At 34.2% G+C, this 144,179-nt stretch overlaps 3 protein-coding genes across 12 annotated transcripts in view; 1 reads left to right on the plus strand and 2 right to left on the minus strand.

Moving 5' to 3' along the window:
- Positions 1 to 23,744: 23,744 nt before the first annotated feature.
- Positions 23,745 to 74,071, minus strand: LOC145293908 (mitochondrial inner membrane protein OXA1L-like). The gene is made up of 9 exons (XM_080140713.1): positions 73,896 to 74,071; positions 71,733 to 71,912; positions 67,218 to 67,425; positions 55,268 to 55,411; positions 52,152 to 52,237; positions 34,046 to 34,210; positions 32,897 to 33,001; positions 31,167 to 31,329; positions 23,745 to 24,088 (listed from the first exon to the last, which is right to left on the minus strand). Exons 1-9 carry the CDS (start codon positions 73,968 to 73,970, stop codon positions 23,949 to 23,951), a joined length of 1,266 nt encoding a protein of 421 aa, XP_079996839.1. The 5' UTR covers positions 73,971 to 74,071; the 3' UTR covers positions 23,745 to 23,948.
- Positions 74,072 to 79,016: 4,945 nt separating this feature from the next.
- On the plus strand, positions 79,017 to 107,112 carry LOC145293909 (putative RNA polymerase II nuclear localization protein SLC7A6OS). The gene is made up of 5 exons (XM_080140714.1): positions 79,017 to 79,402; positions 98,332 to 98,646; positions 103,762 to 104,095; positions 104,679 to 104,744; positions 106,854 to 107,112. The coding sequence occupies exons 1-5, from the start codon at positions 79,229 to 79,231 to the stop codon at positions 107,009 to 107,011; spliced, it is 1,047 nt and encodes a 348-aa protein (XP_079996840.1). The 5' UTR covers positions 79,017 to 79,228; the 3' UTR covers positions 107,012 to 107,112.
- A 27,114-nt stretch (positions 107,113 to 134,226) lies between these two features.
- Positions 134,227 to 144,179, minus strand: part of LOC145293910 (uncharacterized) — a 192,060-nt gene continuing 182,107 nt past the window's right edge. For all 10 annotated transcript variants that reach the window (XM_080140724.1, XM_080140721.1, XM_080140720.1 and 7 more), the window contains one exon: positions 134,227 to 134,817. In XM_080140724.1, coding sequence (XP_079996850.1) covers positions 134,426 to 134,817 — 392 coding nt within the window. In that variant the 3' untranslated portion in view covers positions 134,227 to 134,425. The remainder of the gene's footprint in view (positions 134,818 to 144,179) is intronic.

Here is a 144,179-nt window from a genome sequence, read left to right on the forward strand (position 1 = left end):
TTAGATTGAAGTAAATTTAATTTTTTAATTTATTATCGGTCATTTTAATTTTTAAGTGTTTCATTGAAGTAATTTTAATTTTTCAATTTTTCATTGATGTCATTTTAATTTTTCAATTAAGTTTTCATTGAAGTCATTTTCATTTTTCATTTCTTCATTGAAATCATATTAATTTTTCAATTAATTTTTCATTGAAGTCATTTTAATTTGTCAATTTCTCATTGCAGTCATTTTAATTTTTCAATTAATTTTTCATTCAAGTCATTTTAATATTTCTATTAATATTTCATTGAAGTCCTTTTAATTTTTCAATAAATTTTAAATTGAAGTCATCTTAATTTTTCAATTTTTGATTGAAGTCATTTTAATTTTTCAATTAATTTTCATTAAAGTCATTTTAATTTTTCATTTTTTCATTGAAGTCATTTTGATTTTTCGATTAATTTTTGATTGAAATCATTGTAATTTCTCAATTAATTTCTCATTGCAGTCCTTTTAATTGTTCAATTAATTTTTCATTGAAGTCATTTTAATTTTTCAATTAATTTTTCATAGAAATCATTTTAATTTTTCAATAAATTTTTCATTGCCATACCTGAGAGCTCATTCTTCAAACTCCCCGGCTTAGCATTCACAATCAACATGAACTGGAACAAATACATTAAGGACATTGCCAAGGTTGCTACAAAGAAGGTGGGCTCCCTCTATTGAGCTAGAAAATTACTCACGCCGGAGAATATCTGTTGTGGGGACTCATCCATACACAAGATATGAATTCTCTTAATGGTATCAATATACCGAGAACCACCATTCTAGAGAGTTACTCGTAGTATGTTATATTTGCGTTAAGTACTTACACTCTTCGTTCTCTCTGAATTCTGTAGTTTTGTAAATACAAATTTTTTGTAAACTGTTACTTTCTTAATGACCTCTCTGGACCACAACAAATCTGGCGACGAAGAACTCGAATTTATAAATGAGATGCCTACATCATAACATTATCACCAACAACAAGCCCGTTTTAAACAACGAGAAAAAGGATAATCTGCACCAATATTCACTAAAAGATATACCTTATTCATTAAAACTAAAAAGATAAACATTATTCATTAAAACTAAAAATATTAACCTCATTCATTAAAACTAAAAATATAAACCTTATTCGTTAGAACTAAAAAGATAAACCTTATTCATTAAAACTATAAAGATTAACCTTATTCATAAAAACTATAAAGATGAAATTAAATTGGCTGGACTGTTTTTATCGTATCCAAGAAATATACCTCTGTCGGCTTTAATATTCAATTTACTCTTTTTCTCCATATATGCGAAGCAAGTTGAACCAAATATATGCATTCTGCTGAAATTTATTTTTTTACGACAGAAAGATTCATATGGAGTTTTAGATAGTGTTTTGTTAAAGAACCTGTTGCGTATATAGGCTGCCGCCATAAGTGCATACGTCCAGAGGTTTTTAGGGAATTTTGATTCAATGAGTAGGCATCTTGCCATTTCAAAAATTGTCCGCCACGCACGTTCAGCAGTCCCTTTTTGGTGTGGCGATCTAGGAGCTGATGTTTCATGCCTGATATTATGGTTAATTAGTAAAAGTTCAAAATCTTTATTGGTAAATTCCGTACCGCTGTCAGAGCGAATACACTTGATTTCACTGTAGAGGGCCATGTCGGCCAGATATTTCTTATTTGCTAGCAGGGTATCAGATTTGTTCTTTAAAAAGTAAACCATTATTAAACCTGAATGGTCATCTACGAAATTCAACAGATATCTATAATGTTCTCTGGCCATCGGTTCTACGGGACCGTTCAAGTCACAATGCACCATTGATAGGATTTTTTTTTTTTTGCCTTTTTGTCTGGTATCTTGTTTTTATAGTTTGTCATTTTCCCTTGCGTACAGACGTCGCAGTTGAAGGTTTTTGATGTTTGTATTCACATTCCATCAACTACAGTCGGCAACTTTTTGATATCAGGAATATTGCAGTGTCCAAGAATTTTATGTCATGTCTGTAGATCATGGCAAGCGGTTTTTGATGGGACTACGCTATTTAAATAATATAGTCTTCCATTTTCTTTAATGTCGAATACAGTTCCATTCGGGTATACCAGTTTTGATATATTGGGGCTAAAGTTTATATTTGCACCTTGTTTTGTGGCAGCTTGTACAGAAAATACATTTTGTTTAAATTTTGGGATTAGAAGAGCGCCCCGACCGGGGAATGCCGACGGGGTTACTCAGGCAATTTTTAAAATTGCAGGAGTGCCCCTCCTTTAGGGGAGCCTGTGGGGTCCCACTTTACAGGCCTTGTGCCAAATAATGCTGATGTGGGCAGCATTTAAATAAATAAATAAATACCCCATTACTCTCTTGAGATGATGGGACGTGTCTCCTAGCGGCTTCGGCTGCAGGGAGACAGGGTAGTACATGTCAAGGATTCGTCACTTGACACTCAGCCCAACAGGTGAGGGGCCGGGAACCGGCCCAGCACCTGTTGGACTGAGGTACACCGCCTGGGTAATACCTAGGAGTTACACCCTCCCAGGCCTTGCCACCGGGCTTTCCGGTGGGGCAAGTTTATTGCTTTCTGCCTGAGGCGCCCCGACCGGGGAATGCCGACGGGGTTACTCAGGCAATTTTTAAAATTGCAGGAGTGCTCCTCCTTTAGGGGAGCCTGCGGGGTCCCACTTTACAGGCCTTGTGCCAAATAATGCTGATGTGGGCAGCATTTAAATAAATACCCCATTACACCTCCATTGTGATGGGATGTGTCTCCTAGCGGCTTCTGCTGCATGGAGACAGGGTAGTACATGTCAAGGATTCGTCACTTGACACTCAGCCTAACAGGTGAGGGGCCGGGAACCGGCCCAGTACCTGTTGGACTGAGGTACACCGCCTGGGTAATACCTAGGAGGTACACCCTTCCAGGCCTTGCCACTGGCTTTCCGGTGGGGCAAGTTTATTGCTTGCTGCCTGAGGCCCCCCGACCGGGGAATGCCGACGGGGTTACTCAGGCAATTTTTAAAATTGCAGTAGTGCTCCTCTTTTAGGGGAGCCTGCGGGGTTCCCACTTTCCAGGCCTTGTGCCAAATAATGCTGATGTGGGCAGCATTTAAATAACTACCCCATTAGAAAACACAATATTGCAACATTATTCATTAAAACTAAAAAGATATACATTATTCATTAAAACTAAAAATATAAGCCTTATTCGTTAAAACTATAAAGATGAACCTTATTCATTAAAACTAAAAAGATAACCCTTGTTTATTAAAACTTAAAGGTAAACCTTATTCATTAAAACTAAAAAAGGTATACTTTATTGAATAAAACTAAAAATATAAACCTTATTCATTAAAACTATAAAGATATACGTTATTTATTAAAACTAAAAAGATAAACCTTATTTGTTAAAACTAAAAATATTAAAACTAAAAAGATAAACCTTGTTTATTAAACTTAAAACGTAAACCTTATACATTAAAACTAAAAAGACAAACCTTATTCATTAAAACTAAAAAGATAAACCTCATCCATTAAAACTAAAAAGATTAACCTTCTCCATTAAAACTAAAAATATAAACTTTATTCGTTAAAACTAAAAATATAAATATTCTTCATTAAAACTAAAAGGATAAATCTTGTTTCTTAAAACTAAAAGGTCAACCTTATTCATTAAAACTAAAAATATAAACCTTATTTAATAAAACTAAAAAGATAAACCTAGTTCATTAAAACTAAAAATATAAACCTTATTCATTAAAACTAAAATTATATATTTTATTCATTAAAACTAAGAAGCTAAATTTGTAAGATTTTCCATAATCAAATAGTAATAAATACGGAGGGTACAAATGCAAATGAATAGATAAAGTAAGTAAAGAAAATTAAAATTCCAATAATTAGACATTAGATTAGGAAAATTACAGCGAAGATCCGACGTCAAGGAAAAGTGTCGGGAAGCTCTATCGCTAATCACTTGTGGCCGTCACACTATAGAAAAAAAGGAAATTAAAACATCGGTGCCAGCGGTGAAAGGCTACAGGTTGTCCTCTCCGGAAGAAAGAGAACATTGAGGGGGAGGTAATGAGCAGTAAAAAGAAAGACTGTGAGTGACATCTAATAATTTTTTTTAATCTACAGATGGGGGATTTCAAGACTATTATCGTTCAGATAATGAAAGTCCGGATGAGCCATTAGCAGAAAACAAAAGAAAGGTTTGTTGAACAATAACAAAAAATTGAACAACGTCAACAAGTATGATACTATAAAGTGGCCCTGGGGTGGATTTGAGCAACTGAGTGCTGAGAGGGCGGGGGGAATAGACAAAGGAAGACGAAATAGCTTAGAATAAACAAAGAAATCTGAAATATCATACAATCAACAACAGATAGGAAATAGCTTAGAATAAACAAAGAAATCTTAAATATCCTACAATCAACAACAGATAGGAAATAGCTTAGAATAAACAAAGAAATCGGAAATATCCTACAATCAACAATAGATAGGAAATAGCAAACAATAACAATAGAAACCTATTGATAAAACAGGGAAGGGCAGCTTCCGGTAGCCAGGGTGGGGTGGGCGACCTGAGAGACCAAGACACAGGAGACAGTCAGTTGACATCTAGATGCGCTAGACGGTGGATGGAAGTTGGACAGAGTTGAGATGTAGATGCGCTAGACGATGGATGGGAGTTGATAACGACCAGAGTTGAACAGTTATAGAGTTGACTGTGAAATAGAGTCGTGGACAATTTTAGAGTTGACTGTGAAACAGAGATAGACGAATGTAACATCAATAGGACGGGGAGAAGACACACACACACAAGTCCAACAATCAATTTATATGTGAACATTTGCGTTTGTGTTTTTCCTTTCTTTGTTCATATTTGTACTTTTGTTAAACCACACGTGTGTCCCCACCGACAGTCGTCAGCGAGAAAATGACGATCCTGCCATGAACGAAGAATCCACGGTACACGACGTTGGGAGTTGGCGATCTGACGAGGGAACCACACGTTTGGGGTTACACAAGAACAACAACCAAAAAAATAGAAGTATGCCTACAGAAAAAAAAATACATCTCAAAAGCCTAAAAAATAAACCACTTATTGGAAGCAGCATAGCATTTTCGCAGAGCACTATATCGAACACTACGGAGACCTTGTACCCCCTCAATGCAAATACTCCCGACAAACTCAACTGCATACAGACAATTTCTGTCTGCATATTTTGGTTTGGATCCTTTCCAATCTTCTTATTCCCTCACTAGACGTCACATCCCCATTATGTTACCCAGCACCTTCTCTACTCTTCTGATGAGAAGCATTAGGCTTCGAAATACCTTGATATAAAGATTCCCTTTTATCCCCCAAATAAACGTATGTATATCCTCATTAAAAAATGACTCATTCTATACTTTCCAATATATAGTATTTGTGAATTAATTTTCCATGCTTATTTTCTCCTATATAAGCTCCATTGAAAGTTGTTGAGCTTTATATTATCCCGATAAGTCTATTCTTATAGAATTGAATTTCCTCTCTTCTTATATCTACCCTCGTTATATATATATATATATATATATATATATGTGTGTGTGTGTTGACCCGCATAATCACATTAATACCCCATATATATATATATATATATATATATATATATATATATATATATATATGGTCACGTGATTATGCGGTATATATATATATATATATATATATATACCGCATAATCACGTGACCACAGATAGGAAATAGCTTAGAATAAACAAAGAAATCTGAAATATCCTACAATCAACAACAGATAGGAAATAGCTTAGAATAAACAAAGAAATCGGAAATATCCTACAATCAACAATAGATAGGAAATAGCAAACAATAACAATAGAAACCTTATTATTATGATTATGCGGTATATATATATATATATATACCGGATAATCACGTGACCACACCGGTTCCCGTAAGATCACCAGAGTTTAAGCATTGTTGAGTCTGATCAGTACTAAAATGGGTGACCATTTTTGAATACAAGGTGATTTTTGTGATGTTTGTTTATCTAGGCATTGTTTCCAGTCTTCCTAGCATTTTCCTTACCATTGGAATCGGCCAGCTTACCAAAATCTTTAAGAAATTTGCCAAATTACAAAAAAAAATGCATTTAAAAGTAGACTATGGCCCCTACACGCACACAGAAAAAATATATATTTTAGACCATTACGCGATTTTAAAATCGGAATTGGAAATTTAGAACAGATTCTGTAATTGTATCTGAATCGGAAGAAGTATTGAAATCGACGCATCACTGATATGTATATTCTAATTCCTACAAATACTCTCTGTTTCAGATGTGGTTTTTGTTTATTTTGTTTCCAATTTTGTTGTTTTTATTGTTGTGTTCCCGTTCTTTTTCTTTCCTATTCTAAATCTGACCGTGCAGTAACTAAGCTCACCAGCTCGGCATCAGTGATTGGAATCTTGCACTATTGAGACCTTTTTGCTCTAAACACATCGTTACGTAGGGTGATTGCGTATGTCTGTACTATCAAATAAGATATCTAATCGCCGTCCCCCTCAAGGTATATACGTACGGGTAAGGTCCTTAGAAGAGATCAAATACATGACTAGGAATTCTTGTCTTCTCAAGAAATAATACCCCCTTTCCTTTTAATTTTCCTTCTCTCTTCCCCTACCCTCTCTCTCTCTCTCTCTCTCTCTCCTTCTTCTTCTTCTTCTTCTTTCTTCGTGCCAATCGCCATGACAGTTTCTTAACTGCTTGCCGATTGTCAACGGTTTTTGTCGTCGTGGTCGTTGTCGTCGTCGCGGTCGTTGTTGTCAGCCGTTACCGCATCAACCCGGCAAACCCGGCCACGTTGGGGCGGCAACAAACTGATTGAAATTCTAATAATAAAGCCTTCTACATCAATATGCAGCGGACGTGACATCGGCCAAGATAACGGCGCCATGTTGAATTGTCTTGTTGTCGGACCTCGAGGTCAACCAATCTCTGCCCGTTAATCCCTGTCGAGGCCGCTCTCTACAAAAGACGAATGCTTCATCTAGTGCTCACACACACACACACACACACGCGCGCGCACGCACACACACACACACACGCACACGCATATACACGATATATAACAGGGATAAAATAACAGAGATAGAAGTGTAGGATTAAACAAAAAGGGAGATAATTAAGTCCAAAGAAAAGAAGGGGAGATGGACAGAATGAAGGTGAGAGACGGAGACTAGGAAGAAATTGGAATTAAGCAGAACGAATGGAAAGAGATAGGAAGAGAGAGAAGAGAAAGAGAATAGAGGGAAAGAGAGAGCGACAGACATAGTGTGGAAGAAGAACTAAGTAATAGACTTGAACAAAGAAAGGGAAGGGACAGAGAATGCCTACTGAACACAGTGAGATACATCCGAAGAAAAGGGAGAGGATGCAATAGCACAGAAAGAAAGGACATTGAATAGATGGAGAGAGGGAAACAAGGGAAAGAAAGTGGAGGACATGAATAGAAAGGGGAGGGAAGCGAAATAGAGAGTTTGAAGTTGTACATAGAAAGTCGAAGACGAGGAAAAGAAAGTGGTTGAATTATACAGATTGGACGCGAAATTGCTCGAGAGAGATAGTAAGTAGGCATGAAGAGAAGGGGACATGGGGAGAAGGGGACATGAAGAGAAGGGGACACAGATATTGCAGAGGAATAAAAGGTTGAGTTTAATCCAGAGAGATAGAGAAAAAGGAAAAGAGATATATTTTCTTATTTTTAGTTTCACTTCGATTGTCATATTAGTTATTGGTTGCTTTATTGCGCTATTTTAGAATTTGTTTTCATCATGTTTAAAACTGTTCATGTGTGTGCGTGCATGTGTGTGTGTGTGTGTGTGTGTGTGTGTGTGTGTGTGTGTGTGTGTGTGTGTGTGTGTGTGTGTGTGTGTGTGAGTGTGTGTGTGACTTGTGCGCCATCAGCTAGAATCGTGACCAAAACATTTTGTACTCCAACCTTGGTCGCTACCGCTTGAGCTATCGTCAGACATATAAGAAAGGTTAAGAATTAAGCGAATTCAAGCTATGAATGTGTATTTGCGCATGTTCAGAAAGAACAGGTTTAGCCGACTTACTCCTACCAAGATTAACTGATTTTTTTTTAATTTGGACCAATTAGCAACTATTTTACCGCCTAAAAACCAAATCGAAACTGTTCGACGGTTCAAGATTTGCTATATATCAGGTTTCATATACGCGATAGATAAATATAAATACATGTGCGTATGCTAAAACCTTTTCATTCTAAAAGCTACGCAATTATGCACAACGTTGAAAATATGCATAAATAGGACTGAACATAATAGTTAAATCAAACCAATCATCCAAACTATAAAAAAATGAATAATTGATTAATAAACGTTCATTTTTCAAAAGATTATGCAAATTAGTTCACCTACATGACATATCCATAACTGAGTATATTAAGAAGTTTGTTTGAATAGTTTTTTTAAGTAGGAAAAGTAAGCTTTTAATGTTAATGTCAGTGCGACAAAAAGCTCAATTTTATAGGTATATATACATATATATGTGTGTGTGTGTGTGTGTGTGTGTGTGTGTGTGTGTGTGTGTGTGTGTGTGTGTGTGTGTGTGTGCGTGTGTGTGTTTGTGTGCATTACAAGAATAGGTTAGCAAAATAATTAATCTGCAAAAAAAAAATTCGTAATCCGGAACATTTTTGTACTTGTTTTATAAGGGAGGTGGTGTTTTTTCAACACTGTTGAGTATCATAATATAAAACACCGTCTGGGGTTTTTTTTTTTTTTACCCCGGAAGAGTTTTTTATGGTAAGCAACTATTTATCCCTAAAAATTAATTATTAATTAAAAATTAATTAATGAATTATTGAAAGCAAATTAATACAGTGATTGCAAGAGGTTTATTGACTTACAAGCAAGATAATTTTTTAATGAAGATCTTGGGATTAAAGGTGGTTTTTTTTGGGGGGGGGTTGTTTTGTTTTTTGGGTTTTTTTTGTTGTTTTTTTTTGTTTTGTTTTTGTTTTGTTTTTTGCTATAATATAGTTTTAAAGTTTAAAAAACTTCCAAGATTATATAAAGAAAGAGGGAGATATGAGGAAAAGACAAAGAGAAAGAGGGCGACTTCCACGTATGCTCTTAAAGATGTATATTGAAAATGATTGATAGTATTTGAAGCATACAAACGATGTTATTTTTTTTTTTTAGTATTTTTAAATTCAATATTTCAAACGTTTTTCATTTTTATTATGATCAACCAAAGAAAGGAGGAAAGGGAAAAGCCGGAAATGAGATCATCCCCCATGCGAGATAGAGATGTGCTTGAAATCGAAGATGAGGATAACAATCCGCAAAAAATGAATACATAAGAAACAACGCGTTATTCTGGAAAGTACCTGTAAATAAATGTCTATTGTTTCACTGAAAAAAGTGTGAGCCAATTTCTTTCTTTGTCTTTGTTTCCTTGTGTCTGTCTTAGTTGGTTGCTTGGGTGTTTGTGTGTGTTCGTGTGTGTTTTTGTGTGTGTGTGCTTTTGTTTGTGTTTGCGTGTGTTTGTGTGCTTGTGTTTGTGTATGTGTTTGTGTTTGTGTGTGTATTTTTGTGTGCTTTTGTTTGTGTTTGTGTGCGTTTGTGTTTGTGTATGTGCGTTTGTATGTATGTGTTTGTGTTTGTGTGTATTTGTGTGTGTTTGTGTGCATTTGTGTGTGTTTGCGTTTTAGTGTTTGTGTGTGCGTGTTTGTGTTTGAGTGCTTGTGTTTCTGTGTGTGTGCGTGTTGGTGTTTGTGTTTTTGCGTGTTTGTGTTTCTGTATGTTTGTATGTGTGTGTGTATGTGTGTGTGTGTGTATGTGTGTGTGTGTGTGTGTGTGTGTGTGTGTGTGTGTGTGTGTGTGTGTGTGTGTGTGTGTGTGTGTGTGTCCGTGTTTGTGTGTCCGTGTTTGTGTGTCCGTGTTTTTGTTTCTGTGTATGTGTTTACCTTGTTGTTTTTGCATTTATTTACTTCTTATTGAATTTTTTTTGCATATATTGTTTGGGTCTTTTTTAATTCTTCATCATTATTTTCGTTTATGTTGTTTCGAAGCTTAGCATTAATTTCATTTTTAAACTCGGTCTTTCCCCGAAGATGGCTAATCAACAAAGTGAATGTCGCTCATTGTTACAGACAGATGAATATAAACTTGAGCAACGTACACTTTCAAAATACTAACAATTGAGAATGTTCTCAAGGTAATGATATCTGATATTACTGACGAATTGGGCTGGCGGTGTCCTAACCGAGAAAAACGGTTGATGTTTAAAGACAGGAAATTCCAATATTTATCCCGATTCCAATATAATTACTAGGGCTATGACAAGAGAATATTCTTTTCATTATTTTGACTCTCGAGTATATATCAGTTAATATCTTATATGTTTTTAGATAAAGTGATGTGGCTCTTGATTGAGTAACTGTGTCGGATACATACTCGAGAGTCAAAACAATGATAAGAATATTCCCCCTAATAATTACTGATTCTATTAAAAATTCCCGATTCCGATCAATTACCGATTCTGATTCTTTGTAAAACTCTGAATACTTAGCTACAGAGTTGTTATTTGTTTCGGATTACTGTAAAAACATGTACGTGCGTATATTTTCTCACACTTAAGAAATACGCTTGTCTTGGCATGATCTATAAATTTTAGTTTTACTGGTAGTTTAAAATCAATAAATATTTATACAGCGATTAAAATTAAGTTTAAAAAAACAAATCAATTAAAAGAATCGTTTTTGAAGTCGTAAAATAGTTGCCAATTTTTCCGATTCCAATATCCCAAAAAGTTCCGATTTTCAGATTCCCGATGTTGATGCTGATTAATCGTCACAACACAACATAGAGGACGAACAAATGAAAGTGTTGTTCTGGGAAATTCGAATAAAGAAATTTTCCATAGCCGAACCTTAAACAATCGCGTGAAAATATTGTGAAGGATATAGAGTCAATTTAAAATCGCCTCTTAGACCTAATCGTAAAGACTTGGATCCTAAAGTAGAGGAGACTTTCTACCGAATTGGCACGGTCATGCCGTTGTTATATTGTAGCACTGCCTGGGCAACGCCAAGTGACCTAAGAAACTATTCGGCTTGCGCGATTGAGCCAACAGTATCAGCTTCTTGTAAAATCGTCAAACCTATCTTGAAAAATCTTCTTTGGCTTCCTTGGTATCTCGGGTTCCCTATACCATTCGTGCTTTTTTCTCATGCCCTTGCCGCGCGCTGCTTCCAGTTCCTTATTCTTGTGCAAGAAAAAAATTGTCAGAAGTACTTATCACTAATGCCTTAATTCGTACCAACTCCCCTTAATTTTAAATGTAATTCTTAACGTGTATGCTCTCTCTCTCTCTCTCTCTCTCTCTCTCTCTCTCTCTCTCTCAAAATCCCCATGTGTGTTTCTATTTATATCAAGGTATATGTGTGGGGGTGGTAACTCCCCCCCCCGTTAACTGGCGTGTACCTAAACGCACCGACCCACCTTCTAGCACGCAGGTGCACGCTCTGTCAATGGAAATCACAGAGTTTGATGTGTCACTGGTAACTCCTTGACCTTTCTGCACCTTCCCGACACAGGTAAGTTGGGTTCAAATCGGTACCGCGTTAACCGCGTTACTGGCATACAACAAATGATCCACCTGCGTTTCATTTTTCTTTTTTCTTCCCCGACAGGTGATAGGTCACATGACAAGGTATACAAAGGCATTACTGCTTGTGTGAGTGGTACCTTCCATTATCTGCGCCATATCGTGCTGAGAGATTCAGCTATAAAGACTGCAATAATCCAGGCAGAATTGCAATCCGGAAAGGATAGGACGCCCAATGAAGAGAAGCATGTAAGCTGAATTCGGAGCCTGCGTGATTAACTGGAAGATGAAGAGTGGGGGTGATGGCAGTATAAACAAGATAATCTCCAGAAACAGCTGCAAATGGTTATTGGAAAAATAGACATTCTTAACCACATTAAAGCTCATGGTATTTCGTATTTCAACAAAATCTGTGTTTTTTTTTTGTTTTTGTTTTTTTTTCAGAGATATCAAAGTTAGTCATAAAGATTGCAGTACCTTTCAAATATTGCACCTATTGTCCGATGTATATTTGTAACACTAATGCCTCCGTTTTCAGTATACTGTGAAAGTCTAGAATAGAAGAATACAGTTTCGTCTTTTGATCACTCAATTTTTTGTGAGTAGTTTTTATAGGCAACCCATATTTATATTATAGTACCAACCAATGTTCTAACTATTCTTTAGAGTCAAGTGAATCTTATAAAGTAATTTCAGTATCAAATAATATTATTTTTACAAAAGATTTTTGGTGATAATTTAAATAAAAATTGGGCCTTAATGGATTCCACATAATTTGTGCAATTTCTCAGGTCTCTAACGCAAAATACGAAAACTAAGAATTCTCAGTGTTTCAGATATGATGGTAAGAATTTGGTGTCCTAATAGCAGTTATCCAAGATGAAAGCAAGGTTTCTAACAGAGTGTTCCAGTTTTGCTATGTCATGAGTTATTCACTACAATAAGAAAGGCCTTTGTCGAAAAAGACACACCTGAAACGGATTTTTTTTTATCTTAGACAACCTGTTATATCTCACATGCTTAGATGAAGGGCAGTTTTTAAAAACAGTGTATGTCAGCAATGCGCTCATAGGAATCCTATTTGCCTCTACATGGACTGATCTTTTGAACATCCTAAACTAGGAAAAGAGAACTCCTCATAGGTTGTGAGTACAGAAACCAATACTCTAACACATCTCCTCCATGGTTGTGTCCATCTGGTTCTCCTCTGTTTAAAATCTCCAGAAGGAACACCTGGCATATGTCCTGTAGACACCATGTCAGATGCGGTATTTAGTTCTCTCCCACTGCAAGAACTGTGACACCAAAGCCGGAAAGAAGGATTGAGAAGTCAGTGCCCCCGAGGAGCGACACTCCGACCTGCAAAAAGTACTTGGGCAGTCCCGTTGGCATTCCCCTGTGAGGGCACCTCAGGCAATTAGCAATAAACTGACCCCTTCTCAAAGAGAGATGGCAAAGCCTTGGAAGGTGGACCTCCTAGAACTGCACAGAACTTAACACCCACTGCAAAATCAACAGGGACCAGGTCATTACAGGAATGGTCTAATCTTTGCTTTGTCAGGTGCAACCTTAGCCTGGACTAAAATCTAAATGTAAGCTAAAATCTTCAAGCCAGTAAATATTCGATTAATCACCTTGACCTCAAAAGGTGTCGAAAATTTAACATTGCTGATTTAAGGGTTATGATTCACAAGGTAAAATCTCTTTTTCAAATATCTATGGGAAAATGAAAACAAGTTTCTCCTCACTGATTTTTTCAGATTAAATGTTTCCATGATCTCAAAAAAAATTAGTTAACTGTCATAATGGCTGAGAAATGAGGAATCCATTTTATTCATTCAAAACTGTCGTCAACTCTATTTTTGCTTATTTACACTAAGTCTTCTATTATGTTCATATGTAATTGCCTAAAAAAAGTAGTATCTCATTTGATCAGCAGGTGTTAATCTACTAAGTGACTCATATTTTATTTATCTATAATAATATACATCCCCCACAGCCACTTCAAAATATTTAAAATTAATTTATTTTTTAACCAGTATTCAACTTTCTCCATAAAAATTAAAGGACTTCTTTAAAATTAATTAAATACTCTTTTTTAAAATGGTAAATAAAGGTATTAAAAGTTTGTTAAAATTACGTTTTTCAATATTCAAAGCTAAATTCCTAATCACCATTATTCCTAGCATGGAATTCTTTAAGTAAAAACATTTTGTTATACCCACAGATTAATTGCTGAGGAGAGAAGTTTTTTGCTAGTAGTTAACAAAATTAAACATTAAAAAATCTCCTTTTCAGTTGCTATAAATTCACAACTTTGACTTTTTATTGATACAAACAAATACAGATAAAAATATCACCTTAATATTAACTAGCGGGACCTGTGGAGATTCCACAGGGGCCTCATTCATATGTAATATATTGATGTTGGCATTCTGTAGATGTTCAGCATAAATGGAAACACTTTCATATTATTGTAGCTCTTTTGTTAAAACTGCAAATGTATTTATCTAAACTAGCAGGGACACACGGCGTAGCCCGGTCATAAAGTATACTTGAATATGATATTTTAATTCTTGCAGATTTCGTATATATTATTATAGAGTTAATGTTCTATCGATTTTTATATATTTTAAAGTTATGATTTCAAAAATAAAAAATATATGACTTGGGTGTATCAGCTTGAATCGAAACTGAAACGAAAACTTATGATATATATATATTTATATATATATATATATATATATATATAAGTATATATATAAAACTTTAGTTCCTTCAGCTATAATCGAAGCTGAAACAAAAACTTATGAAGAATTCTTGGTAAAATTATTTATAAAAATATAAATGACTTGAGTGCCATCAGCTATAATCGAAACCGAAACTAATAAAGAATTCTTGGTAAAATTATATATTACAAGAAATGGAAGTCCATAATAATTAAACGACAGTCACTTGGGTGCAAGCATGATACACAAAATAAATAACACACACACACTATCCTATTAATGTATAGATGGAAATCTGCCCAGACACACCATGAAGCGACTTGATGTAATGAGCAAATATATCAATTCATGATTAAACACCAATGATAAGTGTTATACAGATTCTGGCCAAAAAACCCGCATTTATTTCCCCTTTGTCAGACATATCGTTGATGAAATGTGGGAACTGAAGGACAAAACTAAGGAGAACGAGAGTTACGAGGCTGCCAAAAGTAAACCCAAATTTCAGAGATTTGGACTTGCACCTGACAAACCCTTGAAACAGCTAAGGGATGGCCCCACAACAGGAAATGTACATCGCTAGAACTGGAAAGTTGGGCTGCTAATAAGGTATGATTGTTTCCAAGCTTTCACTCCTGGAACTGGGAGGGACAACAATGCCTTCACAATGAAGACTGATTGTGGGAAGAACTGACTACAGGGAATGTAATGAAGCCGCTAGCGCTGTTAGCAGCAACAATAGTCACATGAGACACATATGCAAATAAGCATGCCAGTGCGCGATGTGACGTTACAGAGAAAAGAAAGAAAAAGAAAAAAAAATGCACCACGTGGACCAGAGAAGTAATTGCATGGTGAGGAAGATGAATGTTTGGCCCGTGGTGGTGAGAGACTTTTAGGTACGTGGCTGACGGCATTTAAAACGAGAGGCTATGCATTATTTTGGAAAAACCATGAATAAATATATTTTGTTAAAACTAGAAAAATCTGAGTATAATTTCTTTCCTTTTTGACTGTCTCAGATACAACGTGTTGGGTCCAAGTGTTAAAATGTAACAACATTGTCAGAGAAGAATAACATTACAGGAAGACTCAGATGATGCCATTGGACTTACCTGCTGATTGATGACAAGTGAAGTCCTAAAAAATATCCAACCGCTGCTAAACAAAGAAGGACCCATAAGAAAATCTCCTCCCATGTGGGTAACTTCCACATTTTGGTTGACAATCCATGGGAAACGCTTGAAGCCAGTAGATGTATCAAATCTAATGGACTCAAATCTCATTGAAGGCAGAAATAAAAAGGTGATTTCCCACAAAGACCATTGCTTCATGGAAATCATCGGAGGAAATGCACACTTATATTACGAGAGAGAGGTGATAGCGGCCAAGTGGTTAACAACACAAACTGACAATCTGGGTGTGCCAAGTTCGAATCTAGTTCATTATACTTAAACTTAGGGATGTTGGTAATCTTCACATGATCTCTCCCGTGGGTACGCAATGTCTTTCTAGAAAGAATTCTAACTAGAAATGTTATATATTAGAATATATATCAGTAATTCAAGAAAGATGTAAATAGGATTAAAAATAATATTTATCATAAGGAAAAGGCTAGAATCGAACCCAGTATTCAAAAGTTAAAAGTGAATATATAATGCAATCTCAGGAATTTAGTGAATTGACTATTGTGTTTAGAAATAACTAAATAACGATACAACTACTAGGTCAGATATCGGACAATGTAAATTAAGGAATGTCTTTGTTTTGCCAAAAACGTGTTGGCCATATGATATGTAAATCCAGGTGAGGAGAGCACACGTTTGAGCATGTTTCTGACATCACAAAGAAAGATAATTTTTTCAATATACTCAGTTAAGAAGGTTCGAATCAGATCAGAGATCAGAGAGAGCAGCAGAGACAGATCAGAGGGTCGGGTTCAGGAGTCAGTTCAGAGAGAATAGACGAATCAGCTGAAACCCTTTTGGAAGCGACTAGAAAGAGAAACAAGAAAATGTAATTCTAAAGGCAACTGAATTCCTGTCCATCATCATCACCACCTGGTATGAATAAAGATTATCATATATTTGTGTAAGTCTTTGTTTTGTCATCTTTCAACCATGAAAGGTAACGTGATTTTGACTATTATCTTTGTAAAAGAACTTTAATATGAAATACCTTCCTCAAAAGTGTAACTGAGTCCCCCGTCCTCAATAATGTTAACTGAATCCCCTCCTTCAGTAATGAATTCATATCCCGTGTTAAACGAACTGTTTACGTCTCTCTGTATATCAAGCTCCTATCATAAATATGAACTGTGTTGTAATCATTATAATTGTCTCATCATCATTCCCAATATACACACCCCACCACATGTCTTTCTAGAAAGAATTCTAACTAGAAAGATATCGAGGAAATGAATGCCAACAATAATCATCTGATTCATTCTGCCACCGCTTTATTGCCCAGCAATAAACTGTTTGCAGAGTTTTGCTTGCTACACCTGAAGCTCTTTAGGGACAAGATAAATAAATAAATATTGTCAGAACTACAGAGATTTTATGGCTGCAAAAAATAGAATAGATGAGACTGCAAAGGCGCTCAACACAAACTCTGACGGACCATCTACTGCGTTCTTTATTATGCAATGTACCACCCGAATAAGCAAGTAAAAACAATGTTTTTTGACTGTGTAATTTGTGATAGATCAGAAATCGATGTGCAAATCGAACAAGCATAATAAGCCACTCCTTTTCTTTCTTTGTTCTTTCGGCTTACTCTTTCTTTTTATTCACTTCTTTCGTCATCGGATTTTTTACATCGAGATACGATTCAGATGAATATTAAATAGATAAAGACTTTAATTGCTACCCTTTTTTGTTTCTCCACTTCATGGGGATTTGATTTCTTCTTTACTTCCAAAAAACAGGAAGTTTTTATAGAAACATAGGAACTGTAAATATTTTCCAAACAATAAAAACCGTTTCAAACTCCAAACCTAACAATCCAGTGTAAAATTAAACAAGCCCATAAATTAACGGCTTGTTGAATAGAAATTCAGAGTTCTTTCCAAGACACCTGCGATGCGACGCATCTGTTTCGACTCTCCAATGTACATCCCAGACAACTGAAATGCGCCACACTGTAATCCCTTTAAGTCTGATGATTGGTATCTAATGAACACAACACCCAGAAGGTAAACACACATACATACACATACCCACAATGGAATATTTAAACAGACTGTCTACTTTTTTTTCAAGAACTTTAAAACTTTTCAACAAACTTTGATCTTTCAAAGTATATTTTACATTTCTGTAAAATTGTTGATATAAATATATTTTGTTTATTTATGAAAGAAAAATAAAGAATAGAAAAGAATAAAATTGATTAATTTGACGATCATAGAAAAAAAATGGCAACGTAAAACGAGAAACAAAGTAATATCTCAAAAAAAAAAAGAAAGAAAAATCTTAATGAAGAAAAGAAAGTAAATCAATACAAAACCGAAAAACTAAGTAAAGAAAGAACTAAACAATAAAAAAAGAAAATAACAGAATTCAATGAATGCAAAACATAAGAAGAAATGAAGGGAAAAAAAGAAAGCAGAAGAACTTAAAAATTTCTCAACAAACTTTCATCTTTCAAAGTATATTTCTATAAAATTGTTGATGTAAAAATATATTTTGTTTGTCAATTCATGTTTTATCCGATTCACAAAATTGTTGAGTTATCATTTGTTAACTGGTAATTCATTCAGAACATTTGTGTTTTTATCCCCCTTTTTATTCGCCAATTAACATGTAACATTGTTAGCACTATTCTCAGCGACTTTTATCAAACGTTACTGTTGCCCAAAATACACTATCCGAAGCCAGGAGCAGCATTACAAACTGGTAACCTCAACATTCGATAAACATATCACAAACTAAATAATGTAGCAGTCACAACCATTAAAAGGATCATGTAGTACAGTTAAAAGCTCTGATCAGCTTAATGCGTTGATTGGAGTCTTATGTCAATTCTATTTGGAGTCGACTGCTATTGTGATATTGAATGCATGTAGCACTGTTATCCGGTCAACAAAACAACTGAAAAGCCAATGTTTGATAGATCCCAATTTAACAACGGAAGGTTTGTTGTTGAAAAAGCTTTTGATATAGAGTGCTGCGTAGAGTATGATTGGTTCCATTTAGAGGTATTGACCAACCTCTCACTGCTCAATTGGCTAGGTAAAACCTGTTTACTAAAGGGAAAAAAAAATTCTGCAAAAAGTTTTTACAGCCATGTGTGGCTGGCATGATTCCCAGAGAAGATTGTGATTCGGTGGTAAAGATGAAGGTCATCCTTCTCTCTCCCTTTCTTCTTCTCTTAGTCAATTATCCTGTTAATTTGAAAGAATTGTTTTTAAAATAAACTGATCATATGACATTGTTTATTTTGTATCTTCTGCAATATAAATCTCACCTGTCTGTTTAAATGTATGTATGTATGTATGTATGTTTGTATGTCTGCCTAAAACTTTCGACAGAGGCGACGGATTTTCAAGAGATCGGTATCATTTTGAAGCTTGGCCCTTCAGATGACAAATATCGAAAAATTGGCCAAAACATTTATTCCTTCACCCTCAACTGGGCAGTTTCCCACGGAGAGGGTCGATTTTTTCACTGACATATTTTGCAGGTCATTTAACCCTTGCGCTCACGACATTGCTTAAAAGGCATTATTTCAACCACCTGTGACGTCACAACCATAGTAGGCACATTGGTAAGACAGTTTGTTTTTTTGTTTTTTTCACTTCTTTTTCCTCTGGCACGTTATAGGTTCGAGTCTGCTTACTACTATTTTTTGTGATGGGAATTTTCCTTCTTTTTTTTTTTTTTGCTCAACCACCACCCTCCACTTTCTTTTCCACCTTCACGTCACAGGTTCTCAAACGTTGGTTTGGGTGAATATATATATATGTATGTATGTATGTATGTTTGCCAAAACCTTTTGACATACATGAAGGATCCTGACGAGACCAGTATTGTTTTGAAGCTCGCCGTTTCGAACAGAAAATATGTAAAAATTGTCCAAAAACATTAATTCCTTCACCCTCAACTGAGCAGTCTTCTACAAGGAGGGGTCGGTTTTTGCGGCAACATTTCCGCAAAGCCATTGTGTCAGTTGGATTGGCTACGCTTAATTTCAACGCTCTGGACTTCCAGGCACACGATAGACTTTTTTTTAAACCTTCTTTACCTTCTTTGTGGTACGGGTTCGAGCTTGCCTACTACCACTTTTTATTTTTTTTTAAACACCTCTCTCCACCCAAAACTGCCTACTGTTGTTTCGAATTCCCCCCCCCCCCCCGCTACTACCACTTTATTTTATTTTTTTATTTTTTTTTATTTTATACACCTCTCTCCACCCAAACTGCCTACTGTTGTTTTGATTCCCCCACCCCCCGCTACTACCACTTTATTTATTTTTTTTTTTTAAACACCTCTCTTCACCCAGATTGCCTACTCTTGTTTTGATTCCTACCATTACTACCACTTTATTTTTTTTTACCCACCCTCGGGGGTTCCTTACTACACCACCTACACACATCCGGCCAATGCCGGGCACACCTGCTATAGATATAGTTAAAAAATTCCACAATTACAGTAAGTAAAAGTGTTAGACAATTATAATTTAACATTCTTTTCTGTTCTGCAATGAACATACCTAACAATATTAGCCAATCAGAACGCATTATTATCGTAAGCAATACAAAAGTCCTAGAAGATAAATAAAGAACAAGAAAAAGCCAAATTATATGTTTTTGAGTAAATAGAATAAGTAAAAACAAACGTTCCAGAATTTTTAGATGAGGCTTGATAATTCGGAGTATTCGGACTACTGTTCTCATCTTTGATGTTATCCTCATATCGTTTCTGCCAATGAAATCTCTAGTATTCTTCCAGTATGTTTTGTCGAATTTGGGATTCTTTATGATGAACTCGGGAATCTATACAGAATTTCAAATGAAACCATTTATTTACTCCATGGAATAGCTTGTTCTCTTTCAACCTACAGAAGACTGTCTTCAAGTGATATTTTAAATTTCCTTATAACATTGTCACATACTTGCATTTGAAGACTTTAAAACCGTCCCATTAACATCCTAACAGACTACCAGCAAGAGAGATTTTACATTTCCAAGAAAAAAATGATAAACAAAAAGAAATCACTTTAAATAGGCTCATTTGGGCCGAAAGTCTGCTTAAAATCTTTAAATATCATTTTGGCTTTCTAAAAAAAAAATTGAATATTCACTTAAAGATATTTCAAAGAAGTGCCATCCTATTTCTTATATATCAATGTTTTTTTTTCAAGTTAATACAAAAAGAAAAAAATGAAGTAAACCTATGATTTACATTTAGTAGCCTTGTTTCGCAGCAAATGTTTTTAAAAGTTTAGCCAATCAGATCACATCTGATATTAGTGTATACAGAAAATATATCATATTTAGTTTTTTCCACTGTTAATGTGTACAGTGAGAGTATCTGTTTCTAAGGAAGTAAAAACTGATTACTTCCTTCAAATATGACTAAAACAATATTTTGATCAAGATTAAATATCAAAATTGATTGAAAATAAAATTGTTGCGTTTTAAGAATACGGATCAATATTGACTGTCACTCTACCAGATCATGGCTGATGGAATGGGAGAAGGCATTAAATAAAAGGCTCTGTTTAAAATACCGACTACAGAGTTCGGCCTGAAGATTTCCAAGATCGAGAAGACGCACCCGAAACGGTCAGAGATTATATCAACTGAAATGGGCAGAAGTTACAAGTATAATTCTGATGAATAGCTCACCTTTTGTTTATAACGCTATTTCGGCCAAAGAAATAGGAAAATTACTTTACTTTATTAATAATATGAGTAATAAAATGCACTTTATTTTAACATTTTACTGTACTTTCATGGTTATATCTGTTCGCCAAACATATAACATATTGTGCTTTGATATCAATAATGTATTGATATTTTTTTTAGCTTACTGTTTTTCTTTTATTATTCAATCAATCATAGAACATTTCTTTATTCATTAATTGTTGTCTTAATTGATTATTATTTGTTCACTGAAGAAAAATGATTTTGGTTTCATATCTATTAGTTAATAATTTCAGTGTTTGTTTATTATTCAACGAATTCTAAAACAAATATTTATTTATCTGTCTGCATTTTGCTATAATTCCATATTTTTTGTTTAATAAATTAATGTTTTTTAAAGTTTATGATTTGATATTTTTCCTTTAAACGTAATTTATAGTTTCTACTATTTACATTGTAGTAGGAATAAGCTCCTTCTAAGATTTCTCAGTTTATATTAGATTAAATGTTTTTATATTTCTTCAAAATGTAGTGCCGTTTCTGCATTTTTTTACTTTATATTTTCTATATTTCAGAATTAATTATGGCAGTCCTTAAAATTATAAATCTATACAACAAATGAAAAGGCACATGATTATTGTGATGATAAAGACTGAATATGGCAATAGAACCATTTTGTTGTTTACACAAAATTTGCAAATAGTTAAGTTTATTAGATGAAAACATAACCATTATGAAAGCATAACACTCTGCGTGGATGTGTGTGTGACACCATCAACTCTCTGAATGCTAACTTCCACATCTTGGCCATCTGCCGCATCTATGTTCAATGGATCAATTCATTTCCTAATCTCTATCTCTTAAATGTAAAATATAGCCACAATCTACATTGCAACTGTCCTCAATCGTCGCAAACCCAAGACTGTCCAATTATTGTTAACTGTCGTAAACCGTCACAAAGCCCATTGCCACTGCTAAAACTAACTCTAAAATATATTGATCAATCCCTTGTTCCCGTTACCACCAGACATTGATTAACAATTCTATTTTAGCTCTCTTTTGTGTTCTTTTGTGAACAACTTTCTTATACCTTTGTTCTGCTGACAAACTCATTTCTTCTTTTTTTCTTTATATTTTTTCCTCGTTTTTACTTCCTAACACTTGGAGGGGGGGGGTCATCAAACACTCACTGCCACTCCTAAAACTGGTTCTAAATGTATTGAATTCAACTGTCTGATCCTCTTGTTCCAATCACTGCCACACTTTGCTTAACAATCCTATTTTAGTTCCTTTTTTGTGCATTGGTGAACAACTTCCTGTACCTTTGTTCTGCTGATAAACTTATCCCCTCTTTATTTTTGTTATATATTTTTCCTCTTAGTTTTTTACATCCAAAAATTTGGAGAAAAGGGATAATGTCCATAGTATCAGACAGTATCCAATAAGAACAACCTGGTCCTAATATGTAGGCGATTCATGCTGAAGGAAAATTTAAATAAAATTATAAAACAATATTTGACACCTGTCCAAAACTCCCTCCTTCCCATATGAAAAAAAAATAAAGAAAAATCTGTCTGACATATGTACTGGTAACAGAAAGAACATATAAAGAACATATACTAAAACCCACAATCACAAACTGATCAAGTATTAGTTTTATTTTTTTTAAAGAAAATCATTTTTAAGCGAATTTTGAGGGGGAAGGGGGGGTCCAATGCTCTCTCTGGTTTTTTAAAATCTCAAAAGTTTGGAATTATTTGGAGTTCTCTCCCTTGTTCCTTCAGACTTCTCCAGATGGCATCAAGAGATTGTCACTCATAGTTAAATCATAAAATTTGATTTTCTTTTTTAAAAATAACATTATTTGGTCAATTTAAAAGATTTAATGTATGATATTTCCTTTCTGTCACAGATACATACATCATACAGATTTTTTCTTATTGTTTTTTCAGGGGGGAGGGGATTTTGGAGAAGAATCCAAAATTTTAATCCTTCAAAACGATTGTCAGTAAAAAAAAAAAAAAAAAAACATTGCTGTGTGGAAATAAATCTATCCTTAAATACATTCGGCATCTTGGATAACGGCCTAATCACATATGGCAGTTAAGCAACATTGAGTTTGGTCACCCATCTGGTACTGACCAATCGGGAATACCAGGTGCTGTATGTAGGAAGACGTCAACATTTCCTGCAAAAACCTACGTCATCGCCCTTGACAGGAATATACAAATGACTAGGGATTGCTTATGAATTTAGTATTCCCATAAAATTTTCTCTTTCAGTTTAACTCATCTATGGTTAATGTCGCTTTGGTATGGTATCTTAAAAACAATTTGGCTTTCAAGCATTCCATATTTTTAAGAATGATGTAAATGGGAAGGAAACAGGGTAATTCATACTTTTTTTTTTTTTTTACGTGTCTAGAGCGATGGGGGAATCCGCAGAAGAAGATGTCATAATAATAACAAGAAAACAACATCAGAAGTTTTAAGAGTTGCTATATTACAATATTTCCATCATTTGATGCCAGATCAAACCAACTGACAAACAAAACCATCCAACCTGTTTTGCACATTCATTCAGAATCTCAAAATGTCCAAGTTTGGTCATTTTTTGCACTTTTTACATTTTTCTCTTAACCTCCCTCTCTCTTTTTCGCTCGTTCATACAAAGAATTCCGTAGAATTATTTCTTTTTGGCAAGCATGGCTTTCGGGTTTGTTGCATATGTCTTTGTAATTGGGCCAAGACCAGCCTCTTTGAATTTCAGTGAATCAACTTTCTGTCTTTGTTCCATTTCAGAAGCCACTTTTGCATTGTTCCAACCTAGAATGAAAAATTGATTAAACTTTTTAAAATAAAAGGAAATGTATGTTCAAACAAAATTGCTTGCAAGAGCATTAATATAATAACAAACAAACACACTCAATAATAATAATAATAATAATAGAAGTTTGGACACATCTTCTATCCAAAATTTGTGCCAACCATGCAAACACATCAAATTCAGACTTTATAGCAATCCTCAACATCAGACATATACTTTGCTCTATTTTTTTCATCGAAGGGCATTCCCCTGACAATTGATGCCACCGAAAAGATGAAGAAAAAAAAAGTTTTTTTTGAAAACTATACCACTGAAAGTTTTTAAAAAATATAATTTAAAAATGATGTTATTCATTTAATAAAAAATCATAAAACATTATTTGATTTTCAGAAATCTTCAAATTATACGTATAAATTTTTCCATTGTCCACACAAACCGGAATCTCTACACTTGATTATTACTGTCCATTGAGCTCTTCAGTACAAAACATCCAAACTCAGGAACTGAAACTCACATAACTTCTCAAAATCAAAACGACAGAAAATCAGATTTTACAAACACAAAGGGCTCAATATTCTTTGTGATAGAGTCTTATAGCAAAAATAAATGCTAAGTCTTAAGACTTTACTGCAGATTTATTTATCATCTGCACTGATAGGGTTTTTCTTATAGATTTTGATACAAAATTTGAATTTGTATCAAAATATATTTAAGCTTAGAAAATCATAGCAAAAGTCCTTTTACAATTGTCTCAAAGCCAATTTTCTTATTTAGCCCGTTTTTTCTCACTTCATTCAAAAGTCAATAAAATAATAAATTGACATTTTCTTGTAAAAATTTTTGAAAAATATTTTCGATTGGATATGGACAAATTATTATCACATTTTAACTTTTTGTTAACGTTTTGTTTTATTTTTACCATCAAAATCTTTATGATCCATCACTATTGCAAACCTATAAATTGTATTGCTAATCCAAATATATAAAACAGTTTATTAATGCATTTCCAAGGATTGGATTAAAATGTTAAGATTAACCATATTTATTAATTATAGTGTGTGTGTGCGTGTGTATGTGTGTGTTGTTTTTTTTTTTTTTAAATATTAAAAGTGGAGAAATATTAATTGATGTCTAATACGTATAGTAAAGATTTCTCAAAACTCAGGAGCATCTGAATTTTCACAGAGAGCCTCCACCTCACTTCCTCCCTTTACTCTCTTTGCATAAAACTGATCTAATTATAGACCATATTACCTACTCTTTAATTTAGTAATTATGCTCAATTAATTAGTTTAGAAGTGAATCATATATATATATATATTCTATTGTTTATGAAGTAATCCTTCTAAGTATAGCATCCATCTTTGGTGGCTGGAGGTAGTGAATACTAACAGACGTCATCTTATCCTTTTAAGAGGAATCCTCCAAGGTATTACCTCCTCTATTCTGCATGGGTAGTATAGCATGTTCTGTTGTCATATCATTCTCCAATCATTACCTCCTCCAGTAAACAGTCGATGATACTATGTGTTCTATTATCATGATATCATCCGTATTAATTCCTCTTTTGTGGTGGACAGTAGTGTTTATTCATCATAATACAATCTTTCAGTGTAGTATACATTCGTTCATCATTTCTAGGCTTGTAAAAATATGCAACCAGATGGCGTATGTATTCGCTAAGGTATGTGTATATATAGAATTGAAAGATTTCTTTCTTCTCTCACTGTGACAGGATTTACATGAAAATATCAATATTCAGGAATTTAAAACGGCTCAACATTTCAACTTTATTTCACAAAATTATTTTTTCTAATAAGCAAGCCGAGCATGCAGGGTCCCTCTCCACAAGTGAAAAATTTACTTTCACCATGACTAATATTCGTGCAAAAAAAAAAATCGAAGACAAGGTTATTGAGAAAAGTGCAAACAGATGAACGGTTTGGGGTAATTTTACCCCTACAATGGCCTCTGCGGGGGTAACCAAAATTATTATGGAAAATCTGTTCTGGCAAAAGTTTACATTCATCATGACTACTGTTTGTGCAAAATTTCAAAAAAATCTAAAGATTGATTATTAAGAAAACTGCAAACAGACGAACGGGGGGTGAATTACTAGGTCCAATCCCTCCTTTGTGGGACCAATAAATTATACACTTTCTTGTTAACATACAATTATGGTAAGAAATACATAATACTAGATACGTGCAAAATGAATGGCTGAACCCTTTTGACCCCTTCCCTTCATTTAAAAATTCAGCAAAATTCAGGAAATCAGCCAATTTTAATGAAATTTTCAGTATTTATTAATTAACCATCACAGAACATAATGAATTCATTATCTTTTTTAAATTTTAGTCAAAATATATTATTTTTAGTAGACAAAAAACATTTTTGTAAAGTTAAAGTTTTAAGTATTAAAAAAAAGATGTGTGAACTTCTGCGCTTGCTTTTTATAAAAATAAAGCATTGTAGATGCTTTAATTTTTTTTATTATTATTATTTCAGGAAAATTACAAAATAAAAAAGAATTAAGAATTAAAAATAAATATATCAAATATAAAAATATAAAAAAGAATTAAGAATTAAAAATAAATATATCAAATATAAAAATATAAAAAAGAATTAAGAATTAAAAAAACATTTTTTTATATTTCAGGAACATTACGAAAAAAAAAACCTAAAGTCCGTGCTAATGAAACCAATATAACTTGAAAAATTAATTTCTCAAACTATCGATATTATCATTGAATTAAGCATTGTTTATTTAATATTTTCACAAAAATATAATTGAAATAAATATTTCTTGTAATTTTAATGATAACAATTTCCACAAAAATTTCAAATGTAATATTATATTTTTCTGGTAGGCATGATGGTGCAAACATAAGAAATTTTTAAGAATCCTTTAAATAAAAAAAAAAAAAACGAAAAAATTGAAATTCAAGATCACTAAGAAAAAAATAATTAAAAAGAAAAAGGTATTATTTTTAATAACGATTAATTTAGACAAATATGGATGAGCAAAACTGTAACAAAAAACAAAAAGGAAATAAACAGGATTTGCATCCTATCTCTCATATTCTTTTTAATTATTAATAAATTGTTTTTGCTTATTTTTTTTTTCAATGAATAAATTGTCAGTGTCATCAGTGATGTTAATTGACTTTTTTCATACTTAAAATGCACTTTTACTTTAATTTAAAAGGATTAATTTATCGTTACCACACATTTGAGAATAAATCGAGTCATGTAAAAAAGTAAATCAATATTCTAATTAAATAACTACTTTTTATTACAACAAATAGAACTAAATTAATGAATATTTTTTTTATAATTTTCAAAAATACAGAAATTAAGGTATAGTAATATTTCAATTCCTCTATAAATTTTAAAATATTCTGACATTTTGCACTTTGTCTATGGTTATGATACTTCTAGAAGTGTAAACTATGTTTAGTTTCATAAAAGTTTCAGATGGTTTGTTGTTTTAAACAAGTCTTGAGAGGTGACTGCTTTGCAGTAGACAGAACAGTTTCAGATGGTTCGTTGTTCTAAACAAGTTTTGAGAGGTGACTTGTTTACAGTAGACAGTTCCACAGAGCAAAATATTCTTACCTTGTCGAGACGGGGAAGAAAAAAAAAACATGTGAAATTCTTCCAGAAAAGGTTTAATATTTATGAAGCAATTCTGGTTTCTGATTGGTTGGTAGCAGAACGTGAATTAATTCGATTTGTCAGTTCCTAGCAGAATCGTTTGTAAATAGAATCGTCCGACTGTGTGAGATCATACCCCATTACAAGCCCAAAATATTGCAACAAAAAAAAAATTTTTGTGTGTGTGTTTTTTATTTAATTCAATATCTTAAGAGTTTACTTTACTAATTATCTTCGAAATAATCCGAAAAATCTAATATTTATCTTTTAAAGAATTTTTACAATGAATTTATTTCACTTCCAAATTTAGCTTAATTTTCAGCCAACACCATGAAAACATTTTTCATTTTAACTTCAGAGATTAACTTTAGGCTTTAATCTTTCAAACACAATCAAAAAGCAATCAGAAACCTATTAAAAAATTATGATAAGTCGACTTTCAAAATCATGCCCGTCATATTCGTTTTAATTATTAATAAATTGGTTTTGTTTATTTTTTTCAATTAATAAATTGCCGGTGTAATTTTATTTAACTTTTTTTTTAATACTTCAAATGCACTTTTACTTTATTTTAAAAGGATTAATTCATCGTTACATGTTTGAGAATAAATTGAGTCACCGTGTAAAAAACGTAAACAAATATTCTTCCTTTTTATTACAACAAATAAGATTACCTAAATTAATATTTTTATAATCTGTAGAAATAAAGAAATAATAGTATAATATTTTTATAAATAATAGTATAATAATGTTTCAATTTTTCTATAAATTTTGAAATAAAATTGACTTTCTGACATTTTGGACTTCTGTAGAACTTATACAGGACGCACTTTCGTTTGTTTTGATTGTGCAAAGCTTTTGCTTTTGGAGGTTCATAAAGCTATTTTTTGTACAAAAAGTTATTGTTTTTAAAATTTAATTCATTATCTTAAAACTTTACTAATTATCTTTGAAATATTCCTAAAAAAAAAAACTAGTACTTATCTTTCAAGGGATTTTTACAATGAATTTATTTAACTCCAAAATTTAGCTAAACTCGTCAGTTTGCAATATTGGCATGAAAACATTTTTCATTATAACTTTTGTAAAAAAAATTTTTTTTTTCCTTTTAGAGATTAACTTTAGGCTTTAATCTTTCAAATACAATTAAAAAGCAATCAGAAACCGAGAAAAAATATGATAAGCCGTCTTTTAAAACTATGTCCCCCCCCCTATCAGTCTCTGCCATTAAATTGCGTGTACCTACATAATACGAATTACATATTATCTTTCAAGAGGAGCAACTCATCGATGTAACTAATAAGGGCAATAACTCTGTCAATGTAAGATCCTTTAAAGAAACTGAAAATAACTGAGAATCGGATTCCTGTTAGTAAAATACGATCATCCAACCAACTTTATCAAATATTTCCAGAGTTTATTTTATTGGTACTTGTACAGTTTAATCAAGACATTAATAAATGAAAATATTAAAAAAAGGTTATATTGTACATATCCGTTTTGGACTGAAGATCTCAAAAAAAACTTTCACTTAATTTGATCAAGTAGTTTTTTTTTTTTTACAGTGGAAAAACACGTTTTTATGACCGCATGTTGAAATCTGCCATCTTTGAATTTTTTAACATGCCATGGAGAGATAACCCAATTTAAAGCGCCGACATTCCCTCCCCATCTTTAATACTAGCTTTCCTTCCTAAAAATCAAACCTTTTGCTCGGTATCATAACAAATTTTTTTTTCACCAAAAAAAAAAAAAAAAAAAAATTGAGGAAATTAAGTGAAATTTTTTTTCGGAAAAGTTCGTTCCTTAACGGATATATATATAACCTTTTTTCAATATTTTCATTTTTTAATGTCTTGATTAAACTGTACACGTACCATTTTATTTTCCATTAAAAATGATGTGAAAATTATTTAAAACAAGTTATTATAATTCTATAGTTGAATTCAAAATATTTATCAAAAATTAAAGATAAAAACCTGTTAGCTGAAAATAAAATGTGAGAGGGGAAAAAAGAAAGATTCAAAGAGTAGAAAACTTAAAGAGATGAGATGAGGCATCTATACACAAGAGAGCAAAAATAACAAAGAAACACACAGGCATTCATGCAGAAAGAATAAAGGTGATACGTAATAAGAACAAATGTAAAATAATTCTTGGTAAATAGAAATAGAAACCTTAATCCCATCGGTTTATAACTGCATCCGTTTGCTGTAAGTTAACCTTATTTAGGGATACTCTGGTTAGGAGATAAAATAAAATCGCTCAGTCTAGAAGGACCATTCAGAGAGTTTATAATTTCCGATTAGACCCCTCATTTCCTTAGCCGGCAAGATTTTAACAGGGAAAGACATTTTGCGTAATAGTATATTACGAAAATGAACCCGATTTTCAGTTATTGACATGTTTTCATTAACGGTTTATAAGGGGCGATAACTTTTGCATAAATTAATAGAATTATCGCCCTTGTTTTTATCAACTATTTTTCTTCTCTAAATATTTTTTTTTATTTGGATTGTGTATTTCTTGCCATTTTTTTTCTTTTTTTTTTTTTTTTTTCATGTTGACATTAAAGATAGAGCGTAAGTTATTTAGAAAAAAATAATTTTTTAAAATTAAGTTAAAATGTGGACAGCACGTGTCGGGTGGATGATGTCGTGAAATCCATCTATCTTATTTATCTCCCGCCCTCTCTATCTCTGACGCATGCAAAGTTTTACAACTTTGTCTTTTGAATAAACCTATTATAGACTGAACATTGATGTCCGAATAATTTTGTATCAACAGACGAAAATTAGCATGGGCTCACAATGATAATGGGGGCAGCAACTGTAATGAGAAATTCAACAGGATACAGAGACTTTTATATACACATCAGTAAAGGTATATATAACATCTATAGATTTATTAAATGGGGATGCAAAGAGATTTACAATTTAAGTTTTATTAAACATATTAAAAGCTCATGAAGTTTATGGGGAAACAAGAATTGATCCAGTCTTGTGATGCATTAATTTAAGATGCACATTTCGTGATGAAAATGGTCAACGTAAGCATGACTGATCGACGACAAAAAATATTTCGGATGTACATGTAACAAAGCCTCTAAAAATAAACATTTAACAAAAACGATATTTTTCATTTTGGCTGAGAACTGTAGTATCTGTTCTGATGTTACTTAATCTATCCTGTTCTCAGTCAGCAATGGTGAAGTCCTTCTAAACTGAGCCAATCTTTACTTTTGTTCCAATCCAGAGTATCCCTTTTGAGAGATGGATTTTCTTCATATTAATAACCGACCTTGCGTCTAACTCCACCCTCGTATATTGGCAAGCAAATAGGAACAAAAACGACAATACATTGCTAAAGATAACATTATCCAAAACTTTTTTATCTTCCACAATTTTATGTTTTACTTACTTTCTTTAAATCCTTCCACAAACCCTTTCTTTTTCGGCATCATTTTGGGATCATGTTTGATGATCTGTGGAATTTTCAGGGTGTCACGAATGATTGGAATCTTGAGAAACAAGACTTGTACTAAGGAGAAAGCGTTAGAGGTAAACCAGTAGCATAACATGGCCTGAAACAAAAAGAATCAGAAAAATATTAGAAAAAAATTTAAAGGGTTGTAAACTACAGTTTAACAGCCTTTAAATCTTAATTATCTCCCTTGATAAAACCTTAGTAAAATAGAGTGGCCTCCCTTTACCCAGAACGCTGCCTTGCAGAATCTGAATTAAACTTGTAATTTTGTTTTGATGAAAGATACCTTTCTTTTTTTCCTTTTTTTAGAAAAAGAGGTGCAATTATTATTGTTTGGTTTTGTTTTCTGAGTATAAATGAACATGTTACAGAAATTATGCAGATCTTGTTTAAACAAATTTTGTATCTCTTGCCCAACAATACTTCAAATAAGGGAGCCGTTCCAATACGCTATCACTTAATGGCGGAAAGAGCTCCTATTTACTTACCTGGCATCGGCACAGGTATTGTATTTAGTTTTGGGGCCAGGATTAGAGTGTAGTATCTTCTGATGCGTCACTTAAGTTTATTGGTCTTTGGTCAATGTAGGGGATACCCTTCATACTGAGACAATTACTATTTTTTTTTTTGGATACTGCCAGAGTGCCCCCTTTTGTGGGGGAGTTGGTTCTCCCTCACATTAAAAACGACCTTGTGTCTAACTTGCTTTCATGGGGAAGCAAATAAATACCTACTTGTATAGTTAGATACAAGGTCAGTTTTTTTTAATGTGGGGAAAATCCAGATACCATAAAAAGGGGCACTCTGGATTGGAACATAAGTAAAAATTGCCTCAGTCTAGAAGTAATTCTCCTCCACTGACTGAGGATAGAACAGAATATGTGTAGCATCAGAACAGATACTACACATTGTTTCTAGGCAAAAAAACTGAAAGAGTTGTCTGTCTCTTTCACATGTACTAAAGCAACACATTCCTCTGATGTTAACTGTTCTTTTACTTGAAAGACCACTTTAATAAAATCTAAACATTGGCGTCCGACTCATTGTATAAAAAAGACAATCATAAACCTGGGTTTATGTTTATATACATGCACCGACAAGTGAATTCTTGGCACAGAAATCTGTCTCTTGGTTGGTCAGATTTCAAGCAGGAAAGATGTGCCCAGGATGCCATCACCAATAGAGGGTGTTGTGCATGCACGGCATCACTTGGTATAGTGGGACAAGCTAGCTGTCTTTCTCTCTCTCTCACCACACATACAAAAGTCATCTGTCATTGACCACTTTTCTCTTTTTTAAATAAACCTTTATTAAAGACTAAATGCCTGTGTCTCGTCATAGTATCTACAAACAAATAAGAATCTGGATTCACAACAGTGACACCTGTGTATAATGGTTTATGCACGCATGGTGAAAATGTAATTAAAAAACTCGTTAACCTGTAGTACTTTATGAAGCTCAATTTGACAACTGCGATAACATCATTATCAGTGCTTCTCTAATTTTGGAAATTATGTCATTTGGAAAATGAGAAAGTGATCTTAAAATAAATTATTTTGAATTACGTGATTTCAAAGATAATATGCTTTTCTCATGGAAAGAAATACAAAAAAAAATCTGTTACTTTCAGCTCAAAAGAGAAAAACAAATAGGATTAGACTTACAGAAGGAAATCCAGAGATAATCGGTAACAGAATAATAGGCATCGCCCGAAACACCCATTTCATTGTGTGAGTCATTGTACCTGTCTTTACACCATCCACTCCCAACTGAAAAAGAGAGAGTTAGTATTGTTATTTACAGTTAAAGAATAATTAAAAACGTAACTTTATTATTTACAGATTTTGTTTTAAATAGATATTCACTTTTATACGACTTCAGAAATCTATTATGGACTAATATGATCAGCCATCTTCTTTACGTTTTTTAAAACATGTGGTCATGCAACAGTTTCCCCACATTTTGCGCAGTGCATTGCATTATTACTGTACTTTGCAAGAGTTTTCAAGTTGCAATAGAGTGCAAATAATGCAGTGTTGCATCACATGACACTCCTCTCCACATTTGCAAATAATCGAGTCAATAGTGTAGCCTGATCTACTCATGGCAACTTGTGACCGCCTTATTCCTGTTCTTGAGCGGTTTGAATGTTTTCCACATACGACTTCAGAAATCTATCCTATTATGTATCACTATGAATTTCCATCTTCTTTGCATGTTTTTAAAATAATGAAAAAAAAAAAAAAGAACAATTGCATCAGATGTGAATTGTTCAGTTTATGGTGGATGTGTCCCGGATTTTCTGGACTTTCTCACACCATTTTGTCTTATCGGCATCACTGATAAATCAGACACAATTACATCCTCAGATATTGTGTTTAAAGATGGCAGACTCTTAATTTAAGTCAAGAGTTATCTCCCTTGTTCGTCATACTGAATTGGTCGCACAACTCTTCCATATCAAAACATGCGCTGATTTTTATTTTTACTTGTAATTATTTTTCTATTCGATCATTTTTTGTAGTTTTTGGTATTTACACTAATTTTGCAATAACATGTAAGTACATCATAATGTTTTCACCTGAAATGTGTCGGCTTTAAAGATCACCAACGTAAACAAGCTCCTTAAATGTAACCGAAAATCGACTTTTCTTTTTTTAAATAATATTTGCAAAGAAAGAAAATGAAAAGAGAAAATGGCCCACTTGCAACAGTGACAAAAAATTAAAAACACTCCCAAGCAACACCAGATTGGTAGAGCTAGGTTAAATAATGCAGGCAAGAATTTATTGTGAAAAAAAAAGGAATCCTACCTCAATAGTGGCTAACAAAGTTGACGCCGTGAGTACAGGAAGTGCATAATATGGGTCAGGAATAGTGAGATCAGTGAACCAAAAGATGCCACCGGCGGTCATACTTTCGACGGGTAGATTAGCCATGCTTCGTAAGCCAATAAATACAGAAAGAAACACAGGCATCTGGTCAGCAAAAGAAAACGGAAATAAACGTGTGACAAGATATTAATAGGTTAACAAAGACAGAAGAAAATTCTTCAAAAAGAATACCATAAAAAAGATACTAATGAAAACATAGGCATAGACAATAAAATAGAGATTTAAATACGTAAATGTTTTAGAAAAATAAAGTGTGTGTACGAAAAAGAAGAAGTATGGAAAGAAGGTACGAAAAAGAAAAAATAATGTGAAAAGTCATGAATATAAAATATAAAGCATTTAAAGTATATATGCCATTATTACAGCTTGTTTAGGAATTAGACTGGGCTAATATTCAGGAGAGCTGGAAAAGCAAGATTATAACTTATTAAGGCCTTCTAGACCTAAAAGGATTTTATAAGTAAAACTAACTCTAAGTGTTTGTAATAAGTCACAAGGATAATTAAAGGTTGGTTTTAGAAAAACCAGGAAAATGTATTTAATTTTTACAAACACACGAAGAAAAAAAAAGATATATTAAAACTAAATTTAGATCAAATGGTTGGAGATTTTTATAGTAAAAAATCAAACATTTTGACATATCTTTGGTAATAAAATCAAATATTTCGACATATCTTTGGTAATAAAATCAAATATTTCGACATATCTTTGGTAATAAAATCAAATATTTCGACATATCTTTGGTAATAAAATCAAATATTTCGACATATCTTTGGTAATAAAATCAAATATTTCGACATATCTTTGGTAATAAAATCAAATATTTCGACATATATTAGGTAATAAAATCAAATATTTCGACATATCTTTGGTAATAAAATCAAATATTTCGACATATCTTTGGTAATAAAATCAAATATTTCGACATATCTTTGGTAATAAAATCAAATATTTCGACATATCTTTGGTAATAAAATCAAATATTTCGACATATCTTTGGTAATAAAATCAAATATTTCGACATATCTTAGGTAATAAAATCAAATATTTCGACATATCTTTGGTAATAAAATCAAACATTTCGACATATCTTTGGTAATAAAATCAAATATTTCGACATATCTTTGGTAATAAAATCAAATATTTCGACATATCTTTGGTAATAAAATCAAATATTTCGACATATCTTTGGTAATAAAATCAAATATTTCGACATATCTTTGGTAATAAAATCAAATATTTCGACATATCTTTGGTAATAAAATCAAATATTTCGACATATCTTTGGTAATAAAATCAAATATTTCGACATATCTTTGGTAATAAAATCAAATATTTCGACATATCTTTGGTAATAAAATCAAATATTTCGACATATCTTTGGTAATAAAATCAAATATTTCGACATATCTTTGGTAATAAAATCAAATATTTCGACATATCTTTGGTAATAAAATCAAATATTTCGACATATCTTTGGTAATAAAATCAAATATTTCGACATATCTTTGGTAATAAAATCAAATATTTCGACATATCTTTGGTAATAAAATCAAATATTTCGACATATCTTTGGTAATAAAATCAAATATTTCGACATATCTTAGGTAATAAAATCAAATATTTCGACATATCTTTGGTAATAAAATCAAACATTTCGACATATCTTTGGTAATAAAATCAAATATTTCGACATATCTTTGGTAATAAAATCAAATATTTCGACATATCTTTGGTAATAAAATCAAATATTTCGACATATCTTTGGTAATAAAATCAAATATTTCGACATATCTTTGGTAATAAAATCAAATATTTCGACATATCTTTGGTAATAAAATCAAATATTTCGACATATCTTTGGTAATAAAATCAAATATTTCGACATATCTTTGGTAATAAAATCAAATATTTCGACATATCTTTGGTAATAAAATCAAATATTTCGACATATCTTTGGTAATAAAATCAAATATTTCAACACATCTTTGGTAATAAAATCAAATATTTCGACATATCTTTGGTAATAAAATCAAATATTTCGACATATCTTAGGTAATAAAATCAAATATTTCGACATATCTTTGGTAATAAAATCAAATATTTCGACATATCTTTGGTAATAAAATCAAATATTTCGACATATCTTAGGTAATAAAATCAAATATTTCGACATATCTTAGGTAATAAAATCAAATATTTCGACATATCTTAGGTAATAAAATCAAATATTTCGACATATATTAGGTAATAAACTCAAACATTTCGACATATCTTTGGTAATAAAATCAAACATTTCGACATATCTTTGGTAATAAAATCAAATATTTCGACATATCTTTGGTAATAAAATCAAATATTTCGACATATCTTAGGTAATAAAATCAAATATTTCGACATATCTTTGGTAATAAAATCAAATATTTCGACATATCTTTGGTAATAAAATCAAATATTTCGACATATCATTGGTAATAAAATCAAATATTTCGACATATCTTTGGTAATAAAATCAAATATTTCGACATATCTTTGGTAATAAAATCAAATATTTCGACATATCTTTGGTAATAAAATCAAATATTTCGACATATCTTTGGTAATAAAATCAAATATTTCGACATATCTTTGGTAATAAAATCAAATATTTCGACATATCTTTGGTAATAAAATCAAATATTTCGACATATCTTTGGTAATAAAATCAAATATTTCAACACATCTTTGGTAATAAAATCAAATATTTCGACATATCTTTGGTAATAAAATCAAATATTTCGACATATCTTAGGTAATAAAATCAAATATTTCGACATATCTTTGGTAATAAAATCAAATATTTCGACATATCTTTGGTAATAAAATCAAATATTTCGACATATCTTAGGTAATAAAATCAAATATTTCGACATATCTTAGGTAATAAAATCAAATATTTCGACATATCTTAGGTAATAAAATCAAATATTTCGACATATATTAGGTAATAAACTCAAACATTTCGACATATCTTTGGTAATAAAATCAAACATTTCGACATATCTTTGGTAATAAAATCAAATATTTCGACATATCTTTGGTAATAAAATCAAATATTTCGACATATCTTAGGTAATAAAATCAAATATTTCGACATATCTTTGGTAATAAAATCAAATATTTCGACATATCTTTGGTAATAAAATCAAATATTTCGACATATCTTTGGTAATAAAATCAAATATTTCAACACATCTTTGGTAATAAAATCAAATATTTCGACATATCTTAGGTAATAAAATCAAATATTTCGACATATCTTTGGTAATAAAATCAAACATTTCGACATATCTTTGGTAATAAAATCAAATATTTCGACATATCTTTGGTAATAAAATCAAATATTTCGACATATCTTTGGTAATAAAATCAAATATTTCGACATATCTTTGGTAATAAAATCAAATATTTCAACACATCTTTGGTAATAAAATCAAATATTTTAACATATCTTTGGTAATAAAATCAAATATTTCAACACATCTTTGGTAATAAAATCAAATATTTCAACACATCTTTGGTAATAAAATCAAATATTTCAACACATCTTTGGTAATAAAATCAAATATTTCAACATATCTTTGGTAATAAAATCAAATATTTCAACATATCTTTGGTAATAAAATCAAATATTTCGACATATCTTTGGTAATAAAATCAAATATTTCAACACATCTTTGGTAATAAAATCAAATATTTCAACACATCTTTGGTAATAAAATCAAATATTTCAACACATCTTTGGTAATAAAATCAAATATTTCAACATATCTTTGGTAATAAAATCAAATATTTCTTTTCGTTTGTTTAAATACCTTTATCAAATTATGTGATACTATCTGTGCACAATATATTTTTTATTTAAATGCTTTTTTTATATTGTTTATAAGTTTGTTTATACATTGTGCTTATAAACAAAAGTTCTGTATGTATATATGACGTTTTCCTCCTTTTACAAAAGGGCGCAGAGGACAAAGGTAGGAGGAAAGCGTCATTTGCCAACGACCCCCACTTTCCAGGGAATCCCATAACCTGGGTGCTGCAGAGTGTGCACGTCGAGGATCGGTCTGCACAATCACCAGAGAGCATGCTGCCAAGAACAACCTTCCCATTGATCCTCAGAACTAGCAATCGCAAAATATGCATAAATATTATATTTTGATTCATACAGAAACTAAGACAAGTGCATGCAAGTACAGTAAAACTCCTTTAATTTGAACTTCCTCTGAAGTTGGACTTCCTCTCATTTGGACTTCTTCTAAACCTGGACTTTCTCTAAACTTGAACTGTTTCATCATTGAAATTTTATTAGCATATTTGATGCGGAGTTGCAGTAAAACTGTTTACATGGTTTAGTCAGATATTGCGCAGAAATGTTAATATTGGTACTATGTAATTAATGTAGATTAGCTATTGATAATTAATTTACACTAACTGTAATTTTTTTTTTTTTCAGTTTGCTATATTTAAAATAGTGTAATACAACCCATCACAATGGCTTGCAACTCTAAAAGAAAACAAGTGACACTGACTTTATTCGAAAAATGTCAAATTATAGAAACGCTATAGATGCTGGAGTTGAAAATAGCATTATATTGAGAGATTATAAGATTGGAAGAAGTACACTGTTTTACATCAAAAAGAAAAAGGAGGAAATATTGAAGGCTGCTCCTTTTTCTCCAAATAAAAGACATGTCAAAAGAAGGACTCTTCACAGACCAAAGCAAGTTGAATTAGATCGAATATTGCATGAGTGGTTTGTAGCAAAACGGAATGAAGGTGTAGCAATATCTGGGCCCATGTTAATTGCTAAAGCAAAATCTCTTAAGGAAGAGTTGAATATCGCAGAAGATATGAAAACCAGTGAAGGCTGGCTCAGGAGCTTTAAGAGATATATGGTATAATGGCATAAGACAATTAACAATGTCAGGCGAACAACGGTCTGCTGATACACACGCAGCATCAAATTATTGTGACAAATTCAAGACAATAATTGCCGATTATGGTTTAACACCAGAGGGTGTTTACAACGCTGATGAAAGTGGCATAAATTGGAAGTGCTTACCTACAAAAACATTAGTTGGATCCGAGAAGCAGAAAATAAAAGGATTAAAATTAAATAAAGAAAGACTATAAGTGATGGTATGCGCTAATGCTTCTGGAACTCATAAAATTAAGCTTCTTGTCATCGGCAAATCAAAGTGTCCCTGAGCATTGATAGAAGTTTCGCTTTTTTTTTTTTTTTTTTTTTTTTTACAAAGGCATCACCACATTATCAAGGCCCAGAGGCCACTCAAGGATAAGGGTTAAAGAGTGCACAGTAGAAGTTGGTCAATATAGTAATCATTAGTAATGAAAATTTGGTAAATTTAATAACTTATATGGAACGGCTCATCAAGAACTTATTTACCCTAGACCTGAACACAACCATATTGTAGTCAGCCGGAAAGCAGGAAAACGGAAGACAATTCCACAGGCGTGCAGTTCTAAGAAAGAAGCTTTGTTCATGGAATCTATGTTTAGGTTTAGGCACAGATAAAGAGTGGGGGAAATTATTGATAGTGTTTACAGCTAGACGAGTGTTTCTTGTGAAAGTTTGGCGAGGGGGGACCATAGATTGAAGCTCAGTTGAACACTTTCCATGAAAATAACGATACATCAGAGACAAACTCGCAACATCTCTTCTGTGAGATAGAGGTTGTAAGGAGGAGAAAAGGACATCTCCTATGAGGCTACGAAGTCTATTTTGAACTCTATCAAGGCAGGACAAGTCCTTTCTAGCAGCTCCTGCCCAGATGTGGCAACAGTATTCCATCCTTGGACGTACCTGGCTCTTATATAGATAGAGAATAGCATCAGCAGTGAGATATCTACTGGATCGATAGAAAGATCCCACCATTTTTCCAGCGGCCTTGGCAACAGATTTGATATACGTGTTCCATTTAAGATCAGGAGTAATGGTCAAGCCCAGAAGCTTGTCAAAACTTGAGGCCTCCTGAAGACGAGAGCCATTCATTTCAATTGATGACAAATGTGGATTAAAATGTTGATGATGTAAAGAGAGAAGCTTGGTTTTAGATGCATTAAAAGTAACCAGCCACTCCTTTCCCCATTGTACTACATGCTCAAGATCAGAGGAGAGAGAATTGGAGAGTACTTGCTCGTTTACTGTCTTAGATGTGGTACCATAAATGGTAGTGTCGTCAGCATAAATGTCTACAAATGATGTAAGGATATGATTTGGAAGATCATTAATGTAGATCAGGAAAAGAGTTGGGCCCAGGATGGATCCCTGAGGGACACCGGCATTAATACTGTGAGCTTCTGATTTTTGCCCCTCAACTACTACTCTTATGAACCTATCAGAAAGAAATGATTTAATAATTGAGAAGACTTTTCCAGCTATACCATAGCTAGCGATCTTATGAAGTAAACCTTTATGCCATACCCTATCAAAGGCTTTAGATATGTCAAGAGCAATTGCCCTAGAAAGATTGCCACCGTCGAGAGATTTGCTAATCCTATGCGATATAACTGTAAGGACATCTGCTGTAGATCTAGCAGAACGGAAACCATATTGAGTGTCACTAAGAAGGTTATTTTTGTTGAGATGTTTGATTACTTCTGTATTTAACACAGATTCTAGCAACTTACTCATGACGCACAGGAGACTTATTGGCCTGTACTGAGAGGGGGATGAGCGATCACCTGAATTCTTAAATACAGGGCATACTGATGAGATTTTCCAGGGAGATGGGAAACTATTCTCCTTAAGACAACGTTTAAACAGTTTTGTAAGTATGGGCGCTAGTTCAGGTTGAAGTTTTTTGAGTACTATAATTGGAATACCATCAGGGCCAGTTGCTTTACTGGAATCAAGGTTTTTGATTAGCTTGGCAACATCACGTACAGATATACGTATATCACATAGCGTGTTTTCTGATACAGGAGGAAATATTGGGGGTTGGCGGTCTTGGTCGCAAAGGGTAGAATTAGCTGCAAAGTTCTTGACAAAGAGTTTGGCTTTGTCTGATGCTGACGAGATTACCTCAGGTCCATTGATAATAGTTGGGATGGAGCACACGCTTCTGTTCAGGATTCTGTTTGCTATTTGCCAAAACTGGTGGGAACCAAGCCGCTGCTCAGCTACTTTGGACTTAACAGATTGAGCATACAACTCTCTTGCGTTCCTTATTACTTTCTTACAATGGTTGCTGGCAGTCCTGAAAACGGCTTTAGTTTCCATACATCTATTACGTTTGAAGCAGTGGAAAAAGTGATTTCTGTGCGCAATGGCAGCAGCACATTCTGGAGAGAACCATGGCTGGCTGTTAGGTTTTTGCTGAAACTTTTTAGAGGGTATGAAATGGTCAATACCTACAATTAACCATTCAGTTAGGTCTAATACTATAGAGGACACATCCTTTTTAAACATGGAATGCAGAGGTAGATCAGATATAAATGTACGGAAGCTATCCCAGTCAGCCTTAGTGTATCGATATACTGTACGATGAAGTGGTACGTCTGGGGACTTATTACATTTCATTTTTATCTTAATTGATACAACAGAGTGGTCGGAAGATCCAAGAGGCGACAGAACAGAAACTGAACATAGTTCAGGGCAAGTTGTGAGAAAAAGGTCTAGTAGGCTCGCATACTGGCCGTCATTATCGGGCACACGGGTAGGTTCCTGAACAATCTGAGTGAGGTCATAGGCAATGGAGAAATCATGACAGAACCTCCCCTCATCATCGGTCTTGTTTGAGTGGGTCAACCATTCGACGTTGTGAACATTGAAGTCTCCACATACGTGAATGTTAGCTGAAGGATAAGTAGAAAGGACTTGGTCAATTTTCTCAGATATGCTTTGAAAGATAGTAACTCCGCTGTTGTGGGGGCGATAGAGAGTAAATATAAATGCAGTAGTGTGAGCTAAAGCAACCCGGAAGCACATATAGGGTAATTTAGGATCTTCCCTGGAGATGTCCCTCCCACATGGAAAGCTATCTTTAATATAGGCACATATTCCATGCCCATGGCGATCTTGGGGGTCAGATTTAGAAGTTAAGTTAGAGTATCCTGTAATTGCAAACTCATCTAGGGAAATAGCCTGTCCAATGCCAGTTTCACTTAAAAATAAAAGGTCTGGTTTAGTCTCCTGTAATTGGGTTTCAACCTCTGGAAGGTTAGAACGTAGACCCCTGATGTTGGAGAAGGAGACATGGTAGTAGGGGTCTACGTTGGAAGTTGGAGAACCGGGTTTAATCGTGTATTTTTTCTTGAAACTTGTCATGATGAAATTTTGCCAGTATCCTATTATTCTTCATGAAATGGATGGATAAATCAACAGTTGTTTAAAAAATGTTTTTTGCAAGAATTTGTGCCAGTTGTCCAGAGGCGTTTTCTTGAATTAGGTAAACCTGATTCAAAGTGCTTGCTTCTGTTGGACAATTGTAGAGCACATCCTCTTGAGTCAGAACTAATGTCATCTTGCGGGAATATTTTTGTGTGCTACTTACCACCTAATGTGACTTCCCTCATCCAACCTATAGATCAAGGGATTATTTGGAACTTAAAATGTTCCTACAGAAATGATTTCATGATGAATATGATAAATAGTACCGTGAGTATAAGCGATTTTCAGCGCCATTTTGCTATCAAAGATGTCATATTTTCTCTCACAAGTTCGAGCAAGCACATTAACAAAAGCATGGGGTAAATTATGCCCAGCGCCAAAGGATTCTGAACTGAAAGAATCAGAGAATTCATTTGGTCTAGAAAAAATTCTTGAAACCAAACGGTTACCGACTAACCATGCTGTTCTTAAATCACTTAATGCAAATTATGTTGAAATGTGGGTGCAACAAGATGAAGAAACTACTGATCAATATCCTGAAGACAACTCCTATTCTCTTGACCCTAATGTAAATAACCAAGAACACTCTGATGAAGCAATATCATGGGATGATGCAGAAAAGTCTATGGAGACGATTATAAAATTTCTAGAAAAAAGTCCTTACTTTAGTGACAAACTATGTTTTGCAAGCAATGTCACTCCGAAGAGATATAATCATAAAGAAGCTACAGAACCAAGAAATTGTAGATTTTCGTGATCGCTTACGGAACACAATGGCAGTGCCAGAGAGCTCAATCGATGAAAATAGAAACTGCAATGAGACTCATTCAACGAATAACTAAAAAACCTGTATTTTACATAAATGTATGATTTCTGTAGTTGATAACTTAGGTAATAAATACCTAACAAGTAAGAGTAGATTTAATTTATTTTCAATGTGTTTGTTCCTGGTAATAACATTTAACAATTCTTACTTGCAATATATCGTAAACTCAACTTAATATATACTTGAAGTATCATATAGAAATGAATTTCATTTACTATTTCTTAATTTTTAGAAAATTAAAGTTAACTGCAGCACATTTTTTTATCACAAACTTGAACAGCATCCTCTAATTTGAATGAAGCGGATGTTCAAATTATAGGAGTTATATTGTATTATGTTTTTCCAAACAGTTCACTTCTTGTCAGTAAAGAAAAAAAATACTCGATCTGAGATTGAAATCAAACCAAAACCTAAAGACAGAGAGTCAAGTATGATAACCATTAGATGAGCTTCACACGATTTTTAAAAAGTGTTTTCAAACCTACTTATTCTTAATATAAGGAAACTGTGATGTTTCAGGATCGTGCACACGCAGTCGTGAGACTGTTGAAAAACAAATAAAAATCCGATGACCCCCCCCCCAAGTACCAATTTTTCAATTTTAACCCCTTAGCAGCTGGATGAAAACTGATTAAAAAGTTTTCCACATGTCAGAATAACCTACATTTCAAATTTCAAGTCTGTATATCAAAACATTGAGTATATAGGTTGAGAAGTGTTATCACACACATATTCTCACTTTTAATGGAAAATAAAATGGTACGTGTACAGTTTAATCAAAACATTAAAAAATGAAAATATTGAAAAAAGGTTATATATGTATCTGTTATGGAACAAACTTCTTTGAAAAAAAATTTCACTTAATTTCATCAAGTATTTTTTGTTTTTTTACGGTGAAAAAACAATTTGTTATGATACCAAGCAAAAGGTTCGATTTTTAGGAAGGTGATATAATGGACTGATCCAACACCCCTCAAATGAATGGACTGTTACGTCTATAAAAAGACAAGCAAACTCTCCTCACGTGGGAGACAGAATTTAGTACTAAGCGGTCAATGGACGCTTAGAAATGTGTGTACCTTTTTACCTAAATAAACCCTTTCTGTACAACTCCAGTAATGACTTGTTATTCATATAATCTACGATATAACAACTGGCGACGAAGAATTCGAACGAAACTCACTAAAAAACAAAGCGAAGGAATAAGTACACAAGAGGATTAACGAGCAGAAAACAAAAAACAAAAGAAATCCAAAGAAGGAAGAAGAAAAAAAAAAAGGAAAAACTTCGACAGAGCCAACATTTAAAAAGTAAGTGTTTCAGTCGGTTACAGTCCAAAAAAAAAAAAAAGAAATTGACATTTTGAAGCGAACATTTTTTTGAAAAGAAATTTAAAAAAAAAAAAAAAAAGTGTCCATTTCAAGTTTTATTCGGCTGGAAGTGTTTTTTTTTTTTTTCTCTTCGGAAGGACATTGTGCTTGTAATTCATTGAATTTATAGGACATATGAGTTAATCTTTTGTTTAATTGTGTGGTTTTGTAAAAAAAATTTTTTTTAACATGGAGCAATTAGCGGAATTCACTAGAACTATGCAATCGGCATTGTTTGCACAACAAAAACAAATGGAATTACTTCAGCAACATCAATTGAAGCAAAGCGAAATACTACAGAGTATTTTAACGCAGCAGAAAGACTGTCGTTTCATGCCTGAAGGAATAGCAAATTCTTTATCCGAATTTGTATACGAGCCGACAAATGGGTTAACTTTTCCGGCATATTTTCGGAGATACGAAAATATTTTTGCTAAGAGATGTCAGTCTTGGACATACGAAGAGAAGATTATCCTTCTTCTTCAAAAACTTGGATCTCAGGAAAATACAAAGTATACAAATTTTATCCTGCCAAAGAAACCTCAAGAGATTTCTTTTAGTGAAACAATAAAAATATTGTCAAACATTTTCAGTGAACGAGATAGTCTATTCTATACACGTTATAAATGTTTAAATATCACGAAGCAGGAGGACGAAGATTTTATTACTTATGCAGGGAAAGTGAATGCTCATTGTGAATCCTTTAAATTAAAAGACCTCAAAGAGGATATGTTTAAAAGTCTAATCTTTGTGCAAGGTTTAACAGCCTCTAAAGATAAGGATATTCGTTCAAGGATATTATCCATTATGAACCAAGACACAGAAATAACGTTACAAAAAGTTACGGAAGAGTGTCAGAAACTGCTAAATTTAAAGCAGGACAATACAAGCATCGAAGGAAAAAATTTTGAAGAAAAAAATATGGAAAAAAAAATGGAAAGGGTGATGAAATGTGCACACGAAAAATCCTGTAAGACATGTGGGGGAAAAAACCACTTCACTAAAGATTGTTACTTTAAATACAAAATATGTAACAAATGTAATAAAAAAGGCCATAAATCAACGGTATGCAGGAAAGGAAAATACCGAAAAGCAGAAATAAAGACCATTGGTTCTAAAAATTAGTCTAGGTGTGATAAAAGAAAATATATTAAAATTAAAATTAATGGCTGTAATGTGAACTGTCTTCTAGATACGGGAAGCGACATAAGTATAATTGACGAAGTAACTTGGAAGAAAATTGGGTTTCCAAAGTTACAAAATACAAAAAAAATTGCCAGAAGTGTGTCTGGAAATAAACTAAAATTTAAGGGTGAATTTTTTACCAATGTGTCTCTAAAGGAGAATGCTGTGAGAACCAAGTTATATGTCGTACCGGGGAAAAATTCTAATTTGTTCGGTATAGACTTAATGATTCTTTTTAATTTATGGGAAAAACCCATAAGCTCATTTTGCAATAAAGTAAGTCTGGCGAGTTTAGAAAAGTCTAAACTACCAGGAAAGTTTATTGACGAATTAAAAAAAGATTTTAAAGAGGTATTCTCTGAAGGTTTAGGTTGCTGCACGAAAACGGAGGTGAAATTTGAACTAAAGGACAAGGCTAAACCAGTTTTCAAACCCAAAAGAAAGGTTCCATATTCAGCATTAGAAACTATAGAGAAAGAATTAAAGAGACTTCAAAATATTGGAGTAATAGAAAAAGTGGACTACTCGGAATGGGCTTCACCCACGGTTTACGTTAAGAAGAAAAATAATAAAATCAGGGTATGCGCGGACTTTTCGACAGGTCTAAATGATTGTCTCAAGGAGCATAACTACCCGCTTCCTACCCCAGAGGAAATTTTTTCGAAGTTAAGCGGAGGAAAAATTTTTACAAAAATTGATTTGTCTGAAGCGTATTGGCAAGTAAAAGTCCAGGAAGATTGTGCTAAGTACCTGACATTAAATACCCATAAAGGACTATTTTCACTAAAACGTTTGCCTTTTGGTTTAAAAGTAGCCCCAAATTTGTTCCAACAAATTATGGATACAGTGCTAGCAGGTTTGGATTTTGCTATGGCTTATCTAGATGACATCCTTATAAGAAGTAAAAATGTGGAAGAGCATAAAATCCACATTGGCAAAGTATTCGAGAGAATATCAAACTATGGATTGAAAGTGGCTCTCGAAAAATGTAATTTTGGGATGGACAAAATTGAATATTTGGGACAAGTGATTGATCGAAATGGTAGAAAACCTAATCCTAATAGGACTGAAGCAATCAAAAACATGCCTAGACCAGAAAATATAGTGCAGCTACAGTCATTTTTGGGACTAGCAAATTATTATAATTCTTATATCCCAAATATGCATGAACTAAGAGCACCTTTAAACGAATTATTGAAAAAGAAGAAAAAATGGCTTTGGACAAAAGAATGTGATGAAGCATTCCTAAAGATTAAAAAATGTCTGTTATCGGATTTAGCACTAGCTCACTACGGTCCGAAAAAAGAATTAATTGTAGCAGCAAATGCGAGCGAATACGGTTTAGGTGCTGTGCTACTACACAGACTCAAAGATGGATCGACTAAACCAATTATTCATGCCTCAAGGGTTTTGCTACCCGCAGAAAAAAATTATAGTCAGATAGAAAAAGAAGGTCTGGCAATTGTATACGTCATGAGGAAATTTCATAGGTTCATCCATGGAAGATTTTTTATCTTGGAAACGGACCACAAACCTTTGTTATCGATTTTTGGTTCTAAAAAAGGAGTTCCTACTCATACGGCTAATAGGTTACAAAGATGGAGCATGATTCTGTTAAACTACAATTTTAAAATGAAACACCTAGCATCCAGCAAAATTGCACACGCAGATGGGTTGTCCAGCTTGATCCCAAATAAAACTGAATTACTTGAAGAAACTGTTATAGCTGCACTAAAAGAAGAAAATGAACTAACAGATATATTAATAAATACTGTTAGGGAACTTCCGGTAACACTTGAGAAAATAAAGAAAGCAGCAAGAACAGATGAATACATTAACAAGATAAAAAAAACAAGTGAGACAAAAAGAAAAGAAGAGGAAAGGATTAACCGTTTTTCCATTTTCAAAGTGTGATGAAACTCTAATGTACGCAGATAGAGTGGTAATACCTCAAGTATTACAGAAGAGAATTTTAAAAGAATTCCACATGGGACATCCTGGAATCTCCAGAATGAAAGCACTAATGAGAGCATATACGTACTGGCCTGGAATGGATCAGGACATAGAAAAAATGATAAAATTATGTAAGGGTTGCTAACTAGCAGCAAAAGCGCCGCCCATTAAGACGCAAACTTGGCCTAAAACAGATATACCATGGATGCGGATCCATATAGATTATGCAGGACCTCTAAAAGGATATTATTACCTGGTAATAGTAGATAGCATGTCGAAATGGCCAGAAATTTTTAAATTCAAACATCCTACAGCGGCAAACACAATAAAGGCGTTGGACGAGGTATTTGGGCGTTTTGGCGTACCAAAAACAATTGTTAGTGATAATGGCACCATGTTCAAAGGTCAAGAATTTAAGATCTATTGTGAGTCACTGGCCATAGAGCATGTCACAACACCAACTTATAGCCCTCGATCTAACGGACAAGCTGAAAGATTTGTCGATACGTTTAAACGAGCGTTAAAAAAGAACGATAACATCGACACGGAAGAAAAAAGTCTTCAGAAATTTTTAGCAGTGTACAGGATAACGCCTAATCCGAATACAAATGCAAATTTATCCCCAGCGGAAATAATGTTTGCCAGAAAAGTGCGCTCTGTGTTCAACCGGTTAATTCTGAGTAAAAAAGTAAAAAAAAGTGTAAAAGATAATGGACGATACAAGATATACAAGGACGGGGATAAAGTTTTTTTCAACAATTATCGGGCAGGGAAGAGTTTTTGGGAAGAAGGCGTAATCTCAAAAAGAATTGGAAGAATGGTCTACATTATAAAAGGTCAGACATTTTCCCACAAAAAACATATAAACCAACTCAGACCCCGATATATTGAAATAGTTAAAAACAATGAAGTACCGATGGAAGTACTGTATGACAGTTTTCACATAGAGCCTCCAAAAAAGGAAGCACCAGTAACTGAAAATACAAGTCACTCTCCAAAATCCAAAAATTCGCAAACGCAAATTTTAAGAAGTGAAAGAAAAAGAACTGAATTTTTTGGACAAAGTCAAAAAAGAAAAAAATGGTGAAACGAAATTCTAGGGAAGAATTTAGCTTGGGAGGAAGGTGATATAATGGACTGATCCAACACCCCTCAAATGAATGGACTGCTACGTCTATAAAAAGACAAGCAAACTCTCCTCACGTGGGAGACAGAATTTAGTACTAAGCTGTCAATGGACGCTTAGAAATGTGTGTACCTTTTTACCTAAATAAACCCTTTCTGTACAACCCCAGTAATGACTTGTTATTCATATAATCTACGATATAACAGAAGGAAAGCTAGAATTAAAGATAGGGAGGGAGTGTCGGCGCTTTAAATTGGGTTATCTCTCCATGGCATGTTAAAAAATTCAAAAGATGGCAGATTTCAACATGCTGTCATAAAAACATGTTTTTCCACTGTAAAAAAAAAACTACTTGATCAAATTGGATGTGGTTACAGTGATGATACCATCCCAAAAGGGGCATTTCAGGTGGTCACAAATAGATATATATATATATATATATATATATATATATATATATAATAATAACCGAAAAAGATTATTGTTGTTGGTTGATGATTTCGGCCCAAAAAAGAATCAACCCATCAAATTCCTGTGCATGCATCTCCCTCTTAACAACCAACTATCCATAAAGATATATTATGGTATCATTTTTGTTTGTAAACACAGCAGAAATACAAGACCTAGACCAGATTTTTATTATTTAAGTATTTTTGTTTTTTAAAATAATCAATTTTTTTGTGATTATAAAATTATTAAATTATTAAAATAATCAATTTTTTTGTGATTATAAAAGTAATTTTGAAAAGCAGACTTGTTTAATGTGGGATTGAGAGGGGAAGGTTTTGTAACATTAATTTATGTAAATAGGATATGTAAATGAGATTAGAAGGGAAGGAGTACATTTTTATCTCAATCTCTCTACAAAGATGTTTTTTTATGACACTAAATCAGGAAGCATAAATGAAACTGATCAAAAAAGAGGGGGGGGTATACTCATGACAAAGTAATGATAAATGGATGACCTCATTAAATGGCATAAATTTTGAATCAGAAAATTTGATGCTAAATCGAGTGTATGGCAAAGAAATCATCAAATCGTCACTAGTTTTCAGCATTTTTCTAAAATTCATCATAAGTCTGAGGGGGATAACTATTTTACCAAAAAATTTGTTCGTTTTTTTTTTCATATGAGAATTTAGTATGCTAAAACTAACACAAAGAAATTGAAAAAGAAAGATATCACTACCTTTTTTTTTTTGTAATGCTTTCATTGTTTTTAAGGTTAATATCTATAAAAAAAACAAATTTAAATAGTTGCATCTTTCCTATCTTACAATTCCTCAAAGTTATGTTGGTTTTAATATCTTTAATTATCGTACGAAAAAAATAGACAAATCTCTTGGTAAAATGGAGCTATCCTCATCAGAGCAATGACAAGTTCTAAAAAAGCGTCTTATTTTCATCATAAACTAAGAAGGTTGTACAGTGAATTAGCTTAAAAAGGGTAAATGTTGAAGCTTGCGGCTAGAGCTGAATTCAAGAACAAAAATGTATATGTATTAAAAATTATTTTATGTTGCTGTTGTTTTAATCCATTTAGTATTACGCATATAAACTGAAAAATAAAAAAAACATTTGCAATGTGTCAACATTACGAAAATAAGCAAAAATCAAAACAAAATAACCGAATTTGATCCAATATGAGATTCTGCTTATTCACACAATCAAGCACGTTTTTCTCGAGTTAGATTCGTAATACTAAATGGATTTTAACTCGAAACGAGTCTTCATTAATATTTACCAAAAACAACATAAAAGCATTTTTAATGGCCTACAAAGCATTTGATTTCTTGCATTATACTCTGACTTAAACAGAATGAAATGGGTAGAGAACTCCACATTTCTTGAGTACGAGTTACTTCCCTTGGTTAGCACCTCATACTGTACCATGAATTAAAATAAAAACATTAACAGCAATAATAAAAGGAAATAAATGACAAAAGAAAACGGTTTTACAACGGCGATTCAGAAACATAGGCGACCCACTACCCAGTGTCAGACGAAAACCTAACCTCGATGTGAAAATATTTTGATTGCCAAACCAGACTTCCTGTTTAAAATAAATCTGTAAAATATATAATTTTTTTTTTTTTTAAATAAAAAGGTGTTCAAAAGTTTCACGAATTTTCTTCCATGTCAATTTGCCGATTCATTTTAAACTAAAACAGGAAGTTTGGTTTCGTAATCAGAACATTTTCACGTCGAGGCTAGGTTTACACCTAACACTGGTACGGTCGCACAGAATTGCCTTTACTATTTATATACAACTAAATTAGGCATGACAAATGTACGACTGATGATGATTTGCGATTCAAGTAACTTCTGCTCGTCGTTCAAGCACAGCCTTAAGGCAATTTGGGCCACCAGGAAAAAATATTGTGAAAATTTCTGGTGGTATTATTGAAATAAAACAAATTTAGTCACAACTTTCAGGCAGGAGTTTACTTTTGGCAAATATCTTTTAGATTCATGCAGATGTGTTAAAAATTTTCAAGTTTTTAAAGGAAAGGTCAATTGTAAGATTTAGTCGAAACATTTTTTTTTTCAGCCTTAAAAATTATGTAAAAAAAAAAAAGGAAAAAAATCGAGTTTCTTTTTTTGTAAATATCTTTTTAGGTATGGACTTGAAAAGATATTTACAAAAAAATGACTCTCAGCTGAAAGTTGCGACTAAATTTGTTTTATAATATTGCAAGAAGTTTTTAAAATATTTTTTGCTGACGGCCCCAGGTTGCCTTAAGACAGTTCATTTAAATGACGAGCCAAAGTTGCTTGAATAGTGAAGCAGCAGAAATTAGTCGTACATTTGTTGTCCCTAATTTTTTTATAGGAATCACTCCAGACAAGGCATGAAGCCATTTGATGTAAGGAGCTACAAAAAAAAAATAAATAAAAAGTACTACTTCAAGATTAAAAAACGCCCAATGATAAGAGCCAGACGGATAGATTTCAACCCATAAAAAGCATTTTCACCCTTTGTCAGAAACATTGCTCATGGAATGTAAAGACTAAATGATAAAATAAAGGAAACAAGAGTTATGACAAATATAAACCGTAGGTCCATTTTCTTTAGTCATGCATAAATTGTAAAATCCAAAAAGACAAATAGTTAAATTATGATGACTTCCCCACAATATAATAAACAAAGAGTTTCATTTTTTTCTCACCTGAGCCATTGGAACTAAGAAATTTCGGAACGGTTTGATCTCATATCTTTTCATATAACTCATCAGTTCATTGCCAACCCGAGCCGCTAGACAAAAAAAATAAATAAATAAATAAATATTTACAAAAACAACAAAAATTATAAGAATTAAACTTTCAGAGATTTGTAATATTTGCAATAAAATTTATATCCCATTGGAAGTATGTTGAATGATATAAGATGTCACATCGACTTGAAAAAAAATTTTTAAAAGTGCCTACTTATACATACCTGATGTTGGCCAGGATACAATAAAGTCATTTTCTTTTCTTTTTTTTTTTTGCCTAACTAAATGATTTTTCCATAAATCATATTACCTTTTGTTGTTTATACTTAGCTCTGGTAGATTCTTTTCATCTACCATTGAGCTGACTTTATATCTCCAATATTTTGAACACTTGGTCACTATGCCTATGCTTACCCTTACAAATTAAAAGGGAGGCTGGCTATTTATCCATCAAGGTTGTTGTTCCCTGTCTATTTCCTGATCATATATATGTCGATTTTTGTTGTTATTTTCAAGTGAAAATTATACTCGGGATGAGTCAGCTCCCCCTGGCAGCTAAGAAGAGCTATACCTCTTAGAACTGAATAGTCAGCTTCACATTTAGGGACATGTACAAATATATATATATATATATATATATATAGTGTTGGGACAATTAATTGGAATCAGAAAATTTTTTGCCTATTTTCCGATGCCAAAAACGATTCTTTTGTCCTTTTTATTTGATTTTGTTTAAAACAAAATCTTCCACTATTGGTAGTAATGATAAAAAATAAATATTTATTGATTTTAAACTACCAGTAAAACTATATTTTTATGCTTAGGAAAATATCTGCACATTTAACATATGTTTTGATGGTAATTGTGAAAAAATAAGAACTCTATAGTTAAATATTTAGAGATTTATAAAGAATCGGAATCAGTAATCGTATTGGAATCGGGGAAAAATATTGGGATCATTCCACCAGTAATACATACATACATACATACATACACGCACAAGTATAAATACACATGCGTATATATATATATATATATATATATATATATATATATATACACACACACACACATATACACAATAGTATACAATATATACACACAGATATTTGTTTATTTTTTTACTAATTAATTATTGAAATAGTTATCTCCGGACATGTGTTTCACCTACCTACAGCTCAGCAATGCTTATGAGCTGTAGGTACAGCGAAACAGGTGTCCATAAATTACATAAATTATGTAAATGCAACTTTGTCTGTGTGCGCGTGTGAGTTAGTTTCTTATAGACTCCGAAACAGCTGAACAGATTTTCTTTAAAATTTACAGAACTTTAGTGTATAAGTTTAGGAGTGATCTTAGTTAAGTTTTGTTTCAGAATACTCCCGATATTTACCGATAATCGAAACTGTTATTTTAATTTATCATCGGTAAAGCCATTTTTTCCATGTCGTTGCTTAGCAACAATGATAGAACAACGGGCTGTGAAAATTCTACAGTGGGTAAGTTAAGAGCGGTTTTTTTTTTTTTGCATGATGTGGTCTGTAGGTTCAAACTCCGCACTTAAATTCCTTGAATTTTTTTTCATTAACTGCAAAGAATATTATAAGACTTGAAAATTTATGTGTTTTTTAGCAGTACAAAAGTAAAATATGTTTCTGTTTTTGAACGTCCATTGAACAAGCAACTGATCATGAAGAAATTGCAAAACAGTCTACACACATATTTAGTGAAAATGTGATTCAGAGGTTTCTTATATGTCGGTTTAACAAAACATAGGCCCCAACAATCAAGCAAAAGTAGTATGTCCGGCAACATAAGATTAGGAATTTTTCGATACAGTTGACTAATTGTAAAACTATACAGCGACAACCACATAAATTCTTAAAACAAATAGAAAGTCGATGTTGGTCCTGTGGCATCTTTCACATACGGTTCAAGAAATTATGGCCCCCAAAACCGCATCAAAGTAGTTGGTTTTGAGCTGAAAGAATAGCTGCTAAGGGGGACAAATCAGAGAAATTGGATTGTTGCTGGCACGTTGCATCCACTGTGTGGATCAGTAAGGTGTCAATATTACCAAAATTTACGAAAATAATTTTAGGATTACAAAAAAAAAGAAAATATTGGAATTAACAAAGATACAGATCAAAATAAGTATAAAAAAAAGGCATCTAAGCAAGTGTCTAATAATTATACAAATGTAACATAAATAATAAATATAATCTTTGTTCATTCTAAAAACATTCTAGTCACGAACCATTGTTTCTGTTCATTTATTGTAAATATACACACATAAGGTATATACTAAAGCTTACCAAACATTACTTTTCTGTTCATTTTCTTTTGTTACATTTAAATGTTCATAAAATGTTCATAAAAAATCTGTTTACTTTCATTATAATTTTCGGATTTGACTAACAAAAATATCACGGGCTATTATTCACACACAAGAGAATGGTTCCTAACCATTTATTGTTGGTCGATAAAATAGTTGCTAAGTTGGGAAACAATGAGAGAATATGCCATCATTTTTCATAGCTACATGAATAATACTGATGAAAAAATAAATAAAAGCGTGTGCTCGTACAGAACTCCTCCCCCCACTCCCACATGAAAAAACAAAAATAAATAAAAATTTGTGATGTAAATACCCGTGACAGAAACAAATTATCATACATGTAAATCGATGAAGCAGATTTATTTTTAAATAAGAAAATCCAATTTTATGATTAAACTACAAGTGACACTCTTGCAACGCCACCTTGAAAACACTTGGAAGAAAAAAAAGGGAGATAATTCCAAATCGAAATTTTAGAAAGTTATTCTTAACATGGAGAGAAGAGAAGCCAAATTCGCTTACAAATGGTTTTCTTTGTAAAAATAAAATTACTTGGATCAATTTACATGAGTTTTGGTGTATGATATTGTCTTCTCGTCAGGAAACATACAGATCTTTTTTTTTCAGGGGGGACAAGCACAAAAACAAAAACACTTACAGATTTGATGCTTCTAGTTGTACATTTGGCATAAAAACAAACTTATTTAAGGCACATAAAAAGAAAATAAAGTACCTTCCATAGGATTTCCACTCGTTCTGGCCTCTGAAAATTGTTGTTGTAGATTCACAATTGTTGGCATGTGGTTGCTCATATGGGCCGCATTTCTCTGGGCCAACACTACAATTGGAAACATGCACAGACGAACGATGATGGTCCCTGAAAAATAGCAGGAAAAAAAAACTGCATGAAATTCATCATTTTATACAATGTTTTATCATTCTTATATCATTTCTTTCCAGGCAACGCATGTCTTTAACACTCACTGGACATAATTCACTGCGTATAGATACCTGATAAACTCTTGCCTTGGTCGATAGTGTTAACACTCTGCTTGTCAGTAATGGCAGAAATTCCACTCTTGATTGTAAAATGAGCACATTCATCCATTCTTTCAATGTGACCAAACCAACACAGGCTCCGGTTTTATAAATATCTTCCTATACTGTCAAGATTACACAATCATCCTATCATTCTCGTACCATTTTTCTTCACACAACGCATGTCCTCAAGGTTCACTGGCCAAGTATCAGTTCCATACATCATCACACTTTGCACACATACATGATAAACTCTTCTCTTTGCAGACAATGACAGAAGTTCCTTAAACTTACTTCATTCACTCTTAACTCTTGCTATCACACTACCACTTGCTCCACCCTGTGTTCCAAAGGCATCACCAAGGTAACAAAACTTCTCGACCAATTTTATAGCTTCGCCCTCAAAATATACTTTTTCCACATTTTAGTTTTTAATGTGTCTCTATTGTGTTACATTTCTTGCACATAAATTGATTATCATCTCTCAATCTATGTGTTGCTCCACTGCACTTCTGTTGTACCCAACACTTACAAGTACCACAAAAAAAATTGGGTTGCACTCAACTCCCTTTTCACAAACCGAGCAGAGGAACTATTTCCTTTCAGTGGGACTTCCAACACTACAACCATTTGTTACAAGAAAAGGTTGTCCCCTTTTCTTGTAAATAATAAAAACATTAGATAAGTGAAAATGAGATTAGGATAAGCCGAGATTCGAACCTTGTAAGCAAGGTTCAGAGATAGATTCAGAAATTGGAATGTTAGAACTATTGTACATTTATCCTCTGTGAGTTGACTTTTTTCAGCAATGGAAGTTTCAGACATGACTGCTATGTAGCGAGCTAGCTCTCTGGGTGTTGTGGCGGATTGCCTTTCTGGTCAGCTTGCTTTTGAGTTGTCAAAAAGAGTATGTATGTATGTTCCACGTATGATGAGTGAAGTAATCATTTGTTTTGTTTTTTTTCAACCGCTGAATTTAAGTTGTGGTAGACTTGTGATAAAGCAGGCAATTTTCAGAGCACCATTTCTAGCCCCATTGCACTAATCATATATATATATATATATATATATATATATATATGATAGTAGGCCTTCCAACATCGCCTGGTCGTAAAATATGCTTAAATATTATATTTTAATTCGTGTAGATTTTGTATTTATTATTATTGAGTCAATTCTCTATAGAGTATTATATTGTACTCGATATGTATCAGTAATTTAAAAAGTAAGAAACACATGGCTTGATGCCATCAGCTAGAATCAAAACCAAAGCTCCAACTTTATTTGTTAGAATTTAACTATTGTTTTGGGAAATTGTTAGATATTGTTTGTATTGTAAAAAGAATTTAATTGTTCATTATGTTATGAAAACTGAATCAAAAAAATAGGTTAGGTTGAAAAATAGGTTAGTTCAGAATTCTTTGTTTGCAGAAATGTGTTTTGGAAACGTGAGTTGGTCACGTTTTAGACCACACATCTGACGTTATAGCAGAAAGGAAATTTCTCAATATAGGAGCTAGTTTTAGTTAAATCAAGACAGTCGGGCAGACAGCAAGAGAGTCGGGCGGTCAGAGTTGAGAGTCAAGAGTCGGCAGTCGAGCAGAGGAGGGTCCCTTTAGAAGTGAAAGGAGAACATTTAACCATGTAGAAACGTATTTGAATTCCTGACGGCAATCATCATTTCAACCGGTCAAATGAAATAATCGATTTTTGTTGTCTTCGTGTTGTCATTCAACAAATGAAGGTAATGTGTTAATCATCTTAATATGTACTTTGTATAACCCCCATCTTAAGTAATGTGTCCCCTCTCCATCATAAGTAATGATGGTCTCCCTCTGTGTTAGAGAACAGTAATTTTTTGGTTGGTTGGTTGTTTTTGTCTTACGGCATATCAACTTTTTTTAGGTTATTTAATGCCGAATCTAGTTATTTTGAGGAACGATTTTTAATGGAGTAAATTTTTTTTTTTTTAGGTCAGATTCTATTTAACCCATAGTTGGGACCCTAACAGGTACTACCACTCCGGGTCAGAGTGAACCTGGGAGCAATGCCAATTAAAGTTTATATGTTTAAGGTCATATCCAGGACCAAGAGAACAGTAATACATTCATTCAATAATGAATTCTCTTCCCCTTCAGTATAAATATCTCCCTCTCTGTCTCCCTCATCGTTACGTCTGTATTACATGTACCCAATACATGATCTCCAATATGGACCCGTGATATGCAACATCTATCGTTTTGGTGCCATGACCAATATGGTCTTGATAACGGTCACTCTCAGACCTTTAATTTCTATAGCATTCCTTCATGTCTTTCATTTAATAAGTTTTCGATTGTTTCACAGGGAAGTACTAAATCATCAGCACATACATCTACTCTAAACAACTTGTATGGAACTCTCTGGACAATGTTTCTAAGACACAAATTATTAAAAACAACAAATTTACTACAAAACTTTGACGTATTCCTACATTAAAGCTGTCAGTGAATGTGCTGTTGATTCGGACTTTGAGTATTTCTATTCATTGCTTTAACAACCTTTACCAACTACTTATTTGCCCCATTCCAATCAAGTAGTCCAACCAACAGTCTTTTTGTTTTTCCGACTTCTTGAATCTTGTTGTCCTTGGCTGTTTCCAATCTTCGTGCTAAAAAATTTTAACACAACTGAAAACCCTTTTAAATTTTTTCACATTACATTGCTATGGGTACAAAGTGCTAAGATTTAATGAAGTAATCTCTACTTTTTTTGTCGAGTATGGGATGGTTTCGAAGTAACAGTCATATAGAATGTATCCTCAAACAAAATTATATCTTTATTACAAAATCGTTTAATGAGAGCACCTAGAACTTTATAAAACACCAACAATAATACCAAACTGTGACCATTCATGGTTTGTTGAAAATAAACCTCCATGTTGTGCGCTATTGGTATAGAAGTTATATTTCACAGTGTATAACTAAAACTGCAGACCTGGAGCAAATGAAAAATTTCTTACAAATGTATGTTGTCATCTTGTGGTAAAAAAAATTAATCCTTATGGAAGTAATAGTTATGAGATCAAGCCAACCAAAACATTTAGCAAAATCCTTTTACCTTTTGAAAAAAAAAATTACAAAAATAACACGGAAATGTTAACTTTGACTGTTCATATAAGATTCACTTCAACAGCTAACACATTGAATATGCTCTTCTAATTATGATTCATAACCCAGTAGAGATCAAAACAGATTTTTCTTTGAATAATAAATCAGTCAAAAAGGAAAAAAACGGATCTTGCACCAAGTAAAACAGATGGTAACACAATTTTATAATAAAATTAAGTTTTCAATTTTTTGTGGAACAGCTTAAAACCTTTTATCGATTCCATCATATTGACAAGTGTCTCTTTTTCTTTTAATAATTAAATTTGTTCAAACAAATGATGAAAATTAACAAAATGAAACATTTTGTTAATTTTTATCATTTGTTTTTTTAGCACTTCTTGTTCAAATCGTATTCTTCAAGATGGGAGAAGTCAGTGGAAGATTAAAAAAAAAATAATAGCAAATTCCATTTTTTAGATTTGTTAAAAATATTTCTTTAATGAATAGTTAGTTTATGCTCACTTATTCAGCAGTGTGTTGGTATAACATATGTCAAGTACCATCTTCACCTTGCTTCTACCTCTTCTATATAAATAAAACAGTAGATGTATGTGTGAGTGTATGTGTAAATATTTAACCAATAAACTCTTAAACCACTGGTCATATAACACTGAAATTAACAGGAAATAGTAATCATACATCAAGGATGGTTTGTAACGAGTAAAATCTTTGTTTGGATGGGTGAATAACATGTACAGAAATGTTGGCAAGTTGAAATGCAAAATGTTCATTTCAACTTGCCAAAATATTTCTATTAAAATGAAATATGATATTAGCAATACACATGAAAAAATTGAAATAGCTTGAAATATTTCAATATTGGTATGCATAGAAAGAGCTTGATGAGCTAAGAAAGAATCTTTTTAAATTTTTAAAATCTGATTAAAATTAAGGAAGTTATGGCTATTTTTTGTGCCTCACACGTTTGGATATTTTTCCCTCTTTAAGACCATATGCGTTTCGTCACATTTTTTACACTACTTTTTCAGTAAAAATGTCATATCTTTGTTAAAACACAAGACTAAGAAATGAAATTTACCATATAAGTGCATTTTTGTACAAGGAATCAGAATATGCAACTGAAAATCTCCCAAAGTTTATGGTTTCCAAATAATCTGCAGTAAATGTGCATAAATATGCAGCAATTCCTTAAAAATGCCATGTATCCATAAACAGAAAAGAAGTTGGAGAACTCAAAGTTGAATTGTAATGTGCTTTATGTACAAAAAACTTAAATCTAAACATAAGACCATTTAAAAATGAATATATTGCAATATTTCTTTGGTATTATTGTAGATTAACACCTTCTGTTTAACCCCACTCAACTCCTTCTGACCACCCCTCCAAAATGTGATCCTACCTTTTTAGGAAATTATGTATAAAATGCCATGAAAAACTTTAATGAAAGATAAACAAATTATTTTAGAATTGAATGTAAAATAATTTCCTAATATAGGTCATTCTAGCATTTTAGGGCAGTTAACTGTTTTTTTTTTTTTTTTTTTTTTTTAAAGATGATTATGTGTAGTTTTAAGAGGGTTTCTATGCAATGAGAATATGGGGAGGGTTGCCATTCGGATTTTGAATTAATTGTAGGGGCTAAGGAAAATTATGTGTGAACATACTGAAAACTTGACAGAGACAAAGCTAACAAAAACAATATTAGAGGGGGGAGCGGTTAATTTCACAAAAATTTAATGTAAAATAATTCACCATTTCCTGGCCATTCTAGCATTTTAGGACAGTTAACCAATTTATTTTCATGTGTATTTTTCTTTAAGGAAGGATCTATTTTTTGTTTGTTTGTTTTAGATGCTTGTATGTGGCTTATAAAGGTATTTTATTTGGGGGGGGGGCTTGCCACTCGAACTTAGTGTTATTGTTAGGGTTAAAGAGTGTTTTAGGAATACGAACCGTTACTTCATTTTTGTTTTGTTGTCCTAACTGCAAAATGCTGTTTCCATTTCAAATAAATATTTTACAGAAAGATATATATATATATATATATATATATATATATATATATACATACATACATATATATGTGTGTGTGTATTCGACAGGTAAATAAGTCAGCAAATGTTATATTTAGTTTTAATTTAATAAGAAACTGCGTTGCGAAATTTCAAAGAAAATTTCATAAATTTGTTGATTTCTATTTTCGAGGTTGAAGGTGTTAATTCCATAGGCCGTACTACGCTGGAGCAGGTTGTAAAAATATCTTTCGCTTAATAAGTAGAAAAAAAAAATAACGAAATAAAAAGTTTCCTAATTGTAGTTTGATGTGTTTTCTTTTAAAATTTCAAGAATATTGATATAGATTTTGAGGGTTTGTATTACTATACACATAGATTCGAAAAAGTTGTCAAAAAACAAATATATAACAAATAAATGTTATCAAAAGCAAGTTACTTTTCTACATAACTGGATAATTTTTTAGTGTTTTTATTTAATGTAACATGTTTATTCAGCTTGAAAACAGTGTTTACCGATGTTTTGGAAAATTTAAAATGGCGCCCGACTCTTGAAACGGTAAGTTTGTGGAAAAGAGTTAAAAATAAAAAAGTAGACAAAATACTGCTAGAAACTCGCTCAATATATGTTACCGTGACATGTGACATAGGCTGACATATATTCGGTGAGTTTTTAACAGTATTTTGTATAGTTTTTTTTTATTTTTAACTCCTTTTCTCAAACTTACCGTGTCAAAGAGAGTCGGGCCGGGCGCCATTTTTAATTTTCCAATACATCGGTAAACACTGTACATTTTTCGAGCTGAATAAACATGTTACATTAAATAAAAACACTAGAAAATTATCCAGTTAGGTAGAAAAGTAACTTATCTTGCCTTTGATAACATTTATTTGTTATATATTTGTTTTTTGACAACTTTTTCGAATCTATGTATAAACGAGATTTTGATACTTATTTTGATTTTGAAAAAAAACATTTGTGGCTGTTCGCAGTAAAACATTGTTTTAATTCGCTGTTCAAAACTAATTTAAAGAATAAAAGTGCATGCAATCTACAAAAGTTTATTTTGTTTTTTTAACCATGTTTTTAAATTTGACGAGAAATGTGAGAAATTGCAACAGATTCAATGAATGTCCGCGTATTCAATCACCGCGAGCGGATATTTTGTCAACACGGTTTTTTAACGAATAAGAAATAATATTTTTATTATGTTTGAAACAAACTTTAATAGTTTATTTTGGAAGTATATTCCATAAATAAAATAAAAAACCCACTTTAAAAACAGAAATTACGATTTTGTTATATTTTATTTGCAGTTTTGTCTTAGGGGTGTCAAATTTGCAATGGCGATTTTCCCAAAGATTCTGACACTGCTACAGATTCATAATGCCGAATTGGTTGGGATTGTTGTTATTATACATTCTGAAAACCCAATAGTTCTAAACTAATGTTATTCTGATAACAAAATAGCTCTAATTAAACATAAGAACATTTATATTCATATTTTCATGTTTTTCTTAATTCGTTCTTGAATAAAAATTAAAGAACGCGTGTTGTTTATACACTGTGCTGTGCTATGGCTGATTCTACAGGCTGGAGCTGCTGCTGCTGCTAGTAATACTAACTTCATTTGACCAAATTCGAGAAATAGAAACAATTTTTTTTTCGGGTAGGTCCTTTTAAATTATCAATTACCGCGGTCCTACTCAACATAAAATAATACTTTTAATTGATAAAGATAGTAAAAAGATTGATTTACTTACTACTGGGTGTCCGAAGAATTTTTTTTTTCAAAATGTTCGATACTAGTCATATTAAAGTCTTATTTTTAACACAACAAAAAAAGAAATGGTCAAAAATATTTCGGACACTTGACAGTATTAAGATTAACACCTCTACTGATTGGTTCCCAAATTTCATGACGAAATTCTTCATACAATCACGGTACGGACCTTTAGAAAACAGGGGGGGTCATTACAAAACCTTACCGAAAACGCCATTTTATGACGTTCACATTTTTATCACTTTATTTGCTTAAAACTCTTAAAATATATAATGTACATTCATATATATTAATTCATTTGAAAGTATATTCATTTCCGAACAAAACAGTAGTAATTTGAAGACTTGAAGTGCTTTGGTTTCAAAAATATGGCTATTTTAGTAGAACTACCTTGAAATCTGTGATTATCCAAAGCGTTTTTTCGTCCGTGTGTATTACTAATGATATACACCAAGGGTGTGAGTTCCATATAGAAACGTTGATTTAATTTGAATAAGATAAAGTATGCATCTAGTGTGCTTGAAAGCCAAATCACAATGTAATATTAGGAAAATAAACAAATATTTTACTTGTTTGAAATTATAAAATAAATATATTTCAGAGCTAAACTCCATCCTCAGTATGTTGTTTTCTTTCTATATATTTTTTTTATTTTCCTAATATTACATTGTGATTTGGCTTTCAAGCGCACTTGATTCATATTTTATTTTATTACATATAATATACGTTGAAAGCCAAATTACAACACAATATTTTGTAAAAGAATACACCATCATCTGACGTATTTCTATTAGTTTTACACATGAGCAAATTCAATCATATCTAGAAATGGTTTAATTTTAAATCTTTTTTTTCCATCAGTCAGGTTAGCTCAAACAGTACAAAATGTGGCTGGAGCCCTAAATGTTTTGGTTTCGATTCTAGCTGATGGCACGCAACTTCATGTCCCAACTTCTTTATTAACCCAGTGTTTGAATGGTAAAAGAAGAAATTTAATGGAATATTCAAATAACAATATATCTCATATAGAGATCAAGTGTTAGCTCAGGGCTCTACATTGCAAGTAAAACAGTTGCATTTGCCAGTATTTTTTCAAAGTGGCGACTAGAAATAATGAAACGCTTATCTTTTGGCGATTGTATTTCTTTCACTGACAATCTTCCGAAGCTCACTACTGAGTGAAAAATATCTTTTCAACTTGTTTTTTTTTTATAAAACGAACAAAGTTAAATTATTTAAGCCATAAAGTTTAATAGAACAATATACTCTTTTTTTTTTTTAATGAAGGCTGTTTAAAAAAATATCTGAAGAAATTAGGATGTTTATACCTTCAAGTATCAACATAAAATTTGTTGTATATTTAGAATTACACTTATTAAAAAAAAATAAGAATACAGAAAAATCTTTATGGTGTATCTTTATGATGTACATACTTGTCACAGAACTAAGATGTCATATTCTAAAAATCATGTGGGTTTGGCTAGTAACTTTTCTATTTGGTTTATACATTTAACGATATTGTTAATCTTTAGATTAAACAATGTTACAGACAAAATACTTCCCTGTGGTACTCCCGTTTCCTGTTCCTTAATATCAGAGAGGCATGTTCCTACACAGACATTAAATAATCTATTGTTGATAAAGTTGATGAAGATGGATAGTTAGCTATATTTGGATTATTTGTTGTGTGGTTATAATCAGTGAAGTTACGGAAATTAATAGTTTCAGATGGTTTTAAAAAGTCTCTTGTAGGCACATTATAGTAGGGCAGAGATTGGATATTAGTAGAAGTAATTCATTCTTGTTTGCTTTTATACCTCTGTAATTCCATTGGATTATTTTGTTAGCCATAGTTTAGTTTTATCTTTTTGATTTCCTTTTATTTTATTAAGAATAACAGTGGTTGTTTTCTACTAATTGATTATGGGGGTTCGGAGGCTCTGTCATCTGTTTCCATTATTTCCAAGGATTTAAATTTATTCTGATCTGTAGTTTTGGTTTTTGACGTGGAGCGAGATCTGTCTTTTTAGGGTTTTTCATTTATTTTCTGTTTGGTTGGTGTGAGATTTGATTTTTTTTTTCTTTGCGGAGGGTACTATGCGATTGTCCTTTTGGTTTTGGGATGTTTTCAGTTTGTGTGAGTTTTTTGTTAGAGGATTGTGTTTGATTTGGGGGATCTGGTGGGATTTTACTTTCAACTGCTTGGTAGTTATTTTCAAGTACAGCTTGAGTTGATGGCAGTTGCTGTAAGGTGGCCCTCAATGCCTCAACTAGTTCTTGAAGTGATTTTATGAGGGTAGAGATTTCCTTTAGTTCAATGTTTTCTATTGTTTTTAATTGATTTTTGGTTGCACCTGCATCTGATCTAGTTGGTTCTGTTGTGGTGGCTGTTTCAATAATTTTTCTAGCTTCGGTAAAACTTATGTTTTTGGTATATTTTAGTTCGTTTATTTTTTTTCTTTGATCCAGTTTTGGCAGAGCGATGAGTATTCTGGATGTTTATCACCACAGTTTGGGCATTTCATTTTATATTTCCTTGGCATTCTGTTTCTTGGTGTTTATTACTGCTACATTTTGGGCATACTGTTTTCCAGGTGCAGTATTTTTTGAAGTGGCCAAATTTTTGGCAGTTTAGGCAGCGAAGTGATCTGGGGATATATGTTTCTACTTTAATGTTAATATATCCAATCTTGAGTTCAGTTGATGGGGTGGGAGTACTGAAAGTGAATATGTATGTGTTGGTGTTTATTGTTTGTTCGTTTCTTTTTATTGCAATTCTTTTAGTATCTATAACTTTTTGTTTTTTTAGGTTTGTTTTTATTTCTTCTAGAGAGCAGGTGTTTAATTCTGGACATCTGATGACTCCCTTTGAGGTGTTGAGGGTTTTGTGAAGGTAGGCTTTGATGTTTATATCATGGAACTTTGTCCATGTTAAAATTTCTTCAGCACTACTTTTAGTAGATACTTGTATGAGTAAAGTTTAATTTTTTTAATTGTTTTATGTTCAGATTTTTGTTGATAATTTTTTCGATTATGAATGGGGACATTTTAGTTATTTGTGTGTTATCTTGTGATTCCAAGATTATATACTCCGGAAAGTTTGTGTTTTCATCTTCATCACTTTCTGGATGGGGTCTTTTAATTTTTTGGGAAGCCATATTTTTTGTTTTTTTTCATCATCCTTGCTCCTCACCCTCTTCGGAGCCCTAAATTGGGAGATGGTTGGGGGGGGGAAACCCATTCGCCCAAGCATCTCAGGGATACAATGATGATATACTCAAACAGTGAGTAGCTGCTTATGACAATTTTTTTCATTTCCTCGGACCCAGCAAGGTATAGAAAGGGTTAGCTGTAAATAGCATCAGTTTTCACCATCTGATTGGCCCTTGCCATTGCCTTCTAATGATAGTATGTGTGTGTTTTTTTGTTTTTTTTTATAAGGTAATGTGTTTGTATTTCTCTTTTGGGGGCTCACTATTATTAGGGACTGTCATGACTAGCCAGTTGATCGGGTCGAGCCTGCCCAACCGCCCGTCTAGCCGAAGTAAAGGCCAAAGTGGAGTGTTGCTAACTCACAGCCACTTGGTTCCGAGGTCATGAGGTGCTCCGCCACCAGGATCCCGTTCTAAGGCATTACGGGTCGCCACCTACAGCCAACAGTGGCCCCATTGAGGAACTTTTACTCTCTACAGGGGGAGAGTCGGTGTATTCTGATACTCCATCGACAGGGTCTGGGAGTGGGGGGGGGGATAAAATAAAAAGGGGAGGGAGAGGGGCTGTTGTTTTTGTTTTTGGTTTTGCAGAACAAAATTAAGTTTTACAAAAAAGATCAGAAAACAAAAAACGTCAATGTAGGTGCATTTCGTCTCAGGAAGTCAAAGGACAGCCTGATTTGGTAGCACCAGGACAAATAAGGGAGATAACCCTTGGACTTAATGGACTTAAATTAAGGGCCTGCAATTTTTAAACAAACCCATTTTAGAACATAAATGGTGTTGACTTCTTGTTAAAAATATATCTAGCACATCTTCTACTGGTCCATTTTTTTGTACTTTTTGAAATCTATACTAATTTTGTAATGACATGCAAGTAAATAATAATGGTTTCACCTGAAATGTGTTGGTTTAAAAAATCACCGATGTAAACAAGCACCATACACCAAACTTTTTTGTTTAAACAATGGGTTTAAAATAAACAATTGAAAGACATTCTCAAATTATTCAATGTTGGATCCAAGTTGGTACATTGTACAATAGTGGATACATTTAGTGCCCTTAACACTTTGTAAAGGTAAAATTAGCAACCTAATTAAAAATAAAAAATACAGAAAAATTTTTGAGGTACGTACTCATTAGGGAACAAAAATGTCATATTTGGAAAATCACATAAATTAATCAAGTATTTCTTTTAAACTAAGTAAATCAAATTTTATTATTTTTAGCAATTAATATCATTTTTAGTCGAGTTGTCTCCCTTGATTCTAAAACATGGTGGATCAGCCTCGTTTCCTCATAAAATTTAATTTTCTGAGTTGAAGAAAAAAGAAAAATACTCGATCATCAGGATTTTTGGAATATGACATTTTAGTCCCGTGTATATATATATCATAAAGATTTTTTTTATATTTTTGTTTTTTTAATTAGGTTGAATTCTGGATAAGCACTGATAAATTAGATATTTTGAAAGTACACCGAGGAAAAGAGAAATAAAGAAAAGCAGACAAAGGAAAATGTACATACCAGCAACGATGGCTCCCCACCAGGGTAAGTCAACTCCAACATGGAGGCTTTCCAGTGCAGATTGCACCCAACCACTGGGAGCATAACCACCAAGACCAAGACTAGAAAATGTTGGCTCCCCTAAAGAGTTTAAAACCTCTGCTGCTGGTGTCGGCAGTGATGGTGGCTCTGGTATATAACCAGGAGGTAGGCTACTTGATAGCGTGTCCTGAAAGTCATAACAAATTCAAATTAATGACAAAACGTAAGATAACTAGCTCCCATACTTACAAAGCTGTTTAAAGATTGCCTTAAAGAGAAATGCTTCCCAACATCCCGGAAAATTTCATCAATCTGCCCTATACTTAAAAATTTTGGAGATCAGTCATCTGCCTCTCAGTATAGACTAAACAGTCTCCTGTGTGTCATGATTAAGTTGCTGGAATCTGTGTTAAATAGAGAAGTGGTCAACCATCTCAGCAGAAATAACCTTCTTAGTGACATGCAATATGGTTTCATTCTGCTAGATCTACAGCTGAAGCGCTAACTGTAATATCACACAGGATTAATAAATCTCTCAACAAGGACTTCGTTTCTAGAGCAATAGCTCTTGACATATCCATGGCTTTTGATAGGGTATGGCATAAAGGGTTACTCCAAAAGATTTCCAGCTACGGAACAACTGGAAATGTCCTCTCAATTATTAAATCCTTTCTCATTGATAGGCTTATAATAGTTGCCAATGGACAGAAATCAGCTCATAATATCAATGCTTGTGTCTCTCAGGGTTCGATCCTGGGTCCAACTCTATTCTTGATCTTCATCAATGATCTCCCAAATCACATCCTGAGATCATTTGTAGACATTTATGCAGATGACGTCACAATCTATGGCAACACTTCAAAGGTCGGCAATGATCTTTTCTGATTCTCTCTTTCAATGGGGAAAAAGGTGGTTGGTTAATTTTAATGCATCTATAATCAAGCTTCTCTTTTATCATAATCTCTCTGATCCCCATCTGGCCCGAATTGAAATAAATGGCTCTCATCTTGGGGAAGCACCACATCTTGACAAGCTTCTGAGACTGACCTTCACTCTTGATCTGAAATGAAATGAAATGGAACACGTACATCAAATCTGTTGCCAAGATCACTGGAAAAATGGTTGGATCATTCTATCGCTCTAGTAGATATCTCACTGCCGACACAATCCTCTATGGGTATAAGAGCCAAGTACGTCCTAAAATGGAATACTGTTGACACATTTGAGCGGAAGCTGTTCGACGTACCCTATCTTGCCTTGATAAGAGTTCAAAACTAGCCTTGAAACCTAGTAGGTGATGCCCTTTTCTATTCCCTGCAACCTCTTTCCCACAGAAGAGACATTGCAAACCTGTCTCTGCTCTATCGTTATTTTCATGGCAAGTTGCATGAACAAAGTTTCTTTCCTAGAACTGCCCACCTGTGGAACACTGTTCCACGGGCCTGCTTCCCGGCCAATTACAATATGGTAGTCTTCAAGTACAATGTAAACAAGTTCTTGTTGAGTTGTCCCATTAAATGATCCAAATTCTATTCAATCTACACCATACTATACTACCGCTTTGCATTCATTAGTTGGTGATGTCAAGCGAGCAGGGTAGCACATGGGTCTCACACATTTATAGTTGAATCAATTAATTTTTGGCATTTTACTCAACAACTGCATTCAGTTTCAACTAAAAAAGTAAAAATTAGGAGAAAGACCTCAAGTGAGCATGTGGAGGTAAGGAGACAGGAAGTTATTTTTTTATTAAATAAGTCTCTTACTTGCTGCATGAATCATTCGCAGTACAGAAAATTTAACATTTTCATTTTTCAGCAAGAACTGTCCTATGAGGGGACAGAGAGGCAAGACATGAAACTAATGCAAAGAATATTCTATTTCTCATAAAACATATGTCTCCCTCATCATAAGTTGGATCGATAGAAAGCATGAGTTTTACAGTGGTGCATTTCAGATCTTGCTCGTTGGACATTGTGTCACTTTCAGACATGACAGAAGACTTCTATCGCTCTTGAGATTTGTACAAAACTGGCCAACTAGTAGATGGTCTGCAACAAAAAGAGAAAATCGGTTTTCATCCAACGGAAATGGAATCATGTCGTCTTTTCTAGGGCGATAATTTTATTGTTCCACCCTGTACTTTGGTTAATATCGTTTCAAATGAAATGACTATGAAGTTTATCTGAAAAATTCTAGGAATGAGTTTCCTAAGATGTGATACTATTGGCGTTCCCCTCCAAATGTTGGGAAGTGGCTGAGAAAGAGAAAAAGAAGTATAACAAAAGACAAGGAAATAAGTTTAGCGGAAAACTTCCAAGTAGAGTTTGTAGTTTGTAAAGAAACAGGAACTACAGCTTTAGGTACTTATGCACTAATGTTACCGTGATGAAATAATATTATTTAGAAAGAAATTCTTAACATAGGGAGGGGAGGAAATTGTGTTACTATTCTGGACTTCCATCTAACAATTTAATGAAAAAATGATATTGTGAAACTTAAATTTAACTTGAAAGTACTATTAAGAAAATAGCATGGTAACAAAAGTGCATAAGCAGCCAACTTTATTATATAGAAAATATCTCCATCGACATTACGTTTCTGAAGTTTTGAGATGAGGATTGATAAATTTGATTATTCAAACTACTGTTCATATCTCAAATGTTATTCGCACATCATTTCAGCTCATGTAACCTCCGGCTTTCTTCAGGTATACTTTGTCGAACTCAGGAAGCTTTCTAGATAAAGTACTAGGTCAAATCCAGTTGTGACACTTTTCTGGAGGTTGAATGTTCAATCTTCAGTATAGACAATGTAGACAATACAAAGAATACAGTTGCAAATTACTTAAGACTTCTACCCAGGCATAGCTAACAAAACGGGTGCATGCTAACCCCGTGGAATAAATAAAGGGTTTCGTCTGAAATTCCGTGCAAATTCTCAGAGTTCGACAAGATACACCTGAAGAAGATCAGAGATTACATTTTTCGAAACGTTGTGTGAATAATACTCAAGATAAGAACTGTAGTCCGAAGAATCCGAAGTCTCCATCAACATCTTAATAAAAACCAGGATGCAAAAAAGAAAACTGCACAATCATATTTATAAAAAAATTAAAAATTTAAAAAAAAACATATTTCTCTTTCTACTTTTCACAAGGATAGCACTCTAATCGCTTCTTGCTAAAGCAAAGTGTGTCGCAAGAGCCAAAAAGTGGAGAAAGCTAGGCTCCCCTCCCCATGGGGAATAACCAAGAATCCCCGGGTTCTAATTATACCGTACAGCAGCTTAAGAAGTACCTTAGAAAATATGATCAGTGACACCTTATCTCATCCATAAAATCAAACTACATTTCATCTATGTTGATTCATTTGATGTTTACTAATTCTACCAACAACTTCTAGGATCAGATCCATCAATTTGAAGCCTCTTTACCTTCTTTACACTTTTTTTTGTTTTTACTGTTATTTTCACCCCAAACAAGGCACAGCGCCACTTTGACAAAAGGGGCTACTATTTCAGACAAAGTTTCCAAGGATTCTATGTCGGGAGTTGGGCAGCGAGATGTCTGTGCACATTACACTTGAACTTCTGCATGTCAGTACAAGTCAGGGAAACACGGAACCAGGAGGGAATTCCTAAGTTTAGCAATTTGAGAGAAGAAGCTATTTGAGTAGAAAGCTTTCCGGCATCTAGGGATCTCTACTGTGTAGGGATGAGATTTTGCTGCTTGTCAGGTTTGTCAGGAGTATCTACGTCGTGGGGGTACAAGAGTTTTAAGTTCATCAGAGCATATTCTATTAAAATACTGGTAGAACACACACAGAGATACCACATTTTGGCAATAGGATAAAGGTTGGAGTTTGGTTGTTATCAGATTGGTGACTCGTTTTTGAACCCTGTCTACAAGTGAGAGACTAGTGGCAGATGCACCAGCCCAGATGTGGCAACAATACTCCATACATGGGCGAATAATGGCTTTGTAGAGGTACAGGATACTCCCAGGTGTAAGTTTCACAGTAGCAGAGCACAGTAGAGAGAGCCTGCCTTCGTTGCAGCAGTCTTGGCAATTACCTCAATGTATTTGTTCCAATTCATGTTGTCTGTGAATGTTAAGCCTAGGAGTTTGAATGAAGGATATTCAGATAGTGTATCATTAGCCATAGAAATCGGTGATTAGGAAGGTTTCTTGTAGTTATTGAAAGAAGCTTAGACTTGGCAGCACTGAACGTTACCATCCATTTACGGCCCCATTCCACTACAGACTGGAGGTCTTCGTCTAAGGTTTTAGCCATTTTCTTAGATATGTTTTCATTTGTTTTCTCCTCATGTCTGTTATAGAGCATAGTGTCATCAGCAAATATATCCATCTTATCTTGTTACAATCGGATTAAGATAACAGTCTTTCAGGATGACCTCTTTTATCATCAGGTCTGCAATCCCGCAGCGTTCAACCTTTCTGCAAAAACAACAATTACAAAATATGTTACCCACCGTTGCATCTGTCGAGGCAAGATTGGAACTGGCCGCAGCTTCTGTAGAATTGTAAAGTGATGAAGAAGCGAAGATGATATGAGGTCGCTGAAGGAGTCGACTCGATGAACGACTAGCAAAAAAGTTTGTGGGGTTAATCACATGCCTTCCAGACCGAGATGTGATGGTAGACAGATTCATCTAAAAAAAACAAAGGAAATAAGATTTTGGTGTTTATTTAAAAACAGAAATACGGAAAAACTTGCTCAATATATGTTACCTTGACATGGGCTGACATGTATTTGGTGAGTTTTTAACAGTATTTTGTATATTTTATTTTTAACTCATTTTCCCAAACTTACCATGTTCAACAGAGAGTCGGGCGCCATTTTAAATTTTCTAATACATCGGTAAACACTGTATGTTTTTCGAGCTGAATAAACATGTTACATTAAATAAAAACACAAGGAATATTTTATAAACAACAGAACGAAAAGTATTTTGATACTCCTTTGGCGTTGAGTTCCATGGCGACCTGCAGAAAAAATTTAATGGGTAAATCTTTACTTTAACTACAACAGAACACTGACCAATAAAATTTGTTTTTTAAGGTTTTCGGGGTCGCTGACAACGAATCTGATATTCAAACCCGTCGCAAATGTACCGTTTGCATGATATTAACCCCTGAACCCTCGCACTATTTTGTCCCAACTTATCGCCATCGTTTATGCTATTCTTACACGTGCGTTCGCGCATGGACGCGCGTAGTAAGGTAGGGGGGACACTTTTAGATCAATTAAGTATCAAAAACTACGTAACACAGAAAAATTAATCACATTTTGTTTTTGAAAACTTTCTTGCTATTTTAAATGTCTGCTTAAAAATTCTTCCGCGATGTGACAAGTCACCTTGGCCGCATCATGTAAGAATAGCGTAAACGATGGCGGGGAGTTAGCACAAAATAAATTTGCGACAGGTTTTAATATCCGATTTGGGGTTTGTATTACTGTACATAGGTTCGAAAAAGTTGTCAAAAAAACAAATATATAACAAATAAATGTTATCAAAGGCAAGATAAGTTACTTTTCTACCAAACTGGATATATTTTTCGTGTTTTTATTCAATGTAACATGTTTATTCAGCTCGAAAAGCATACAGTGTTTACCAATGTATTGGAAAATTCAAAATGGCGCCCGATTTTCTCTTTAACACGGTAAGTTCAGGAAAAGATGTTATAAATAATAAACTAGACAAAATACTGTTAGAAATTTGCTCAATATATGTTACCGTGACGTAAGTTGACATATATTCGGTGTTTTTTTTAATAGTATTTTGTCTAGTTTATTATTTATAACACCTTTTCCCAAACTTACCATGTTAAAGAGAGTGTCGGGGCGGGCGCCATTTTAAATTTTCCAATACATCGGTAAACACTGCATGTTTTTCGAGCTGAATAAACATGTTACATTGAATAAAAACACAAAAAATGTATCCAGTTTGGTAGAAAACTTATCTTGCCTTTGATAATATTTGTTATATATTTGTTTTTTGACAACTTTTTCGAATCTATGTGTACAGTAATACAACCCCCAGATTCGTTGTCAGCAACCCCGAAAACCTAAAAAAAAAAAAAAAAAATGTTATTGGTCGGTGTTCTGTTGTAGTTAAAGTAAACATTTACTCATTGAATTTTTCTGCTGACCGCCAGGAAACTCAACGCCCAAGGAGTACCAGTATTTTTACTTTTGTTCTTGCATCTTAAATTGAAAACGAATTTTAGAACTAAAATTCGAATGCATAGAATCACGTTTTTGGTGGGGGGGGGGGGGAGGGCGTCGAAAACGTACACAAATCGAGAATCTCCTCGTTGAAGGTCATGAGGATAAAAGACAAATATTCAGATTTCACCTGCTTAATAAAGTTGCATAATTACAATGTAATCATGAATCGTACCAAAAGACAAACTCAATCGACTATTATTTATTATTCTAAACTAAATATACTTAAAATAATACAGGATCTCAAAAGAATTTAAATAATTTGAGGAAGTAACGTCAACAAGTTTTTGTTCGAAATCTTAAACATTTACTTTTCTTTTTCTTTTTAATTATTAAGTATGATGACAAATGCAATGTAAATTTAAAACAAAGCATAAAATAAATAATCCACACATTCTTTAATTACCTTTGCACTCCATGTAAGAGTGTGTGTTGGTTTTAACCTGTGCAAGAGAAGCACATGCTTGAAACAAGCAGCCATCTTGATTAACCGGGGTTGCCTACAAAAGTTGAAATTTAAAAATAGTGCCGTATTTTTACGAAACCGAAACCCGAATCTCTCTCTCTCTCTCTCTCTCTCTCTCTCTCTCTCTCTCTCTCTCTCTCTCTCTATCTATCTATCTATCTCTCTCTCTCTCTCTCTCTCTCTCTCTCTCTCTCTCGTAAACTCAGAATCGCCATCATTTATTTTAATGGGAGGAGGTATTGATAATTTGTTGTGATTTTTATCGAATCACTCCCATATCCAAATCATTATTTTTTAATCATTATTCTTTCATTTTTCTTTTCTTTTTTGTTGTTGTTTTTTTGAGGAGGGGATTTTGTGAGGGGTCTGTTGCCAACTGAACTTAGTGGTAGGTACTTTTTAAAATCACAAAAAAAAAAAAAAAGATGGAGACCTAAATATAAAATTACATAATAATAAAATTACGCATTTGTGTGTCTTGGAGAACGGAATATTTTTTCAGCAGTTAATTCCTATTTTAGTCACGTAACGTCGAAATGAAAACTCGACCGAAAGATATAGTTGCCGTCTTTATAAACAAGTCAAGAATGGTGCTATGGGCACAGAACTCAAGTTCATAATTTTCTAAAGGATAGGATATAGAAAAAACAATATTTTACCAGTTTTTGGTTAAAAGATTTTCTTCACTTTTGTATTTATCCTAAAAATGGTTATCTGTCCTAAAATTATCAAACTCAAGTTATCGTCCTTGGACTTGCTTAGAAAGATGGTGACTATGTATTTTTTTGGTCGAGTTTTATATCGTCGTTTCACGATGTAGTATTTTTAATGTTATTTATTCATTTATTTATTTATTTTACTAAACCGTGTTCGGGGAGGGGTTTGGTTTTTTTACATAGGCATCATCATTTATCAAGGCCAAGAGGCCACTCGAGGATAATGGTTAAAGAGTGTACAGTAGAAATTGGACAATATAGTAACCGTTAGTAATGGAGATTCGGTAAATTTGTTAACTTATATGGAACGGCTCATCAAAAACTTGTTTACGTGAGACTTGAAGACAACCATATTGTAGTCAGCTGGAAAGCAGAAAAACGGAAGACAATTCCATAGGCGTGCAGTTCTAAGAAAGAAGCTTTGCTTATGGAATCTACATTTAGGTTTAGGCACAGATAAAGAGTGGGGGAAATTAGTGATAGCTTTCTGCTAGACGGGTGTTTCTTATGAAAGTTTGGTGAGGGGGTGACCATAGATTGGAGCTCAGCTGAGCGCATACCATGAAAATAACGATACATCAGAGACAAACTCGCAACATCTCTTCTGTGAGAAAGAGGTTGCAGGGAAGAGAAAAGGACATCTCCCAGAAGGCTACAAAGTTTTTTTTTAACTCTATCAAAGCAGGATAAGTCCTTTCTAGCAGCTCCTGCCCAGATGTGGCAACAGTACTCCATCCTTGGACATACCTGGCTCTTATATAGATAAAGAATTGCATCAGCAGTGAGATATCTACTGGATTGATAGAAGAATCCCACCATTTTTCCAGCGGCCTTGGCAACGGATTTAATGTATGTGTTCAATCTAAGATCAGGAGTAATGGTCAAGCCCAGAAGCTTGTCAAAACATGATGCCTCCCCAAGACGAGAGCCATTCATTTCAATTGATGCCATATTAGAGCGTTGATGTAAAGTTAAAAGCTTGGTTTTAGATGCATTAAAAGTAACAAGCCATCTCTTTCCCCATTGTAACACTTGCTCAAGATCAGAGGAGAGAAAATCAGAGAGAACTTGGTCGTTTACGGTTTTAGATGTGCTACCATAGATAGTAGTGTCACCAGCATAGATGTTTACGAATGATGTAAGGATGTGATTTGGAAGATCATTAATATAGATCAGGAAGAGAGTTGGGCCCAGGATGAACCCCTGAGGGACTCCAGCATTAATACTAAGAGTTTCTGATTTCTGCTCATCAACCACTACTCTTATGAACCTATGAAAAGAGAGAAATGATTTAATAATTGAGAAGACATTTCCAGCTATACCGTAGCTGGAGATCTTGTGAAGTAAACCTTTATGCCATACTCTATCAAAGGCCATTGATATGTCAAGAGCAATTGCCCTAGAAAGGTAGCCTCCATCGAGAAATTCGCTAATCCTATGAGATATAACTGTAAGCACATCTGCTATAGATCTAGCAGAATGGAAACCATATTGCGTGTCACTAAGAAGGTTATTTTTGCTGAGATGGTTGATTACTTCTCTATTTAACACAGATTCCAGCAACTTACTCATGACACACAGGAGACTTATTGGCCTGTACTGTGAGGGAGATGAGCGATCACCTGAATTCTTAAATACGGGACATACTGATGAGATTTTCCAGGGTGACGGGAAGCAATTCTCTTTCAGACAAGATTCAAACAGTTTTGTAAAGATGGGCACAAGTTCTGGTTGAAGTTTTTTGAGTACTATAATTGGAATACCGTCAGGGCCAGTTGCTTTACTGGAATCAAGGTTTTTGATTAGCTTGGCAACATCATGTAGAGATATATGTATATCACATAGCATGTTTTCTGATACAGGAGGAAATATTGGGGGTTGACGGACTTGGATGCAAAGGGTAGAATTAGCTGCAAAGTTCTTGGCAAAGAGTTTGGCTTTGCCCGATGCTGACGAGATTACCTCAGGTCCATTTATATGAGTTGAGATAGAGCACACGCTTCTGTTCAGGATTCTGTTTGCTATTTGCCAAAACTGGTGGGAACCAAGCTGCTGCTCAGCTACTTTGGACTTGATGGACTGAGCATACAACTCTCTTGCGTTCTTTATTACTTTTTTACAGTGGTTGCTGGCAGTTCTGAAAGCGGCTTTAATCTCAGTACATCTATTACGTTGGAAGCAATGGAAAAGGTGATTTCTATGCGCAATAGCAGCAGCACATTCCAGAGAGAACCACGGCTGGCTGCTAGGTTTTTGCTGGAATTTTTTTTGAAGATATGAAACGGTCTATATCTACAATTAATCATTCTGTCAAGTCTGATACTATAGAGGACACATCCTTTTTAAACATGGAACGCAGAGGTAGCTATCGCAGTCAGCCATAGTGTATCGATATACTGTACAATGGAGAGGTACATCTGGGAACTTATTACATTTCATTTTTATCTTAACTGATACAACTGAGTGGTCGGAAGATCCCAGTGGAGACAGAACAGAAGCTGAACACAGTTCAGGGCAAGTTGTGAGAAAGAGGTCTAGGAGACTTGCATACTGGCCATAAGTGTCGGGAACATGAGTGGGTTCGTGAACAATCTGAGTGAGGTCATAAGCAATGGAGAAATCATAACAGAACCTCCCCTCATCATCGGTCTTGTTTGAGTGAGTTAACCATTCCCCATTGTGAACATTGAAGTCTCCACAGACATGAATATTAGCTGAAGGATAAGCAGATAGGGCGTGTTCAATTTTCTCAGATATGCTTTTAAAGACAGTAACTCCGCTGTTGTGGCGGCAATAGAGAGCAAATATAAATGCAGTAGTTTGAGCAAGTGCAACCCGGAAGCACATATAGGGTAAGTTAGGATCTTCTCTGGAGATGTCCCTACCACATGGAAAGCTATCTTTTATATAGGCACATATTCCATGCCCATGGCGATCTATTAGGTCAGATTTGGAAGTTAAATTAGAGTATTCTTTAATTATGAACTCATCTAGGGAAATGGTCTGTCTAATGCCAGTTTCACTTAGAAATAATATGTCAGGTTTAGTCTCCTGTAATTGGATTTCAACTTCTGGAAGGTCAGAACGTAGACCCCTGATGTTAGAGAAGGAGACCTGGTAGTGGGGGTCTACGTTAGAAGTTGGAGATCCGGGTTTAATCGTGTGTTTTTTATTGAGACTTTTCATGATGGTGTTTTGGGATTTGTCGACGAGGTCGATAGATATGTCTGAAGCAGGGTAGAGAGGGAAAGTAAGAGAGAACTAGAAATGAAGAAATATTTTTTTTTTTTTTTAGCACATGAAAAGGTAAAGCCGTAACAAGTACCCACTAATATGGCATCGAAAGGCCCCACCAGAAGCTACTGCATGGTCCAGAATCCATTCACCAAATGGCAATACAGCAGCCCCAGTGTGTGTGTGTGTGTGTGTGTGTGTGTGTGTGTGTGTGTGTTTACAGGGGAGTCACTGCTTATCAAGATTCGAAGGCCACTCGAGGATAAGGTGGTCACTGAGAGAACATCTTAGTGATCGATGGTGGTGAAAGCTGGATAGAATTTGATTATTTAGAGGGGGTTTAAGTATATAACTCCGGTGACAATAGATACCCCCTTCACCCCTCCCATGCTTCCCTTAACCCTAACACTAACTCTAAGTTCAGGTGGCAAACATATAAAACAAATAAAAAAAAAAACAAAAAAAAACGTTTTACTAAAACCAAAAATTGGTTACATATCGTTAAAACACTATCTAGTTAGAAAATAGATGGCCATTTTACATTGGGCCACGAATTTAGAACAATCTAACCCGTAGATTAAATAAATTCTTCAGTACGAAATTCCGTACAGATTCTCAAATTCGCCTAGAAAGTTCTCAAGTTCGAAAAAAAATGCACCTGAAGATGGTCGGGGATTACATCGGCCGAAATACTGCCTTCGGGCCACGATCAAAGTGTAGTATCTGTTCTTCAAATGTTACACTTCACTTCAATTTCTTGTTCTCTCTCAGTGGAGGAGAAATCCTTCACGACTGAGACGATTTTTATTTTTGTTTCTTTTCTCTACGTTAAAAAACGACCCTGGTGTCTAACTTTGTCCCGTGGGGAGGCATTGTAAATAGAAAGTGCTCTTTCTTTTTCCGGTTCAGTTACTCGATCCAAAATTTTACACAAGCCGCGGAAAAATATACCTTTGTAATGAATGAATTGTTTAAATAAATGAATCCTTAAATCCTTATGTTTAAATATAAGATTAATCAACCATAATTTATTGATATGATTTTTTTTTTTTACATTTTATTTAGAATATTGAAGGTAAAATTAAATTAATTAATTTAAAAAATATTAGCCGTGATTTTCGTACAAGACCACCAGATGTCGCGCTTGCGCCGTTTCTTTCATGTTAGTGTCTAATTTTAAATGGTCGAAATTCTTTAATGTCGTACACTTGCTTATAAATTAATAAAGCATTAAAAAATAACCCAGATCTTATTTTTATTGTTAATAATATATTCTTATATACGTAAAGTGGAATATATTAAACAAACAACAAACGAATAATAATGGCAGCGATTGTTCGTTTAAAACGTCGTATAAGCGACGAACCACCCGAAACAATTTTGGTGTCTTGCAACAAGAAGAAGAAATCTGACGATGGAATTGAATTCGTGTCGGAAAAGTCCGTAGAAAATGTCACATCCCAAGTATTAAAGTTTGCAGCGACCGTCACAGACAAGGTAAGAAGAATTAATGAATTTGTGTAATGAATGATGGGGTCATCTTAGTTTTTGTTTTGATTTTTGAAACCTCGTGTTTTTGGATTATTTTTGCTTTGTTTTCGGTCAATTTTTACGATGTGCCCCAGCATATTATAAACACCCGACCTCCCCATGTTAAGAATGGTTTTCGGAATAAACATCCCCCAACCTCGAAAGCCGTTCTTAACATGGGGAGGTTGATGGGAGTTATTTTGAAAGCTGTTCTTAACATGGGGAGCTTATAATACGCTGGGCCTGGGGCACGTCGTCAAAATTGACCTTGTTTTCGATAAATGAAGCCAAAAATTGTATTGGAAATAGTGCAGTTTAGCATTCGCAAGCAAATTGTTTTCCGTCCGTGTAACAACAACAACCCCCCTTCCCTCCCGTTAAGACTAGCTTTCTAAATTTTGCTTGTGGATCCTTTTTATTTTACTTTCGGCAATCTTTTGGAGTGCGAGGGGCAGAAAGCTATGCTGAAACAGTAAGGCCAAATAGCTTTTGTCATGGAGAGCAACAATATCATTAATAGGACTGGGACAACAGCATATTCTATTCGTTGTTTTCACTCTCGAGTTTATATATGTTGATATCTTATATGCTTTTAGAGTGATGTGTGGTTCTCGGTTGATTAAGTCTGTGTCGGATATATATTCGAGAGTCAAAACAATAAAAAGAATATGCTGGTTCATAGCCTTAGTTATTAAATATGTAGGCACCGCCAAAACGGGGGGGGGGGGCAGGTCAGTACTTTTTGACGGACCGTCTTTTTAAAAATCTACCAAAAATCAGGTAATTATCCGATCAATACGAAATTTTCAGCGATTATTAGGAGAAGAATGAACTTTATAACAGTGTACTTATTTTTCATAAACGATATTTATATATATATATTTTTTGCTTACAAACCCCCCCCCTTGTTTTGAAGTGGGAACAAATATGCTTAAAATAATCATCTGAAACTGAACAAAACATATTGTGTTGTTGTAAGGGACAGAATTATAGATTTAAAAAAAAAAAAAAAAAAATTGTTTGCATACCTTATTTTGACGTCTGAATATCAGAACTTCGATTGTGTTTAATTATCCCGCTTTTGAGTTTTGAAGTGTGAAATTCGGTGAATATGTTAAGTAAAATAATTAATTTAAGTTAAGCAAAACAAAAAAAAAATTTTTTTTAATATTTATACGAAAAAAGCCATTTTAAAATTTTTGATAAATAAATTAACAATTTTTTTTTTAGCGAGCCGAATAATGCATGACCATTATTAAACAGGGCATGCTTTGAATAATCGATACAAAAAAAAAATTCGATAAATATTGTGCCCTTTGTGTTAAAAATAGCATCATTTTTTTCGATCTCGTTTGAAAACGTTTGCCGCCTTTCGACTACGGTGGACCAAACGCGCTGAAATATTTTTTTTTTATTCTGTTTTAAATTGCCCCCCCCCCCCATTTTGGGGAGCCTGGCCCCCACACACATACACATTAAAAACCAAACTCATACAAATGGTCACCCGTCTGGTACTGGCCAGCCTCAGCTTAATAATACACTGAAATTTTCGTCACTGAAAAATAAGTTTTTTTGGCCTGTTTGGTCTTCCATAGTTTTCTTCTTATCAAAAGAAAACGTAAACAGAGTCGATCTGAACTCTACGTAGACGCGAAATATCTGGTTACCTATATGAATAAGTGGAATTATTTGAAATTCAGGTACTTATATTATAATATTTTTGCATATTCTCTTAGAAAATCATCCTAAATCTTAGTTAGACAATAAATAAATAAATTAATTATTTCAAAACCCCTTTTTTTTAAATATTTAAGTACGTTTTTTGTGCAAGACAAAAAATGTCAATTGTTAACTTTTTGGGGAAATTTAACATTTAAAATTGAATTAAAAATAATAGAAAAAGTTTTACATTATTCTGTTTTCTATATGATAAAATTCAGGGTTTTATCTTTCTGGGAAAAAAAAAGTTACTCAGAAATAATGGATTTTAATAAATGTAATTTAGTTTTAAAAAACAACAACAACTTGATTTTGCGGCCATTTTTGGCGGTGCCTATAAATATGTAAATAAAATTTTTGTGCATTTTAAGAAAATAAGTATTAAATATAATTTGATTATTTCTATTTATCATTAAATGAAAGGAACTTTGTGTGTGAGTTCCCTACAGACTCCACACAGCGGTTAGGCCATTTTTTATGAAATTTCACACAAATGTACTGATCTGGCAGTGTTCTTAGATAGGTTTTGTATCGGAACGTATTCGATAAGTATCGATAATCGAAAAAAATCCGATTAAAGAACGAACATGCGATTTTGACCAAAGTTACCATCTTATACAGCATAACATAGCCGGTGCGCGGTGCGGGTTTGTATTACTGTACACATAGATTCGAAAAAGTTGTCAAAAAACAAATATATAACAAATAAATGTTATCAAAGGCAAGATAAGTTACTTTTCTACCTAACTGGATATATTTTTTGTGTTTTTATTCAGTGTAACACGTTTATTCAGCTCGAAAAACATGCAGTGTTTACCGATGTATTGTAAAATTCAAAATGGCGCCCGACTCTCTCTCGGAGAGGGTAAGTTTGGGAAAAGGTATTATAAATAATAAACTAGACAAAATACTATTAAAAAACAACCGAATATATGCCAACTTATGTCACGGTAACATATATTGAGCGAATTTCTAACAGTAATACAAACCCGCAGGTGCATTTAAGTTGTATTACCGCACAATTAGAAAGGCCAAATATACAAAATTAAAATTAGTTCCTTTGATATGACGGTCACGTTCGAAATAAATGTTTGTATTTAGAGCACAATTGAAGCATGATTCTTAGGTACAAGCAAAAATGTTGGTAAAAAGATAGGTGGACATAGTTTCATAATTGTTTTGTAGGCTGCCGACTACTTTTTGATTGTATTTGAAAAATTAAGGAGGGAGGGGTGTTAGTTTTAACTAAACAAAAAAATATATGAATAAACACAATTGCCCAATTACGTTTACACATTTATTATACACTGACAAACATTTAAACAACAATAAAACACAATACAATAGCGACAGTTCGATAAGACTCACCGACTGGTGGAAAAAGTTCTCAGATCTCACCTCGTGGTGGAACAAAGGTTCTCCTCTTCTTGAGAGGGAAAAGGCAACACGTCTGCCCGTGACCAAAGGGAAAAAACCAACCGCCTTAGAGCAGGGGCAGATTACTCCTCCCCGGTGTCCTCTAATTTTTAGTCCCCTACAACACTCCCCCCCAAAATACGGAGTTCTTTTAATTGAATGTTGTGAGAGGATTGTTTTTTTGTTTTTTTTTTTATGTAGAGACAAAGTCTCTTAAATGGGCAGGCCATTTTACCTGTCTGCTCGAACATGTTTTTTTATAAGGGCGTTTTTCCAATGTCACTTCGACTGGCATCCTTTGTGAGGGATCTACTTCTAAATATGCATCCTCGAGTGTTGCGGGTTTCAACCTGTCAATTGAGATATTTTGTTCTTCGTCCTTAATGAGGACGCTGAAATACTTCTTGTTTTTCTTGTTGACTTTAAAAGGTCCGCAGTACGGTGGTTGTAGGGTATGCGACCTAGCTGTATCACGAACAAACACGTGTGCATGTCTCTAGTGCCTTTGGCACATATGTGTTAGCGAACTTGTTCATTCCTGATTGAGAATATGCCATTTTGGCTATGGTTCTTGTCAGTCTATCAACAAATGATGCAGGGTCCCAAACTTTATTTGATGTATCACAAAAGTATTGTGCTGGCAGGCGTAGTGTGGTACCATATAGCGCTTCTGCTGCTGAGCAATTCATATCCTTCTTCACTGCTGTGCGCAAACCCAGCAAAATTAGAGGAAGGTGTTCTAACCACTTTGTATTGCTGGTAAGCACTGCGCGTAAAGAGGCCTTTAGGCTGTGATGTAGATGTTCGACTGCTCCGTTTGCTTGTGGATGGTATGCTGTCGTGTGTATACTTCTGGTGCCCAAAAGTCCTGAGAGTTTATGAAACAGTTCGGACTCGAACTGTCTACCTCTGTCAGTTGTCACATTTTCCGGGACACCGAATCTTTCTACCCATCCAGCGAGGAAAGTTCTGGCTGTTGTGTATACTGTCATATCCGGCATTGGTAAGGCTTCAAACCACCTTGAAAATCTGTCGACACATGTCAAAAGATAGCATTGGCCTTCACATGTTGGAAATGGACCGGTGATGTCGAGGTGTATGTGCTTGAACCTCTCATCAGGTACTGGAAACGTGCCTAGTGGCGCACGTGTATGTCGACCGACCTTGGCCTTTTGACACTGCACGCACTTCTTTGTCCATTCTCGCACGTCTGCTTTCATCCTCGGTCAGACATTCCTGTCTGTCATCAAACGTATCGACGCATTGGCCCCTGGGTGTGATAACCCATGTACCGCGTTGAATATGTCTTTCCTTAAGGATGCTGGAACATATGAGCGCAGTTTGTTAGTACTGATATCACACACTATTTTTCTAGGGCTGTTGGGGTGTGCCATTTTCACCAGCTGCAGACATTTTGAGTATTGGCATTCATTTTGCACATATGCAATCATTCTTGACTTTTGCGTTTTAAACTTTAATCTTAGCTGTTATGTGAAAGTAATTTAATAAAATCAACAATAGGTTCTCTACAGTGCAATGTAGATTACAATATATTTTAGACTAAATCATTGCGGGGGAGGCATTTGAAGGTTCTTCCCGGTGCACCACGATGGATCCCCAACTGTAATCAATTGATTTGATTTAAAAATGGGTGATTTCACCGATTTCGATGACAATAAAAAATATGCAAAGATGGATCGTTCGTTGATGATGATGATTTAGTCCTGACAATGTCGGGTTTCCCTTATTCTTAAATAAGAATTTGAATTTTGAAACAATTTATTCAGTATCTCAATTGTCACTGTGGTTTGGTTTGTTTATATTTATGTCGTGCCATGAGTAAAGTGGCAGGCCAAACAAAATTCACTCCAGGGCAGTATTTGGCCCACGAGCCAGAGGTTGTTTGAAACCTGAAAAATAAACAAAAACAATAGAAACAAAACAATACTTTTTATTTTTTATGTTTTTTTTTTTTTTTTTTTTTTAATTCGTTACTTCTATCTTTTATAACTTTGTGATTTTATAGATCTTAAGCAATCTGAACAAAAATAAACTAAAAAAAAAAAAAAAAAAGTCAGGTTAAAGAATTTTCGGGTATTAAACAACAAACTGAAAAAGTGGTAAAGTGTGGCGATAATATGGATCCCGGGTGAAACACAACCTTGCTGGTAAATTCTCATGAATCATTCATTGCTAATAAGAGAACTAGGCAACAAGTGGAAAAACCAACTGGTACACATGAAAATCGTTAACTGGGGTGTTTTTGATGAATTTTTGAAAGATTCTCGCATTGAAAGTAACATTCTCTGATAAATGGCAAAGTTGATTTAGAAAATAAAATGAGAAAAAGTAAAGACATTAATTTACAATTCTCTCTATTTTGGAAACGAAAGAAGAAAATTATTAAATTAGAATTTTTATATACAAAACTGATATCATATTGTGCAGCCGTCTTTATGTAAATACCGAGCCATGAATAAAATGATATCATGGTAAGGGGAAAAAAAAAGACTAAAAATAAGAGAGCACTTTTGAGAAGATGATCACATTAGAAACGTGCATGACGTTCAAGATCAGCTGTAACGAGAAGTTACACATCAAGGGAGAACGAGGAAATATCGTTGTACAATAAAAAAGCAAGTTGAAGTTCTTTTCTATTCTTTGTCTAATTTGCGACTGAGGCATACAGCGTAAAATTATTATCGTCGATAACAGACTTAACTTTCATATTAGCAGGATAAAAAAAAATTTTTTTAAGTTTATTCAATGACTGTTAACATAGGAGATTACTTTTAAATTATAACGTTCAATTAAATCTTTTTTTTTTACACCACAAAAATAGCTTAATAAGGAGAGTTTTGCTGATTGGCCAAAAAGTGGGGTATCAATTTAATAGAACATTATAATTTAAAAGTAATATCTTATGTTAAAAGTCATTAAATAAACTTTTTTTAAAATATTTTCCTGCTAATATAAAAGTTAAGTCTGTTATCGACAAACATCATCATCATCATCATCATCAGAATGGACTCCTTTCCCGGACCAATGTGACTCTTCCTATCCAGAGTTTCCTGTCTTCCATCAGCTGCCTCAGATCTTCAGGTTCACAGTTGGTGTTGTGTGCTATTGCTGGATGTACGTAGATCTAGGTCGTTCTTTGCTTTCGCGTCCGTGTCGTAGAGTCCATAGCAATGCATCACTCACCAATTCATGCTTGCTTCTCAGACAGTGACCGGCAAATCATAGACGTCTCTCCCTAATGGTATTAGATATGGCAGGTAGGTTGCCATAAAGTTGCTGCTTCGTGGGATGATTTTGCTACGATATATTTAATACTGTTTGTAGCGTACAGGTGTATGTGCCATCTAGTTTTCTTTTCAATCTTTTCGTAAGTGTCCAGGCTGTAGCACCATATACAAGGATAGACTCTACCACTGCCCTAAAGAACTGCCTTTTTAGTTTGTCAATTAGTCTTGAAGTTCATACTGAATGTAGCCCCATCCAATGCGGCCTATGCTTTTGAGATGCGAATTTCAATATCTCTCTCTGTGGAAACTGTTGCTGCCCAGATATGTAAACTCAGCAACTTCTTTCAGTGTTGTTCCAACCTGATCTCTCCTTCCACATTGAAAGTCCTAAACTTTGTCTTATCCGTATTAATGTGAAGACAAATGTCATTTGCACGCTTTTCTAACTTGCAAAACAGTGTTTGTGCATCAGCAGTGTTATTCGCAAACAAATCAATATCGTCTGCGTAATCTGCATCAGTTATGTGTGCTGATTGATGACGTCCGTTTCTGGATTCATTTAGGGTGAAGCTTAGTGTATTGTGTATATCAACAGAGGTGCGGAGTACAAAGTCAAAGCAGGCAATGAAAAGAAAAGGGGCAAGAGTATCTTCTTGTAGAACCCCGGTGCGGATATCAAAGAATTCAGTGTCTCCATCTAGCGACCTGACCATTGCTCGAGTGTGCTCATATAGCATCATGATAGCATTAATGACTTAATTTGGAATGCCATATGCTTTTTATATACTGGCCATTTTTCCTCTTTGAACGGAGTCAAACGCTTTGGAGAAATCTACAAAGAGCATGACTGCCTCAATGTTTTTGGCTTTGACTCCTTTGATTAGTCTCCTGATAGTAAGTATTGGACTTAGTAGTAGAGCGATTCTTTCTAAATCTATTCTGGTTCTTCCTGAGCACTTCTTCTTGGATTGATATCGTTGAGAAGCATGGCATTGTAGATTTTTGCTGCAATTGGGGTGTTATTTCTCTGTAGTTGCTTGGTATGCTTAGGTCACCCTTCTTGGGGAAGGGAAGTATGCATCCTTCCCTCCAATTATCAACAATAATCCACAGGAAAAATAAGAAAACGTGAAAAAAAATTAATTTTACAGCAGGGGGAAAGCTCGTTCAGGTCTGCCAGAAGATAATATAAAGAAAAGTCATTGAGGTAGATATAATAAACATAGTAGGAAAGAGGGAATAAATTATCAATAAAAGGGTTTTTCAATAATTAGGGAGTTTTCTTTGCAGCTCCTGAGGAATCCACACTAGTGCCAGTCACAATTTGCCAAACTCTACATCAAATTGCCAATCAAACTTTGTAGAAACATTAAATTGAAAACAAAACCTCTAGCCAATCCAAAATGTGTTCCATAAATCAGAAGAAAAAATATAACTATCCATTTTCTTTATATACAGACACATACATATATATATATATATATATATATATATATATATATATATATAATGATTGCTACTTCTTGACAAAAGTTTGCCATCTCTTCAGTTAAGCGTTGTGCATACGTAGATGACTTTTGAACCCAGCTTTAGTCCTACATGAAAGTACACATATGTGACTTAAAAACTTTCTTTCTTGTAAAGGTGATTGCATGATAATATTGTGAATCCTCAACTGTCATGTCAGACCACTCTGGTGCTACCAGATCAGGCTGCCCTGTGGCTTCCTGAGATGAAATGCACCTACATTGACGTTTTTTTGTTTTCTGATCTTTTTTGTAAAACTTAATTATGTTCTGCAAAACCAAAAACAAAAACAACAGCCTTTCCCCCCCCCCCTTTTTATTTTATTTTTTCCTACCTTACTCCCGGTCCTGGATATGACCTTAAACTACATCCGATGGTGAGGTCCAGCTTACGGGCTTGGGGAGTGTGGAGCCACCTCTTAATTGCCATTGCTCCCAGGTCCACCCTGACCCGGAGTGGTAGTACCTGTTAGGGTCCCAACTATGGGTTAAATAGAAACAGATTTTAAAAAGGAAAAGAAACAACAAAAAAAGAAAGAAAAAGAAAACAAATATATTCTATTAAATTATCTATTTATTTATTTTTTTGCCCTGTCGGTAGGGCATGAGAACAAACCGACTGCCCCCCTGCAGAGGGTAAAAATCCCTCAATGGGGCAACCAGTTAGCCGTGGGTTGCTACCCGTAAAGTCTTAGGACGTGATCCTGGTGATTGAGCGAACCTAAACCAGGATACATAGAAGTTTAGGCACCGCAACACATTACTTTGGCCCTTACTTCGATTAGACGGGCGGTCGGAGAGGCCCGATCCGACCAATCGACCAGTCACGCCAAGCCCCACCATATATTGCCCATTCCAAAAACTCACTACTAATACAACACATCCCCCCTCTCCCACAAATAACCCTACTCCCTAATATATGATGGAAAGCGGTGGCTGAGGGTCAATCGATTAGGTGTGAATATCGATGACGAGGCTGTAAACCCCTCAGGATTGCTACAGATCCCATAGCAATATCAAGAGAGAACAGATAATCATTATGATACCACCAAAGTCGGTTATATCATCATTGTATCCCTGTAGAGGCTGGGCGAATGGGTTTCCCCCCAGGCTCTTCCCAAATAGGACTCCGAGGTGGGTGGGGAACAAAGATGACGAAAAAAGAAAACAAAATATATGGCTTATTCCTCCCAAAACCACCCAACCACCCAAAGAGAACCCACTCTGATGTCTCTGACATCAGTAGCTCTGACGAAGAGACGATAAAACCAAGGAACTCAACATTCGTAGTAATAGAATCAATGGAGGAAACTCCTTTGAGCAAACTATCACCTTTTAAAATTGAAAAAATCTTAAAACTCTAAAACCAAAGTCTATTAAAAAACAATTTAACGGCAGCCTACTAATAGAAACCCATAACGAAGAACAAACTAAAGAAATATTGAAACTAAAATTATTTGAAAACATCAAAGTCAAATGCTACAGACATCCAACCCTAAATACCTGCAAAGGAGTAGTGAAAAGCCACGAACTTGCACTTTGTCCCTTGGAGGAAATCCGGACAAACTTACAGAAACAGAATGTGTTAGATGTTCGCAGAGTTCAAATTAAAAAAAACGGTGAGAAAATCGATACCAATACATATATACTAACTTTCGATTCCCTCACAATACCCAAAGAAGTGAAAGTCGGATATATGAAAATAAATGTAGAAATTTATATTCCAAACCCCCTCCAATGCTTCAAGTGCCAGAAGTTTGGACACCATCAAGATCGGTGCACACGATTACCAGTGTGTGGAAGATGTGGAGAAAGTGGCCCACACATTGACTGCAGAAAAGATTTCAAGTGTGCCAACTGCCTGGGAAACCATGGCGCTGGCTCTAGATATTGCGAAATATGGAAAAGAGAAAAAGAAGTGACCAAACTAAAACATATAAAGAATATATCCTACCCAGAGGCCAGGAAAATCATCGAAACTAAAACATATGCAGATGCAACAAAAAAAAACTAATCCAATCAACAATCAAAATGGTCATATACATGTAACGGATACAACTGACAAGAAAATTGATGTCCTAAGCAAACTAATAAAGGAAATGAAAGAACTATTCGAAGAAATGAGGAAAATGAATAGTGCAATGTCTGCAACCAATCCAAGGATAATATTAAGTAAAGACACTACTGAACCACAAAAAGAAACAAAACCACAAACCATTTCTACAAAAACAACCGAACAACCATCAAACACATCACAAGCCAGAAAAGAATCAAAAATCCCCCCAGACAAAAAAAAAAAAAAAAAAAAAACAGGAAAAGAAAGATCCCGATCTATATCTCGAACAGGGACTCCGACAGAAAATAGATTTGAGGGATTGGAGACGATGGAAGTTGAACACAATTCCAAATGATGAACAAAATATTACAATGGAATATCAGAGGGATAAAAGCAAACCAAAATGAACTCACATTATTAATAACAAATATGAGCCCAGCACTTGTCTGTCTACAGGAGACCTTTCTGAAAGAAAATAATACCATCAACATAAAACACTACACATCTTACAACTACATAAATAAAGATACGGACAGAGCTTCTGGAGGCACATCAATACTTGTGAAGAATGAAGTCCCTCACAGACAAATAAATATAAACACAAACTTGCAAGCAATTGCAGTTTCAGTGACTCTACATAGAACTATAACACTTTGCTCAATATACATCCCTCCAAAAGATACAATCAACGAAACTGAGATAACTCAATTAATAAAACAACTCCCTAAACCCTTTTTTCTACTAGGAGATCTCAACAGTCACAATGTTATATAGGGAAGTAAAGAAACAAATAAAAAAGGAAAAGAAATAGAAAACATAATAAATAAAAATAATCTATGCCTCCTTAATAATCAAAACTACACCTATATGTACCCAGCAACAGGTACTTTCACCGCCATTGACCTTACCTTATGTGATCCTTCCATATATATGGACTATGACTGGAAAGTACACAATGACACCTGTGGGAGTGATCATTTCCCAATCATCCTGGAAAGTCTAAGTACTAGCACTGAACAAAAAACACCCAAATGGAACCTACATAAAGCGGATTGGGAAGACTTCCAGGAACAGTGCAAAAACCAATTAATTATCGAAAAGAATGATGAAGATGACCATTTGAATTACTTCATTAAAACACTCACAAACATAGCAAATAATACCATACCGAAAACAACCAAAACCAACAATCACAACAAACCTTGGTTCACAAAAGAATGCAGAAAAGCCGTCAGAGCTCGACGAGCTGCCTTGAGAAAATTCGAAAAGTATCCAACAAGCGAAAATCTGGATTTCTTCAAAAACAACAGAGCAAAAGCCAGACGAATCATAAAGGAATCCAAAAGAACAACCTGGAGAAATTATATATCCAAAATTAATGTGAATACCAAGGCGAAAACAGTTTGGAACATGATGAGGAAAATAGAAGGAAAGTGTAGTAGTACACCAATATCCCACATCTCTAAAGGCAACAAAATATACACTGATCAAAAAGACATTTCCAATAACCTGGCAGATAATTTATCAAAAATTTCATCATGTGACAGACAAACAGAGAAATTCAAAAAGATTAGAGAAAAGGAAGAGAAAAAGAAAATTCTATTTAAATCACAAAATACTGAAAAATACAACCAACCTCTTACCTTGCCTGAATTAAAAGAATCGCTAACCAAATCCCATGACACAGCTACAGGGCCCGATGAAATTCCATATGAAATCCTCAAAAAACTTCCAGAAGCCTCAATGAAATACCTACTTGAAATTTTCAATATTATATGGTCCAGTGGAAACGTACCGGAGACCTGGAAAGAGGCCACAATAATACCAATCCCCAAATCTGAAAACTCAAACATCCAATCCCAATCAAGTAACGTCTCAGATCCATTGAATTTCAGGCCAATAGCTCTAACAAGCTGCATTTGTAAGACCATGGAAAGGATTATAAACAAAAGACTAATCTGGTTCCTGGAAACAGAGAATCTTATTACAGAATTTCAAACAGGATTCAGGAAAAACCGAAGTTCAATAGACCACATAGTCAGACTTGAAACCTTCATCAGAGAAGCCTTTGTAAGGAAGGAACATTTAACAGCAGTGTTTTTTGACATGGAAAAAGCCTACGATACTGTGTGGAAGTACGGTGTTACAAGGGATCTGAAGGCGCTTGGACTAAAAGGCAGAATGCCAATTTTTATTGAAAATTTTTTAAAAAATAGACGGTTCAGAATAAAGGTTGGCACAGCTCTCTCGGACTTGAAAGAACAAGAGAATGGAGTACCTCAAGGGAGTATACTGTCAGTGACCCTGTTCAGTATCCGAATTAACAACATTGTAAAAAACCTTAACCCTGGGGTAGATTGCTCCCTATATGTGGATGACTTCCTAATATGCTGTAGATCTAGATATATATCTATAATAGAAAGGAAGCTTCAATTGTGCTTAAACAAAGTAATGAGATAGACGGAAGAGAATGGATTTAGATTCTCCAAAAGAAAAACGAAATGCATGCATTTCTGCAAACTAAAGAACATGCATAATGATCCTGTCCTAACCATGGAAAGAATGCCCATACCCGTTACTGACCAGTACAAATTCTTAGGGATTTTATTTGACAAAAAGTTAACATTCATCCCACACATAAACTATCTGAAAAAAAAATGTAACAAAGCTGTAAATCTTTTGAGAGTGGTAGCACATACCGATTGGGGTGCAGACAGGGAAACATTCCTTAAACTTTACAGAGCACTAGTCCGCTCAAAGCTAGACTACGGTTGTTTCATATATGGATCAACCCGAACATCATATATAAAAAGCCTAGACCCTATTCACCATACTGGCCTAAGATTGGCCCTAGGAGCATACAGAACTTCCCCCGTGAACAGTCTATACACGGAAGCACACGAACCCCCACTAGATCTAAGGCGAGAAAAGTTAGCCCTTCAATATTTACTGAAACTGAAGTCTTGCCCAAACAACCCTGCATACCAATGTACCTTCTATCCTAAATATGAAGAACTCTTTAACATGAGAAGAAAAACTATCAAAACGTTCGGGCTCCGAATGAAGGAAAGCATTGAAGAATCGAAAATTCCAATCTCCAGCATTCACAACTTCATACTGCCTAAAACACCCCCATGGACCATGAAACAAGTTGAAATAAAACTCAACCTAAACAAAAAGTCCAAATCTACCACAAACCCTATTGAATACCACGACGAACTTCAACATTTAAAATTACAATATTCAGACTACACCTTTATCTACACAGACGGGTCTAAAAGCAACAATCACACTGGATGTGCAGCAACGTACCATAAAACCACAATGAAGAGAAATCTTCAAAATGAAGCATCTATATTCACTGCAGAGACTATAGCTATCGATCTAGCACTCAACATAATTTCAGAGGAAACCACCAAAAACTTCATCATTCTCACAGATTCTCTATCAGTCCTATTATCTATACAAAATCAAAAACAAGAAAATCCACTAACAACAAAATTAATAGAAAAAATCAATATCCTTTCAACTACTAAAAACATTATTCTTGTCTGGATCCCCAGCCATGTGGGGATTAAAGGCAATGACAGGGCAGATACAGCTGCAAAAAGATCTTCTCACCTTCTAACTGACAATTTTAAGATTCCACATACTGATCTTAGACCCCAGATAAAAGCATACATACAGGAAAAATGGCAACTGCGGTGGAGTCAGCAAGAGGGCCACAAATTATACTCAATCAAACCTGAACTTAAGGAACGATGTCCGGACATCAAGAGATCACGCCGAGAAGATGTGATACTGACTCGGCTGCGCATAGGGCACACCAACTTTACTCATTCTTATATACTAAATGGAGAATCGGCGCCAGAGTGCATCCCATGCCAGGAGACACTCACAGTAAAACATATCCTAGTTGGGTGTGATGACCTTGCCCCAACTATAAAATTATATTATACAGAAAGCAATATGGAAGACCTTTTTGAAAAGGTCAACTCAGCAAATATTCTAGCATACCTAAGGAAAGTAAATTTATATAAGAAAATTTAAGGAAATTTAAAGTCACCCAAATATACACATCCATGTATAAATACAACATTTAATTTCTTAGTTCAATTTTATAAAAAAAGGGAGGAAAGGCTGAGAAAGTCATTCCCCCCCTCCCAATAAAAAAAGTTAAAAAAAAAAAAAAAAAAAAAGGACTCCGGCATTAAATGACCACATAGGTTGATATGCCGTAAAACCAATCAATCAATCAATCAATCAAACAGTCAGACCACTTTTAGATTTACAAATTAGACCACAAATATGACAACTTAGCATTGCCGAATGTGCTGTAAAAGCCTCCTCATAAGACTGTTGTTCCTGTTTTTGTGTGATTTCAGATGATTTACAAAACCAGCTTTTGATGAAAGGTATCTGCCACATACAGTGCACTTTAGTTCTTGTTGTAATTTTTCTGACATTATATTTTTGTCCTGCTTTCTTAAAACATGTTTTAAGACAGCAAAATCTACATGCTGCTCTTCAAAAATCTTACGACTTTCTCTAATGGTTTTTCTTCACCGTGATTCACTGGGGCTTCCCAGTTATGTATATCTATCTCAAGTATTTTCAAGTTGTTTTTCAGGGACTCCTTAAACCTTTTTTTTGGTTTATGTTGTGGTCTTTTACCCTTATCTATCTCGCGAGCACCTTTTTATACCCACCACCATTCACAATCAAGGTTTTGTGTCACATGACTTGTGGTCTACAAATATTGGATCTCATTTACGCTGATGATATTGCCATATTGGATAAAAGTTTCACTGACATTTGATTTGCCATTGACAAGATGCAATCTTAAACTTCAAAGATCAGCATGAAGATGCCAATAAGACAAAGTTACTAACAGCAGGTCTACTTCCAAATGAAAAACGGTTGGTTATCGTCAACATGGAAACCTTTGAAAAAGTCACACAGTTCAAATACCTTGGCTCTGTCATCACTGCAACAAACCAAGAGAGGGAAAACATCCTTAATCTCATCAACGTTTGCACCATCTTCTGACAGCTTTGATCAAAGTTTTGGTCTTGAAAAGAAATAAGGTTGAACATCAAAGTCAGGATCTAACAGGCCCTCAACCGCATCATTTACTTTTATGACTGTGAGACTTGGTCTATGCAGGCAAACGGCCTATGCACCCTGGAGTTATTCAACTATCACTACCTATGCTTATTCTGCATGTCCGCTGGCAACAATTTATCTCCAACAGTGCAGTTTATGCTTATTACAAAATCCACATTCTTCAAAAATCTCTCCTCGTCAGACTTTTTTGTTGGTTCAGCCACGTCCTTTAACACCCAGGTGATTTTATCTGTGAAATCATTAAATCAACACTACCGCTAGGTTGGAAGAAATGTCACGATGACCAACTCAAAACCTGGCTCAGAACAGTAAAGCAGGATGCTGAACTGATTCTGGGCCCTCATCTTTATGGGTTCGTCAGTGGAACCGCAAATGGCTGGCACTCATAACGGAAGCAGCCTTGGATCGCCGTGCCTGGTCTGTTAGTGTTCAAGATGTAGTGAACTTGTTGGAAAAAGCCAATCCGACTGACTCAGGGTGAATGCCACGGCCATGACCATGATGCTTGCTTGAATGGCGAAATCTGTTCCATTTTTACTAACATATCCACAGAGAAAAGAAACATGTGCAGGGTAGAATGATAAAATTGTCACCCTAATGAAAACAACACTACAGCTTTATTTTAAAACTTTTATTGAAAAAAATCGATTCCGTTAACTTGATAATGTAGTAGAGCTGACATCTATTCAATGTAGCTGCCTTCAGCCTCAATCACCACCTCAATATGATCTGCAAGTGCCAGTAGGAGCTTCGCGAATACCTAGTGGATGGTGGCGATCAGGCTGGCTTTGGTGTTGTGAGAGTTCATGTTGGTGATTTTTTTTTTTTTTTTACATGGAGCTCACCACTTATCAAGGCCCAATGGCCACTCGGGGATAAGGGTTATTGTGTGTACAGTAATCAAAGGGATAGTGTAGCAATAGTATTGGAGAAATTGTGAGGTGTCATTACTTGGGGGGGGGAGGCGATTCATCAGGAATTTGTGTTGGACTTGAAGACATCCAGGTTGCAGGCAAGCAGAACAGAGTTCCACAAGCGTGCAGTTCTAAGAAAGAAGCTTTGTTCATGGTGTCTACGTTTTGATTTAGGCACAGCTAGGGAGTGGGGAAAATTATTGACGGTGGTTTCAGCTAGTTGGGTGTTTTTTGAAAAAGATTGGCGAGGGGGGGGGACCAGAGAATGGAGCTCAGACGAGCACCTGCCATGGAAATAACGATAGAACAATGACAGGCTCGCTACGTCTCTTCTGTGGGAAAGAGGTTGCAGGGTAGAGAAAAGGGCATCCCCCCACCAAGCCACAGAGTCTATTTTGTACTCTGTCAAGGCAAGATAGGCTGTTTTTAGCAGCCCCCGCCCAGATGTGGTGATGTTCTCGACATATGACCAAACAAAGTAATCCAGCGGGTTCAGGTCGAGGGGAGGAGGAAAGCCAGTAAGAGGAGGGTGCAAAGTTGTAGCACTTCTTCTAAAGCCATGCTTGGGTCTCTTTGGACTTGTGGGCCAGCACTAAGTCCTGCTGTCACACTCAGGGTCTGCCAGAGGCCACCTGATTACACCAGGGAATCACCACTCTCTTCAGCACATCCAGGTACACTTTGGGGTTGACTTTCAAGCTGACTTTGAATATGTGAGGTGGAATGATGTGGCCCTCACTTGAAACCACACCAAAGACCATAACCGTGAGTCGTCCGATGCATTGAGCTGTACCCTTTTGTGCTGAAGCATCTGGATTTGCATTTTAAGGGTGCTAGCAATAGCCCTGTTGTTATAACGGATCAGTGGAGAGCATGTTTACAGCAGTCCATTTCCAATCTCCCTCTTTGAACGTTGTATCACTTTCAGACATGATGGAAGGCTCCTATCACTCTTGGGATTTGTACACAACTGGCTAACTAGTTGATAGTCTGCAACAAAAGAAGGAAATTGTTTTTCGTCAAATGGAAATGGAATCACATCATCTTTTCTAGTGTGACAATTTTATTGTTCTACCCTGTAGATATCAAACTTTTTTAAGTACAAATAAGAGAAAGGGGGCAAACTCTTCTTTTCTGTAAGCATTAAAAAAGAATCTTTTTTTTTTTTTATCCATCCTATTACTCTCTTTCTGTAACTAACAATAACTCTTTCTAACATTCTTTCATTAGTAATTATTATCAACTTGTTTTTTACTTGTTTGTTTTCAATCATTCATCATTAGTTTTTTTGTTGTTTTTTTTTTTACTTGTGAGTTTTGAATTGTCTGTTGCTACTGATATGGCTCACAAACGGGGTATATTCGTTTGAAGTAGTTGAGTGGTCTTTTCTATTTTGGAGTAATAACCTGGTGAATCACATCACTGAACGAGGATTCATGTTGAAAACTGGTCTTCCTTAGCATGAAGCTGGTGGTGTACTTTAAACGTTTGTCCTCACTTGTCAGTATTTATGGCTTAATCAGCCAATCATATTCTTAGAAGGAAGATGAATCTGGATTATTTTTTTTTTAGATAAATCATAAAGTATAAATCCTCAAAAAAATTTTTTTTAATTATGTGGCTCTTTGAAATTTGAATATGATTTTATAAGAATTTGGATTGACAATATAATTACCAAACGGTATTGTACTAATTAAATTTATCATTATTATTAATAAAATAATAATGAATTATTATTATTAATAATAATCATTTAATTATGAAATTAAATCTATCAGAATGCATATTGATTTATTCGCAAATATGTGAATAAATAATTACGTAGTTATTAAATTTAATTTTCCAAATTCTATTTAAAGAAAGACTCCCAAATACTTTCTTTTTCTTTTTCAGAGTGCAAAGATTTTTTAGTATAAAAATTGAGGAGGAAAAAAAATCTTGTGAATGTTTTATGTAATTTTTGTAGGAATTTGTCTTTTTATGGCTTGTTTTATTCAAAAAAAAGAAATTTTGATTTTTTTTCTTCCAGAATTTGAAACAAAAATTTAAAAAAAAAAATGTAAGTAATTTAGGTGATTAAAATAGGATTTTGATTTGTAGTGAATACAGAATATTCTTGAAAAAAGATGTTTTATTCTTGAGAAGAAATCCTTTTAGATTGAAAAAAATTTTTACTTTGGTTTTGTTTGAAGAACTGAGTTTTGAAATATTGAAAATAGTGTGTGAATACTTTAGTTTTGTAAATAGTCTAATAATTTTTGTAAATAGAAATTAAATAAAATTAATAAAACACTGCAGTAAGAATCAATGTTTCTCTTTGTATTTTTTAGTTTCACCATTGAAAAAAATGTGCTATTGTGTGAACATCCAAAACATACTCGCATGTGATTGCATGTGACCATCTGTTTATTAAAGCATAACCCAGAAAGTATGAGAAACAGGCATTAAGAATGACCAAATGATATTTTTTTAATCTGTGATAGGGAGTGTTTATTCTTTAGATTTTAAAGCTACTGTGTCATGTAGACAATATTAAGAATAAAATGAAATAATTGAGGTGATTGAACTAAAATTCACTTTCATTAAGAAAGGACCTAGTGTAACTTGTGAGAGTAGATAAATAGTAGCAAGTAAAATGAGTGCCACTTTCTCTTTGGAAGGTTTATTTGAGAGATCCCGGTAATCCAAAGACAATATAATAAATATTGAATTATAGACATAATATGAAGTTTTTTGCTTGTTATACTATTGTTTTAATGCAAATGAGAAAAATAAACTTTAATTTATTATGTAGTTATATAATACCTGATATTCTACTTCATTTCCTCTATGACAGTATATTGTTTTGATATTTTGTCTGAATTTCCTTTTTTCTTTTAACTTCATTCAGAATGAGGAAATTTCCAAGCACATCCGAACTGCGATCAAGAAAGAAAAACTTGAGAAGGAGTACAAGCGGCATATCGGCACTGATGTCTCATCCCAGAACCGAAGTCTTAAAAAGATCAGCTCTAGCAAGAACAGATACAATATTGTTTCACAGTTCCGAGCGAAACAGCTTGATAAGATTGATGAAATGGCTGACGAGGAAGCAGAAGCTGACAAGAAAGAAGTGACCACAGGCGAAGAGGCTGGAAGCAGTTCAAAAAATCCAAAAGTATTTTGCCTGTATGATATAGAACAGGAAAACATGACATCCAATCAGGTAAGGACCATTTTAAGATCGGTTGGTCATCTTTTTTTTTTTTTTACAACATATCACCTATGGAGTTTTAATGGTATTTTAATAAGAAAGCTTTTATTTTTACTAATATGTGAGACGTGTTGCTACAAAAAAAAAAAGAAGTAAGTCCATGTCCAGAAGTTTCGCCATCTTTGGAAGTTAAGTCCAGGTACCAATGCCAATAGTTGGAGGCTATCGCTGGTTTCATTTACATACCTATCAGAAGTGTGTTAGTTGTTTAGAATGAGAAAGGTTTGTCAAGCAAATTGGCCTTCTATCTGGCTCACTGTGTCAAAAGCACAGATGAAATTCTTTAAATAGAACTAGTAGGACTACTCAAGTGTTCCCTGGGCCAAAAGTGTAACATATTTCTATTAAAACTTCTATCTTTCTACCTCTCTCTTCCCGCTCACCAACTCCCTCTTTCTCCTCTGCTCAGCCTATTCCATTCTACCTGAACATACATACACATGGACAACTCTCTTGTATATAATAGATTTCTCTAGGAATGAGTCAGCATTTTATTTCCAAATTTGTACATAATAGCATTGACTCCCCCCCACACACACACACACAAAATCTGGTCCAGTTGACCTTGAGAGAATCAATAAATCTTTCTAAAATTTAGATATTCATCCAGCACAATGCTGATTAAGAATATACCAACTTTATGAGTCTTTGTTTTATAGTTTTTATTTTTAGGTAGACATACATACACAGACAACTGCTCTTTATATAATAGAAAATATAGGACTAGGTGCCAGGCTCCCATGGAGAAATTGATTCTGATTAGCTAAAGTCTGATATCAACAACCAATCATTATAAGATTTCACTCCATCTTGAGATCCATCATTGGGCAGTAAATAGATGTATGTATGTATGTACCCAGCATAAAGATAATATAGACTTATTATTATTGGTTATGCGAGAAGAATGTCTTACTTTATTTTTTTATTTTGTTCTACCTGCAGATGCTAGAGACATGTCACAGTTTTTGAATTGTGGAATAAATAATCATAGTGATTGTGGCCTTTGTTTAGTAAACTTTTTTTTCTCTTTTCATGTCTGATTCTTGGATTATTTGTCTATTTTGGATTTTTCGGACTACTGTTCTCATCTTGAATGTTATTTTCACAACGTTTCGGCTGATGTAACCCCCAGCATTCTTCAAGCGCATCTTGTTGTCATTCTGTAATCTTCAATGGAATACAGCAAAAGTAGAAGAAAAAGATTATGTGACTACTCTAATATATATAACATATAAGAATATGTTATCATAAATAAATAGAAGGAAATAGAATTACATATACAATAATGTTTGTATTAGGGGGTAAATATCTTGTGTTGGACAGGATTTCTTTCTAGTTTCGACAAACTAATGGAATTCTGGTTTACATTAGTGGGTTTTTAAACTACCACATTTCAGGTGCAAACATTATCATATATTTACATGTCATTGCAAAATTAGTATAAATTACATAATAGTAGATGTGCTCAATGTATTTTTAACAAAAAAATTATCCACAGTTACATTCTATTTAAAAATGGCGGACCCTTAATTTAAGTCAACGGAGATAAGTCAGTTTGTCATACTAAATTGGTCGCACAGCTTTTCTACATTAAAACATACGATAAAACTCGATAATTTGATAAATTCTATTTTTATTTGTAATTTTTTTCTACTGAATCATTTTTCGTAATTTTTAGAATTGGTATTAATTTTCGACATAACACGTAAGTACTTGATAATGTTTTCACCTGAAATGCATTAGCTTAAAAGGTCACCAATGTAAACAAGCACCATGATTCTTATTTTCAAAGATTGTTTATAAATTTATTTCAACCAATTTGAATTGTTAAATTTATCTGGTCGTCGGCAGTCAATCTTTTTTGACTTTAAATCTTTGTACAAAATTTCTCTGCGATTCTTTTTTGTTCTTGTTTATATAACAAGTTAGGGCCACATGGCGCTGCCTGGTTAGAAGCACACACCCTCCATGTGACATTGTTTCAGTGGTGTACCTTGCCGTCACTCCTCTTTTATCGCTCAGGATTGGATGCAAGTCTGCTCATCCACCATCTGACTTTGGTCACTGATTCACGTCCTTGACGCTCTTAAGTTGACAGCATCAGCCATCAGCATACAACTGTCGAAATAGGCAAATTGAAATTATCGATAATCTCAATATATCAATTTTTTTTTTTTTTAGCAGAGTGTGGTAGCATAAAAGCTAAGGATGTTCATGATAACAGGCGGAGAGATAGAATTAAAGCTGTGCCATGAGATGGCAGTTATACAGTGATTGCCCTTTTATATATATAACTAGCGAGGGGTACCCGGCGTTGCCCGGATGTTTGGAGGTGTGTGTGGAAACTCGGGGGGGGGGGGGTAAAAAATAATAAAATAAGTATGAGGATCGAACCCGAACCGTTGAGGCAAAGTTGTAAATGAAAGTGTGAAAAAAAAAAACATGCGACCTTAACCATTGCCCCACTGCGAGATGCTAATGGAAACATGTTTGAATTTATTTAATTACTTGGATTTGGCAGGTGCCCGTTTTAATGAGGTCAAGTTTGACTGCGGGATAGTATTTCATTTACTGCGGAATGTTTTTTTTTATGTTTATTTTCCCAAGATGTTATAGGAAAAAGACTAACCCACATGCGGCGATCGACAAATGTTGAATATTTATCTTCCCGAAATCGAGCAAATTAAATAGACAGGCAAGCTTCGTTGTTAACTGTGAGATATTACGATTTATATGTGATATAAAAAGTTTTAAAAAGTTGTGAACCGACCGACCGCTTCTCTGAAAAAAGCCTTTTGTAGAAAAAAAAAAGCGAACATACATACATACATACATACATACATACATACATTTTCACTTTTATATATATAGATTCACTCTTAAACTAATAAACCAATCATTATGAATGATAGAATATTTATTCTAGGCAACACAGTAAGTAACATGGGCTCATTACTTTTTTTGTAAACTTTACATTTTAGGGCATCTGCCCTGTTCCTCAAAAAAAAAGCTTAAAATAAGTGAGGATACAAAATATTACATAGACAAAAGTATTGCTATACATCAAATTTTGATATCCCCCCCCCCCCAAGCAAGGCATATTGCTACTTGGAACGTTACTATTTGGTATCGTGTCTAACAGGGGACTGTGAGGAGTTGAGTAGCCAGATGTCTTCACATTACATTAGATTTTCTGCAGGTTAGTACAGTCACAGAAGCTAGAAACAGAGAGCGAGTTCCAAAGTCTAGCAGTCCAATGAAAGAAATTAGAGGGGAAGGCTTTCCGGCAGCTACGGTCTCAATATTGAAGGGGTGGGTTTTTGCTGTTTGTTCATTTGACATTAATTTAATTATTTTTACTAGGGGGGGGGGGCCTGTGGAAATTCCACAGGGAACTCATTCATGGGTAATATATTGATGTTGGCATTCTGTGGATGTTCGGCATAAATGGAGATGCTCCGATATTATTGTAGCTCTTTTGTTAAAACTGCAAAAGTATTTATCTAAGCTAGCAAGGACGCCCGGCGTAGCCCGGTCGTAAAATACGCTTAAATATGATATTTTAATTCTTGCAAATTTCATATATATTATTATAGAGTTAATGTTTTATCGATTTTCATATATTATAAAGTTGCGATCTCCAAAATAAAAATATATATCCATATAACTTGGATGGATCAGTTTAAACCAAAACTTATGAAACTTGAGTTCCTTCTGCTATAATCGAAACTGAAACCAAAGCTTATGAAGAATTTTTGATAAAATTATTTATAAAAAAATAGATGACTTGCGTGCCATAAGCTATAATCAAAACCGAAACCAAAGCTTATGAAGAATTCCTGGTAAAATTTATTATTACAAGAAATAGAAGTCCATAACAATTAAATGACAGTCACTCGAATATAAGCGTGACACACAAAATAACACGTTATCCTATTAATATATAGATTGTGCAATAATTCATATCAGTTTGAAAAAAAAAATCCACTGATGTCGGTGCACTGCTATGAATTCGGAATAGGAATGAGCAAGAAAAGAAAAGTTTTAAGTAGTTAATAGTTTAATAGTAATCTAATCTTTAAATCGACCCTCAGTTAAATCAATCGGTAAAAATAATTCCTTTAATTATTTTTTATTTTTAGCGAAGTAAATACTAAAAAGTACAAAACTAAAAATATTTTTAAAAATCTTTTAAATACAAAAGCTTACTGTTTTCAAAAATATGTTAAAAATAAAAAAATGAAATTTCTGCCGTAAGGTGGACATGAATTCAAATAAAAAACTAATATTTTTCAGTAAACGCCCTAATCCATTGAGCCACGGCTAGTCATATCATGTTGGTGCAAATTTATGTACTTAATGTAGCCAAGAGGTGAATCAGTTCATGCATGCGCAGATGTTAAAATCGTTTAGAAAGAGATGATTTTATGTAACTTCCCCATCAGATTCTGCAGTTGTTAAGGTAGAAAAAATGAATATTTTATACTAAATTTTGCATACTATACGTCTGAGTCCCTGCCCTTTAAAACGGTACTAGAATCATTATTATCCGTTTTGGATTTCAAGTTTTAGTGAAACATACAAACACACTAACAGACAACTCTCTTTTATATAATGGACATGCCTTGGTTCCCAGCGTTGGTAGTAAGCAGGCAGGCTCGAACCCATACCAAACAGGAAGTGGCGAAGGTTTAAATTAAGGCTAGTCAATCGAAAAGAGGGATGACTATCGAAAATATCGGTGAAAAAGCGACCCCTCCTTGTAGAAAAATGCTGAGTTGAGGGTGAAGGAATTAATGATTTTAGCCAAATTTTTTATATTTGACTTCTGAAGGGTCGAGCTTCAAAACGATACCAATCGCGTGAAAATTCATCGCCTCTATCGAAAGTTTTAGACTGACATACATACATACATAGATTTAAACAGACAGGTGAGATTTATATTATAGATTATTATTTAGTACTTATATCTGTTGCACAACAGGTGAGAATTATCAAGCCTCGTCTTAGAATTCTGAAACATAATTTTTTGATGTATGTTTTTATTATGTGTTTCATTTTTTTTAGGTTGCCGAAGAGGACGTTGTGACGTGCAACTCTGTCCCAATGATCAAAGAGAAAGTCGCCTCTCCGAACGGTGACATCGACAAGAATTATGTTTATGACTTGTACTACATCAATCAGCCGCATTTTAATTATTCCTGGCTCGAGAACATTACTTGTGTCGATGTTTACAAACAAGACAGCATCTATATCCCTGGTCAGTATTCAGACGACGAGGTCTACGAGGATGATGACGATGACAGCAATGATGAGAACAACTGGCGTAATGATTATCCTGATGAAGACCCACACTTCTATGACCCTGTGGAGGTCAGTGATGACGATGATTATCTGACAGGTTAGTATAACTCGATGGTTGTGAGTTAGGCTGTGTTTTGCAAGGAAATCCCACTTATCAAGGCCCGAAGGCCACTCGTGGGTAAGGTTAATGAATGGTAGGTGGTAGTGTAATCCTTAATGGCATAGATTTTTTTTCACAATATAGCTGAGAAAGTTATCTATAAAGTGTTTGTTTGAAATTTGGTCGAAAAATGAGTGAGCAGTGAAGCTTTAAAGCAGTTCTAAATAACTAAAACTGCCACTTAACCATATATTCAAACACAGTAGCATTTGAATGATATCATTTCTATTCATGCAACGCATGTCTTCAACCCTCACTGGCCAGGTTTCACTTCCATATATCATCAAACTGTATACATCAGCCTGATAGACTGTTGTCTTGCTCGACAGTGATGAGAAAGTAAAAAGCAAAGATTAAATGATTTTCGTTTTTTGTTGTTGCTTTTCTTAACTGTTGAAATGAGATTGTTAATTTTGTTCTTGAACATCATGTTCTTTTTTAACGAGATGCTCAAGGGAGTTTTATTTGTTTTCCAGTTTATCTGGATTCTCTATTTAATTGTATTCTTTTCAAATTTCAGAAAGTAAAGCAGGAAATTCTGATGAGGATGATATGCTGGCCGCCCAATTGGAACGATGTTACCTTGGTAAGTTTATTTTACTTGCAAACAAACTAAACCATCACGAGCATTGTTTGATGCGTATATAAAGGAACTTTAAATTTATAGAAGGCAAAAGAAAGCAGAGGTATAACGGCTAGAAACAAACTGAGGCAAATTAAAACGACTTTCAAACGTGCAGCATATGTTTAACACATGTATGAAGAAGGGATATTTCCCGAAATATAACAATATAGATACTCCATCTGACACAAGTAATAACATAATACATGTCAAATATTATGTGTGTGTGTGTGTGTGTGTGTGTGTGTGTGTGAGAAATCTACTGTTTAAAAAGCACCGTTTACATGGTAATTTAAATTTAAAAAATTTATTTTTTTTAAACCAAACAAGTGCAAGATTTTTTTTTTTATAGACATAATTGTTCATTAAAAATGAATTCTTTCAAATTCAAATCGTAAAAGATTCTTCTTCAGGAAGTGTGTATTTCTTTTCTCTCTCTTTCGTGTCATGTTATTTTTTAATACTTGACTCTTTCTCAGATCGATTTCAAGGTTGAGGTTTTAAAGTCTGATATAAAATATATATAAAAAAATCATGCACTTGTCTGGTTTAAAAAACAAAAAACATTTAAACTGACTTCCTACATATTTTCACACAAGCGCACAATCAGCTCATACACTGTATTGGACTTAAAAACCTCAACCTCAAATTATATCTACAGACGTGCCAAGTATTAACACTAGCATGGCATGAAAGAGAAAAAAACCCTTATTTTCTAAAGAAGAATCTTTTATGATTCCAATTCTGAGGAATTTAATTTTAATGAACAAATGTTTATTAAAAAAAATTTTGCACGTGTCTGGTCTTAAACTTAAAATTTAAAATTATATATATATATATATATATATATATATATAATTATTACTATGATTATTTTAATACCTACAGATACTAGTGTTTCATCCTTTCAGGAATCACCAGTACAAGGACTTACAATTACAGCCGGTCGGGAGATTCAAACCCGGCCACAAAGCAATCTCTGACTTTATTAGCAAGAAACAAACCGTATAGCCAACATTAATCACAAGAAATACAGTTGAAGTTAACATTTATATAAAGTGTAAATGTCAAGACAATGAGAGTTAGCTTATGATTATAACATCATGATCTGCGCACGTGAGCTTAAGTGACTGACTTATTAAATTTCAACTTAGAGTTCTTAAAGGGGCTGACATAATTATTACTGTAATAATTATTAAATACCTACAGACACTAGTGTTTCATCCTTTTGGGAATTATCAGTGCAGGGAGTTACGATTACAGCCGGTCAGGAGATTCGAACTCGGCCATGAAGCCATCTCTGAAAGTGGCCTATACTAAACAGTGTAACCTATACTAAAGAAAAAAAATTTTTTTTTGGGGGGGGGGGGGTCAGCAATATCATCTACTGGATTTGTGTTTATTATCAAGTTTAATTATTTTTGGATAAATGCACATGTTCTTTTTCATTACGTTTAGTTAATTTATGTGAAAAATCCATATTTTTGAACAATGTTAAGTAAACATTCATTCGTTTTCTTTTCCATCCATATAAATTCATTATATGTATTTAAAAAAAACTTTTTTTTTTTACTTTTAGTATTAATTATTTCTGTAAATATAAACATATTTATTTTAAAAATATTCATTAAAAACGTTTCTATAAACAAATATATTTCAATGAAAAATAATCTGATTTTAGATATTCTTACGTTTTTATAAGGATCTTCAAATTACATTGCAAACCACTTTCAAATCGTTATTCTGGATAAATATGTGCTTGTATTGAAGTTTTTCCATTATCTATATTTGCAACAGCCTTGAAAATTTTGTAAACAGCCAGATGATTTTTGGTGAAGTTCTGATGTAGTTAATGAAGTTGTTTCGAACTGACCAACAGTTCAAAAGTTCATTAAAATGTTATTTTCATCAATTAATTTCATAAGTTATTTACAGTTGTCATTGTTTGAGAGCAATTGGATGATTTACGACTGTAAATTTCAGACATGATGCCTTAGTGTCAAAAATCAACTGAATGCATTAAAAAAAAAATCTTTTTTTTTTTTTAATTTTTTTTCATCTCCCCCTCTTCAGATATGGATGAAAAGAAAGAGAAACATGATGATAACGATGATGACGACGATGACGAACATTATAATTATTTGGAATACAACCAATTTCCTTATTACCACAAAGAACCATCTTATGAAAGTTATATGGAACGAGTTCTTAAAGAATTAAGTGACGCCTAAGGAAAGCTGAAACAAAACTAGAAACACTGATGTAACTATCCTATATTTTTTATTTGTTGTTTTTTATTCAACATTTTGTTAATAAAATGTTATTTGTTGAATGGTTTCTGTTTTATTTACTGATCTGTCCATAATCTTAATATAATACCTATTGTGTGTCTGCTTATAAAAGGGAATTTATATATACAAGACTCGTCTTACTGACGGTCATCCCACAAAGAGTTGATACTAGATGACTATACTCTGGAAGTAGTAGACTCTTTCTGCTACCTGAGTGTGGATTACGGATGTGAAATCAATACAGCTACAAGAGTGAAGGCAGCATGGATAGATTGTATGACCAAAGCTTCTTTCTTAGAACTGCACGTCTGTGGAACTCTGTTTCATTTTTCTGCTTTCAAACTGACTACAATATGGTTGTCTTCAAGTCCAACGTGAACAAATTCTTGATGAGCCGTCACCTTAAGTAGTCCAATTTACCCAATTCTCACTACTAATGTTCATTGCAATATTTTCCCATTGACCACTTTACAGTCATTAACCCTTATCCTCGAATGGCCTCCTAGCCTTGATAAGTGGTTACTCCTTTGTAAAAAAAAAAAAAAATGTGAACTGTTGCTTTGAATCCTTGAAACAGTTAAATGAGAAACTGAAAACATAGAAAAACAGTTTAGAGGTCAAAGGTTTGAAGCAGAGCTTATTAAGGCAGCTTAGGTAAAAATTTGTTTCTCTCTAAATCCAGAATAAGTTGTATAGTAGCTGTGTCAGAATTGGTGATGAAACAATTTCAATATTTAGTGCTAATGCATTTTATGGGCGTGTTCACTCAAGTTCACCTGGAACTAAACGTGCCAAGCACATCTTACAAAACTGAAAATAATAACATTCATCGGATATGACTAACAATTGAAAAAAAAAAAAAAAAAATGGTTACAGCAAAAAATTAAAAATATAACAACTCAGGCCATCCAGCAGATCGATTCCTCCAATGAACTGGTTGTATTCCTTCACGATGGCAGGCGGTGGAATTTCAATCATTTTCTTGTCTTTCTTTTCATATCTCTTGGCTTTGTCTTCTGGTTCCATGTCGATGTAGCTTGACATCAGATGGACAGCTTTGTTGTCGAACCATTTGACAGCAATGGCATTCGATCGTAGTTCTACTTTTTGGTGATAGGATTCACAGCCAGCTACTTTCAGATCTTTGTCGGATTTCAAGTCACATCCTTTGAGGCGGTTGGATCGAAAAGTGCCAACAAAAAGATAACCTTTCTTCTTGAATGCTTCAGCAAGTTGAAGACTCGAAAAAAATTGTCTGCAAAGATTTTGTAGTTCTTGTTCTCCTCAAGTGAAGATGTCATCTCCATCACGACATCACCTCCAGGGCCAAGAAGTGATGGAGCTCGCCGTTTTCCATCTTTTGATCCTTGATAGACGTCAAAATTGCAGTATGCCTGAGACACCTGCTCTCCCCCACAACTTGAAGCCCCAAGGATGGGGTTTCTCTTGCATGTACTGCTTGCAGGAAGATTTTCTCTTGAAGGATACCATAATCTCATCTACTGCTTGATGCTCTTCAGCAGGAATCTTCAAGTCGGTGATCCAAGGTCTCCGCTTCCACAGCTTGTCAGCTGCTTGCTCTTCCTCTGTGGCCATCAAATTGTCAGTGAAGTGCAACAAAGTTGCCAGCTTTCTGAAGCGATCTTTTGGCATTAAACCAGCGACAGATTCATATCGGGTTCCATTCGCCCAGTAGGCCCTTACTGCATATGCTCTCACCAAACCCATTCGCAGATCCCGATGAATATTTCTATCTCTTTCCTTGTTGTCTGGAGTTCAATGCCAGACTTTTACATGGCATATTTGTTTGTTTCTTCTTCGGTTTTGGCCAGCATTTCATCTGTTACCAGCATTTTGAAATACTGGTATGGCGTCATCACGTCACCATCTGCTGGAGGTCCCTCCAGCTCTCCTTTGAAGGCAGTGGATTCTGGTGGAATGAATTCCGAAGAAGTCCACATGGGCATGTCAAGCACTTCAGCCAACCTCTCAATATCTTCTTCATTGACAGTCTGTATGTCGTAATTCCTCAGGTTTACCAGAGGAATATCATCCTCCGAATCCACATTCAGCTGCTCTGTCAGGGGCAGATCATCTTCAGCAGGAACTCAACGTTGGCTCGCAAGTTGTGCCAAAGGCAGATCATCATCACTGTCATTGTCCGTACATTGCTGCAGTCTTTTTCTTCATTTCTTTGTTTTATGGAGAATCTCCTCTTCATCTTCGTCTGACTTGTTGTTGCACGGCAGCTATTCATCCCCAGAGCTGTCTGAGACCTCTAAGTCACTGTTGTTGGGGTCGATAAACCGGCAAACGTTGGTAACGCATACAAATGTTGACATTCTGAAAAGAGAAAATACAATTTTGTATTCACGTAAATACTTTCAAGACTGTTTTGCAGTTTGGAACAAATAATAATAAATCACAAACAAACTAGAATATTTTGAAAAGGCTTGATGTGCCATATATGGGACATGCATTTTACATGCACTCATTTGAAATATATTCAAGTCGTTTGTAAATGATGATATGATAAACTGTAAGCGAAACACACGTTTTATAACCTTTCAACATTAGAAAGGCTAGCAGGATTACCTTTCGTTATAATCGGCCAGCAAACAGCATCAGCACAGCAGTCTCTCAATCACGTGTTGGGAGCATGAGGAAACAGGCTGTTGGTAGTAAAGTGAAAAGGCGGATTGGAAATTCAAAGAAAGTAACTCAGAAAAATAATGTTTTGAATAATTAACATGAAATTGAGGCAGTTACATCCCTTGAGCCAGAATGCTGTGCACTTGAATTTGATGTGCCATATATGGCACGGGCAGCCCTAGAGGGTTCCTATTTACAATGCCTCCCCACGGGACAGAGTTAGACACCAGGGTCGTTTTTTAACGTGGAGAAAAGTAACAAAAATAAAAATTGTCTCAGTCGTGAAGAATTTTTCCTCCACTGACAGAGAACAAGAAATTGAAGTGCAGCATCTGAAGAACAGATACTACATTTTGATCTTGTCCCGAAGGCCAAGCAGCCCTAGAGGGTTAATGTGATAGGATTTTATGGATTTATCGCAAGTTTATGAGGGTCTGTCTACACTTTCTTAGTATTCCTCACATTTGATCCACCCAATATTTTTTCTTAGCCTTGAGAGTTTTTAGGGTAAACATTTTTATACGAACTTTTAGGATATTAATTGTATATCTTACACTGATTAAGTTTATTATTAACAAACAGTTTTCGGTCTTCTAATGGAAAATATTTTTTTTTAATTAATTAAAAAAAAAAAAAAAAGCTATGTATCTGTCCAGGGATATGAACAAACAACAAATGAAATGAGTTAAAGAAATATTTATTTTAGCATAAAACAAAACATACAAATAATATTTACAAATAAATACACTTTCATAGTGCTACTGCTAATAAGGTCTATAGTGTTGATGGTAAAAGGGAGATAAGAACTTCAAATCAAATGTTTAATAATAATGTATATGCAAATCTAATAATAATGTATATGCAAACCTAATAATAATGTATATGCAAACCTAATAATAATGTATATGCAAACCTAATAATAATGTATATGCAAACCTAATAATAATGTATATGCAAACCTAATAATAATGTATATGTAAATCTAATAATAATGTATATGCAAATCTAATAATAATGTATATGTAAACCTAATAATAAGAATAAAGAGAAAAATATCGTTGTTTGATCAGTGAGAAAATATACAGAACTCTTTGTATTTACCGAAATTCCAGTTTCTTCAAACTGGTGGTTGGCTTTTAAGGAAATTTTTTTTTTTTTACAGCTAAATTTTCCTCCTCGAAACATTACTAGAGTTTTTAGCAAGTCAGCAACTTCACAATTTAACAACTGACACAGCTACTAGTGCAGATTCTTTATGTAGGTTTCTGCATGGAATTTTTTGATTATTCCAGAAAAAAATCTATGCATTAAAAATGTTTTTTTATGTTGTTGTCTTCGTTAAATACTACCAGATCACCCAGCATTGCCCGGTCATAAGATACGCTTAAATACCACTTGTTTTAATTTATGCAGATTTCGAAAAAAAGGTTATATTGCACGTATCCGTTATGGAACAAAGTTCTCCGAAAAAAAATTAGACTTAATTTCATCAAGTAGGGTTGTTCTTTTTTTTTGTTTTGTTTTTTTTTTTTTTTTTTTTTTTTTTACAGCGAAAAACAATTAAACAATTTGTTATGATACCAAGCGAAATGTTCGATTTTTAGGAAGAAAAGCTAGTAATAAAGATGGGGAGGGAGTCTCAGCGCTTTATATGGAGTTATCTCCCATGGAGTGTTCAACAAATTCCATAATGGCTGACTTCAACGCGCTCTCATAAGAACATGTTTTTCCGCTGTAAAAAAAAAAAACTACTCGATCAAATTAAATGAAATTTTTTTTCGGAGATCTTCAATCCAAAACGGATACATACAATATAACCTTTTTTGATATTTTCATTTTTGAATGTCTTGATTAAACTGTACAAGTACCAAATATTCTTATATAGGATATTTTACTCTATGCAGATTTTATATTTATTATCATAGATCAAATACTGTATTTATTATTATATTGTACCCCATATACTGTAGTGATTTCAAAAGTTTAAAAAACATATATATGACTTAGGTGTCATCAGCTAGAATCAAAACTAAAACATATAGTTCTCGTTACCATCAGATCTAAGTTCATATGTATATAAAAATTTAAATTGAACCTAAAATTTTTCTTGGACAATTCCGGTTAATGCTACGGCTAAAATAAGTATTTGGTCTTGCATTGAAGGGTCTCAAATAATTAGATAAAGAGAAAACTTCTGTGTGCCTCACGTCTAACAGAATTTCCATGAATAGAGTTTCTTTCTAAGAACTTTCTATGTTACTATGAAATTGCTTCCCTGTGAGCTACAACATCGTCATTGACAAATGCAATCACAACAAATAAATACTTGTCATAGACAATCCTCACAAGTTATCAAATTTTGTTATATTCGTTTTAAATCCCCTTATTATTCAACTAACAATCCATCTCATATGCTCAAGTGATTTTTGGCCTTAATAAGTGGTGACTCATTGGTTAAAATATATTTTGCATAAAAACCTTGTTGAAGCAGATTGCATGGAGTTATTCAATTTGAGATCTTAAATAATTTTACTTGTCAGTATTTTAGTTTTTGTGGTCATAAATTGCTTTTGTCTTGCGTATACTTGTAAACCAGTGTTTGTATGACACCATATCATCCCACTCCATGACAACATCACCTCCAATCCCAACATTATTTCCATGGTCTTCTTCACCTTCATCTTCTCCTCTGGTCATGTCCTCATCTCTCACATTGGTGCCTGTCGAGGTAGCCAAGTATAAAGAATCCTTGGTCACTATCACCAAATATAACCCGACCTAAGGTGGTCACATGAGCTGGCCTATTTTGGTCACAAAGTCTATGGTATCACGAGTCATGGATACCAAATACATCAGTGTTCACAACCCTGGCAATCACAGAATCTTTCTGATATATATACCTGAGCTTGGGTATGCGTAGCAACTGTAATGACCCCTTGCAGTCACAGTCAATGAGTCTAATAAGACCCAAAGTTCCTTTTTCCTGGACAATAATTGTCTCCACAGCAAAATAATCGCTTGTCTACATTGTGTTGTTGCAGCATCTCTGCTGTCTAAAAGATCCCTTGTCCATGTTGCTGGCTGCTATTGGAGAAATTTTGTCAAACAAACATTTCAAAAGAAAGAAAAAATTAACAAATTGGTCTGTTCCAAAATATATGTATTGTATAGATAGTTAGCGATGAATTTTCAATAATTTATACAAGTTTTGTCTGTTCAGGAAAAAAAGGAGAAAAAAAAACTATTTATGTATTTTTTTATGCTTGGGATGGGGGTGGGGCTAAGCCTCCCTTTCTTTCACTAAATTCTCCTAGTGACTGACATTGAAATACTCCGATTCAATTCTCCATTATGGGAACAGTGAATAAAGATGTTTCTTTTGCATAAGTCACAGGTATTTTTCTCTTGTCCCTTCTTAATAGACTTTTGTCAGAATTATGGATTTTCGGACTATTGGCTTTGGTTTTTCTATTGGGGATGAATATTTGGACAGCTCTTGCCCTGTTCTGCTCTCGTCCCTTCTCTTGTTTTCAAAGGAATTTTTTTCAGGAATACAGATTTTTGAGCCATTGGCTTTGGTTTTTCTATCAAGTCTAAATCTCGGGTTGGCTCCTCCCTTGACTGGGTCTGTTTCTAAATCTTATGTTCTCTACTGCCAATCACTCTGCTCTGCACTCCAAAAATCACTTGTGCTGCTCTTTTTATATCGAGGTATATGGATGGAGATGTAAGATGCAACCCCCTTTGATAGCCAATCAAAGCTAACCATGTAATTTCTGTGTAAGGAGCGGTTGGTTAATGCCAATTGCTCATTTCTTACCTTCGCCTTGGGTCCCAGAGACCATCTTTGATTCCCAGGGGTGCCGACAATATCAGGGTCACCATAGGTCAACTCAACCTAAACATGTTGTCAACAATACAATTTTCCATATAAAATCGCCATTTGCACCTGCTTGGGTGATCAACTGAAGACAAAACAATTATATTTCTCATATATTCCATGGAAACTAACCAATCATAATTTATTTAATCTATTAAAAAATACAGAGAAAAAATTAAAGATTGTTGACTTAAGCGCTTTGCGTCCAATTCATAACTGAATAAAGTTCGGTCTATCATGCTACACTTGTGCTGCTCCTTTTATATGGTCACACTTTGTTCATCAGTAAGTTGATCCATTCATTTCTCCATTTCCTCTTAGCCATGCTCTGCCTCTAATTCTCTTTTGAATTCTCTGATTTGCAACTGTTATCCACTGGACACTGTCCTCAGCTGTCACAAACCCAAGATTGTCCGTAAACCATTCCTAGCTGTCGCAAAATTCACAGCCATGCCTAAAACTGTGCATAAACTGACTCTAAATGCATCTCCCTTTTATGTTAGGTCTTTTGTTTGCTGCACCTTTATTAACAATACTATTTCAGTTGTGTTGGTGTGTCTCGATGAACAACTTTCTCTCCACTGTTATGCCAATAAACCCATTTCTCCTTCATACTTCTTTTTCTCACACTTCCCAATACTTGGAGGGGAATGCTGATAGTATCACATCTTATGTCCTCAGTGACCATCAGTGTGATCGACAACATGGCCAGATCAAGAAGATGAAGACAAACAATAAACCAAATGTTGGAGTCGACGGTCGTCTTGTGTGTGTATTCTCATCTAATCACTATCATATTTGGTATAAGAGCATAACACTTCCGGCTAAGAAAAAGCAGTAGAGTGAAACAATCAGTACCTGCTATATTACATTCTTGTCAGGGGCTCTATTAACTATTCTTATTTTTTTGTTTATTAAATTGCTAGGTGAAAATACAGAATAGTTAACAAAGCCCACATGAAGAATGGCTTTCTTCCTGAGTTCTCGGTCCTGGATATGACCTAAAACTATATCCGATGGTGAGGTCCCACCTTGCGGGCCTTGGGGAGTGTGGAGCCACCCTTTAATTGCCATTGCTCCCAGGTCCACTCTGACCTGGAGTGGTAGTACCTGTTAGGGTCCCAACTATGGGTTAAATAGAATCTGACTTAAAAAAAAAAAAAAAAAATATACTCCATTAAAAATCGTTCCTCAAAATAACTAGATTCAGCATTAAATAACCTGAAAAAGGTTGATATGCCGTAAAACAAAAACAACCAACCAACCAATCCTGAGTTCTCGGTGATCACTTGTTACTTGCTTATGAATAGGTTGTCATTCTGATGAAGACCACATATATCAAAGGGTCACATTTTTGTCAGATTACCACTCACCCCACGTTGGCTACAGGGTTGAGGGCAATCGTCCGACATTGGTCATCAGATTTGTATCAGTGATGAGCAGTGGTTATTTTTAAGCCCCCCCCCCCAAAAAAAAAAAAATAATAATTTGATGGTTGTTTTATTTTGTATAAAAATAATTATTCAAAGTTACAGTGTTGCATTTGTGTAGCAAAAGTAAAATAATTCTGTTACCTCAAGGAGAAGGAAGTTTTCTCCCCTCTCACCGTATTAAATTATTTCTTTGTATTACTGCTGCCCCAGGAGAGGAAAGGCTCTTCTTTCTCACTGTGTATTAGAAAGGTGGACGGAGCAACAGTTCTCCTCCCTTGCTGTCTCTTTTTCTCATGGCAATGGAATTTGTTTTTCCTAAATTCTAGGAAAAAAATGTCAGTCATCATCGTCTACTAATTTCAGGTTACCTGCGCCAACGACAAACCTAGCACATGATGAGAAGAACAGCTTTTTCCTTTTTTTTTTTTTTTTTTTCTCTCTTGATTTTGTGTCAGGTTACTTTTCAGAAAACCAAAGTCTCACAGTAACCCCATTTTTTAGATCCAATTATATTGTCACACCAAACCAATCATGAGGATGGACATTAAATTCCCTGACTGCACAGATCTAGTGAGAGTGCTACATTTATGTTATATGGATCAAACAAGAATATTATATGAAATATAAGCAACTCATGTTGTGTAGTAAGGTTAATTTAAAACACACGTAGGCTTGATTATCTGATTCTAAATTATGTTCTCTAATCAAGTCTGTGCATATGTTTGTCAAAGGTTTTATGGTAGACAGGAAGTGTCCAGCTATGTTAAATCGATCTGATGAGATGGAGGAGTGTAGGTTGGTTTCACTTACTGTTAGGATATTTGGGGAGTTTACTAGGAGAACGAATTCTATATCATCAATGTTGGTTCTAAATCCTCGGATATTTATGAATGGAAGCTCCAAGGGAGGAGGCAATTGTGTTGTTTTTGGTAGGCATCTTGTTTTTAATTTATTTTTTCAGTTTTAGTTATTTGATGGGTAAAATGCTTGATGTTAGTAAGTTCACACAAGTAGAGCATTAGACAAGATTCTTTCCATGTGTGAAATGGCACTACAGTTACTCCAATATTATATAACCATTGATAAAGCAGTTAAGAGTTAGGACTTTTGAACTAACAGTCTGAAACAGCAACCAAACAAGCTGTCAAACCTGTATCCTCAACCTGTCAGAACAATAGCAGCCCAGACTAGTCATGTCAGACATAGTAACAAGAAATTCCAGAGAGAGATGGTGTCCATTGTCTTAATCAGGAAACAAGGTCAAGCATTGGATTGTCTTTAAGGTGTCTCTGTTTTGGTACCTGCAAAGGCTGGGCAAGAGGCAGAACCCATCTATTCTTTAAGCAATTTTCAGTATACAAACTGGATATTTTGTTTGAGTCTCCATCTCTAGGAAGGTTGTTGACCAGAACTAAGGTCTCATCCCCCTCCCTCATTAATCCAATGCATATATGAAGTCAGTAGCAGAAGTTTTATATCAGAGCTTTCCTTCTAGATGGATGATCACCAAGGAGTAATCCTGCACTCATGTACTATGCCAGATATTTTAGAGTCCCCACAGATAATAAACAAAATTGTGTGTGTATATATGTGAATTAAATACATCTTTTGGTTTTGCAATATCTAATAATATATATGCCAATATAATTGATTTGATAATCAATATGATTTGCACTTAAAATCAGCAACAACAGAAATCTGAAGATAGGTTCCTCTCTCTCATCAATAACAATAATATTTAAACAAATCAGTTATATATATATATATATATATATATTAGGCATTATTATAGTGAAAGTTGCCAGGACCGATTAAAATAAATTATTTAATCAAATACAGAGATTCCATTAAAGTTCTTCTTTATTTCTCAAACACTGAGTTAGTAAAGACGTTGTGAACATAGTTTTCCTCTTCGCAATTGGCCATTGATATATATATATATATATATATATATATATATATTAGTCGTTATTATAGTGAAAGATTTTTATTCTGTTTCTTTTTATTCATGATCTACCGCGTTTCTTACTTTATCAGTATTTATTGTTTTTTTCCTTCCCCTTCTATTCATCTTCTCCTCTGACCTAATCGAACTTTCCTTTTGTTGAACCATTCATTCCCCCCCCTCTTTATATCCATCTTATTACTTTTATCATCATCTTTCTTTGTAATTCTAGTCTTACTTTTCTGTTTACCCCCCTACCCACCTGTTTTTTATGGTTCCTCTCCTTCTTGTCCTCCTATAATAATGGTGTGGAGAACCACAGTGATAAGCACCAATGGTTTGTGTGTTCCTTCTGTAGAGATGCGTTGGCATTCGAACCCAAAACCTGTCCGATACTAAAATTAAGATAAATGCAAATTCAAGCACTATCGTGGTTCGAGGCGGCAATGACAGATTATCTCATGTACATGAGGTTGCTATCGATTGGGAAGAGAATTACAATGGCAGTGGCGAGGATGAAAAATAGAACACTGATTGTTAAGAAGATTTCCGAATTCGACTCTTTTTTTCTCCTCTTTTCTGTTTTGAGAATAAAAAAACATTTTGTCGAGCACAAACATGGCTTATACATCAAATGAATTTATGCGACTAAAATAGGGATTAATCCCCGAGAAAAATTATAGACAATCTTTCACTTCCCCAATTTGTCCTTCCTATAACCGCCATTCACTCATATGCAAATTAATGCCATATTTATATAAATTGAGCCATCTACAACCAAAAGTTTTTCTTTTCTTTTTCCTTCTCTGATCCCGTCACCTGACAGGATAGACAGAAGCACTGCCACTTGTGTAAGTCATGTCTTGCATTAGCTTCGCTACTGAAGTCAATTTAAAAAAAAAAAATATAGAATTTAATCCGGTATAATACCTTTTAGATATTTTACACCTGCACAATGAGGAGTTTAGTGATAGTGAGCAAGAGCTGCACAATCTCATCTGCATCTTTTTTCTTCTTAGAAATCGTTCCAGACAAGGCATGAAGCCATTTGATGTAAGGAGTTAACAAGAATGGAAGATGATTCTCACAAACACAGGAAATGCCTAGTGACCGAAATCTTCAAAAGACTAAGGTGGGAAACAATCAGCAGAAAGAGAATTGACAGTGAAACATTGTTTTGTCTAATGGCTGATTGTATTTGTGACACACCAAATTTGCATATTTTACATAACATGAGGTATTAGTTAAATGGAGAAGTGATTGATGGATGGGAGGTGAGAATTTAACCTTTAATGAATGGAACTTCAGGGCTCGATATTGCGAGTGAAACAGTCGCATTTGCGAGTGATTTTTCAAAGTGGCGACTAAAAATAATGAAACGCTTATCTTTTGGCGATTGTATTTCTTTCACTTACAATCTTTCAAACTCACTACTGAGTGAAAAATATCTTTTCAACTTTTTTTTATATAAAATGAACAAAGTTAAATTATTTAAACAATAAAAGTTTAATAGAACAATACACTGTTTTTAAACAAAGGCTGTTTAAAAAATATCTGAAGAAATTAGAGTGTTTATGCCTTCAAGTATCAACATATAATTTGTTGCATATTTAGAATTACACTGATTTAAAAATATACAGAAAAATCTTTATGATGTACATACTCGTCACAGAACGAAGGTGTCATATTCTAAAAATCATGTGGTTTTGGCTAGTAACTTTTCTATTTGGCTAGTAAACGAAAATATTTAGTTGTCAAAGGTCAACTAAAGATAAATTTGTCTGTTGAGCCCTGAACTTGGCCAAAAGCATATGCCTTCTAAAAGGGAGATCTTCCTCTTTTCAGCTAACAATATATGCAGATGGATGTAAAAACGTGGTCATTGTCTGAAAAACACCAGTGAGGCTTGAACCGTCGTGCACAATGTATGATGAGACATGCCATCTCTCTTTCGTGCATGCAAAAAATTTGGCACTTTAAAGTGTTTTTTTTCTGTTTAATAAATATATATATATAAAACAAGGGACTTAGCAGAGAAGCCAACAAATGAAAAAAAAAGGGGGGGTTCAAAAATTCAAATATATAACAAATAAATATTACCAAAGGCAAGACAAATTATTCTTCTCCTTACCTTGATAAATTTTGTGTGTTTTAACGTATTTTAAAGTTTTCATTCGGTTCCTAAAACAAGTAGTGCCGAGTTGTTAAGTTAAACTGACAAGAAGATGGTTATCTCCCGAGTGTCAGTAATGGCTCAAAAGTCAAATAATAAAATGAAATACTGATAGAAATCCACCCAATAAGTGTCACAATGACACATATTGGGTGGATTTCTATCAGCATTTTTTTTTTCCACAGGCAGGCAGTTCTGGGAAAGAAGCTTTGTTCATAGAATCTGCGTTTTGATTTAAACAGAGAGAGAGCGGGGGAAATCGTATATAGTGATTGTAGCTAGTCAGGGTTTCTTGTGAAAGTTTGGCAAGGGAACACCATAGATTGGAGTTCAGTCAAGTTCTTGCCATGAAAATAAAGATAGGGCAGAAACAGGCTTGCAACGTCTCTTGTGGCAAAGAGGCTGTGGGGAAGAGAAAAGAGCATCACCTACTAGGTTTCGAAACCAGTTTTGAACTCTATCAAGGATGGATAAGACATGCTGAGCAGCTCCTGCCCAGATGTGGCAACAGTTCTTCATTTTAGGGTGTACCTGGCTCTTATACAAATAGAGGGTTGCATTGACAGTAAGATACCTACTGGGACGGTAGAGGTATCTAACCATTTTTCCAGTGATTATGGCAACAGATTTGATGTACTAAAACTGATTATATTCTTCCACTCCAAATTGTTACCGTATATTGAAAACTGAGATATAAATGTTGTCAATATATATAAAACAGCAGATTCAATATTTGAAAGACACTCCAATCTTAATGCTTTATTATAGATATCTCTGAAAAAATACTGACATTGCTGAAATATGGTTAATTGGTCCCCTGATTTACTGGAGACTATGTTTTCAATGGTGTCTGTGCTTTCGTTAGTTATTATATTTCATTAAATAGATGTGCACAGTAAAAAAAATTTTTTTTGCAAAAATTCCCGGTGTCCCCAGGGGCTCAAAAGAGGTCCAAAATGGCCAAAAATGACATGTTTTGCCCCATAACTTTTGATCCATCCTTTAGATTTTTCTGAAACTTGGCCAAAGTATAGAGCCCATTGTTCTTAATATAAATCCAGTATGGGTGATCCTGGCAAAATTCTGGTTCACGTTCCCAGGGACTTATAATGCTAAAAATGCCCCTTCTTGTGGCTCTTTTTTAATATTTCTCAACAAAACTTGATATGTCTGAATATATAGTGTTTTTTCACGGTAGTATACTCAAATATACATGTGTTAAGGTCTGAAACTGCACCGTTTTCCATTTACACTGAGATTCGGCATATGTAGGGGCTCAGAGGAGGTCAAAAGTGCCCCAAAATGTTCAAAAATTACATTTTTTGACCCTTAGCATTTGATCCATCCATTAGATTTTCCTGAAACTTGGCAGAAATGTGGAGGTCACTGTTCTTAATATAAAATCAGTATGGGTAACCCTGGCAAAATTCTGGTTTGCATCTCTCTGGGACTTTTAGGGCTAAAAAAAACAAAAAAAAACATGCCTTTTTGGGGCTCTTTTTTCATATTACACAAAAACTTGATATTTATGTCTATATAGTTGTTTTCCATGGTGCTGAATTCAAATATGTCTTAAGGCGTGAAACTGCACAGCTTGTCTATTTTCACTTAGATTCGGCATTCCCAGGAGCTCAAAAGGGGTCACAAATGCCCCAAAAATTGCAAAACATGACACTTTTTACCCCATAACTTTTGCCCTATCCATTAGATTTTTCTGAAACTTGGAGGTGTGAAGGCAACGTTGGCCCTTCACACTTCTCACATTCATCATTTCTTCACTATTTTTTGTGGCGTCATCTCACATGAAGCACCAGAGGGGGACCACACATGCACACACACACACACACACACATACACACACACAACTTGTTATCTTGCAAATTATCCCAAAAAATAAAATAAATAAATAAAATACACATGCACATACACTTCTTCCATAGCTACATATTCTTTAAATAAACATATTTAAAATTATAGCAGGTTAATTCTTTTTAAAATAATAGTCTGTCTTTGCACCATCTACGAGAATATAAATTTCACCTGTCTGTTTAAATGTATATATTAATGTATGTCTCGCAAAAACTTTCAACAGAGGCGACGGATTTTCATGAGATCGGTATCATTTGGAGATCGACCCTTCGGACGACAAATATTGAAAAGTTGGCCAAAAATATTAATTCCTTCACCCTTAATTGGGCATAATCACATTGACACACCGGTTCCCGTGAGATCACTGGAGTTAAGCAACGTTGAACCTGGTCATTACTAAAATGGGTGACCAATTTGGGAAGTCCAGGTGCTGTATGTAGGAGGACGTCGACACCTCCCTGCAAAAAGTTGAAAAAACCTAACGTCGTCATTTCCCCTAATGGGGGTATACATGCGACTGGGGACCGCTTGTGAATTTCATACTCCCATGAAACTTCCTCCCTTGGAGGAAGCAGGTTAAACCCTGAATAGGGTTGGTGCTGACTGCACACACAACTGGGTACTTTTCTACAGCGAGGGTCGGTTTTTCTGCTGACATTTTTTGCAAGTCATTCAACCCTCGCGCCCACAATGTCTCATGAAAGGCGTTATTTTGATCGGTAGTGACATCACAACCATAGTAGGCACATCAGTGAGACAGTTTTCTTCTTGTCATCTCTTTTTTCCTCTGGTTCAAGCCTGCTTACTCCTATTATTTTTTTTTTTTGCGTTTGTAATTTTGTTTCTTTTAGGCTCAACCACCACCCCTACACACACACCTCCATTTTTTCCCCCACTTTGCATCACGGGTTTGAGCCTGTCTGCTTACTACAACTTTTTTTTTTTTTTTTTTTTTTTTTTTTTTGCTCAACACATACCTCCAAACACCAGGGCAACGCCAGGCACCCATGCTAATCTATGATATAAATCTCACCTGTTTGTTTAAATGTATGTATGTATGTCTGCCTACAACTTTCGACAAAGGCAACAGATTTTCACGAGATCAGTATCGTTTTGAAGTTCAACCCTTCAGACAACAAATATCGAAAAATTGGCTAAAATCATTAATTCCTTCACCCTTAACTGAGAAGTTTTCTACAAGGAGGGGTCGCTTTTATTGCCGATATGTTCGAAAATCATCCTATCTTTTTGATTGACTAGCCTGAATTTAAACCTTTGCCACTTCTGGTTTGGCGATAGATGCAACGGCAGAGATGTCATTTTTTTTTTTCACATTCTTTTCCTCCTTCGCAGTACGGTTTCAAGCCTGCCTGCCAACTACCACTTTTTTTTTTTTTTGCACAACACACCACCAAACACCCGGACAATGCTGGGCACCCAAGTTAGTAAGAAATAATTGTCAGCAAAATATGCTTCACATCAATAAAAAAAAATATCTCACTTTTGAAATGTATTTATTTAAATTTGTACTGTTTTAATTGAAATAATTTGATTTTGGAACAATTCATTTTTAAATGGGTAAAGTGTGAATTTTTTTTTCTTTTACCTTAGTGGCAGATTAATCACCGATCACCATCTTTGTAGATTGAACAATTACATTTTCTAAACTGTATCTGAAAACTGATAACATACAGGATTGAACGATAAAATTGATGCCATAGAAAAGATGACATGATTCCATTTCCGTTTGATGAAAACTGGTTTCTTTTTTTTTGTTTTTTTTGCTGACCATCTACTAGTTGGCCAGTTGTGTACAAATCCCAAGAGCGATAGGAGCTTTCTATCATGTCTGAAAGTGACACAATGTTCAACGAGCGAGATCAGAAATGTGCCACTAAACACCTCATGCTCTCTACTGATCCAAGTTATGATAACAGGACCATTGCCAGCACCCTCAAAATGCAAATTCGAACAGTTCAATGCTTGAGGGCGAAGCTCAATGAAGTTTTTGGCTACGGTTACGTCTTTGGTGGGGTTTCAAGTAAGAGCCACATCATGCCACCTCACATTGTTGAAGTCGGCTTGAAAGTTAACACCAAAGTGTACCTGGATGTGATGAAGAGTGTGGTGATCCTCTGGTGCAATCAGGTGACTGCTGGCAGATCCTAGGTATGGCAGCAGGATTCAGCGCTGGCCCACAAGTCCAAAGAGACCGTCGGCTTAGCTTCAGAAGAACGACTTTGTACTCTTCTCTCACTGGCTCCCTTCTCCCCTTACCTGAACCTGCTGGACTACTTTATTTGATCACACGTCAAGAACATCACCCCCAAAGCCAACCTGATTGCCGTCATTCACTGAGTATTTACTGAGCACCTGCCAATGCTTGTGGAAAAGATGTGCTCATATTGAAGCGGTGATTGAGGCTGAAGGTGGCTACATTGAATAGATGTCAGCTCTACTATATAATCAAGTTACCTTTTTTTTTTTTTATTTATTACATTTTCACCCCAAACAAGGCACATCACCACTTTGATGTAGGGGGCTACTATCAGGGACATAAGCTACAGGGGTACTATGTAGGGAGTTGGGCAGCAAGATGTCGGTTCACATTACACTTGAACTTCTGCATGTCAGTACAGTTGGGGAAGCAGAGTCCCGGAAGGGAATTCCAAAGTCTAGCTGTTCTGGGGGAAGAAACTACTGGAGTAGAAGGCTCTCTTACATCTAGGGATCTCTACTGTGAAAGGGTGGGATTTAGCTGCTTGTCTGTCGGGGGTATTTACGTCGAGGGGGTACAAGTGCTTGCAGTTCGTCAGAGCATTCACCATTAAAGTACTTGTAGAACAGGCAGAGGGATCCAACGCAGAGGCTGAAGCTAAGATGACAGTTCAGGATCTATCAGGTTGGCAACTCTCTTTTGAACCTTGTTCAGGAGCAAGAGACTAGTAGCAGATACACCAGCCCAAATATGACAACAATACTCCATACATGGGCGAATGGTGGCCTTATAGAGGTACAGGATACTTTTGGGCATTAGTAACTTTCTAGCATGGTAGAGAGAACCTACCTTCGTTGCAGCAGTCCTGGCAATACTCTCAATGTAATTGTTCCAACTTATGTTTTCTGTGAACGTTAGGCCGAGGAGTTTAAAGGATGTACTTTCAGATAAAGAGTCTTTGGCCATTGCTATTGGTGGTAGAGGAGGTTTCTTGTAATTATTGAAGGAAACAAGTTTAGTCTTGGCAGCATTGAATGTGACCATCCACTTTTGTCCCCATTCCACGGTCAGCCTCTAGTGTTTCTGCCATTTCTTTAGATATGTGTTCATTTGTTTTCCTGTCGTGTCTGTTATAGAGCGTGATGTCATCAGCATATATACCCATCTCACAGACAATTTTGTCAGGGAGGTTATTTATGAATATTAAGAATAATAGAGGTTCAAGGATAGACCCTTGAGGTACTCCCGCATTTATATCATATTGTTTAGATGTACGACCATCGAGGACAACCTGAGAAGGATTTAATTATGTTAAGTATTTTATATTATGATCTGATTTTCCTGAGAAAACCTTCATGCGTACCCTGTCAAAAGCCTTAGATATATCTAGAGCTACCGCTCTACCCTCCTCTGCTTTGTCTAGTGAATGGTATATACGTTCAGAGATTACAGTTAGGATGTCTGCTGTGGAACAGGCTTGCCTAAATCCATATTGTTGGTCGGTAAGAAGTTTAGCATCTGTAAGGTGATGGACTAGAGCTTGGTTAATTATGGACTCAAATATTTTGGCGAAAAGTGGGAGGAGGCTAATGGGCCGGTAATTTACTGGGTCAGTTCTTTCGCCAGAATTCTTGAAAACTGGTACCACAGAAGCAGTTTTCCAGCAGGCAGGAAAGCAAAATTCATTAAGGCATTTGTTGTAAAGTTAGGAGAGAACTGGAGCTACTTCAGCGGAGCACTTTTTTAATAGCACAGCCGGGATGAGATCAGGTCCACATGCTTTTGCAGTGTCAAGATTTTTTATGATAGCATGCAGCTGAGAAGGGGTGATTTTCAGATCATTTAGTGTGGTGTCTGTCCACAAAGGAAAGTCAGGGAGGGGGTGGTTAGCAGGATCCACTGTGGAGTTGGAGGCAAACCGACTGGCAAGCATGTTAGCCTTCTCAGTTGTTGCGCAAACAAGCTCATGATTGTTGGATAGTGGGGGAATTGTTGAATGACCATTATTTACTACACTGTTGTAGATTTTCCAGAAGTCACGGGTTCCTAATTTCTGTGCTTCGATGCGTTTTTTGGTGGTTTCAGTAAATTCTCTCTTAGCTATCGCTATTTCTTTCTTACAGTTATTTCTAGCTTCTATATACTTCTGTCTGTTTGAACTGGACCTATGTTGGTTAAATCTGTGGTACGCATGCTGCCTTTGCGCAATGGCAGCTACACAAGTAGAAGTAATCCATCGGAGAGAGTGGGTCTTGCTATAAAATTTCCGTGCAGGAACATGTGCTTCAATTGCCGTTTTGAACCATTCAGTGGTCTCATTGGCGCACTGTTCAGCAGGAAGTGAAAAGATATTTCGCCATGGGGCATCTCTGATGACATCCCTGATGGCTTCCCAGTCAGCCTTTTTATAATATTTCGTTGTTTTGAGCAGTGGTTCTTCAGTTTTGGCTCTGGAGTTTAGGGCGATTTCAACCAATGCATGATCTGCGTTCCCAAGTGGGCTGTGGGCATTCGTCAGGAACTGTGGTCAGAAACAAAGAAATGAAGCATGTTGTTCTTGCTGGTCTGAGAAACGGGTTGGAAACGTAACCTGAATTGATTTTTTCTATAAAAGTTTTAAAATAAAGCTGTAGTGTTGTTTTCTTTAGGGTGACACTTTTAGCGTTCCACCCTGTACATATGAACATGAAATTTTGCGCAAAGCATATTACAACATAGGGAAGACATTCATGCAACCTGCTGACAAAAGTCAACAAAATGCTGTGGGTCAAATTGACCTAGTTGATGTAGAAGTTTAACAAGTGCAGCTCATGATTGTTAACTTCATGAATGCATATGTGAAGAGGTTTTCAAATAAAAACACTGAAGAATATTTGGTTTCAAGCAAAATTTGCAATTCTGTCTATTTTTTAACTCATATGGTTTTATTATTGCAATAATGTATTCAGATGCAGGTGTGTAAAGATAAGATTAGTATAGTAAATTTCCATTTCATGTTAAAAAATTTGGTAGTGTGGAATTTTCCAATTAAAATTTGAGTAAATGCTCACTTTCCATGACAAAAGAGGAAGAATTCCTGTTATCTGGCTTTAAATTTATCCATATAACATTTATTGTGATTTTTGTTTACCTTGAAGTAATATTGTTTTGTTTTTTGTTTTTTGCCCCCCACCCTTACATCAACTAATTTCATGCCTTGTGTGGAGCAACTTCCATAAAAAAAATTAAATATATTTTATTTACTTAATCATGGCTGTGTTATGATTGGATGTGAAAAAATTGAATATATTTTATTTACTTAACCACGGCTGTGTTATGATTGGATGTGAAAAAATTAAATATATTTTATTTACTTAACCACGGCTGTTTTATGATTGGATGTGAAATATCTTCAACGAATATCAAATGTCACCTAACATTAATATTGAAATGCAGGTGTATCATTCAAAACTTGCTACAATAACAGGCAGGAACGAATTTTCGCAGCTCAAGATTTAAAATCCATTTTCTCCCTGGCTTGTCCAATCACAAGCCAGCTCTCAATCACGTGACAGAGTACATAAAACACTGAACTCTCCTACTAACCCATTTCTCTCTTGTACACGCTACTGGCGAAGATGACGAAGTTGCTTTCAAATATAGAATGAAACTCCATTCCATTTTGTCTTCATTATTAACTAAACAGATGTATAAAAATAGATTTCCACGGGAAGTTAAAAAAATTAGGTTGAGTGCAATTTTCCAATTAGAATTCGAGCAAGGCTATGTGTCCTGGCAATGACGTCACAGAGGGAGAGAAAACCACCAATTTTATGTGACGAATGAGCAAAAAAATGCAAAGAGAGAGAGAGAGAGATACAACAGTGGGTTCGAACACCTGCTGCCTTTCTCCTAGGTGGTTCTACGTATATACATGTATGCTTTAAAGAAAGAATAAAATTTCAAAGGGATTTTTAAAACCCAATTGCATTTGTCAATAAACTCCCCAACCCAGGATACTCACCAATGTATGTGTTGTGAGGGCAATGCAAAAAATAACAAATAAACACAATTTAAGAGAAAGACACTGAGTCTGCATGTGGGGGGGGGGGTAATAGGAAGCCGTTAACTTCTCTACCATCATGAACTGTTTGATGTCTTAGTCTTCATGACAAAATTAACATTTTCAGAAAGAAAAGAAATGCAAAACAAGACGGAGAAGAGAAAAACAGAAAGAAAGATAAAGCGAAAGGGATTGAAAAAAAGAAAATCCAACCAAATAGCAAGAGAAAAAAAACAAAAAAAAAAACAAAGATTTCAACCATTAGTTGAGAACATACTTCCATGGAAGGCTCTGGAGATTTAAACAGTAATATATTTTTTTGTTAGATTCAATTTAAAATAAATAAATAAAACAGAATTCAGCTAAAAACTGAAAACTCGCATTCCAATAACAGCATTAGGATGTTTCAGCAGGTCTAGGGTGCTTCATGCCTAATTTGTTGTTTTGAAGTCTATAAATGACAGACAAAAGAAAATATGCAATGATAAAATAAATAATAAACAAAGCATCAGTAATAGTTGATTATATATGTGTGTGTGTATATGTGTATATATATATGTGTGTGTGTATATATACATATGTGTGTGTGTATGTATGCATATATATGTGTGTGTATGTATGCATATATATATGTGTGTGTATGTATGTAATATGTGTCTGTGTATATATATATGTGTGTATATATGTATATATATATATATATGTGTGTGTGTATATATATATTACTAATTTGTTTTGGATTAAAAAAAGAAAGTTCATGAAATCACAAACTAAACAATGTTTTTGTTGTACAATTATCAAAATGGTTTTTGTTTTTATTCATTCATCATATATTTCAAACAGTTTTATTTATCATAAAAAAAAAAAAAAATTCCAGAAAATATTTTCTATATTTCTTTTCAATAGTGATGTTTTTTTGTTATGAGTAAGTGAATAATTGGCATCCAATGAATAGTTTCAGTGCTCAATGCTGACTCAGGAGAATGCTTCAGAGGCAGATGGAACTTGGAGTCAGCGACGCAAGGATGAAAAACAAAAAAACAAAAACAAAAACATCACCCCTTTATCTCCAGAAAATGTGGTTAGGGTTTTAAGTGTGATCTGTAATGACGTATGAAGATCCGGAGTAGAAATTGTTGCTTTTGTTAAGTTAAACATTTGCAAAACTTTTTGATGAAGAATTAGTTTGCTTATATATTTGTGTGTGAGTTAAGCCTTGATCTTTTGTTGGTAAGCATTTTCATTTTTGATGTCAAGAGGGGGCAAATTGTTGCCGAGTTCTGGAAAATTGCGGAGGGGGGGGGGCTATAAAACAATAGGATGTCCTGTACAAAAAAAATGTTGCCTTCCAAATTCGACTTATATACAAGCATACAGGTTTCTGCAAGTTCTTTGGGGTTTGTATTTTGTTCCCAACTAGCCAGATGATTGACATTCTGGATCCTTTCATTTCAAAGATTCACAATAGTAAACATTTCAGTCATTTTTAATCTATGATTGATAGATTTAACAACATAAACCTTTGAAATTACAAAGTAATAAAAAGTCCTTCCTGGCTTGAATTCCATTTTAAAAAGGCAAAAGTCAAATGTTTTGGTACTTTATTTATTTTTTTAATTATAAATCAAACAGTAAATTTTGCACGCGTTCCTGGTGTATAAAAGATTCCACATCTTGGTAGTGATCAGCAGATAATTAAATTTTTACACATCCCATGAGAACTTTATCTTCTCAGATATTTGTTCAACATTTCTTCATTTTAAAAAAAAAAATTTTATTATAATAATTGCCAATCATTTTATTTTTTTGTTTTTTTAATAATGTGTTGATATTATTGAAATGTTTGTATTTCCTTTTTTTCCTCTCGAAGACAAAGCTTAGACACAGTTTTGTTTTATACAGCCCGAAAAGAGGCACTCTGGATTGGCAACAAAAATAAATCTCCTCCTTACTTAAATAAGAGCAGAGTTGCAGAAATATTGCCTCAATCAAGGATTTCTTTACCAACTAAGGACAGAAAAAATGAAGTTTAATATCAGAACAGATACTACACTTTGCCCCTAGCAAGAAATTCAAGATGAAATGGTTGCTGTATATTTAAAACATTATCAGTTAAAAAGTTGTCTCCCTTTATACAAAAAAGAGGGTTATCTCCCTTCTAATGCTGAAGTTCTCGTTAATGAACTACCATTTTTTTTTTTTTTCTTCTTGATCAAATACTGATCAAAGAATACAGAATTTATCATCATATTTCTCTCGCATCATATGGTATTGAGATGTGATCGTAAAACAGTCTACATCATAAAAAAAAAATCAACCAAGTTAAATTAAATGCATTTATAACATCCAACAAAATGATTTTTTTTTCATATAATATTTTAATGTGCGTGTTTATAAACGTTTTTATTATTATTATTATTATTATTATTATTATTTTATCCCAAGAAGTATAATTTTTTTTTGTTTCTTTTTAAATAAGCATATTTTCTTTTCAGGTATGAATAAAAAAAATGATCTGTTGGCGCAAGATGGGAGGGGGGAGAATAAAATATTAGTGTATGCTTACAAAAAAAAAAAGAAAATCTAATTATTACTCGTTTGTTTATCGACATGACTGTATACAGTAACTGTACAAATAAGGATAACATTGCATAGACAGTGGTTCCTATTTCTGATTATGACTGAACATAAATTCTATGTTGCACAGACTTGCATAGTCAGAAACAATTATTTCAACTTTGAAAACAAACAAGTATTTTTTTGTTTGTTTTTCTACAGATTTCAGAATGAGAAGGACGAATGACACTATTTTGTTGACTACTCAACCAAAAAAAAGATAACTCTGCGCTCGACAATGCACAAATGCTCGGTTAGAGTTATTGTTGATGAATACCTGAAAAATCTTTGCTAAGTATGTTGAAAGTAATTACAACTGCTGTATGCATAACATTATACGTATGCAAAATGACTGTATACATAATGGTGACCTTGTTTTGATTGGATTTGGATTAACTTTTGTTTTCCTCCCATTTATTCTTCCCAAAGTGAACAATGTCAATGCATGATTATTTAAGCATAATTATTTTTTTAATTAACAGATTGAATGTGACGATTTTTTATACGAGGTACCGTTCTTACAATTCTGAATTTTTGAGATGAGGATTGATTATTTGGATTCTTCAGACGACTTTTCTCATCTTGAGTGATATTTTCACAACGTTTCGGTCAATGTAACCAACGACCTTCTTCAAAGACCTATTGTGTAGTGGATAGAGTACTTGGAAAAATTCAGTTGTAAAAATTACATTCCTGGAGATTGAAGGTTCAATCCTCAGTACAGGTGAGCTAAAAATTTAATTGCAAATTACTTAGAACTTCTACCCAGTCATAACTGATGGAATGAAAGCATGTTACCCTCATGAATTAAATAAAGGGTTCTGTTCGAAAATCAGAGTAGATTCTTAAGTTTGACAAGATACACCTGAAGAAGGTCAAAGGTTATATCAATGAAAATGTTGTACAAATAATGAAAGACAAAAATAGTAGTCCCACTTTTTTTTTTTTTTTTTTTACAAAGTCACCACTTATCAAGGCCTGTAAGCCACCCAAGGATAAGGGTTAATGGGTGTACGGTAGTCAATGGGACAATATCGTTAGTAGTGGAAATTTAGTAAATTGGATTACTTAAGGAGACAGCTCATCAAGAACTTGTTTACGTTGAACTTGAAGACAACCATATTACAGTCAGCTGGAAGCAGGGAAACGGAAGAGAGTTCCACAGGCGTGCAGTTCTAAGTTTAGATTTAGGCACAGATAAAGAGTGGGGGAAATTATTGATAGTGTTTTCAGCTAGACAAGTGTTTTTCGTGAAAGTTTGGCAAGGGGAGGGGGACCATAGATCGGAGCTCAGACGAGCAAATCCAAATAATATGAGGTGTTGTTGCTTACAAAGAAGTAACTTTAAAAGTTGTAAATTATTTTCAAGAAAACCGAATTATGTAAGTTTTTTTTTTTTAATTTTTATTAATTCAAAATTTATGTGTAAATAATATCAAATTAAATATTTTATTTAAAAAACAAAAAAATAACAAAAAAAAAAAAAAAAACAATGGGTTCCATTTACCATTTAAGTTGAGTAAAAGAGTACCTTATAAGTAAATCTCCACTCCAGCTAACGTTTGTATATTTTTTCATTTAGAAATCATTAAATAAAGACATTTTATTATCATTATAAAATAGTTTACTTTATAGGCAAAATCATAAAATGGCATTGCTCCTTGTAAATATAATAGTTTATTTAATATGCTGTTTTTTTTTCATTTGATATATTTTTTTAACATGTCATCACAAATTATGAATTTAAAGTGCTTGAAGCTTCTTCTTTCTTCATTTAAGGACTGGTTTATTATGTGGAAACTAGCCATTTATTAAGTCGTCTGACAAAGACTTCTGGTTTTAACCAGCCATTTGTCCAAAACATTACATGTCTAATGTCGTGACCATATAAATTTGTTTAAATTAATAAAAATATATCCTGCTGTTCTTTTATTGAGCACTCTTAATAACCTTATTAAATTCATTAGTTATCACTCTTGAATATCTTTAACCTGGTTTATATATATATATATATATATATATATATATAAAGAGAGAGATAAGATAATAATACGAAAATCTTATATAGTTAAATTTGTTTGTTATATAGTTAAATTTGAATTTGTATCTGAAAAAAAAAATTCTACAATACAAATGTTTTAAATTGCTTTGTAGAAGCTTAATTATTTATGATATGATAGAGTTTAATAACTTTTTTTTTCAAACACTTATATCGTTTGAATCAAATTATAAAATGAAAAATATTCAAAGCCAGGAATTTACACACACATTTCAAAGGAACTTGAATAGTAAACATGGATGAGTCGGTAATTAATTGATTGATCTTCCATCTTCAGAATTTAAGCTTAAATTTCAGTTAAAACCCTGAAAATGGGAGATTAATTGCTGATTCATCTACGTTTGCTATTCAAGTCCTTTTGAAGCATGTAAATTCATGGCTTTAGATATCTTTCATCCCATAATTTGATTTAAATGATATAAATCTTTGAAAAAAAAAAGTCTGTGTGAAGTATTCAGCTCATTTTTAAATCTTTTATCTTTTCCATTAAAATCAACCCAATTTCAGTTATTCCATTATCCCTAACTCATATTTTTGAAACGCTGTAGTCTAGTCCGATCTATTTAAAATGGATTTAAATATTTAAATGCCCAAACACAATACATATTTTATTGAGGAACTTGTTTTACGTATAGTTCAGAGAAGAGGGAGAGTCATACATTTACCACCGTGTTAGTGGTAGAAAAATCGGCCTAATAAATACAGAGAGATTTGATTTAATCTTCCAAAGTCCAAGATTTAATCTTCCAATCCTCCTCAATAACAATATCAGGTGCTTAAAAAAAATTATTTAGACTTAAGCCTAGTTTCAAAACAAAAAGACGGAAGAATGTTTTAAAAAATTCATGATATACGATCACAGATTGTATATCATATATGATATATCATATTTATGATCACAGAACAAAGATGTCATATTCCAAAAATCATATAAATTGATAAAGTAGTTTGTTTTTTTTCAAATTTTATGAGAATTAAATATTATGAAGCAGTACATTATGTTTTGATCTGCCATGTTTTATAAATAAAGAGAAGACAACTCAATTCGAACTCTGGAGGTCAAAATCAATCTTATAAGGGTTACAATTCATTATTAAATTTGATAAAAATTGTAAAAAAAAATTTTTTTTATATATATAAAAAAAAATACTTGATTGATTTACATGATTTTTGAAGTATGATATCTTCATTCTGTGATCATAAAGATTTTCTGCAAGTTAGATTTTTTTTTAATGGGCTTAATTCTAAATAAGCACCCAAATTTTATCAAAACATAAAAGTGTGTAATGTGAATAGGTTATTCAATCTGTCAATTAACATTTTCATTTTTTTTCATAAAATAATTCTTAGTTATATCATTGATACGAGACAAGTTCTGTTTTAGGAGTACATATAATCTATAACACTGAAATTAAAATTTTAATTCAAGCTAATTTTTTTTTTTTTTTCAGTTTAAAAGCATTCAATTTACTTTTAAATTTTGAAGATTCACGACAGAGTAAACAAGGCAGTCATTTTAATCAAAATTAAATTTGTTGGCCGCAGTCAAGGGTGTCCTGAGAAATTCCCTTTTCTATTGGAAAAGAGTTGCCCTTGCCTGCTAATTTGATTGAAATAATTAAACTGGTAGCACTTTACCAATCATCAGAGGATGTGGGACTTTGTGAGAACCTGAACCTCAGTGATTAGAACGTTACCATTATAATCACTCGACTATCCTAAATAGATGCTTGGAATGTGTTTACTTTGTGACTCTTGAAAATTTGAAAGTAGTTTTGAAGCTACGTTTCTTGATTTATGAGATGAGGATTGAGTATTCATATTATTTGGATTCTTTCGACTACTGTTCTCATCTTGAGCGTTATTTTCACAATGTTTCGATGTAACCTGTGATCTTCTTGTCAAACTCAAAAATACGACTGCGGATTACTTAGGACTTCTACCCAGTCATGGTTGACGAAACGAGAGCATGCTACGTTCTGGCCACCGTGGATTAAACACAGAGTTCCATTCGAAATTCTATGTAGATTCCAGAGTTCAACAGAAAGATTCCAAAGTTAGACAAAAATTTCTGTGTTCGATAAAATATACCTGATGAAGGTTGGAAGTTACATCAACCAAAACGTTGCGAAAATAACACTCAAGATGGGAACAGTAGTCCAAAGAATCCAAATAGTTCTGAAATTTTTAAACTGGTGTATGAACCCAGTATTATGGTTCATTTGTACTCCTAAACCAAAAGAAAACATTATTTTTCTCAAGCGCCTCTGTAGTATAAAAGAATCTTGTCATTGTCTTATTTTATCTTTGTTTTTCCTTTTTTTAATTTCTTTCTGCAATGACTATTCATCAATATCTACACTTGAAAAATGAGTTGAAAGACTTGGCAAGTCGGCTTAAGAAATTCATAGAGCCATTCCGACGATCCCTACACAAATCGCATGGTGAAACAAAAAATAAAATAAAATCAGCAGTCGAGTGCACCACTTGTTGACCCCAACCCAGATTTAGATGGTGCCCCACCCACAGCCCCTGGTGGGATCACTTCGGTAGGCGTGTTCGAAGCCACCGAGGCAGCTGTGGACATGGCATCGGCAGTTGTAGTAGTGCTGGCAGCTGATGAGGCGTCGGTTGTGCTTCCAAACAGGAAGAGTCCGGGAGGTGCAGGTCGGCTCGGCATTGATATTGCTTCTTCATAGGAAGGGGGGGAACAGTCCAAATCTATGTTATCGGTGTTTGTGGCTGTGTCGAGCACCACTGTCCCATTCTGGCCACCATAAATAATGTGGACATGTGGTTCGTTGTCAACTGGAATGTTATTCTGTGCAGAGGAATGGATTTGACCATTATGAAGATCAACTGAAAGACAGAAAAAAAAGTACAATAGAGATGAAAAATATAAAAAATATAAATTGGTCAGAATAAAATAATCTCATCACTTTGAAAAATGAGTCATCTGATTTTGAACTGTTGTAGTTTAGTACAGAGACAACAACATGGTTGTTATCAAACTTTATGTACAGTTAATTCATAATATTCTTTAGCGTGGTGTCTTCTTTATAGATCTAAGCAAATTGTATCTTTTCAAACTTAGAAGTGATTAGACAACCATACAAAGTGAATTTTGGAGACAGGTAACCTGCTTACACCAGGAGAAATTTTGAGACAGGTAACCTGCTTACACCAGGAGAAATTTGGAGACAGGTAATCTGCTTACACCAGGAGAAATTTGGAGGCAGGTAACCTGCTTATACCAGGAGAAATTAAACTTAAATTCAAATCATTATCATCGCACAATATGTAATGCCAGGCATATAAAATCAACAGTAGATTCTTTGATATGACAGGAGCGTGTTTGAAATACATTTGTTTAGAGCACAACTGAAGCATGATACTTGACTTTTCATCTAAAACTTTAATTCAAGCCATTATAAATAAAAACTAATTTTATAAAATCACCAGTAGGTTCTCTACAGTGCAATTTAGACTACAATGTATTGTGGACTAAGTCACTGTGGGAAGATATGCGACGCTTCCTTCCGGTGCACCGCAATAGCTCCCCAACTAAAGCAGGCAATCAATTGATTTGATTGAAAAAAAATGGCGGATTTCACTGATTTTGATGACCTTAAAAATATGGGAGAGTGAATCATCATTCGATCCCAGGCAACGCTGGGTCTCCCTGCTAGTGAACTATATATTTGAAAAACAGATAGAAATTCGTCTAGCATCAATTCAAATATCAAAGATCTGTTAGATGGAGTTACAGTGTCGGCATACATGATCATCATATTTAGTTTAATATCCGTACATGCTGGTAGGTGTTTGATGGCTTTTAGAAATCGACTTTCAAACTAACCATTCTTATTACTTTCACCCTTGGCTTTTTTCCTGCAACCTCAACTACTAACATAAGAACTTTCATTCATTCTCTCAAAGTGGCCATACCCACAAAGTCTCCTGTTCTACACACAGATTTAATCTTCCTCTGAGGTCATTAGATCTAAGTCAGTCTTTAAGATTCCCATTACACATCCATCGTATCATTCTCATATTATTTCTCCCCTCAAAAATCACTGGCCAGGGTTCACTTCCATACATCAAGTACACATGCACGATAAACTTTTCGTTTTGTCAACAATAACACTCTGCTGGTTAAACAATGGCAGAAGTTCGCCAACTTATTCCATCCATCCACCCCTAACTTTTTCAATCACGCTAGCACCTGCTCCACCCTGTGCTCCAAGCTAAAAAGAAATAAAAAAGCTACAGATATTACATAATAGCGATTCTCTTAATGATATAGATGTCTAGGTTTCCTAGAATATTTCTCCCATCAATTCATTTTCTATCGCTGAAAATATAAGTTAACAGACAAGGCATATTTCCATTTTGACAAATATGGCAGACAAATTCCTCAACTGCAAACATTTTGCCATGCAACCTGCAATTCAAAACAAGAGAAAAAGAATTTTTATTTATTTTCTATCTTTCCTGCAATTCTGAAAAATTTGCCAAATTAAAAGTCACTGAAAATACAAAATCATGCTCACACAAACATATATTAGTGATGGGACGATTCCAATATTTTTAGCGATTCTGCTCCAATTATGGATTCTGTTTTAAATTTCCGATTCTGATTTCAATTCTAAAATTGCATAATTGTCTGAAAAGTAGAATTTTATTATTTTTTCGGAGAAGTGGGGATTCCTTGTCTACTTTTAAATGTAAATATAATTTTCTTTTCAATTGGAGAAGCTTCTTAATGCATTCCATTTATATATTATATCTAAGAGTTTATAAACTCATTGTGAGATGAGTTTATCTATATTTTAACTCGCACCAGTTTTCCTAGTTATCCATTTGTGCCATTCTACATGTGCCATTTTATTGGGTTGTTTTTTTTTTTTTGTTTTCCGGTGCCATTTTTACATAAATTCATGTGAATATAAGTTTTACTATTACTGGTCTTTCAACAGTAGCAACAATTGAAAATTAAGTTTTAAACAAAAAAAAATATTTAAAAGAATCGTTTTTGGAATCAGAAATTATGCCCATATTTTTCTGATTCCGATACTATTTTTTGATACCACCCAAAAGTTTTGATTTTTCCAATTCCTGATTGATCAATCGTCCCAACACTTATATATATATATATATGTATCAATAATATGAAAAATCGTCATCTCAAAATTGGAAACTGAGCGCCAAACCAAAAAAGCAGATGTTGCACACACAAAGGAGGCTGATATCCTTTCAGGTAACATTTTAGTAATAATAATTAAAAGTGGATTATCTCCTTATTGCAATTACATGGCAAACTCGTATTCTTTTCACACACACTGGAGAGAACTTGAATGCCTACTAGACACTATCTCCGAGTAGGGTAGTGATTGTAAAACTGATGTAGCTATTAGCTTTGTTATCATTATGGTAGTTATATTCTCCCAAAAGGCATTTAAACCTAGAAATAACATTGGTTCTTTCTAATGGATTCGGGAGGTGTTGCTTGTTTACAAGATTTTGGGTCTTAAAATAGTATTATACACACACACACATACATATATATATACATATACCTTTCCGAGTGTATTAGTGAGTAGATGACTGCAATAGATCCAATTGGATTTAAGCTTGGTATAGCCAATTCCATAGGCTGACAATATTTACACACACACACACGAGAAGAACTTGAATGCCTACTAGACACTATCCTCGAGTGTCTAAGGTCTCTCTGTACAGGGGTTTGCGAGAACAACCTGGCATGAGGATACTTTTCCCCAGAAGTAAACCCTGACTAAATATTCACTGCCCATCTCCTCACCATAGCTAACTTATATTAGCTTTTATGAGGAAAGGTGCACCTTCTCCAAGTGATGTTACCTCAAATAGCAACACAAAGCTGGATACTCCACCAGACTAGATTAATTCTTTTCCTGGAAGCCAGAGACCAAAACGAAAGATATATTACAACATATGAAAATGGTTAATTAGGGAGAGGAAATCATGTTCCAATTTCTTTACTAACTCAGTGTTTGAGAGACAAAGAACTTTAATGGAACATTCGAATATCTATGTATTTCATATAGCGTTCAAGTGTTAGCCCCAGGTAGTGGGCCCCTTGATTTCTGAGAACTTTGAAGTAAAATAGAATGTACGTGAAAAGAATACACTGTTATATATTGGGACGCCAGTAAGTAGTGATTATGTTGACTAGCATGAATATTGGAAGTGTTACATTAAGTACATGTCAGGATGGTCTGGCGGTGAATAGAGATGAATCCAGTGTACCTAGCACGATTGATGCGAGGATTCAGAGGTCAGCTTCCTAGACAAAACACATTAGAAGCAGGTGTTGATGATTATATAAGAAATGATCACGTGCTTGAGGATTGGAACAGAGTTTTGAGGCAGTTGGACTCATAGAAGCAAACAGTCCAAATATGCATGACAGTGTAGGGATCTAAGTGAATATTTCCTTGAAATTGTCCATTCAAGGCTAAATAAGAAAATTAAGTAAGAAGGAATGAATTCTAGCCTATCTTTTTAGAAGGAATTAATTTTTGGTCTCTCCTTTTGTGAACGAACTTCTCTCCCCAATAAAACCTTTGAAACTGCCAACAAGTCTCCTTATGTTTCCATACTTGAGTTTTATTCATCTTGAGTTAACAGAACATCACAACTACTAAGGGATCAACTGCCACATACACATGGAAGGCAACACTCAAAGAAGGAATACCAGACTGCATGTATGTAAAAAAAAAAATTTTCATTAATTTGTGTTTCTCGATTGCTTACTAGCGATAACAATGCACATGCATTTGTGTGAAAAGACTACATGCTTTTCATTTAACATAACGTTTGTTTATGAAAATCTTACAATGCTTCTGATGATCAGGTCTGCCATGAAATAGCAGTAAAGTATCATGATAAACCTCTTTCAATCATTTCTTATTTGGAGGATATCAAAGTTAGCCACATAAAAATTACAATCATGCTATAAGACACAGAAATTAAATAAAAATTAAGAAATATATATATATATATATATATATATATATATATATATATATTTAAAAGAGTGTAGCCATATATGAATAAGAAGAGTAAAAAAAATATATATATAGAAATTTTTAAGTAGATTTTCCAATCAGTTCGCCAACGTTCTTGCAAACAACTGGTGCAAAACAATTACAAACACAACTGCATACAGCACCAATGGTGGCTCGCCTTAAGATTGTTTTTATTTGCAGAGGGGGGAGGGTGTTTTAGAAAATTTACAATCCTTTTAAAAATTTAAAATCTTTTTTTTTTCCTTGATACTTATTTTAAATAATTTCAGTGAAACAAAAAAAAAAAAAAAAAAAAAAACCCAGAAAAAACAGAAAACTAAAATCGTTTACATGAGTTGTATCTGCTCCATTCACTTTTCTCTTCGTTCCATTCATAAAATGCTTCAGGTGACGGTGGCTCAGTGGTTTAACGGTACTGATTACCTGGATGTGCCAGGTCTGAATCCAATTCGTTCCACAGAAACACTTTCACTTAGGGATGTTGGCAACCTTCATGTTATCCCTTCTGTAAATACCCGATATCCTAATAGAAAGAATTCCTAATAGAAAGATATCAGGGAAACGAATGCCAACCAAATCATCAGGAAAGATGCTCAACAACAACTGCTTTGTAGTAGACACCTTTGCAGCTCCTTCACTCAGTCGTGACTTATATGACAGACATTCTTCTATCAGAGATACATCACTTTTTTTTTTTATTTATTTTTTTTTAATTTATTTTTTTTGTTCAGCATTTTGGCAATTTCTGCATGTCTGTCCATTAGCAGGGTATGCTCAGTTCACAAAGTGATAGCCACATCTACATTGTTTTATCTTTTATCTCTCGATTTCTTTTTGCATACCTGTTTTATAAGTATTTTTTTGTAAGTATCTTCCAGGCCGTATATCATGTACGGCTAACTCCTGACTTTGTCCGATAACAATTCAGGTCTGGATCTCAGTTTTATTTTCTATCATCCATACTTTAGACATTATTCTGTTGCATATAATGGCGTTTTTATTTTCTTCAAGGTTGCATTTTTCAGCTTATGAGAATTTTCCTTAAGGAATACATCATTTCTCCATCTGTCTGGTTTCTCTTGTAATATTTATGGCTAAGTCTTGGAGAATTATGTTTCTGAATTTTTTAGATGAGGATTGAATATTCATATTATTTGGATCCTTTAGACTGTTATCATCTTGAGTGTTATTTACCCAACATTTTGGTTGATGTAACCTCCGACCTTCTTCAGGTGTATCGCATTGAACTAGGGGAATCTTTCTGTCAAACTCTGGAATCTGCAAAGAATTTCGAATGGAACCCCTTATTTAACCCACGAGGGTAGCCTGCTCTCGTTCCATCAGCCATGACTAGGTAGAAGTTCTCAGTAATTCACAATTGTACTTTGAGTGTTGCCAGAATCAAGGATTGAATTTTCAACTTTCAGAAGAGTGTAACTTTGCAACTGGATTTTACCAAGTACTTTATCCACTACACCACGAGTCCATTTGAAATTCCATGCAAATTTCAAAAGTTCAACAGGAAGTTTCTCCAAATTCGACAGAATGATTCTCAGAGTTTGACAGAAGGACCCTACCCCTCCTCGAGTTTGACAGGAGTCCCCACCCCGAGTTTGACAGAAGGATCCCACCCCACCCCGAGTTTGACAGAAGGATCCCACCCCTTCCAGAGTTTGACAGAAGGACTCACCTCCTTCCTGAGTTCGACAGAAGGATCTCACCACTCCCCAAGTTTAACAGAAGGATCCCATTCCTCCCCTAGTTCGGCAGAAGGATCCTACCCCTCCCTGAGTTTGACAGAAGGACTCCATCTCTCCCCGAGTTTGACAGAAGGATCCCAGCCCTCCCCAAGTTCAACAGAAGGACCTCACCCCTCCCTGAGTTCAACAGAAGGATCCTTCCCCCCAGAGTTTGACAGAAGGATTTTCCCAAGTTCAACAGAAAGATTTCTTCGAACTTGACAAAAGGATTCCCCCAAGCTCGACAGAAGGTAAACTTTCAACTGAAACATTGTGAAAATAACACTCAACATGCAAACAGTAGTCTGAAGAATCCAGACTTTGAGAATTAATTAAAGTTAAGTTTTTCCCACATTTGTGAATTATAATGCATTGTATACTTTAATTGATGTATATTTGTTTTCAACTTTTATTCACCATAAACAAGCCACTGATACATGAGAGCATCCTAAGTGGATAATTGTGTAGTAAGAGGTTTGTTCACATTACATTTAAATTTCTGCATATTTATGCAAACAAAGAAATGGAACAGAAGGAGGAGAGGTAATTCTAAAGACAAGTGGTCCACTGAAAGAAGCTATTAAAGTAGAAAGCTTTCAGGGATCTGAGGACCTTTACAGAAAACGCGTGGAATTTTACTGCTAGTTGAGTTGGGGGCTGGCGCTTGGTTGAGAGTACGAGACCTATTAGAGACTCTTTTTTTTGTGCTCTGTCCAAGATGAAGAAACAAATGATTGGTACACCAGTTTTGATGTGGCAACAATACTCCATGCATCATGAATGGCGGCCTTATAAAAATTGAACACAATTCTTCACAAGAAGAGTGTTGTCAGCCATCACAATTAATGGTTGAAAAAGTTTCTTATAATTAGTAAAGAAAATGTGTAGAAAGCGTGTACACTCGATGTTAGGCTTCAAGATTTTGTTTTCTGAAGCATCTAGGGACAATTCAAATTTCTGAAATCAAGCTTTGATGTTTTTTGGTGTTACCTATCCATGATGATATTAATATGAGTGTTTGTAGAAGTTTCATGCCGATTTTCTACTTCATAATATGTTAAGGCATGGTTAAATCAAGTGCTTAAATCAAGTTTTCATTAGTTGTGTTTATGAAGTACAATAAATCACTAGGGCTGGGACAACAGCATATTCTTTTTATTGTTTTGACTCTAGTGTGTATTTGTTGATATCTTATATGCTTTTATATAGAGAGATGTGATTCTTGGTTGATTAACTGTGTCTAACTAGTCGGATATATACTCGAGAGCCAAAAAAAAAAAAAATTAAAAAAATATTCTGTTGTCATAGCCCTATAAATTACATACCAAATGAAGATATTAAACTTGTTTACAACTGTTTCAAGGAAATGTTTATTTTGTCATATAATGAAACATAAAATTTGTTCAAAACATTGAAATATATACGTGCACATGTTGTGTCAGAGATTTTTTGGGAGAGATTTTCTGATTCTCATCTTTAAAGTTAATTTATTGTGTTTTTGAATTGCTGTTCTTCTTATCTTTTCTAACCACCTTTTTATTTTTATTTGGGGGGAAGAATAGTGTTATTTTTGTTTTTTGTTATTTTTTGGCCTTAATAAATAATCGTCTCTGAGGAACAGCCTATAAAAGCAAAGACAATATTTTTTATCATCAGTCGCAAAACGTGCAGAGGACAGAAAGGAAAAAAATATAGGCATTTGCCAAAATAAATTCAATAATTACGATTGTGGATTAATTCTTTCTTTTGTCAATGGGATGCATCTAAACAGAATATATGCTCTTAAGCTGGAAACAACTTCATTAAGCTTGTTATTTGGGCGCTTGTTTGGACTAGCAAAAAAAAAAAAAAAATCAAAAATCGAAAAATTCAATTTCAACAAACAGTAATGCAATCAATTTAATTGTCATGTCAAAATTAATGGCATGATAAAGCAGAAAAGTAATTACTAATGAAAATTGCTTTCGAAAAAAATTGCAAGTTCAATTTAAATAATAAAGGGAATAGTTCTTATGATAGCAGAAGAGGTAATTGCATGAAGTCAGGGGAGGAAACTATAATGATGGTGGATCACTGGATCATGAAAGTAAATGTTTTATCTAATAATGTAGATAATTAAGTAGATATACTTTTAGTTGAAATTACAAATATATTTCTTTTATATAATAAAAAATATATATATATATATATATATATATATATATATATATATATATTATTACTGTTTTTAATCTGCTTAGTTACATATGTTTCCACTACACCAACATATATATGTGTATATGGTATATGCGTGTGTGTGTGTGACACACGCACATATATGTGTGTTGATTGGTACAAACTTTTAAAATAGGTTTTACAAGTAGTTCATTCTTAGTAGCTTCTTTTGAACATTCTTGAGGTTAAGATGAAAGTTGGAATATAACGTTGTGTAAACAGATTTTGTTTATTTTGTTTGTACTTATCCAGTTTATGGTCCAATCTCCAGCAACTTCAGCAGGTTATGTAAGCAGCTGGAAGATGTCGAAGCGATTATCCAATCAGCTGTCAGAAGGCGACAAAATTTTAATGAACGTATGAAATTTACAAAAAAAAACAAAAACAACCTTTTTTTTTTAACCAAAAATGACTTTCAACACATGATGTGAATGTGAACCACCCTTTCCACATCTAAATGATTGCTTTCTACATAGAAAGCCATTCTTAAAATGGAAAGGATGTGGGCGCTACAAATTACGAATTAATCGTATGGTAGTCTCTGTTTCGATTTTATTTATTTATTTTTTTTTTTACATAGGAGTCACCACTATCAAGACCCGGAGGCCACTCGAGGATAAGAGTTAATGAGTGTACAGTAGTCAATGGGATAATATAGTAATCATTAGTAATAGAAATTTGGTAAATTTGATTACTTAAGGGGATGGTTAATCAAGAATTTGTTTACGTCGGACTTGAAGACGACCAAATTGTAGTCAGTTGGGAAGCAGGCAAACGGAAGATAGTTCCACAGGTGTGCAGTTCTAAGAAAGAAGGTTTGTTCATGGAATCTACGTTTAGGTTTAGGTACACATAAAGAGTGGGAGAAATTATTGATAGTAGTTTGAATTAGATAAGTGTTTTTCGTGAAAGTTTGGTGAAATGGGACCATAGATTTGAGCTCAGACAAGCACTTGCCATGAAAATAACAATAAAGCAAGGACATGCTCACAATGTCTCTTCTGTGGGAAAGAGGTTGGAGGGAAGAGAAAAGAGCATTCTTCACTAGGCTACAAAGTCTATTAAGTCAAGATAAGCTGCTTCTAACAGCGCTTGCCCAGATGTGGCAACAGTGCTCCATCCTTGAGCGTACCTGGCGCTTATACAGCTAGAGAATTGCATCAGCAATGAGATATCCAAAGTTGTGAATGCAGAG

This window comes from Euprymna scolopes, chromosome 15, assembly GCF_053919585.1.
Source record: "Euprymna scolopes isolate OS-2025 chromosome 15, ASM5391958v1, whole genome shotgun sequence".
Classification (NCBI taxonomy): Eukaryota; Metazoa; Mollusca; class Cephalopoda; order Sepiida; family Sepiolidae; genus Euprymna; species Euprymna scolopes.

Bases quoted from the DNA above. Each gene is read 5' to 3' on its own strand.
- LOC145293908 (XM_080140713.1), bottom strand. From the start codon at position 73,970: ATGGCTGCTTGTTTCAAGCATGTGCTTCTCTTGCACAGGTTAAAACCA. The intron at 52,238-55,267 runs GTACTTTATTTT...TTTTTTGTCTAG, and splicing joins GAGTGGAAATCCTATGGAAG to CGGCTCGGGTTGGCAATGAA. The intron at 24,089-31,166 runs GTAAGTAAAACA...TTTTCATTCTAG, and splicing joins TGTGGAAGGATTTAAAGAAA to GTTGGAACAATGCAAAAGTG.
- LOC145293909 (XM_080140714.1), top strand. From the start codon at position 79,229: ATGGCAGCGATTGTTCGTTTAAAACGTCGTATAAGCGACGAACCACCC. The intron at 98,647-103,761 runs GTAAGGACCATT...CATTTTTTTTAG, and splicing joins AAAACATGACATCCAATCAG to GTTGCCGAAGAGGACGTTGT. The intron at 104,096-104,678 runs GTTAGTATAACT...TTCAAATTTCAG, and splicing joins TGACGATGATTATCTGACAG to AAAGTAAAGCAGGAAATTCT.